The sequence below is a fragment of the Pyrus communis genome, chromosome 17, assembly GCF_963583255.1.
Source record: "Pyrus communis chromosome 17, drPyrComm1.1, whole genome shotgun sequence".
NCBI classification, from domain to species: domain Eukaryota; kingdom Viridiplantae; phylum Streptophyta; class Magnoliopsida; order Rosales; family Rosaceae; genus Pyrus; species Pyrus communis.
Genome location: NC_084819.1, coordinates 13,475,042 through 13,619,220, shown reverse-complemented (window position 1 = coordinate 13,619,220; position 144,179 = coordinate 13,475,042). Strand labels below are relative to the sequence as shown.

General features: G+C 37.4%; 9 protein-coding genes and 1 non-coding gene across 14 annotated transcripts in view; 5 read left to right on the top strand and 5 right to left on the bottom strand.

The window, feature by feature from the left end:
• Positions 1-1,369, top strand: part of LOC137722816 (uncharacterized protein At5g02240-like) — a 2,956-nt gene extending 1,587 nt beyond the window's left edge. Inside the window, exons 4-7 of the mRNA XM_068461911.1 lie at positions 78-175; positions 325-386; positions 861-984; positions 1,096-1,369. Coding sequence (XP_068318012.1) covers positions 78-175; positions 325-386; positions 861-984; positions 1,096-1,215 — 404 coding nt within the window. The 3' untranslated portion in view covers positions 1,216-1,369. The remainder of the gene's footprint in view (positions 1-77; positions 176-324; positions 387-860; positions 985-1,095) is intronic.
• Positions 1,370-17,269: 15,900 nt separating this feature from the next.
• Positions 17,270-20,276, bottom strand: LOC137723364 (scarecrow-like protein 9). Its single transcript, XM_068462547.1, has 2 exons — positions 20,221-20,276; positions 17,270-19,898 (listed from the first exon to the last, which is right to left on the bottom strand). Exon 2 carries the CDS (start codon positions 19,728-19,730, stop codon positions 17,505-17,507), a length of 2,226 nt encoding a protein of 741 aa, XP_068318648.1. The 5' UTR covers positions 19,731-19,898; positions 20,221-20,276; the 3' UTR covers positions 17,270-17,504.
• A 10,404-nt stretch (positions 20,277-30,680) lies between these two features.
• LOC137723574 (telomere repeat-binding protein 5-like) lies at positions 30,681-36,284 on the bottom strand. 3 transcript variants are annotated; one of them, XM_068462770.1, is made up of 11 exons: positions 36,226-36,284; positions 35,614-35,693; positions 34,319-34,455; positions 33,428-34,214; positions 33,067-33,258; positions 32,870-32,929; positions 32,704-32,783; positions 31,874-32,109; positions 31,409-31,723; positions 31,259-31,322; positions 30,681-31,158 (listed from the first exon to the last, which is right to left on the bottom strand). In XM_068462770.1, the coding sequence occupies exons 3-11, from the start codon at positions 34,397-34,399 to the stop codon at positions 31,006-31,008; spliced, it is 1,968 nt and encodes a 655-aa protein (XP_068318871.1). In that variant the 5' UTR covers positions 34,400-34,455; positions 35,614-35,693; positions 36,226-36,284; the 3' UTR covers positions 30,681-31,005. The 3 variants fall into 3 exon arrangements, with proteins under 3 accessions (XP_068318871.1, XP_068318873.1, XP_068318872.1); XM_068462772.1 differs by lacking the exon at positions 36,226-36,284 and having other exon boundaries at positions 33,428-33,763; positions 33,848-34,214; positions 35,614-35,702; XM_068462771.1 differs by lacking the exon at positions 36,226-36,284 and having other exon boundaries at positions 32,870-32,926; positions 35,614-35,702.
• Positions 36,285-49,947: 13,663 nt separating this feature from the next.
• On the bottom strand, positions 49,948-54,903 carry LOC137723052 (oxysterol-binding protein-related protein 3A-like). Its single transcript, XM_068462204.1, has 10 exons — positions 54,682-54,903; positions 54,106-54,199; positions 53,084-53,200; positions 52,914-52,986; positions 52,617-52,735; positions 52,303-52,424; positions 51,901-52,077; positions 51,186-51,330; positions 50,632-50,810; positions 49,948-50,385 (listed from the first exon to the last, which is right to left on the bottom strand). Exons 1-10 carry the CDS (start codon positions 54,783-54,785, stop codon positions 50,139-50,141), a joined length of 1,377 nt encoding a protein of 458 aa, XP_068318305.1. The 5' UTR covers positions 54,786-54,903; the 3' UTR covers positions 49,948-50,138.
• Positions 54,904-60,215: 5,312 nt separating this feature from the next.
• LOC137723020 (RHOMBOID-like protein 1) lies at positions 60,216-63,509 on the top strand. Its single transcript, XM_068462175.1, has 6 exons — positions 60,216-60,658; positions 61,291-61,454; positions 61,628-61,791; positions 61,889-62,154; positions 62,712-62,838; positions 63,357-63,509. The coding sequence occupies exons 1-6, from the start codon at positions 60,327-60,329 to the stop codon at positions 63,477-63,479; spliced, it is 1,176 nt and encodes a 391-aa protein (XP_068318276.1). The 5' UTR covers positions 60,216-60,326; the 3' UTR covers positions 63,480-63,509.
• An 829-nt stretch (positions 63,510-64,338) lies between these two features.
• Positions 64,339-71,520, top strand: LOC137723584 (ribonuclease II, chloroplastic/mitochondrial-like). Of its 2 annotated transcripts, XR_011066941.1 has the most exons (15): positions 64,339-64,718; positions 65,138-65,279; positions 65,444-65,557; positions 65,665-65,742; positions 65,812-65,943; positions 66,744-66,965; positions 67,182-67,364; positions 67,526-67,588; positions 67,701-67,807; positions 67,883-68,032; positions 68,621-68,780; positions 69,170-69,565; positions 70,199-70,423; positions 70,786-70,981; positions 71,083-71,520. XR_011066941.1 is itself a non-coding variant. In XM_068462783.1 (14 exons), exons 1-14 carry the CDS (start codon positions 64,438-64,440, stop codon positions 70,906-70,908), a joined length of 2,376 nt encoding a protein of 791 aa, XP_068318884.1. In that variant the 5' UTR covers positions 64,339-64,437; the 3' UTR covers positions 70,909-71,520. The 2 variants fall into 2 exon arrangements, 1 of the variants encoding a protein (XP_068318884.1); XM_068462783.1 differs by having other exon boundaries at positions 70,786-71,520.
• A 16,366-nt stretch (positions 71,521-87,886) lies between these two features.
• LOC137721878 (expansin-A4-like) lies at positions 87,887-90,026 on the top strand. The gene is made up of 3 exons (XM_068460906.1): positions 87,887-88,151; positions 88,337-88,655; positions 89,296-90,026. The coding sequence occupies exons 1-3, from the start codon at positions 88,004-88,006 to the stop codon at positions 89,603-89,605; spliced, it is 777 nt and encodes a 258-aa protein (XP_068317007.1). The 5' UTR covers positions 87,887-88,003; the 3' UTR covers positions 89,606-90,026.
• A 5,609-nt stretch (positions 90,027-95,635) lies between these two features.
• Positions 95,636-95,708, bottom strand: TRNAK-UUU (transfer RNA lysine (anticodon UUU)). The gene has a single exon. It is a non-coding gene; the product is annotated as a tRNA-Lys (tRNA).
• Positions 95,709-97,316: 1,608 nt separating this feature from the next.
• On the bottom strand, positions 97,317-100,357 carry LOC137722402 (receptor-like cytoplasmic kinase 176). The gene is made up of 6 exons (XM_068461392.1): positions 99,771-100,357; positions 99,166-99,470; positions 98,766-98,901; positions 98,493-98,635; positions 98,267-98,390; positions 97,317-97,990 (listed from the first exon to the last, which is right to left on the bottom strand). Exons 1-6 carry the CDS (start codon positions 99,820-99,822, stop codon positions 97,566-97,568), a joined length of 1,185 nt encoding a protein of 394 aa, XP_068317493.1. The 5' UTR covers positions 99,823-100,357; the 3' UTR covers positions 97,317-97,565.
• A 42,553-nt stretch (positions 100,358-142,910) lies between these two features.
• Positions 142,911-144,179, top strand: part of LOC137722528 (transcription factor AS1-like) — a 6,194-nt gene continuing 4,925 nt past the window's right edge. The window contains exon 1 of one of the 2 annotated variants that reach the window (XM_068461554.1): positions 142,911-143,572. The gene's annotated coding sequence lies outside the window, so the exon portion shown is untranslated. The remainder of the gene's footprint in view (positions 143,573-144,179) is intronic. The other variant, XM_068461553.1, reaches the window with a different exon arrangement.

Here is a 144,179-nt window from a genome sequence, read left to right as displayed (position 1 = left end):
TTTATCCTTGTTTCCATTCATTCAAAACATGGTTCATTTTAGCTTTGAGTTTTGAATTACATGACAAATGCAAACAGCTAAGGCTGCGGGAGTGAAGCAGATTGTGTTGGTTGGGTCTATGGGTGGAACGGATCTTAACAATCCCCTGAACAAATTGGGTGATGGCAATATATTGGTAAGTAATCCTTTACTACATTTGAATTACCGCCTTTTGTGGTTGCTTTTCGGCTTTCTGTTTGTGGAAATGGAATTTGACTTTGCTGATCTATTCCTTCCTGTTTATATGTTAATTATAAATGTTTATGCATTATGTTTACTACTCAGGTTTGGAAGAGGAAGGCTGAGCAGTATTTGGCTGACTCCGGAATTCCATACACAATCATAAGGTTGGTCCAGTTACATTCAGACTTGTTCAAACAATATGTTCGTATTAAATAGACTCTGTAACATCACTAGCTGGTTTTGTTAGTACTGTTACCAGAAAAATGGAAGTCTTTTAATGACAACAACCCTCACAATGATGATGTAAGAAGCCATTGTTTATGCTACTTTGCTTGGGTTTAATATTTTTTTTTCCAACACAATGTTTGAGAACTTCTAAAACACCAAAACATCCCTTTATTGTTGTGACCCCTGATGAATACGGATACTAAAGCTTGTCTGCTGGAGCGATTGACAAATACCTAGATTTCCTTTCATACTATAGCTTGTCCGCGCGTTATGTGTATCAGTATAGCATACAATAGAAGCTCAAATCACTGAATTCTATACCTTATACTTCTAATTACTCATGTTTTGATTGATTGTTCTTGTTATTCTACTTGACTTCCAATTGACCTAAATCTCCATGGTTTTATTAGGGCCGGAGGCTTGCAAGACAAAGAAGGCGGCATCCGTGAACTACTTATAGGGAAGGATGACGAGCTTCTTAAGACTGAAACAAGAACCATTGCTAGACCTGATGTCGCAGAAGTCTGCATTCAGGTATTGTGTACAGGGGTGTGCAAATAAACAGTTTCACAGTTTCTCAGCATCAACTTTTCAGGCAATGGCAATGTATTGTACTGATTTGTTTGCTTTCTATATTTTGATCAGGCACTGCAGTTCGAGGAGGCCAAGTTTAAGGCATTTGATTTAGCCTCAAAGCCGGAGGGAACTGGGACACCGACCAAGGATTTTAAGGCTTTGTTTTCCCAGATCACAACCCGATTTTGATCTTTGGCTAATATCTGTAATGCCAAAGAGAACATCTTCCCTTGTGAGTTTTGTTTTGTTTGTACTGGGAAACAAAACAGCAGAAAAGGAACTAGCATGTGTGTGCTGTTTGAACAATTTTAATATGTAATAAAGGGATCAAGGAATTAGCGTATGTCTGTGCACCAGAGTTTGTTTTTGTACCTTTTTCGTAGATTGGTGTGTGGATTTTGGTGTTCATTGACGGGGAAAACACTTAAAAAAGACTTTCTTTTGATGAAAAAACTCATGATTTGATTTTTGAAGTGTTTCTCGACCTTCCTCGAACTTAAATTGGGCTGTAAGGCCACCTCCAACCAAAGGAGGGTCAGAAGGCTCGTTTTAGCCCTAATAGTCCTTCAAGAAATTAATATTTTAATGAATAGTTCCAGGCTATATTTCTTAGATCATTTCAGCCAGAGGGCTCGTTTTAGACATTTGACATTCCAAGAAATTAATATTTTAATGAAAAGTGCAGGGTCATATTTCTTAGACCATCTCTAACCAAATGGTCCAGAGGACCAGAAGGCCGAAAATAGTCTGAAAACCGTTTCCAACCGAGGGCTAGGCCAAACAACTAGTGGGCCCCACGAGACAAAAAAAGGGTCAAAGGGCCAACCGGCTGGCCCAATCCAGCCAGCTAGCCGTGGGCCGGGCTGGATTTTTCATTATTAATACATTTTTTCTCGGATATATCCAACAATATTGTCCTTTTTTTTTTGGGCCAAAATTTTTAATTTTTTTTTTTAAATTCCTCTTTTTTTCCTATAAATACTTAAGTCATTCCTACAATATTTTTCACATAATTTTCACCCTTTTTAAATTTAAGTTGATGTAGTTTTTAAATTTAAATAATAAATTATGTTTGGCCCTATGGCCCTTTAGCCCTCGGTTGGAGACGGTTTTTTGTCACATGGCTAAAACAAGCCCTATAATCCTTTGGCCCTCGGTTGGAGATGGAGGCAAATATGGCCCTGTACTGTTCATTAAAATATTAATATCTTGGAGGGCCAGAGGGCTAAAACGAGACCTCTGGCCATCGTTCGGTTGGAGATGGCTAAAGGGTCCAAAGGGCCAGTGGGCCGAAAATAGCCCGAAAATTGTCTCCAATCGTAGGTTAGGCTAAAGGATTCATGGGCCCCATAGGAAAAAAAGGGCCAAAGGGCCAATTGGCCGGCCCAATCAAGCCAGCCAACCAATTGGCTGGCCTAAACCCTATATTTTCTTACATCTGCCAATAATCTTTCCTTCAATTTTTTTAATAATTTTCAAATGGCCTCATCTGCAATGAAAGGTAGGGTTTGGATCCGAAAAGAAGATGAAGCTCTTTGCAGGACTTATAGATGGATGACGGAAGATAGTGTGAGGGGGAGTCCTCACGCGCCCATGATGAATTTGTTGGGGGGGGGAGACTTTGGCCAAAGAACCTTCGATGCCAAAGTTAGAATTTTGAGGGAAAAGTGTTTGGAGAATTTAAAGAGTTTAGCAAGAGAATTGAAATTTTGTTTTCGAGAGAATGAGAGGGCTTATATAGGGATGTGGCCGGCCACCTTGGGAGGAGATGTACCAGCCACTTGGATGGTTTTGTGGGTTAGGTTATTGATTTGTGGTTAATTGGCTAATTAATGGAATAATTATTTAATTAATTAGCTAATTATTATAATAAAAAGGAAGGATTTTGGGGTTACCTTGTGGAGAAGACATGATGAGGATGAATGAAATATGTTGTAAATAAATACCTATTTGGCCACTTTTGACTTGATTGAGGGATAATTGTCCACTACTCGAGCGTAGGAGTTTCGGTGTGCCTCGAGGGTAATTTTGTCCTTTTTGCCCAAAAATCCACGTCTCGCCTCTTGATTATTTTTCTCCACAAATGCCCCCACACCTGTTGGGATGCTCGCAGGAAAGGGCAGCAGGTGTAGAGATCTTCTTGCTTGAGGAAAAATACGATTGTTTCTTATTTTGATTCAGATTCCCTCTTTAATTGGAAATTAGATCCTTCTAGGAAAGGGAAATCAATTTCTCTCATAGCCTATTTAAGTCCACCTTAAGTGGATTATTAAATTAACTTTAGAGAGCGTTTTATTCTACATTACAAGAAAGAGAGAGCTTAGAGGATATTTGTTCCCCCTCCTCTAGCAATCTTCTACATCTTGCCCGTGCAAATGATCGTCTTTCGTTGCTACATCTTCTCCGTACTGCACCGAGGTAAGAAAATTTTAATTTTTCTTGTTTTCTTTTTTGATAGTGTTGTCGCAGGGTAGCCATCGGGGTGGTGCGGCATGTCGACTGGGAAGGCACATGAGTCGGCTCGGCATGGGCCAAGGAGGTGTTGTGGCAAGAACCACTACTTGGATTGTATGGCTTGGCTAGCGCCAAAGTCAGCTTGTTCAGCTGGGGTCGCGGATTAAGACGCTGGGGCACAATGCTAGGCAAGCCGCATGGCTCATGTCCTTTGGGCTCTTAGACCTGACGTGGGCCAATCCGGCGATTGAGAGAAATGAGGAGGTTACGGACTCATGAGCTGCTAGAATGTTAGGCATGCAGACATCCTGCCTACTGGTCTGAGAAAAAAATGAGGGAAAAGCCAGTTATGGGTTGAGCTCCCCTGCTAAGTACTGTGAATGGCGTTGGCTGCTTAGTTTTCCTCGCTGGGAGAAAGGTGGGCTGCTTCCGAGAAATGAGGTAAAGAGGATCAAGGAGGATACATTGGCTCATTTGATTGCTGTCGTGGAGCCTATTATGAATGAAGGTGGAAAGAAAAGATCTTCCCCTCCTGCTCAAGAGATACCGGTTGAGAAAAAATTGAAGACTTCCTCCGTTGCTCGTGAGGGTCCGCATACTGCTCAAGAGATACGGTAGGCTACCTTAGTGCACTCGATAACAACTTTAGGGTTCCAGGGCAGCCGTTCATGGGGTGTACTGCGTAATGTGCCTTCTCCGTTTCTAAGGCCCGGTTCCTCACGGATTAGGCTAAGAGACCTAAAATCCTTCCGTTAGCTAAGCCTTGAAAAAGACTATTGTGGCTACTTCTAGGAATCTCAACGCAAGCCATCGTGCACCTAGTTATACCAGGGCAGCTCGACTCATCCACGTCTAGATATTTGGAGTGTAAGTTTATCCTCCAGCCTTAGAGAGCAAACCCATGTGGGTGTCGGGGAATTGGTTTACCCTCTCGCACTGAAGAACATGGATGGTCCTTCGGAGGCTGCAATTCCTGTGATAAGTCCCTAAGAAAGGCTCGATCTTCTTTTAAAGTGCAGAAGTGATCAATTATTGTAAGCATGCAGCCGAGCCAAGTTGTAGATTACTTCTGAATTCCTTATTGAAAAACGAGTGAAACAAATAAATAACTTAGTTGTAAGGGACAACATAACAACTGATAATCATCGGCTTGCGAGGTGGTGCCTGTCGAGCTGCTTAAGTCTTCAGGTCTTGATATAGTGAGAGGTCACACATGGTACTTCCTTAAGTTGTAGGTGTTTCATTGTTTCTCGATCTCTTTGTTGTTCATGGTAGCGAAGGTGTAATTACCCTTGCCGCCTACTCTGCTGATCTTGTACGAACCTTCTTAGATGGGATCCATCTTTTTTTAGCCTTCTTTACAGGCAATAATGAAGGCTTTTCTTAGGACTAGATCTCCAAGTTAGAACTGTCGGATCTTGGCCCTTCTGTTGTAGTTGGATAAAAGCTGATACTGGTAGGCTGCGATGCTGGTGTTGGTCTGCTCGCATTTCTCCTTTGCCAGATCTAAGCTTGTGGGCATCTTATTTCTATTCTACTCAATGCTTGGCAGTAGAGTGCTAGCACGATGACATTGGGAGAAATGATTGCTTCTAAACCAAATGCCAAAGAGAAATGAGCCTCACCGGTTGCTCGTCTTTTAGTGGTGCAATATGCCCATAAATATCTGGGGAACTCGTTTGGCCATTTTCCTTTCTTATTGGTGAAGGATTTCTTGAGGCAGTCGAGGATCGTCTTGTTAGATGCTTTGAAGCCTAAAGTGATCGCCCGCTCGGGCATTTTACCGTTTAGGGTGACAAGGACCATGCTTACTCCAGAAACCTTTGTAGTTGGATGCGCCGTCAACATACAAATGCTAGAAGTCTTCATCGGATGGAGCAAGCGCGCCTAGGGCGCGCTTGGTTACCTCTTGGGCGTCTTTAGGCCACTCTGTTGTGTCGCCTAGGCTAGGCTTGTAGTAGGGAGCCATGGAACCGTCATTGGGTCGCCCTGTTACACGCAACAGGAGATGCTCAACTACCGATATTGGACCACTCTAGAGTTGAATTATAAAGCAAAGGTCGGCTGGGGCCATATGACACATAGCAGGAAGTGGTGTTCAACTGTCGGTACATGTTGCTCCTATGTCGGATTAGGGCGACGAGGACAAAACTTATTTTCGAGTGTGTTTTTCTAGTGTTCATCTAGCCTTGGCGCGCCTTTTGGGCCAAGTTGTTGCGTTCGTCAGAAAACTTTGCATCTGCCAGTGTCTATGCTTTTATCGTTACGCGTCTAGATTAGGCAAAATAGTGCATTATGAGGATAATTGTGTGCCTTTGAAGGTAAAACTTGAGCTTCCAGGTTGCAACACTCACCAAAGTTAGTTTTTGAATTTCTGACAGCATCGAGAAGAGCTTTTAAACTATGAAATACAGGTAGTCGAGCCCTCAGCTTTTCTCGTATGATGCTAGAGCTTATTGCTGCTTCAGATACCGTCAAACATGCGAATAAGTCATCTGCTGCTTCCGGTTTGGATAGTAGGAAGGTGATGTCGGGTACTTCTTCAAGTCCTTGAATGTATATCGACGAGCCTCGTCCCAAAGTGCATGCTTCTCTGTCAAAGTGAAAAAGTCTACCAGAGTTAGATCTTTTTTCATGATCAATTTTTCGAATAGCGAATGATCTGCTAGAAGTCCTTTTTGAAAGGCTGCTCTAGCTATCGAGTCATTGCATCCCACTATCCTTGCCTTCTCTGCTTTGAACCTCTTCACATAGTCGCGAAGCGACTCCTTTAGGTTATTCTTAACGTTGAACAAGTGATCGGACTTCTTCTTGATCGAGCGATAGGATGAATATTCTTTGGTGAAACTCCAAATAAATTGTGGTGGCAAGGTGTAAGACCAATCTTACATCTCACCTTGTAGAGTAGTGATGAACATCTTGTACATGAGATCGTCATTGTTTCGATAGAAGATCATTGCTCTTTGGTAGTGCTTTAGATGTCTTTCCGGGTCTTCGTCTCCTTTGAATGATGTGAAATGTGGCATGCTAAACTTGCATGAAGGCTCTGCCTGCTCAATCTCGTCCGTGAAAGGTGACCTGTTTATGTGGGTCATGACCTGTTGTAGTGCCTCATCAATAACTTCGTTGCATTGGAAATCGTGTAATCGCTTGGTCAGGAACCTCTCTATTTATTCATGAAATTACCTTTGTTGGGGCAACGGAGCTCTCAGCTGCCCCCAGTCGTGACTTGCTAGTCTAGGCTGTTTTTCCATGTGTTTGGCTCGTCTATGCTGCAGATGCGATGCATGTGGTACGTTCGTAGCATGAGCAAGTTCTTCACAAGCTGCCAATTAAACTTGAGCCTGATTGAGTGACTGCTTATTTCCGTCCGTCGTGCTGCCTACTCCAATATGAGGTAGAGAATGCTTATTACAGGCCTAACCGCGAATGAACACTTCACCTGGAAGGTTGCTCATGTTGATTATTGGAGTGTGACCCTAACCGTGAGTGTATGCTCATATGTGGGCTTGACCGATAGTGCACGCCCTTCCGCGCACTAAGACGGAAGTATACGCTATCTCGGGGGCCTAATCGGGAGTGTACATTGCCCAAACGCTCGGTTTGTGGCTGGTCGAGTGACTGCTTGCCGGGATGTTGCTGGAGATGTTCTTCATCTGCCCTTGTCTTACTTTAGGACACTTCGTCTGGGGCATGTTGCATCTCGATGCGCTGCAATAGCTGATTCACCAAGGTCGTTTGCTGTGTGAGGGCGCTCGTCAGTTCTATGACTTGTCGAGACAAGTGTTGTTTTTCATTTGGGTTGAAAGAGTTTGGAAGGAATGCATCTCCTTAAGCAGTGGAAGTAGGGTAGACTCCAGGCGCGAGATTCGAATTGGTGAATGTCAAATCAACATAGAAGTATGGTGAAAATGCCCCCGGCTCAATGGTAGGTCCGAATGGTTAAGATAATCTAGGGCCGACTTAGGCTGCTTGGGAAACCACGTTAGCAGGCTAGGTCGCATGAGTAGGCTAGGCCGCGTGAGTAGGCTAGGCCACTGGAATGGGTTGCTTGGCATGTGGAGCAAGCGGATGCGAGGCTTAAGCTTAGCTCGACAATGCATTGGGCTCGCGTTGGATTTGGGCAGCACGAGCTGGTTTGCCATGGGCTTGGAATGACATGACTTAGGCCGTGGTGGTGGCGCCATGGACCTCGCCGTGGGTGGCTACCGTGGTGGTTGCCATGGTGGAACCTTATGGTGGTGGTGTCGCTCCACTCATTGTTGTGTTTAGCCTTGTAGATCGTCGCAGTCCTAATCCTTGAACATTGGAATTTCCGTTCGTCGAGGTTTTCGAATTTCTTACCATTGTACTTTTCTTTTACGTTTTATCAAAGAATTTTTAGAAATAAAAATTCCAAGAATAAGAAGGTATGAAAAATCTACAAATAAGCAAAGAAGCAAAAAACCTTAGATGCGAGAGTCTTCTACGAACGTGTCACTCAACTCTCAATGAAAGCACCAATTTGTGGATGCAAATTTCTTCCTCCTTGCTTTTGGACAAAATTGCACCTACAAAACAAATAACACCTTAGGTCAAGACCAAGAGCCTCACGCGCCCATGATGAGTTGGGGGGGGGCGGCTTTGGCCGAAGAACCTCCTATGCCAAAGTTAGAATTTTGAAGGAAAAATGTTTGAAGAATTTAGAGAGTTTAGCAAGAGAATTGAAATTCTGTTTTGGAGAGAATGAGAGGGCTTATATAAGGATGTAGCCAGCCACCTTGGGAGGAGATGGACTGGCCACTTGGATGGCTTTGTAGGTTAGGTTCTTGATTTGTGGTTAATTAGCTAATTAATGGAATAATTATTTAATTAATTAGCTAATTATTATAATAAAAGAGGAAGGATTTGGGGGTTACCTTGTGGAGAAGATATGATGAGGATGGATCAAATAGGTTGTAAATAAATACCTATTTGGGCACTTTTGACTTGATTGAGGGATGATTGTCCACTACTCACGCATAGGAGTTCCGATGTGCCTCAAGGGTAATTTTGTCATTTTAACCCAAAAATCCACGTGTCGCCTCTTGATTATTTTTGGCTCCACAATAGGAGTATAGTCAGAGGTAAACAACTATCGCTGGGTCATAATTTCTATCTTTTTTTTCCTATCAAAATAGGCCTTACTCATTGGACTGTAATTCGAAGTGCTCCTTTCCATATTCTTATCATCGATCTCTTCTTGTATTTGTTTGGCCCGTTCTTCACGCCTACGGTTCCTTTCTTCGGCGACAAAGGCATTTTGCTTCGCCATTAATCGCAATGAGGCTGCCACTTCCTGTTAAGCGGCGTAATCATCATTTGCCTTGCCTTTTTCCTTCAACCTTCGGGCCTTGTTTCATCCTATAGCCCTAGGTATGGAACCTTCACCCGAAGATGAATTTTCTACCCTTGTTTGTTGAATGGTAGGAGATCCATCATCATCCATATCTATAGCTGAGGATGCAATTCCGAACATCGGCGTAGGACCTACTCTATGTTGAGGCGGATCTTCAAATAACACTCATCCTTTACAAACTTCCCAACAACTGTGATGCTGAAAGGGTTTCGAGTAGCCCTCTATATACAATTCCTCCGCTTAGCGTACCTAGAAAATATAATTACAAAAATTAAAGGAAATTAATTCATGAAATTAATTATAAGTACAAAAATTAAAGGAAATTAATTTATGAAACTAAATGTAATATAATTAAATATTTAAAATAAATTGTGAAAACACTTACTTCGTCGTAGTAATTGGCGCCACTTTCATGTCTACTTGCAACTGCTAACAGTGTTTGATGCCATTTGTTCAAACTTAGCTGAAGATGTTTCTTCCATGTTGAAGAACAACTCTTGTGGTTTTGGGTATTCGGTGGAGTGGTGCCAACTCTAGGTATTTTTTGGACACACAAGTCCAAACACCATCACTTGTTTGAGAACTCCACCTTACACTATCTTCTGAGACCTATCTATAAGCCCTGCAAAGAGCTTCATCTTCGTTTCGGGTCCAAGCCCTACCTTTCATTGCAGATGAGACCATTTGAAAATTATTTAAAAAATTGAAGGAAAGATAATAGGAAAAGGTAAGAAAATACGAGAATTGAAATGGTGTGGAAGGGTGAAAAATTTGTGAAGAATGGTGTAGGAATGGCTTAGGTATTTATAGGAAAAAATGAGAATTTTTTAGAAATTTAAAAAACATATATTGGCCAAAAAAAAAATCAAAAAAATTAAAAAACCAACAGTAACTGACATCAGCTAGCCGTTGGGGATTCAAAATTGAGCCCAGCTCGAGGCCAGCCAGCTGGCTCATTTGGGCCGACCAGTCGGCCTTTTGGCCTTTTTTTGTCCAGTGGGGCCCACGAGCCCTTTGACCTGGCCCTCGGATGAAGACGGTTTTCGAGCCATTTTAGGCCCTCTAACCCTCTGGACCCTTTGGTTGAAGATGGTCTTATCATCTTCAATCGAATGGCCAGAGGGGCATAGGCCAACATAGCCATGTGACAAAAAATCATCTCCAACCAAAGGGGTCAAAGGGCCAAACATAATTTATTATTTTAATTGAATTAATAACGTTACTTCAATTAAACTACCTCAATCATGGAGTAGGCGTTTAAGTTTTAGATTGTTAAATATTTTTTTAATGTTGTTTAAGTTTCATGTTGTTAAATGTTTTTTTTTTTTTTTGTGTTGTGTAAGTTTTATGTTGTTTAATGTTACTTAATGTTATTTAATGTTGTTTAATGCCTTAGGTAGTTATAGGGAAAAAATTAGAATTTTAAAATTTTTTAAAAATAAAAAAATATATAATATAATATAATGGCTAACTGACGTCAACAACAAGCTGTTAGGATTCAAACCTCTGGACCAGCCAGTTGGCCCGATTCTCCTTTTGTGGCCTCGTAGGGCCCACGAGCCCTTTGGCCTAGCTTTCGGTTGGAGATGGTTTTCGTGTCATTTAGGGCTATTTTCGGCCCTATGGCCAGCCCTCTAGCTGGATCGGTTGGAGATGGCATAAAGAATGCAGAAATGAAAGCGATTTCTACACACTATTTTTCACCATATGCGCATTCTCTCTTAATTCTAGTCGTTGAACACCAAATCCAAGCTTACAAGAAGTATGGATTTGCAAAAGGTTTCGTCTTAACTGCTTGGCGGATTTGTCGTTGTAATCCCCTTGCTATTTAACTTATCTTTTCCCTAATTAACTTTGTTGGGATTTTCTTTAATCCTTTGTGGGTTTTTAAATTTAGGTTAACTGTTTCATTTTCCATATTTTAGGTGGGATTGGATATGATCCTCCTCGATGGTTCAACAAGCCAAGCTTGCCTAAAGAACTTGACGAGTGAGACAAAGACAAGGGATACACATTGTGATACCGCAGATTCTCTTAGACTATTAGAAATTTCATACATGGAAAATCATGTGAATTGTCTAAGCCAAGAGACTTTCTTGGAACAAGTTTACCGTCAGCTTAATGTGACATGAAGCTCTAGGTGCATTCAAGTAACACGGAAAGAGACGTAAAATGATCAGCTTACACTACGTTATTTTATGGGTTTGCCTCACAAAATGATCATGGTCCCTAACTATTGTTCTATCATTGTTCATGTACTAAGTGAAAGGATTAATTAAACAGCCATCAGTGAGTGGCATCTTTGTATTGATCCCAAAAGGTTGGCTTCTTTGTGATTGTTTGGATCTAAATTTACACCATCGGTCCGTGCAATTAAAGCCGTTGAGTGAGCATAACTCTCAATCGTCGGATGGAAAAGTGGAGATAATTTTTGTCATTATTAAAGGATAATATTATTGTTTTTATCATAATAATTATCTTTTAATATGAATTATCCTAGCATCTTTTTCAACCAGATAAACAGGGTGCGAATTATATCCCAAAGCAAGTGGTACAGTTTAAATTGAGTTGGGATGTGTGTGGACATGTGGATTGGATATGCTACAAGATGATATTAAAAATGATGGCTTTGGGTGATGACGAGACAAGCCTAGAAAAGCTAGGTTTTTTGGTGGTGGTATAATGATGACCTAGGAAGCCTAGGTAGGCTAGGCTTTTCTTGTTTTCTGCATGGTGATGGAAATATGAGTTTATGCTGAAGGTTTTTTAATGAGATCAGAAGCCTAGGTGGGCTAGGTTTTTGATGTAGTGTGGTAAAACCTAGATAGGCTGTTGCTTATCTAACTGACGAGTTTGAAAAGTCAAGGAACAAAATCAATTTGAAGGATATGCTTCAGTTCCACAAATTAGGATTGCAGTGGGACTCTACAAAATTATCTGGCCGCGCCACACAACATTTGCCTACACATACAAGACTCGGTGCAACGGAAGAGAGGACCGCCAATTCAACACACAACTGCCCTGCGCAAAACCTCTTAAACATCTTGAGATTTTTTTTTTCTTTTTCCCGCCAACACATCTTCAGTTTGGATAAATAGCATTGTGAAGCCAACTGACGAACACCTTCAGTTTGGATAAACAGCATTGTTGCCGTAGAATCAGTCGACCGAGAAGCACCTTCAGTTTGGATAAATAGCATTGTGTCGAGGCCGACTGGTTACCTATCCAAGTCTCGGTCGAGAAGGGTTTCTAAATCCTTATTGGCAGAGGTCATCTTATTAACCTTTTCAGCGAAGTAAGGTGTTACGAGTTACGACATTCGGCGCATTAAATGCCGAGTGGTTTTATGATTGGATACTCCCAAGTGAGTTTCAGAGTTCGGCATTTTGAGGGCCGAACCACATTTACCATCAAGACACACATTACCTTTGAATACTTGTGTCCATATAGTTTGGTATCGATTCGACGTGCTTATACTCTCACGAATATAATCACCGTGACCGAATCCGACGCCGACGATTCGTGAACTTCGTAGAACTAGCAGCCTTGCCTTCAGGCTTGAGAATCCAAAGGCCGAGATTTGTTCATTCCTCGGCCACAGTCGCAAGATTAAGAAGTCAACAATGCGCTCAACGCAACATCAACAAATTTTACTCCTCAGTCAAGCTCGGCCGACGAGTTGGCACGCCCTGCATCAATCAAAAGACGTAGTTAGCTCATTAGTTACTCGGCCTGTGTGCCACGTAGGCTTTGTAAATTTTAGGGTCAACATTTTGGCACACCCAGTGGGACCTAGTGCTAAAACTACGAAGTTCATATGATATATCAAGATTCCAATCTGGCTCAACATAGCCGATTGTACGAGCTCCTAGAGGAATTGAAAAAACACAATGAGGAACGAAAAAGATCTTTGGAAGTGGAAAAAGTTCTTCATGGCCATAGAGAGATGCAAAAGTCATTCGCTTACATGTTGAGAATAAAAGCTCCTATTACCCTGCAAGAGCAATAGGTAAATGAAGACAGGGCTCGATTTAATGCCTGGCTAGATGGAAAATATTTTTCTTATGTTTTCGACTACAAATCAATTCCATTTGAGGAATGGTTGGTTGAAAAGACCGGGGGCAATTTTCCGCTCCGGCTATAATCAGACATCGGCCTAAGAAAATTGTTAATTTTGCCAAAGAACAAAGGCCACCTATTTTTTCGGCCAAAACTGAAAGTGTGGTAGGCCTAGAAGAAAATGTTCAAGTTTCTGAGCCAAAATTTGACTCAGAAAATGATTCGTCAGAGGAGTGTTCCAATGACAAACAAGACCAATACACAACTTCAGACCATAAAACCACATCAATTGATATGGTAATTGGAGACATGGTTTTAGATGCCGAAACTACGCCAATTGACATGGTTATTGGTGAGAAAGCCGATATAGAGAAATCCCATTCGGCTAAGTTGTTTGAATTAAAAGCCGAAATTGTGCCTAGGGGGGCATAATAATTGTTCAACATATTCGGCACCCGAAAATGAAAAATTTTCGCCAAGTTACAAATATTTGGAGAAAATCCTCTATTCGGGTTAGAGCGAAATCAATTTGACAATGTTGATATCAAAAGATCTCGGCTTGGAATAAAGCATCGCTGGCCTCCTCCTGATTATGATTCAGCCATTTTCATTTTCTTTTGCTATAAAAAAATAAAAAATAAATAAATAAATAAATAAAAAGAAAATAGGGAAAAAAAGAAGGATGAATAAGTTATTTTCTTAACCATTCAGCTTTTTAGGCCGATGTATGAGAAAATAAGGGGGCAACATTGGTAGTCGGTGGTGTGGGTTTATTTGCTGCGTTGTTGACATTGGGTGTAATATATCACGTTCAGGATTGATGGACTAGCCGAGCTGCCAAGAATGGTTTTTCTCGGCCAAATGTTTTGCGACCTCGCCCTTTCCTAATTTTTCTCAACTTTAGGAATGCATGCAAATTCGACATTATATTTATATATGCATGGCTCAGTTGGGAGGACAGGACTATCAAAGATGCATGTTGGCAGAACACACTCAATTGAGTTTCGACATAGAGTGTGTATATATATATATATATAAGTTAGCTTACATCAGGACGTAGCCGTATATAAATATACACCAATCGGTCATGGGGTTTATATATATATATATATATATATATATATATATATATATATATATATATATATATATATATATATATATATATAAGTTAGCTTACATCAGGACGTAGCCGTATATATTTACACCAATCGGCCATGGGGTTTTATATATATATAGCTTGCTTTAGGATGCCATTACCAAGAAGTGATCAGACCATTCATGATTGGTGGCAGGCCCAACTACCAAGAATCAGGTGTTTCTTGGCCCTTAAAATAGACGGCCGATGATAATGGTAGCCGAATGATGGTAAGAAATTCGGGGGTTTTGAAAGTGCCTCTTCACTATGGGTACAACGCTGATGATATCCCAAGTTGGCTGAGAAAAGAGTTGTGAATTCGACATCAGTTCGATGACAGTGGGGTGTATGTCGTGATCGATGACATATTTCTCGGCCATGTATTTCTTGACCGAGAAACTTGAGAAAGCAGCAGTCGAATGAGTCAATTTGAAAGTTCAGCTCGGCGGCTTATATTTGCGTGTGGCTTCTGCTAAAGAGACAAGTCGAGAAGCAATTCGTGAAATCAAGAGCCTACGGATAGATTGTGCAGAAACTTGGAGGTTCTCGACATTGGATGTTGTGGGGAGGTGATCCACCATGAGACTCTGCATTCGATGGGGTGGTCTATTCTCTACCATATATATTTGAATCAATTTGATGGATTTGGTCCTCGATCATAATTGTCCTTGACCATATATTTCTTCGACCATAGCTTTGGTGATGGACTTCTTCGGTGGAGCTTTGGTGAATTTTTATTCAACGGTGGAGCTTCGGTGGTCATTTATATTTTTCGATGCCGCTCGTGAACAGTTGAAGAAACTTAATTTCCTTAACCACTCGGCTTACGAGCCGATGCTCAAGGAAACTGGGGGGCAATGTTTGGATCTAAATTTACACCATCGGCCCGTGCAATCAAGGCCGTTAAGTGAGCATAGCTCTCAATCGTCGGATGGAAAAGTGGAGATAATTTTTGTCATTATTAAAGGATAATATTATTGTTTTTATCATAATAATTATCTTTTAATATGAATTATCCTAGCATCCTTTTCAACCAGATAAACAGGGTGCGAATTATATCCCGAAGCAAGTGGTACAATTTAAATTGAGTTGGGATATGTGTGGACATGTGGATTGGATATGCTGCAAAATGATATTAAAAATGATGGCTTTGGGTGATGACGAGACAAGCCTAGAAAAGCTAGGTTTTTTGGTGGTGGTATAATGATGACCTAGGAAGCCTAGGTAGGCTAGGCTTTTCTTGTTTTTTGCATGGTGATGGAAATATGAATTTCTGCTGACGGTTTTTTAATGAGATCAGAAGCCTAGGTGGGCTAGATTTCTGATGTAGTGTGGTAAAACCTAGATAGGTTGTTGCTTATCTAACTTACGAGTTTGAAAAGTCAAGGAACAAAATCAATTTGAAGGATATGCTTCAGTTCCACAAATTAGGATTGCAGTGGGACTCTACAAAATTATCTGGCCGCGCCACACAATATTTGCCTATAAATACAAGACTCGGTGCAACGGAAGAGAGGACCGCCAATTCAACACACAACTGCCCTGCGCAAAACCTCTCAAACATCTTGAGATTTTTTTTTCTTTTTCCTGCTGACACATCTTCAGTTTGGATAAACAGCACTGTGAAGGGAATCGGCGAACACCTTCAGTTTGGATAAATAGCACTGTTGTCGTAGAATCAGCCGACCGAGGAGCACCTTCAGTTTGGATAAACAGTACTGCGTTGAGGCCAACTAGTTACCTATCCAAGTCTCGGTCGAGATGGGTTTCCGAATCCTTATTGGCAGAGGTCATCTTATTAACCTTTTCAGCGAAGTAAGGTGTTACGAGTTACGACATTCGGCGCATTAAACGCCGAGTGGTCTTATGATTGGATACTCCTAAGTGAGTTTCAGAGTTCGGCATTCTGAGGGCCAAACCACATTTACCATCAAGACACACATTACCTTTGAATACTTATGTCCATATAGTTTGGTGTCGATTCGACGTGCTTATACTCTCACAAATATAATCATCGTGACCGAATCCGACGCTGACGATTCGTGAACTTCGCAGAACTAGCAACCTTGTCTTCAGGCTCGAGAATCCAAATGCCAAGATTGTTCCTTCCTCGGCCGTAGTCGCAAGATCAAGAAGTTAGCAACGCGCTTAACGCAACATCAACAAATTTAACTCGTCAGCCAAGCTCGGCCGACGAGTTGGCACACCCTGCATCAACATAATGACGTAATTAGCTCATTAGTTACTTGGCCTGCGCATCGCATAGGCTTTGTAAATTTTAGGATCAACAGTGATATAAGAAATGATTTCCAACACCAATTTTCTCATTCATATCCTTATTTATCTATCTTTTGAGAAAGATTCGTGATGTGCAAAAAGATTAAAGGGCGTCCGACAATCATTTCCGTGATATAGTCTGCCAACCAAATTCTATATGCAGGATAACTCCAGACGTCTCAGAAAATATTATGATCTGTCGGGAATAATATTATTGTCTTAGAAACCATTCAAGCTAAATAAACAAGGGAAATGCCAACTACACTAGTATTCATCACATCAAATACTATATGTTAAGAACGCTGCTATTAGCACTTCAAAATAGTCATTGACATTCCTCTCTGATTTAAAATACAAGGGAGGAAGGCGTGCAGAATGAGAGTTCCGCCTTTTGAAGCAAGGACAGAGGTACTAAGGCCTCGTTTGGCAGCTTGGACTGTACTGACTATTTCTGTCGGATAGGATAAATAGCCACCGGATAGTACTGACTAAATTAATCGGGTGTTTGGTGCAGTATCGGACTAGTGACCGTATTATTTATACTGTGTTTAGTATTACACTAGATAGGAGGAATCAAACTTAAAAAATAAAAAAAAATTAAAAAGGTGAAATCATTTTTTTGTTCCCATATCTCTCTGCACCCCCCAAACACCTTCCCTCTCTCTCCCTTCTTCTTCCCCGACTACAGAAGAATCCCAAATAATTGTTCCCTAGCTCTCTCCGCCACACCCCCCAAACTCCCTCTCTTTCTCTCCCATATTCTTCTTCCCCGACTAAATAATCCGGGCATTTTGGTTGGTTTTATTAAGCGGGTGTATATCGTATTATCCTATCCGACCGGTTAAATTAATCCGGCGCTTATTTAGTACGAGTGAACGCCAAACACCCAAGTCCGTATAACTAATCCTATCCGATCCTTTATCCGATCTAGCGACTAATGAGCACAAGTAAAGAGTTTCTTTCATAAAAATACAGCTGGGATAAAACTGCACAGTTAACTGTTCTTGTTATATTTGAATAAGATTGTGAACAAGTGACAAACTCGTACCTTGCTGGATGGTTCTATTGGATTATCAGACACCATAGTAAGAGAATATCACCCGATCCAAATCTACGGAAGAGAAGTATCCGTGTTAATGCTGAAGAACTAGGAAGCAGATTACAAGCACTTTCTTAAGCAGGTTTCCAAGCAGAAAGGGCAAAGGCGGTTCGTCCCTTCCATCCCTGCAACAGCCACCGGCTATCTTGATCGATGACAAAGTCCTTGTGGTAAAGAGAGCTTACTTTCTTAGCTGCCGCCTTCACAAGCTCTCGGTCAAAAGGTATTTGCACAAACCCAGCCCTCAAGTTACGAACGTGCCATTGCTTGTATGTTTCTGGCCTTTCCACTCTCTCCCAGCCTTCGCAAGCTATAACATTTAAAGCCTCCCTGCCAAAGATCTCTTTCTCAATTAACATCCTTTCCTGATCCTCACGGGGTACAACAGTTTCAAGCATATCAAACAGTGAAGAAAAATGAAATAACGCCTCTCGGAACCTGGTAACGAAGAAGGGGGCATTGTACGCTCCATTAACAACTCCATGGATGAAAATGTCTGGATTGATTCTCCTTATCAAATCAAGAACCCTGTTTCTTACACTGTCCATTGACACACTTTCATCGAGCAAGTTCTTACCCCGATATAAAAAGTTCACAACAAGAACTTCATCCTTGTCAATCTTGAGTTCCTCAAGTGTAATGGTTTCCCATTTCTTTGCAATAGCATTGTACTCGAACGGCACATTGAACTTCTCAGCATAAGCTGCCAAACGTCGTCCTGTTTCCTCAACTCGCTCAGCTGGCCGAAATCCCGGTTGAGGAAATTCAATTCCAGTAATCCGAACCTTTGGGGGTCCACCTTCCCTCCACGAGATCCGTTGAATAAGGGTGGGCCATTGGAAACCATAAAGGATACCAAAATCAATGACATGGAGCCTTGTCGACTTTTCAGCTAAATTCATTATTGTGACGTTCGAGACAAAATTAGACATCTTCTTAAATGGAGATGCAGCAAGGTAGAGATGGTATGCTTTCAAGATATCAGCAGCCGATGTCCTTTTGCTAACAAGACCTTTATAAATCTTGCTACCAGTACCAGCCAAGCGTGCTTCAAGGCCATTGGCAAAGCAATGAGCGAGTCTCTGAGTCCCATCTCCAAAAGGTGAGGAATGCTGTCTGACCTTCTTTAGCAGTTCATTGGCGGTCCTATGATCATCAGCTGCAACCGCCTGTGCACAACTAATTAGGAGGGTTCTCAAGTCCACCACCTCCTTTTTAACACTTTGTTTCTTACCACGACCTTTTCCTCCATTGGATCCTTCGGATTGCCCGTTCTGTATCACACTTTTGCTCATTCCATTTTGCAAGGCCTCACGAAGAGATTCCAAACGCTCCTGACCCTCCCCTGTGCTGCAAAGCAATACAACATCAAACATCTCTGACCGCAAAGGAGATTCAGACGAAAAAGCCGCTTGCTTGCTACTCCTTTTTTCCTCCACATCTTCGTCCTCCCTATATAGATTCTTCTTTCCCCTTGACCCACCAGGAGAATATTCTCCTTCATCCGTTCTCTCCACTTTGACATAAGACGCCGCTGCCCCAACCTTTGGCGTGTGAACTGACATCCCATTTGCATCCAGTTCAACAACCAAATTAGTCTCTCCAGGAAGAAATCTACTAGCCTCCTCAACCCCCTTATTGAATTGCCAAACAGATTGGCTCTCGGTATTCCAATCTGGGGTATAAATACTACTATTAGGAGAATCCACCAGCCCATACCCGTTAAATGACTGAGAAATTCTATACGACGGAAGACCTTGTAACTGAGACGAATATCCATCTGGACTTTGAATCGAGGTAGTATCACCAAAATAACCACCACTGTTGCAACTACTAGTGATATAATTACTCCAAGTTCCAGAGGAACTTTCAGCCGGGCTCTCTCCATATTGACTGGCGTAACGACGGAATAACTCTGGGGAGGGGGGATATTTCTTTCCAAGGACCTCATAGAATGACTTCTCGGCAGCTTGAAGTTCCAACGACTCTTTAAGCATGCAAGTCTTGTCCTCCATGTCTTCTTCCATAAGCATCTGGTTAATGTACTTCAACACCACATCCGAAAAGTCACAATCTTCGGCAGAATCATCCTCAGGGCTCACACTTGAGTACGAAGATACACTATTCGCGGCAAGACCGGGTTGAGGGCAACTAAAATTTCTATAACTATTGTCTAAGAAGGTAATACTATCGAATCGGGATCCGGCTACTACGGTTGGATGTGAAAGAATGGGCAAAGGTTGGTTATCCCGTTGAACTCCATTGAAAGAATCAGAGGAACCCCTACGACGAGGATCCATTATTATCAACTTTTTAATCTCTCTCTCTCTCTCTACAGTTTCTCTCTCTAGAATCCCAACTAAGAGAGCGAGAGACCAAATCCAAACAAAAAGCAGCAGAATTTCATTATCAAATTAGTTACCTTCTTCAAACAAAAAAATGATAAATCAAACCCTCTGCAAGTAAGTCTGCACACATGGAAACCTTAAACCCTCAGAAATTCACAAACTAAAGCATAAAAAATAAAAAAATAAAAAAATAAAAAATAAAAAACAAACAGACAAACAAACAGAAACCTTAAATTTGACAGATAAAAAGCACTGAAAAATGCATATGAGATGAAAAGGACCAAACTTTTCAATTAAAAAAAAAGCATTTTAATGAATTAATTCAATATTAAGTCATCTACGAACAGAAATCACTTCAAAAACCCAGGAATGCTGTAAAAAAAAACGCTAAATGGGTTATAATTATATATAGAACAACAACAACAACATGGCAAAAGCTCACCTTTGAGTTCCAGCTCTGAAGCTCACTGAGAGATAATATTACAGGAGGGAGGGAGGGGGGAACGAGCAGAGGTTTGGGTTTTAGAATTTTAAGGTTGTCCTATTATGTGGGTTACGGAGGAACAGCAACCGTTGATTTGGAGTCCGTTAAAATTTCAGCGGGTATCATCGGCTGTCCATTTCATGAGATGGAGCGGTGTTATCTTGTCTTCCTATGTATCATGGTCTTGCGGACTTCAACTACGTTGCGACTATTCCTCTACCCAAAAAAAAAAAAAAAATACTACGTTGCTTATTCCTAATTGCCACGTGTGGATCTTTAAACGGAGAGTTGTCCCACATGGCTCGTTTTTCTTTCCACTTTTGGAGAACAGTCCTAGGTCATCTGAACCCACTTTCATGAGAATAATTTGTATAAAGTAGAATTAGTCGCGTTACGATCTAATAATGTGTTGTTGTATCAAAAAGTAATGACAATGTGTTATTGAATTAAACTCAACCATGGAGGAAACCCACCTATTTAAATTCCTGTCTTTGTAAGGCCTAGAACCGGGTCATCCATGCGCTCACATAAAATTAAGAGGACCTCTTGTATTAGGGTAGGTGAAAGCGATCTGATAAAATTCCCTCAGCCACAAATTCAGAATTAAAAAATAGAATTAACTTGGCTCCTCAATGGATAAGGAGAAGTCTCTCCTCAAGTCAATGAAATGTATAAAGACAAATCATTGAATACGGTAAAAGTACTACGAATTGTATATCTATTTGCTGTAGTTCATTGACTAAACAATCTTATCTGATTTTTTTTTTTTAAATGATCTTTATAGAATGATTTATATATAAGAGATTTCGACCATAAGCACGAAATTTTGAAAACAAATAACAAAGCATCTTGAGTAAAGAACTCTTCCTCACTTTTAAGGAGCCAGCTGTTCTCTTAATAAATAGAGTGGGCTAACTATACTAAGTGACAACAAAACTTTACTTTTAGAATCTTGACTATAAGGGTGCCATCATCATTATAACTTTTTATCCCTTGCACATGGCTCTTTGCCGGAAAAGAATTATGTGTGCAAGTTTGATTCTCACAAATTTCTTTTTCTATTAACAACTAATAATTTGTTGTAAAATCTATGGTGTGTGCAGTGGAATAAAAGAAACAAGACACAAAATTTACGAGATTTCTCTACAGTTAGTGTGACTGGAGTACGTCCTCGGGGCAACAGAGGTGCTTCCATTATAATTTAGAATAATAAAAATACAAAATAACTCTCTCTATTATTCCCTCTCCTCTTCCTCTCTTTTCTCTCTTCCTCTTCTTCTCTTTTCTCTCTTCCTCTTCTGTTCTCTCTTCCACTTCCGTGCGCCTCCGTGCTTCTATACCCTCATTCGTTTTATAAGCAAAGATAACACTGTTCACTTTACAAATTTTCCACAAATGAATAGTGAAAATACTGTGCATAAATAGTTACAAACTATTCATGTGGGCCATCCACATATTATTCACAACACTCCCCCTTGGATGGCCACAAGTCTTCGATTAACTCATTAAAATCTTGATCTGTTTTGGATGCTCCCCCTGATAAGTATCTCCCCCTAATTTCAAATCATCTAGGCTGATTTCAACTCTTAGCGAGAAGAGTTGCTGAAAAAAGGTGTTTTACTTGTTGTTAACTTTCCACAGGCTTGTTCTTGAACTGGGTTGGAGGGCCTTCTGCTAGACTTCCTCCAAAGGTCTGAATTTAATACTTTTATTTGGAGCTGCATTTGATTCAAGGGTGGTGGATACTTGATCTTGAATCGGACTTGTGATTTCTTCAAGGGTCGTCTAGGCTTGATCTTGAATGAAATTGGACCATGAGGAGCTTCATGTGATAAGTGATCTTAGGCTTTGTCGGGGATGAACTGGCACGTGTTTTGTTGTGCTTGTCTCCACATGTTTCAATGTATCATTTTCACTTGCCTTATTTGTTCCCCTTGCAGAAGTGGTATTTTCCCTATGCAGGTTTGGCATCTTCTCTTGTAGTATTTGTCCTCTGATGCAGGAGTGGAATGCAAACCTTGTAGGTGACTCATCCATGCGTGGCAGCTTCAGTGTAAAAAGTCAACAACGGGCCAATTATTATGCGGTGTTGATGACTTGAGACCCAGCTCCATCAACAGTTGAAGATGAGTACTCGAGAGCAATTCTAGGTAAGCAATCAGGAAAGGTTCTAAGCAATTGGTTCCTTATCGAAAGTTTTAGTGGAGGTTCCGACATATTGCTTTCTTTATCCTTATCTTTGCAGGTAAGATCAAGGACAAAGGAAAGGACAGGGAGATTGCATGATATAAGATATTCTTGCTCTCGTCCCTGATGATATGAGATAATCTTGCTCTAGTGTGACTGGTTTAAAGAGGTATTCTCGGAGAATAAGAAAATTGGGTATTTCAAGATGCTTTGTTAAATATGCATTCTCGGAGATGAGGAAGAGTTAAGTATTCTTGTAAGTCTGCCTTGTTATGAAGAACAAAGGTCGACATATATATAGATTTTTCAATATCAAGTAGTGGTGTTGTGCCTTTACTCTTGTCAGCAACTGTGGTGTAATTAGAACAGTAAAATTTACGCGTTTTCAACTTTGTCAGAGATCCTTGACAAAGTTGCACACGATATCCGAAAAAGCTGAGATTGCATTTAAAAAATGCCAACGAACTTTATTAAGGAAAATCTGGCTTTTGAAATTCGGAGAGCGATGCATCTTCGATCTCTGAACAAGTGGCTCTATTGCCTCTTCTTTTATAGAGACATCAATTGTGTTCAAGAGTATGCTCAGAAAGTTGTTGCCTGTAGAAATTTTCCCTTCTTACACTTCTGAGATTTTATTTAACATCCTTTTTCCTTCATCATTTCTGAAAATGGCTTGCCCATCTAACATTGGCTTAGATTTGAGTCTTAGGAGTGATACAGACGAGCAGCGTTAAGATAATATATGGCGCCCATCCTTCTTATCTTGTAATGGTCCTCTTACGATTGGGGACTATGTGATGAACAATAACATACCGCTACTGTGGTAGTTAGGAATCTTCTCACTTCAAAGGATAACAGAATCCTTTCAAAACAGTCTGATGAGTCGGTCGTTCAAGACTCCTTGGCTCTTAGTGTTCAATGTGCGGGCTCTGTATCCAATATGGGTCAACGCCTACTTGCTCGAAATCACCAAGTTGAATCATTGATGGCTGAGGTGGCAAGTCTTAAACAAGAAATCAGAGGGCTCAAGCACAAGAATAGAGTGTTACACATGCTTGCAAATAATTACTCAACGAGCATGAAAAGAAAACTTGACCATCTTCAAGAATCCGAAAGTCGGATTCAAAATGATCACCAGAGGTTCGTTGCTAGATTCCGAAGGCAACTGATGCCTTCTCCTTCTGGTGTTTTGTCAAGTACTGGGGTGCCACATGATCAATCTCTAGTGCCTCCCCCTTATGAGGTATTGCTGAGTACTGAGGTTTCACATGAGCAACCTTTGTGAAAGCTCATCTTGTTTGTTTGTTTTAACTCATATGTATGTACATGTCTGTAATTTCTCGGAGATATTAATAAATAAGTTTTATTGCATTCAATATATTGTGCCAAATACAATAAAGCATATACTTCACTAAGATCTGGTACTTCTGGACCAAATATCAATTTATATTTACCCTCACGAAGATAATTGATCATTCTTAGTGTCTAAATCATTTGAGTGTTCAACTCATAATCTTCAATCCATATGATTCTTTAATATTATAAACATCATGGATAAGATTCGTGTTGACATATTGATCGATCTGCAGTTCGAGACAATATTTCCCTCAACACTTTATAATCTTTCTAGACTCTTCAGGAGTCTCAATTTAATATCATCAACTCTTACAAGAGATTTTAGTATGCTGCAACAATATCATAATGAAAGCACTCACTAAGGCAATTTATATCATCCATTGGTATTGAGTACATATTTTATGCTTTACCCTTCCGGGGCTTACTTTAAGCAATTTGAATCCTTCAAGGATTTTCTACACTTCATGACACATTTTCCTTTGGAATTTATACAGAGCAATTTGCTTCCATGTATATTTGAGGGATTTACTTATAGAGATATGATGTAGGCGACACATAACCCTTCGTATATAATTCTCTATTCATATGAACTTGTTTATAACCTTGTGTCATATCGTGTGAGTGTATTTCACAGTATTACAAATGCCCATATGTAACCTTCTAGGTTTAACATCTTTTGGCTATTTGTATTGCATTCAAGTATATAGGTCTATTTTTCCACGTTCTTACAAAATTGTAATGGAATTGCCTTTCTCCATTTTGGCCAATAATTTTGTTGACAGAAAAAGAACGGGACTCAATATCAATACAACTCATTGATGAATTTAGTAGCTACTTGTAAAAACCAAAATTACCATTGGTTATCATCAATTTGTGATCCCATATTCTCATGTGCATGTGCATGCATAAAAGCTTTCCATTTCTTTGGATATCCATTGCCTCTTCAAGAGCATTACACTATTTCTTCCAGGATAGTCATAGTTTAGAGAATGCGGATCATAACCTCCTCTTGAGCATTATAGAGCTTGGATTTTAATCTCCACTTCGGGAGTTGAGTCATTGGAACCTATACGTCAATCATGCTTCATCCATGAGACATCAACATTCCCATGTCCCAGATTGTCCTTTCTAGGACGTGTATCCATGCAGCAACTGTCATGCTTCCGGCATGTTGCAATTATGCTTCGAGAATGTAATAGTTCAATAGTGTCATATTCTTCTTCTTTCAAATGACTAACCATTTTGAGTCTGAAGGACTACCACGCTTCAGACGTGAAACAAATAAATCATTTACTGCATCATTATTTTGTCCAATAAGGACATCAATTCTTGTAGGCACATTTGTAGCAAGTATATGTGATTTCATCACTTTCATTGCATCATTAAATGCATCTGGCATTTGATTTGCATATCGTTACATCATTCAATTATTCTCACTTCGTTTTTGTATTGATTGCTTCATGAATCAAAATAAGACAAATTCTCTTCGTTCTTCTGGAACGGTCTTTTCTCATCATTCTTCTGGAATGATATTTTCTAATCGTTCTTCTGAAACGAAGTTATTTTCTCCCCCTAACAGCGGGAAAATTGTCTTATCAAAATGACAATTCGTAAACTACACGGTAAACATATCCTCAATCAAGGGTTCCAAATATTGAATGATAGATGATGAATCAAATCCAACATAAATTTCCAATTTGTGTTGATACCTCATTTTAATAAATTACGGCGGTGCAATAGGCACATAGATAACACAATCAAAAACACATAAATGTATAATGTTTGGTTGGTTCCTAAACACGAGTTGTATTGAGAAGTATTGATGGTTGGAGACAGGTCCCAACCAAACTAATAATGCATCATGACATGTCACCATGTAGAAAACTTGACAATTTTGTTTTCATGAGCAGAGCGCAGGTAATCAGTTTCATCCGCTTAATAAATATTTCTGCTAAACCATTTTGAGTATGGATATAAGGAACTTCTGATCCTTATTTAATAGTCTGTAGACTGAAACTCTTATGACTTTTATTATAATTAAGTTGAGGCACTATGGCACTTCAAACTTACTGTACTCATCAAAGAACTTTATGTCCTGATCTTAAGGATCAAGGGACTTCATACCCGATCTTTTGGTATGATGGAATTTCGGGTCCAATCATTTTATATGATTAGGATCAAGAAACTGCAGGTTCTGATCTGATCAAGGAATTTCAGGTCCTATATATACTCATCGTAACAAAAGATAAGTACAATAAATAAATTAAAACAATAGGCGGTAATTCCAGCCACAGTAAATAAAGCTTGTGATAAGAGTTTTAATTCAGCATCATTCACTTAAATCAAAAACTTAAAGCAGTAGGCAGTAAAATCGTCCATGATAAATAAATTGTTTTAAAGTAAATAGAACTTGTGAAAGGATTTTAAACCAACATCATTCACATAAATAAATACATATATATTTTTTTTCTTTCTTTTCAGATGGTGCAACACCATCTAAAAGCCTTTACCCTTTTTTTTTATTATTATTTTTTTCTTATTCATTCACATGGTGCAACAATCCAAAAAACTTTTGTTTTTTTTTTCTTGGTTTCCACATGGTGTCTAACGCACCATCATTTTTCCTTTTATTTTATTATTTTGTCTTATGCTTTTTCAAAATGTGCTGATGCATAATTCCATTGCTTTTGCCTCTTTTTCTTTATGCAAAAACGCACAGACTGTTACTTTTTCCATGGGAAAGGCCAGATAAGGAATACCATTTCCCATCCTTGTGTTTTCTTCAATTTTCCTTGCATGGTCCAAAGAATATGGCATCACGAAACAAGAACTTCCATACAGGAACATAGATGACATCGGGGTTGATGGAGGTACAAGAGAGGGAGGCCTATGTGGAGTCAGTTCTGCCATCACCATCTCAGACAACTGAGTATTCATAGGAGTTCTCGAGATCCGTCGAAAATGACGCGATCTGGGTTTCCAAGTTTGATGAGATTCTTCTGGATCTCTGGAAACCAGTTGTTAGGTACGACCTTTCTTATCTCGTGACGACTACAGATCGTTGTAAATTTTAATTCTCACCGGAATTTGGTGGGGCGCTTCTGGCGCGGTGGGAGAGACGAAAAAATGGACATACCTTTGCTTGTTTTGTTGTACCTTTGTTTGTCCGAATTTATGGTGTTATGTTTTCCACTAACATGAGAGCATCTCGTACTGATAACGTGTTGTAAAAGCGATGGTGTATGCAGTGGAATAAAAGAAACAAGACACAAAATTTACGAGGTTCCTCTACAGTCAGTGTGACTGGAGTACGTCTTTGGGACAACAATGGTACTTCCATTATAATTTAGAATAATAAGAGTACAAAATAACTCTCTCTCTCTATTATCCCCTCTCCTCTTCCTCTCTTTTCTCTCTCTTCTTCTCTTTTCTCTCTTCCACTTCCGTTCTCTCTTCCACTTCCGTGTGCCTCCTTGCTTCTATACCCTCATTCGTTTTATAAGCAAAGATAATACTATTCACTTTACAAATTTTTCACAAATGAATAGTGAAAATATTGTGCATAAATAGTTACAAACTATTCATGTGGGTCATCCACATATTATCCACAACATAATTAACACACTAACATTTTTGTTTGTCAAAAAAAAAAAAAAAAAAAAAAAACCCAACGACAACTTTTTGATCTCTTTGATATGGAAAAGAAAAATCAATGTGAAACATTGAATTTTGGAAACAATTTAAATGTTGGATAGCATACCAAGTGAAAGTAGCATGACAAATGACATGGTCCGTGGGAATAGGGGCATCTTTCAAAAAGCTAAAAGTGCCACCAAAAGAATGATGAATTTTTCGTTCACATGTGTGTTTGTGTGGCTCTCTACTGTCTTTGATTTTTGTTATGCCAACAACCAACCTGCACTTCTTTATTTGTTTACGTTCATCATTGATCGATTTGTTCAATCACGGAATTACCCGAAAACAAAAGGGGAAATGCAAGAGGATAAAGCGGAACGGGTGATGCTAAGGAGAGACACCACGTTTAAATTATCTCTCTGATAAAAGTAGGATTCATAATACAAGTCTTACTTTTATTAGAAAGAGAGTTTTAGTACGTCATATTGTCAAGTGATGTTACTAATTCACTTATGGTATAACACATGTATCTATTTGTTAATAGAAGTGGTCTTTTTTTTTTGTCGAAAGTTAGAATTATATTAATAATCAAATACGAATGGAAACATTTGCTTCTTCTGCTAAAATATTAAAAATAAATTCTAGTCCTAATTCATCCCAACTAATTATCCCGCCATGCTTCAAAATGTACACCGCCACCATATGGGTTGCATGATTGCATTGATGAGGGGTGAAGATGAACTTCACCGACTGGAATGACCGCATCATATTCCAAATATCAACCAAAATACCTACATAGAAACATCATCTTGGATCTCTTTGTTGAGCATTTGAACCAATCATTTCGAATTGGTTTCAACCTCCAGCACCTCACCTAATTTGGGAATATCCCTTAGCACCTCACCTAGTGAAAAAAAAAAATAACGTTTGGGACACAACATTATACAAAAATATATTTACACAAAGGAATGACGGGAATAATTGAAATCGAACTCGTCATTCACAAAATATGATTTTAAGATCTCTTATGTGCAGGTGCAAAAGAATATCACTAGACTGTAGTACTAAGTATGGTAAATACATACTAAAATACTAACAACATCCATGTAACAGTATGACCGTTACACTAAAAAAATTTCATTGAAAAACACAAATTTAACTGTGTTTTGGAGATGCAAAAGATTGGACTTGGATCCCATCCGGATTCAAATTGTGGTGGTTTTAGAAATCCACACATCTTAGTCATTCATCGTGCATCGTGCGGTCATAAATCATTTGATTTTTTTTATTAAAATTAAACACAAATAATATCTTACAAAAACTGGCTGCAAGATGTACAATGAACAACTAGAATGTGAAGATTTCTAAAATCCCCACAAAATGGATCCGAAGAGGTTGATCTTTCCAAAAGATTAGTACTTTATCAAATACATAATACTTCTTTAGCAGAAAAAGTGTAGTAAGAGCTGACCACACATAACTGTCTACCTGATACTCAATTTAAATAATAATTCTAGCTGCAATTAGTGCTTAATTAATTGATCAACCCAAGTTAAGCACATGCACTTCGCAAGGGGACACTACTTGGCTGCTACAAATCTAGCAGCCGCTTCTGCTTCTAATCAATCACAGATGAACACATGTTCAATGTGAGATTACTATTTCAATTATTTGGACATGTGTCTATTTATGATTGGATAGAAGTAGGGAGTTGCTGCTGAATTTGCAACAGTCAAGTGGTGTTCTTCACAAGGACCACAAATGAGAAATGCACCATTTGAAATTCCTTCACATGCTTCTTGTCTATCTATAGATTGGTTCTTGTCTCTTTATAGATTGATGAACCATGTGTATCTAGTACAGTACCCTGAGAGTTCCTGTTTCTACATATTAGTTATGTATAGTGTGTTTGTGATTCTCTTGTTGATCAGGTTTTGCTTAATTTATCCAATCTTGTGGACACAAATACGAATGGTTGTGTAAAAAAAAAAAAAAAGAGTGACTATCATTTTCATTTTGTTTTTTTATTTACAGCTGATACTTGGGATAAGAAGGAACACGAGTGCAGTGACACTAGGAATTGGATAAAACCTCAAATGCACTAATACTGAGAATATGAAACCCAACACATAATTTCAATTGCAATCAATTCATGGCATTACCCGATCAATTAGTGCTTACAACATGTTGAAAATTTGAACCATGAGTTCAATAAAAACTTGTTACATGATGAATTAGTAACGAGAATATCTCTTCAATTTCAGGTGCAGGAATAACTCATAACTATTATTTATTCGATTTCAGGTGCAGGAATAACTCATAACTATTATTTCTTCAACTCTGGTATCAAAATGGTTTTGTTAATATTGTTCCAAGGGGCTTTGGCAATCAACTCTGGTATCAAAATGGTTTTGTTAATATTGTTCCAAGGGGCTTTGGCAAAACTAAGCATTAGGGAGGGAGGGAGGGAGGGAGGGAGGGGGGATTCATATTCCATGTGATTTGGTGACCCATTGTGACAAGTTAGCACCTGACTCGTGTCACAAGATTAAGAATAAGGTATATAACTCACAAGTCAAATGTGGCTACAAACAACGCTCAAATTTTTGAAAAATCATGGATTGAATTGAAAACAAATTATTTTGCATGTCAAAGCATTCAAATGTGACGTGAAATGCAATGTGGGACAAAAAACGGCAACATTTCTTTTGACCAAAAATGTTATATAAACTGACATGGATTCACTGCATTGCCTTTGTCTGTCCTTTTTGACAGCACAAAACTTAAGAGCATCTTCAATAAATATGTCAAAAAGATAAATATTAAATTTTAATTTGATGGTTAATGTGGCATTGTCAGATTTTCTATTTTTCCAACCAATATGTTTTTTTTATTATAAATGATATTTATAGGACCCATTTAAAAAAAATCAATTAAAATAAATTTTCAAGATCTATAATTGATGCATTAATGGGATTCACAAAATAAAATAATTAAAAATTATTTGACATCACATTTTCTCTGAAAACTCATATATCAAATTTAGCATATGAAAACTCATATCTCAATTCACATAGGATTGACAAGTTTCAACCTTCAAATTTGATTACATGGCATTCCACTTAGAATTTGACATCTCATTTGGAGATGGTCTTAGGCGTCAAATGCTTTTATTTAATTTTTTAAATGCATGGGGTCTCACCACCAACCAATAAGAAGAAAAATAAAATTATTTTTTAATAGTTATTGTAATCTTGAGATCTAATATATTAATAAAATAAATATTTAACACATGCATATATGAAAGAAGATTTAACATGTATATTCAATTGTCCGCATTAGCGATCGAATAAAATTTTGACAATAATTGTTTGACATGTCTACTGAAGATGATCTCACAAGACACTTTTTAATTGGGATCGAAAGGATTTGGTGTCTTGTGGGTCAAGTTAAGACAGCATTTTGCAACAGGTCACGTTTACATGTCAATTTTTCTGTCTGTAATTTTTACATATAGACAACATACGCTTCTCCTTCCCGGTTCTCTGTTACAGAGCCTCGGGCTCAGACCGCCGCTTTCACCTGCTGTTTGGCGTGCCGCTGAGACCAGTAGGCATGGGCGGCTAGGACGCGGTCCAAGAGCTCCTGTGGAACCGGCTCTCCCCTCCTTTGCTGCGGGGAGATCCTCGCTGTGTGCACCAACGTTTTCCACTTGTCCTGCACCATCCCAATTTTCCAAATATTGTTGAGATGACAACAGCGTTGAACGCCATTCCATTTAAGCTTCAGCTAAACAATTATCAAATAAAACACTCACCTTCAGATCCACGTAAGTTCGATGTTTTGTACTTTCGAAAGCACGCAACTTAACATCGCGCCACCTGCAATCGAAGAAAATTCTCACAATCTGCATCATGGTACTAGTTTTTCTCAACTATAGCAAGGTACAATCAAAGTTCAAGCCAACCTTCCCGTTCCAAGTTTCTCAACAGCCTGAACCAATGCTTCTACTTCTGGAACAGAGAAAGGTCTCCTGATTCGGCGCTGTACATACTCTTGATGCCCAGATTTCCGATGAAAAGGAACCACAGCCAATGCCTTCATGCTAATTGGTGGAACTGCAACGAGAGCTTGGGATGTTGGCGGGGTTTTGTCAGTTGAAGTACTAGCAAGAGAAGGAACTTCCTTGAAGTCTCTTTCAATGCAGCCACCCAAACTTAGTACTGGAGGACTCATCGAGACATCTGAAGTCCCAGGTTGTGACACCAAAGATGCCGAATGCCTGACAACAAAACATACTCGCATAAAGATAAGCAACGAGATTAATCGTAACCTAAGATTCGAAAACTAGGAAGTAAATGCGAGTTTGAGCTACCACTGGGGCACGAGTATGATGATTCAATTCATAAGTTAACACTTATTATGTGATCACCTGGTTAACTCCTGAGATCTGCCAGATACCAAAGATGGATCTTCACTGCATGGAGGATACGTAAGCTTTGCCCGTTTGGGCTCCAAGATGAAACCCAAATTATGTCGCTTGTCATCCTGAGAAATCCCTGTCTGCAGTAGAGTTTTGTTGTCATCTCTGACCTTTTCTCCCTGGACCAGGATGCCAACATGTAATCCATCTCCGAGTATAGACGTTACTGCCTCCATTACTGTCCTCTGCAGAAAAATTACCTAATCAGATATCACCAGTTAAATCTAGACAAAATGATTGAATGAGATATCTTGAACCCTATAATGGATCTATTTTTCTTCCCCAACACAATTAAGAGACCTCATCAACTACGTAAACGGAAAGATTTTAAGATAGATAAAGATTGCATACCTTCTGCATCTTCTTAATCATAACTTAACAGTTAAGTTCCAGCTATGAACCAAAAAAAGCAAAATGCCTCCCTACTTCCGCTACTAGTGCTCCCAAAAGTAGAAACCAGGGCTGAAACTATACACTCCACCTAACCAACCTTGCTCGGTGTAAGAAATAATCATCTATGACAGCCATGCTTAATTTATCCAGCTTAAGAAGTATCAAAATAATGTTGAAAAATTGTACGACATAAATTGAAGTAATCTTCAATCGCTCGGTTGTAACACATTTCATTTGACCTGATGTTGCATATGAAATTGGAAAGACCGCACAGTATTTTTAACCAACCCCCCCCCCCATCCCCTCAAAAGATAGAACTAGGCCTAGAGAACAAAATGCAAGCAAAATTGACGTATCAGCAGATCAAAAATGGCAATAATACAAACCTTCAACGAACCAACAGTTGCGGTTGTAGGAACTTCAATAAAGAGCTCTGGAACCTTGAAGGATTTAATGCTAAGCTTCACTGGTCAACAAAAGAAAGAAGTGTCTACGACAATTGTAAAGTAAAATGACAAATATGTTGTAGAATTTTATTGCAGACATTCTTACCATTACAATCGTTAGACTTGGGAGGTACTTGCTGACCCGTTGTTGAGGATGATCTAACTGCTGCATTCAAGAGCTAGGACTGTTCAGCCAAACTTGAATATATCCCTAAAATCTAAACCCTTAACGTAAACGGAGAGTATACATCATTATCTACATATAGGCAGAAAGCGGAAAGCAGACAGCATGAAAAATTTAACCTGCGCAGCAGTTGTCGCCATTTAGTATCTTGTCAGGAGTGTTAAATATGCCTTCACAGTTACACCCTCTATCAGATGTAGCGAGTGGCCTCCAATTAAAGAACTTTCTCTTTTTGAAAGGATATATCTTTTGTGACCTTTGGTGTGAGTAACAAGTTCTCCAGTTACAGTTAGCTTGCCTTATTTTCCCATCTGAAAGCATCAATTCAGTTTCAAAGCTATTATTTATCATACAAACATAAAATCCAAGAAAAAGAGTTTCCGTCCTAAGCCAAGAACATTGATATGATCATCAATTGCTACCGTAGAACCTAAAGCCTATCTTACATTAAAAACAAGAGTGCATTGTAAAGCCGATTACCATGACCGGGTGCAGCCAGATTTGTTATTTTCTTATCACCGTCTTCTGGTGGATGTTCAAATTCCTTTGTCATGGTGCTTTTGTCATCATCTCTATTAACTACTCTAATGTTAGCACAATGGCCGAGAAAAGGACCGTGATTTTTGCAGTCCCCTGAAAATGGAGTCTTCACATCATGCCTAGAACTGACCAGCTCATGAGGCCTTTCTTCCATTTCCATTACATCCTCTGAACTGCCGAGAAACTCGGTTCTTTCTTCCTTCATACTCGTATCCTGTGATGGTTCAGTCACTTGCTTCCTCTTAAGTAGACCCTGTGGCTTCTCTGCAATGGAATCTTCAGATAAGGGAGAGTCATTGACTACTTTGTTAGAATGGCTTCCACAAGAATTTCTGCTATCAACTGCACCCAATCCCTTACCAAAATTGATCCTCTCTGAATCTAGACTTTTAGACACCGAGTTGATCTCATAACTAAAATTTTCCTGAGAATGTGAAACCCCATTCAACGTATAGCTTTTCCTGCGCTCTTGCAACCCGTGCACGTATAAAAAGGTTTCCTCATCACAGCTTCCCAACTCACAAGGTTCTTCCTTCAGCAAGCTTCCTTTATCCTGTTGTTTGCTTTTAGTAATACCGCCAAATTTGAAATGCGGGTCCTTTCCAAAAGAATCATTAGTCGGTAGAGGATCCTTGCTCTCCTGCAATAATTTACCAGCTACACTAGCCAAAATCTCAAACGCATGAATCTGATTGGCCTCAAGTTTCTTCCTGATAGGTCCCCTCCCCTAAAACAAAGATAATGATGAAAAATGCGATCAGGACTCCGTATACGCACGAAAAAAATTATCAATAGACAACCATAAGATGGGTCATGGGAGCCTTTATTTACCCTAGCTGATCTAGAAGCTCGAGGAACCTCGGGCATCCGGTAGCCACTGAAGCCATAATCCAACCTCCGCTGCAATACCATATCTCAGACATTCATAACAAGTGCAAAGAGTCATCTGCTAAAAGTCACAACCACCGCTGCAATACGATCAAAAAACATTGATAAGCGTAATGACTTGATATTCGCATCTGCATTCAATCATGATATATACAGAAACTGGAGACAAAAGAAATAGCAAATTAGCAGCCAGGAAATTCCTGCATCAAATGCATGTGCAGAAGAAAAATGACCACACCAGTTGACCAGCATATAACACTCCCAATATAGGCACAGGTTTTTGTGACGTTCCAATATCGTCTCAGTTTAAGAGGAAATTGACCAAGAACACTAAGACAAATATATCAAACGAATCATACTATTCCTTTAACAACACTGATATAATGTAGATAAGTTCTTATATGATCCTGGTTGTACCAATTGCTGCAAAACCCAACTTTTTAAAGCCAAATTGAGCTCTGAAAGACTAATTTCGGGACCAATTCAACCAAGAAAAGCACAATTCAACAGATTGAACAACAGAAGATCACAGTTAAAATAAATTCCACAAATTCTGTCCAAGCAAATGTAGTTTTCCTGCTTTCCTCTCCTTTATTTTTGTAATTAAAATTATACTCTGGGAATTTTTTCATTTAACTTTGGCCTAATTGGGTTATTAGTCCCCGTGGTGATAGGTAGTCGAAAGACAGCCTTCGTAGTGAAATCCATTAGGATTTAGGTTCAAAATTAAAAGTTCCAACACCACTCCGTTAATTGTTAGCACGTGAGCATGTGAGGCTAAAATGGAACTCTTTTTATTTGTTAGCACGTGAAGCTCACATGTGAGGCTAATTTTATCTTTTTAGCCAGATGTAACGCTCACGTGCTAACAATTAACAGAGAGTTAACAAAACTTGCAATTTTGGATCTAAATCCTAACAGACCTCACTACAGAAGTTTAGATTCTAATATTTTTTACCACAGTACTATCTTTCGACTATTCTATCACCACGGGCTATCAATCAAATTAAGCCTCTAACTTTTTAGCAGTTCACAGGTTCAATGCAGTTTTAATTCTTTACCAAACATGTTATTTAATACTTCCTGATCGTCAAAATCCAAGGAATGGTAAGAAGAATTAAATATAGGACATAAATATAATCCTATAATATATAAAAATAATAAAAAAGTAAATCAAATGCATAAATGCATCAATGCAGAAAAGAAGGTTGACAGTTGAAAGGGTGAAGAAGGCTTACGGGTAAAAGGGCAGTTGGAAAACCTCCATTTCAAAGTACAATAATATAATAACTTGAGCCTGATCTGGAAACCTCAGTTTCTGCAAAAACCATTTTCGTATTCAAACAACAATAAAAAATATATATTGATGTAAATATTTTAATAAAACAGCAGGAAACCAAAATGTTAAACCCTGACAGAATGTAAAATGGCAGATCATAAAATTATATATACATATCTTTTATTTGAGCGATATTCTATATACTTTCATGTTTTAGCCAACTTGGCTCAGGTCTCGAAAACCATAATTTATATGGAGAGAGAGACTTCCATAGAATTCATATATTTTAAAATGAATAGGAAGACAAAAATTCCAAGAAATTCAAATGTGCAAACGTACAAAAACACATCAGAGGAAACAAAATTAAACAAAAAATTTAACACACACAAAAATCCTAGATTCTACAAAAATAAATGCAAAAATCTGATCTGGATTTTCCTTTTCATGAAGAAAAACACCCATCCAAAATTCATCAACGAAACAAAAAACTCTGCACCAAAAGAGAGAATCATACTTGTTTCTTCACAAAAAGGCCACAATAATCGGTGTCTAAAAACACAAATATTCTCACCTACGGAAATGGGTCTGTCCGTGTCGGATCACCAAAAACCCCCACAAAAACCACCCAGCTTTCTTTTTTGTTTCTTAAACCCCCCGAAACTGTTTATAAAGTTTTGAGCCTCGTCCCCATAATTCAGAGCCAACCGGTAACTGGCGGGGGTTTACCGGCTACACTGGTTAACCAAAACCTCTTTGGACCAGTTCCAACGTCTGAGCCACATCACTTGTGTCTTCGACACGTGTAACTGTCTCCGAATTCCTGGGTTAAAATCTTATCTCGTTCACATAAAAACATGTCTTTGGGATAAATTTGTACTTTCAAAATTACTGTACGTGTGGGGGAGACCATTGCTGCACTTGCTCCGACTTCCACGTTCTTTGTCTGACCAACCAATCATGTGTAGAAACAAATATGGGTAAAACTTCATTTACCCAAAAAGAAAGGAAAAAAAAAGGGAAGAAAATGGGTAAAACTTCAATTTATAAAATCAATTAGTGATATTTACTGAAAATTAATTATAACCTGTATTCGTAGTGTAGATTCGATCATCTTTCTTAACAATTAACAATTTAATCTACTAACGCTATCGTTTGTCAAAAATGAAAAAAAAATAACAACAAGCTAAAGCCTTATTGTTAATTAATGTTAGTATTGTTGTTGCATATATATGATTATATTCATTCAGCGTATCGTGTACTTAAAAATTGTGTTTTTGTTTTTTATTTTAGAATTAGGTTGTGGATTGATTGTGATGACTATCCAACGTAAATTTTAAGATATTTTATAAATAAAATATTTTCCTACAAAAATATAAAAGGAATAAATGGTGTTATATCGCCAATGATGCTTTGATGTTATTGATAATGCTCACTTTTCTACCTTACAATTATCAATATGCGTAAAAGTGGTAGTTCACATGTCATAGATAAACTTGACCGCTCTTTTTAAAAAGTTAGAAGAATGGTTTATCATATGAAAGTTTCAAGAAACTCAATACGCACAATCAGAAGCTTTAAAGTATATCAATATATGACATAGAATATTGTTAAATCTAATAGCGGAATGTGCTCTGATTTAAAGAATTTTATCGAGTGAACCTAAGCTAATTATATTATACATTGAGGACTCGTGGGTAAAATTTGGAGTCCAAAAAAAGAGCAACAGATGGTTGCCAAACCAATCAAAACCCCAACGAAATATGAAGGAAAATATGTTTGTTGGGCAAAATTTATGACATGAAAGCTACTTTGGCATCCCTTTTAGACAGAAAAGGCATATCCAATCATTTAGTACAAACCAAAAATTCAGTAAACACTAATTAAACCCTAAATCCACATTAAAATTTGCAGTAAAATGAGGTCCAATCAAGCACACAAATTAAGGCAAAAGAACGATAAGTTAGGGGATAAGGGAGGCCTCATTTTTTGTGGCGAGAGAGAGAGAGAGAGAGAGAGAGAGAGAGGATAAGGGAGGACCAAGTGATGAAAACAAAAGTCTGAAAGGGTCTATTGAGAGAGAACGAAGTTACAGGAAGGAGAAACTGAAAGAGAAAGAAAGCATTGCCACCCCCACCACTTTCTCACCTCTTTTTCGCATCAGACATCTCAAAAGACAAACCCTAATGCTTCTCTGATAAAACGGCTACATCGCCAAGAACTTTGGAAGTAGCTCACTGTCTTACACGTGTAATATATACTATTAAATTTGTAGAAAATATTCTATCCAACTTTTGAGCTACTGCTATTCACGAAAAACGATATCAGCTAAAGATATATACCACAACACATCTCAATGTCATATCCGGAAAAGCCTATTCGTCTTTGTGGATAAGGAAAAAAAAAAAAAAGGTGTGCGGAAATTATTTTTGCCTTATAATTCTGTCGTCATGACACTGACTGGCGAAAACAATCACACCATGCACCTGACATGCAGCAACTAGCCAAGTCTTCGTATTGCCAGGGGTTGAACCTCCATTGCCGTCAATCCCTTTGACATAGTCGGAAGTGTTAGAGATTTCAATAATAAATATATAAATTATTATTATTATTATTATTATTATTTGGCTGCGTTGTGCAGCATGTGTGTGTGCAGAAAGGGCATCAACCTTACAAAAGGTTGTGTTTTATTCAACCCTTTAGGGTTGTATATTTTTTGAATGGTTGCAAGTTTTGGTTAAAGGACATGATGATTACTCAAATTGTATGAGTAGAATTAAAATATATAATTAGTCAATATTTATTTTCTGAAAATTCTAAATAGAAGACATGTCTTTTGGATCAACACTTTTAAGAAGAGTTGTATATCTTCAATTAAATGAAATGACTCAATGAATGGGTGTCTTCATGCCTATAAACACCAATTGTGGCATAATGTTTCACACACAATTTCAGAAATTTGTTTCTACATTTCTTGCTCTCTTTTCTCTCCATCACATTCATACAATTTCTTTCTAGTTATTTCTAAGGGAATACAATTCGGTTTTGCTAATCAAATAGTCCATACTTTGTTGTATCCTGGAAGTAATTTGCCAAGAACCCTTTAGCAAACTCATTCAAGTGGGGGCAAATAACATTTTAAGGAAACGATTCAAGTCGTACCTCAAAGTCATCATTCGGATTATTCTCTATATTTCTACATTTTCTAGAACAATCTTAAAGTGTTATTATCGTTATGGAGAACAAGTTTGATAACCAGAGCCGGCTTTTGGGGAGTGCAACCGGTTCTATTGCACAGGGCCCCAAAATTTTGGGGGCTCCCAAAAATATTTTTATATTGAATATAATAATATATAAAATAATATTATATAGAAATACTAATCAAATAAAATATATATATATATATTTGATGGGCCCCAAAAAGCCATCAGACTACGACCTAAAATTTGTACGCAAATTATATAAGATAATAATTAACAAAGGGCAAAGCTAGTCTAGCCAAAAAAAAACAAAAGGGCAAAGCTAATCAATTAAAAGTGGAGAACTCCACTAATCGAGGCAAACAATTCAAAGACTCAAACTTGTTCTATCAAGCCAAAGTCTAATCGCTGCTTCCTTTTTTTTTTTCTTTTTTTTTTATTCTTTCACACCAGACTATCAGAGCACCAGAAGTTAGAATTCTAGACGTTGTCTCCAGTGTCCCAGTCTACTTCCCATTCTCTCTTCGTCCCATTGTTATATTTCCCACAAATTATTAAACCCTAATTTATAAATTTATGAAATTGAAGAGAAACTTCCAAATCATGAAGACAATTCAACTGATTAGAGTGATGTAGACTTCGATCAAAGTAATATATTTACTAATTTAAGTATATTGACTTGAAATTTGAAGATTCAGGTATTTCTCATCTATAATGATTTTTTTTTTTCTTTTGTACTTTTCAGGGCAAAATCAAGAGAAAATGAGTCACAAAAAATCGCTAGACGCACACACATTACGGACTATCAGGTTTCATTGTTCATACTTACTATAATTTTATTCTGATCATATTTGAAATATAAAAGATGGCTTTATAAGAAAGGCCCTTTTTATGAATTTCGCACAGGGCCCCTGAAATCTTAGAGACGGCCCTGCTGATAACATGGCTTTGAAGATTATCAATTAAGATGTCTACAAGCTAGACAAATTTGATGGATCAAACTTCACCCGATGGAAGGACAAGATGCGTTTCATGCTTACTGTTCTAAATGTCATATATGTGTTGGACCCGAAATTGGAGCATATTCGTGAACCAAGTGACAAAGACTTGGACAAAATAGTTGTTGATCGAAAGAAGCGTGAAGAAGATGAATTGGTATGTCGAGGACACATCTTGGGCACATTATCTGATCGCTTATATGACATGTACGCACACATTCAATCTCCAAATAAAATTTGGGAAGCAATTGAACACAAGTACACAATGGAGAAAATAGGTACCGATAAATTTTTAATGTTCAAATATTATGAATTCACTATGTTTGATAACAAACTCATCCTATACCAAGTTCATGAATTATTGGTCTTGGTCTCAAAGCTTCGTGAACTTAAAATAGTTATTCCGGATCCTATTATAGTTGGGGCTATTATGGCAAAATTATCCCAAACATGGCATAACTATGGAAAGAAACTTCTACACATGGTGGAAGATATTAGTTTGAGAGGATTTGCAAAAGGGTATTCAAATTGAAGAGGAAATTCGAAATCGTGATAAGAATTTTGCAAATCAAGATTCCTCTAAAGTTCATATTATCGAAGGAAACAAATATAAAAAGAACTTCAAAGTCAAAATTGACAATGGGAAGTTTAAGAAAACCAATTCCAATAACAATCAAAAGAATGCAAATGGTGTCTGCTACCATTGTGGAAAGAAAGGCCATTACATTCGTGATTGTAGACACAAAAGCAAGTGAGGAATATGCCAATAAGACCAACAGCACAAATATGGTGAAAAACTCTGGAATTGATAGCATTGTTGCAGTGGTACCAATGATGCATATTGGCATGATTACCGAACTAAATATGACAACAGCAATAAAATCTTCCGATTAGTGGCTCAACTCAAGGGCTACTATACATGTGTGCAATGACAAGGCACAATTCAAGACATATGAAGCATCAACGGACAATTAAGAGGTTTTAATGGGGAATCATAATTCTGCCAAAGTTCCAAGAAAATGAACCGTTGAACTTCAGTTTACTTCTGGGAAGAAATTGACGGTGCTTAATATACTGCATGTTCTAGAAATTAGAAAGAATTTTGTGTCTACAAATCTATTATGTAAGAACGGTATAAAGACTGTTCTAGAGTTCAACAAGTTGTCGAAAAATGAAATGTTTGTTGGGAAAGGGTATTTTTGTGATGGGATGTTCAAACTAAGTATTAATAATAAAGTGAATTCTTCTGCTTATATTGTTGAATCTTCCTCTCATTTATAACATTTACGTTTAGCACATATAAATTTTAGATCTTTAAAATACATGCGCACACTTGATTTAATTGCTTGTAATGATGATTATAATGATAAATGTGAAATATGTATTCAAGCGAAAATGACTAAGAAACCTTTTCCAACTGCCGAAAGAAATACAAATTTATTAGACTTAATACATTCTGACATATGTGAATTCAATGGTATTTTAACAGGAGGAGGAAAAAGATATTTTATCACATTTATAGATGATTGTTCTAAGTTCACTTATGTTTATTTATTGTCTAATAAAGATGAAGCTTTTGAGTGTTTTAAGTGCTATAAAGCTGAAGTTGAAAACCAAAAAGGAAAGAAAATTAAATGTCTTCATAGTGATAGAGGTGGTGAATATTTTTCACATGAATTTGGTATTTTTGTGAAGAGCATGGTGTTACACATCAAAGAACTGCACCCTATACACCACAACAAAATGGTTTGGCAGAAAGAAAAAATAGGACACTCACTGAAATGATTAATTCTATGATGATCAATGCTAATACTCCAAAATATTTATGGGGTGAAGCATTGTTTACTACATGCCATATACACAATAGAATTACATCTACGAAGACACATGTATCACCATATGAAATTTGGAAAGGAAGAAAACCAAATTTGTCATATATGAGAGTATGGGGTTATGTAGCTTTTTATAAGGCACTCAATCCTAAGAGATCCAAGTTGGGTCCAAGAGGAATTAAAAGCATATTTGTAGTTATGGAGAAAATTCAAAGGCATATAGGTTGCTTAATTTTGACTCAAATACAATAGTTGAGTCTAGAGATGTTGAATTTATAGAAAAGAGAATGATCAAACACCTTTCTCTAATCCGGCTACTAATCATTCTCAAGGTGAGAAAAGAAACAGTCTGAATAATGAACCAAGGAAAAGCCAAAGGGTTAGAAAAGAAAAGACTCTAAGCACTTATTTTATTTCCTCTCAATCTATTATATTTTTAGTTGAAGGAAATAGAACAAAAATTCTTAAGAAAATACTCATATTGTTGAATGTTGAGGATGATCCTAAAAGTCAAAGCGAATCATTGACTTCAAGAGATGCAGCCTTTTGGAAAGAGGCTATAGATGATGAATTTGAATCATTAATATTTAATCAGACATGGGTTTTAGTAGACTTGCCCCAAGGATCAAAAGCAATAGGTTGTGAGTGGGTATGTACAAGAAAACACAATACAAATGGGTCTATTCAGACATTTAAAGTCAGGCTGGTTGCCAAAGGTTTTAAGCAGAACAAGGGAATAGACTATTTCGATACATATGCACCAGTAGTTAGGCACACATCAATTAGAATATTGTTTGCATTGGCATCTTTATATAATTTGCATGTACATCAAATGGATGTGAAAACGATTTTTTTAAATGGTGATTTAGATGAAGAAGTCTATATGGAACAACCAGAAGGGTTTGTTCTCCCTAGGAATGAAAAGAAGGTTTGTAAATTAGTAAAGTCGTTATATGGATTGAAGCAAGCACCAAAACAATGGCATGAAAAGTTTGATTTTGTCATTTTATCATATGGATTTAGACATAACAGTGCTGATAAATGCATATACTGTAAATTCACAAATGATTATGGTGTTATTATATGTTTATATGTCGATAACTTGCTAATTTTTGGTACAAACATGAAAGGTGTATCTGAAACTAAAGAGTATCTAAATTCAAAATTTAAGATGAAGGACTTGAAGGAAGTAGATACTATCTTGGGAATTAAAGTAAAGAAGCATAGTAGGGGTTACACTTTGTGTCAGTCACATTATATAGAAAAATTGCTTCTTAAGTTTAAGCATCTACAAATAAAAAAAGTAAATACCCCTTATGACCCTAGTGAAACTTTGCTTAATAATTCTTGTAGGTCTGTTGCACAACTTAAGTATGCTAGTGTAATCGAAAGTGTAATGTATGCCATGCATTGTACCAGGCCAAATATTGCATTTGCAGTAAGCAAATTTTCTAGATACAGTAGTCATCCATGCACTGCTCATTGGAAAGCAATAAATAGAATTTTTGGTTATCTTAAAAGAACTATTAACCTAAGTTTAACTTACTCCAAGTTTCCAACAATACTTGAAGGTTATTCAGATGCAAGTTGGATAACAAGTGCTAATGATAATAAGTCTACATCAGGGTGGATTTTTACAATTGTCGGAGGAGCAATTTCTTGGGTTTCGAAGAAGCAAACATGTATAGCACATTCAATTATGGAATCTGAATTCATAGCATTAGTGGCAGCAGGTAAAGAAGCGGAATAGATTAGAAATTTGTTATTGAAAATAGAGTTGTGGCCACAACCAATGCCATCCATTTCTTTATACTGTGACAGTGAGGCTACTTTTGTCTAAAGCATGCAATAAGGTATACAATGGAAAGTCTAGACATATTATTTATGCTAAATCAAGTAATAACTTGGCGGATCCGTTAATGACAGCACCTTCAAGAGCTTTGGTAGTTAGTACATCTATTAGAATGGGGCTAAAACCCTTTACTGGAAATTAGCCACCAATAATGGTAACCCGACTTTGTCTATAACATCACTAGTTTAAAAGTTTAATGGGTAATAACGAGTTATTGTTAAGTGGTTGTGAAAGCGCTGAAAATTAATATATAACTCATTCTAGGATGATCAGTGCAAGACTACTACGTTTAGGAGGATGAGTTTTATCTCTTAATGAGGTTATTTATAGTTATGTCTATAGTAACAGGGACATGCGAAGGAACCTCACCTATATGAACATAAGAATGAGTGCCGTTTCTACCAAGAGTTGGGTTTTCTCTTGTAAATGTTCGTGAAACCAGGATGAAGCACAAGGCCATAATAGTGCTTAATTAGTTCAGAAATTTCTTTAAGGAAATAAGATATAATCATGTGTGTAGTGATTCCGATTTTAACATAAGAATAGGTGGTTTAAACTTAGGTCACCATCGCATTCGTTATAACTTTGAATTACTTACTCTAATTAAAGGTTTAATTCAAAAGACACTTTTATTGTATTTATGATTATATCAGTATGTTTGTGGTTAATTATAAAGAGAGAAATGTTATTATATTATTGAAATTGGGAAGGATTGTTAGAGATTTCAATAATAAATATATAAATTATTATTATTATATGACTTGGCTACGTTGTGCAGCATTTGTGTGTGCGCAGGAAGGGCAACAACCTTACAAAAGGTTGTGTTTTATTCAACCTTTTAGGGTTGTATATTTTTTGAATGGTTGCAAGTTTTGGTTAAAAGACATGATGCTTACTCAAATTGTATGAGTAGAATGAAAAGATATAATTAGTCAATATTTATTTTCTGAAAATTCTAAATAAAAGACATGTCTTTTGGATCAACACTTTTAAGAAGAGTTTTATATCTTCTACTAAAATGAAAGGACTCGATGAACGGGTGTCTTAATGCCTATAAATACCTATTGTGACATAATGTTTCACACACAATTTCAGAAATTTGTTTCTACATTCCTTGCTCTCTTTTCTCTCCATCACATTCATACAATTTCTTTCTAGTTATTTCTAAGGGAATACAATTCTATTTTGCTAATTGAATATTCCATACTCTGTTGTATCATGGAAGTGATTTGCCAATAACTCTTTAGCAAACTCATTCAAATGGGGGCAAATAACATTTTAAGGGAACGATTCAAGTCGTACCTCAAAGTCATCATTCGGATTATTCTCTATATTTCTACATTTTCTCTAATAGGAAGTTGTCTACTGCAGCCTTATGTTCAGTGTATTTTCCATTGTAACGGGATGCGCATCCAAGTCTCCAAGCTGTGGTGAAGATTTCGTCTGTTTTGTCACCTTAGAGTAGAGTAACTCATGTTTACCAGTTGATATTACTACTCTCGCCACCATCTATGGCAGCTTCATCAACTCCAGTCGCCGCATACCTACAACAAACTAGTTGAAAGCATATCCTGTTTACGATATGATGAACCCAATGACTACAAATGAATTCAGTTAAATCTTATAATTATAGATTTTCCTCACTTATACAATAGATTTTCCTTATTACATTTTGAAAGCAATAAATAGATTTTCCTCATTTATAATTATAGATTTTCCTGTGAATTTGGTGAATGTTTCGGGCACTAAGTCTTCTTTGGTCGAGGAATGTTCCATGCGCTTCTTTTTCGACTCGTTTTTGTTAGACTGATTGACCTCGTCCCATAGTGCGTGCTTCTCCACCAAAGCATATGAAGTTACCAAGGTCAGTTCTTCTCCCATGATCAATTTTCCGAATGAAGGGTGTTCAATGGGAAGCCCATTTTTGAATGTTGTTGTTGCTATATCTTCGTTGCAACAATCTTGGCCTTCTCCGCTTTGAACCTCTTGACATAGTCGCGAATTGTCTCCCAAGGGTCTTTTATGATGTTGAAGAGATGGTCAGACGTCCTTTTGATTGAGCAGTTAGACAAATACTCCTTAGTGAAAACTAAGGAAAGTTCATTGAAACTTCAAATCGACCACGGCGGTAGGGTGTGAAACCAATCTTGCGCCTCGCCTTGTAGATTTGTGGCAAAAATTTTACACATAAGCGCATCTTTGTTCCTGTAAAGGATCATGGTATTGCAGTATTGCTTGAGATGTCGATCCAGATCTTTGTCTCCCTTGTGTGGAGTGAAGTGAGGCATAGTGAACCCACAAGTGGATTTTTCCACTCGATCTCATATGTGAATGGTGACCTGCTAGTGTTGGTCATATCTTGTCGAAGCGCATTGTCAGTAGCCTCGTTGCGCTGGAAATTACGCAATCATTCAGTCATGAGCTTTTTAACTTCTTTTGAATTTGCCTTTATTGGCAATGGAACTTTCGGCTGCCCCTGGTCGTGACCTGTTGGTATAGACCGCTCTTCCCTATGCTTGACTCTTCTATGTTGCGGTTGCAGTGCATGTGCCACATTCATGGTAAGTGAACAGGCTGTTTGCCGGCTACCGGTTGAACTTAAGTCGAATTGAGTGACTGCTTCTTTCCGTCTGCCATGCTGCCTACTCCGATGTGAGGTGGCAAATGCTTCTTGCAAGCTTAGTTGTGAATAATCACTTCGCCTGGAGGGTTGTCCATGTTGATAATCGGAGTGTGACCTCAACCGTGAACGTATGCTCGTCCGTGGGCTTGATCGGGAGTGCACGCTCCTCCGCGCTCTAAGACAAAAGTATATGCTATCCCGAGGACCCAGATAGGAGCATAAACTGCCAGAACGCTTGGATCGTGGCTAGTTGAGGGGCTGCTTGCCAAGATGCTGCTGGAGAGGTTTATCGTCTGTCCTTATTCTGCTTCGAGACATCTCGTCTGGGGCATGCTGCATCTCGATACGCTACAAAAGCTAATTCACTAAGGTCGTTTGATATGCGAGGGTGCTTATCAACTTTATGACTTGTCAAGACAAGTGTTGTTCACCATGCAGGATGGAATGGCTTGGATGGTAAGTTTCTCCATATGTGGTAAAAGTGTATTGGACTCGGGGTGCAAAATTTAAGTCGAGATAGGTTAAATCCGCAGAAACTCGAGGGAAAAATGCCCTCAGTTCAATTGTTGATCCAGAAATTTGAAGTTGGGATGGTTGAACCGGTCATGGACTAATCGGGATCGCCAAGTGGGCCATAGAAACGGGTTGGGCTACGAAAGTAAGCCGTGCCATGTGCGGGGCGCGTGGGCGTAGTACAACCCTGGTGGCGCATGGCCGAGGGGATGGTCGGCTCAGCTCGGGCCTGCAATGCGCGTTGGGCATGCGTTGCTTGAGCAGCAGTTTGGGCCTGCTCGTGCTAGGCTTGGCTTGTCTGTTTGCGGCATGGGCTGCACTCCCCGTGGCTGCCATGGTGGTGGTGCTCCGTGATGGCAAAGTTGCTCATCTTGCTGCCGCGTTGAGCCTTGTGGATTGTCGTGGTAGGGCTACATCGCAATCTTTGAATGTAGGAAGTTTTGTTCGTTGTGGTTTCCAAATTTCTAGCCATAGTATTTTTCTCCTACGTCTATTCAAAGAATTAAAAAATTCTACAAATGAGAACGTATGAAAAATTTACGAACGAGCGAGAAATGAGAAACTTTTAATGTGAGAGTCTTCTTCGAGCATGTGAATCAAACTCTCAAAGAAAGCACCAATTTGTAGATGCAAATTTTCGTCGTCTTTTCCTTTGACAGAAATGCACCTGCAGAATAATAGCACCTAAGATTAAGGCCAAAAGCCTCACGCGCCCATGATGGTTTTTTTTTTTTTTTTTTTGGGGGTTGGGGAGGGGTTTGGCCAAAGAATCTATGATGCCAAAGTTAGAATTTGAAAAAGAAAGTGTTTATGACTTTTTGGGGAGAGAATGGTTTTGCATTTTAGTGGGAAAACATGGCTATTTATAGGGGAGCGATTGGCCCTATTTGGAGAATAGGGGCCGGCCACATATGGTCAAATTGTGAGGGTAATTGCAAGATATTATGTGAAATAATATCTTGCAATTAACTTGGCAATTAATCTCAAATTGAATAGGAAAATTGGGAGTTACCTTTTGAGTGATAATTTGATGAGGAGTGATGAGAGGGTTTTGAATAAATACTATTTTGATCACCTTTGACTCTTCCTTGATTGTGTCATTATTGTTCGTTGTATGCGCGTGGGAATCCCGGTGTGCCTCGAGGATAATTATGTCCTTCTAACCTAAAAGTCCACATGTCACCTTCATAATTTTCTTGATTATTTTTTTCTCCACATTAATTCTATTCAACTTGATTGGAACCAAACAAACCCATTTGTGAGTCAATTTGGTATTATTGTAGGTTTTTTATAAGCCCCCACATTAAAATTTAATATTAATGACTTATTTATCCTACTATGCAATGACAATTTTGACCTTATTAAGTTTAAAAATAATAAAAAATTTCTAAATATACCTCATATCACTTTTAACATATTACTTATCTTCTTCAACTATCAAAACTCCTCCCACCCTCCATTGTTGAATAAAACCCTAACCAATGAAACTACAAACATGTTGATTGAGAAAAATTATTTTTGGCGACTGGAATACGAAATCGGTGTTTCGAAAGCTTTACATGAGGTAAGACTTCATATTTTTCATTGTTTTAGTGATTTCGACGACATCGATAATTATTTAATCTTGATTTTACTGCGTTATTTAAGTTTTGATGTTTGTATTCATCTTTTAGCGATCACAAGGATTACGTGAAGAATTGAACACCTAAAATTACCACCTAATATTAAAAATAGACGACATGGGTTTTAATGGTGGAATTGAAAACAAACCCATATATGCTTAAATCTCAAGTGGCATCTTTTGTCAAAATTCCAGTCGGCATTTTTTGTCCAAATAAGAAGCTTTATTGATTATTTGCATAAGACTACGCCCCCTTTACCAATTAAAGTATTAGACTAATATTGATATTGAGTTGTATGATGATTCTTAGCAAATAATTGAGGTGTATCATTCAATTTGAAATCATTCAGCAAACTAACGTTCAGATGGTTTGAAATCATTTGACAAAATTAAAAATGAGTGTTATAAGATTTGACAAATATGGGATGTATAAAAAATGTGATGTGTAGGTAGAAAATGTAAGGTGTATATTGAGAATGTGGGGTGTGAGGGTATTATGGAGAAGGAAGTGGGGTGTATTAAGATAATGTTTAATTGAAAAAGTAAATGTGAGATGTATTATGTAGGGTTTATTCAACTATTTTTAAAGTGTTAATATAATTTTTATAAAATAAAATAAAAATGTTTCTGAATTACTTTGAGAATAATTAGTTTTAAAACAGTTAAGCATTGGTAAATCATTTTATAAAAGTGTCGTGGGTATGAAAATAATGTCACAATGCTTGCTAAATTGTGAAATAAAATTGTTGTAGTTGTGTATAATAACTAAAGTGATCAGGATTTTGAAATGTATATGAATTAAACAGTCTGACAAATAAAAAAGGTATTGGCATGATAAAAAACGGGTAGCGGGGGCGGTGGTGGTGGCGGTGGGGTGGGTATGAACTTGATGGTGGTGAAAATGGGCGAAGATGGTGTTGGTGATTGTCGCAATGGCGCTAGTGACATTGGTGGTCGAGTGGAAATGAAGGGGGAGCTGGTGGAGGAGAGAAAGTGGTGGCGTTATGGTGGTTGTGGCAATAGTGGTGGGTGGTGATAGTGGTGTTAGTGGCAGCCTGGCAGGGTTGAGGTGGGGAGGAGGCAGTGAGTTTGTTCTCCCAAGGGAAAGAGTATGTGTGCAAAATACGATAGTAAGGTAGACGATATTATTTTCAAAAACTAATTAGCGTTACGGGAATAAAAACAAATTCATCAAAAGCTCAACTCCGCTCCTAAAGAAAGCAGGGTATGCTTTTAAAAGTTGATGTAAGGAATCAAGATGTAATACTTTGGTCAAACACTCACTTTATGTATCTAAAATGTTCACTTGTAGTTAACGACCAATAAAATACAAGCAGGGTAATTTAAGTGGGATCCCTAGTGATTAGTCTTTCTCTACAATCCACTTCATACGGAGTTCAAATTCTCCCTCTTCCGCTCGTCTTAACATAATTTAGTATAAAATATCGCTTGTATTTGAGAGAGAAACAAAGAAACAAAGAAACACAAAAAAAAAAAAAAAAAAAAAAAAAAAAAAAAAAAAAAAAAAACACCCCTCCTTGTTATCTCAGGAGACGCAAGGCAACAATTTAAGTAAGCGGCTAGAATGCACCTATGGTTAAGGTGGTGAACAAAAATGCTTCCCCCAGACTGCTACTTAATTTGTAGAATTTCAGGCAAACAAAAATAAGTCAGGCTTCCAATTTCGAAGAGATGGACGACAACGCAACAATATCATAGTCGGAAAAGCCTAACCGTCTTAATGTTCCATCATCATAATACCAACTCCGAAGGGGAGCGGGCAGAGGTAAGAATAACAAATAAATAAGCAAAAATATTATACAGGCGAAAACAATCACACGATACACCTTAAGCAGTAGCCAAATCCTCGTATTGCCAGGGGTTGAACTCTATTGATTTGACGTCAATCGCTTCGACGCTGTCTGAGTTGTCTATTGCAGCCCGGTGTTCTGTGTACTTTCCATTGTAACGGTACACTTCCATGTCATCCCATGTTGTCTTGAAGACTTCATCTGTTTTGTCAAACCACCTCGGAGTAAACTCGTGTCCTTTTTCCAGTCGATTTTTCTTCTCAGCTCTCTGCCTTTCCTCCAAGCTGGTCAATGAGTAGGTAGATGTATTTAAGATATCAGTTTCTTCACTCGGGTTAGTGCTATTAATGGATGTCAAATTATACAATCAAAACAAAGCATTGAGCTTGTTGGTTTAAAGGTAAACCCCAATCCCTTCAAAAATATATCGTGTGTGTGTGTGAGTGTGTGTGTGTGTGTGTGTGTGTGTGTGTGTGTGTGTGTGTGTGTGTGTTTGAGAGTGAGAGAGAGAGTTAAAGATAGATCCAGACCTGCTCTTTTCAAAACCGGCTTTGGATAGGTCCCCCTGCTCCAGTGCGTATCTATCAGGACGCAGGCGAGAATCTGATGCCAATAATTTCTTAGGAGCAGTGTCGAAGCTGTTTATTTTGTGTGCAAAATGTGTATACTGGAATTTGTCATTTTCTGGAACATCAGCAACTCTCCAAACCTGTAACGAAGGATTAAAGTAATTTCTTATGAGCTTCATAGGATAATTTCCTCTATTGAAACGATAGATTATATTTCGCAAGTGTTCCTTTTGTCGTATCAGGAACGGGCAGAAACTTTATGAATAGTCAACCAATGTTCAATAAAATGGTGATAACCATTAGAGCACCTATTAACTCTAAAGATTCATTGGTTTCTACAACTTCATACGTCAACTGGACACCAGATATATAAAGGACAAATATAGCTTTCAATTCCTTTAGGAGTCGGAGTCGGGGCATGCAATTCCTCTTTACAAGCACTGTACAGAAGTTCACTCCAGGTTTTCCTAGATAAGATTCAACAAGCTGCAAGGTGTATCTGGTACGAAACTAACCTCTTTCAGTTCAGTGCCAGGAAGTGGCTCCCCTTCTGAGTCACAGGGTTGATAACTCATTGACTCGTTCCATTTTCCAGTCATCAATATTTTAGGATCCTCAGCAGAATTATAAACATATCCATCTACTTCATAGCGACCAGATCTGCAAGCAAAAATTTACATCAGATAAAAGCGTGAAACCGACATACAGCATATATTAGTTGATAAATTACAATCCTTGAACAAAAACCAAGTCTTTATCCCAGAAGACTAGGCTTAGCTACATGTCTTTTTATATCAGTTTGGTCCTCAATCATTGGAATATTCCCCTGCGACTCAGTTTTGTCTAAAATCTTAGCGTTCGCAGATTTTTGTTTCTTATCATCGCATCATGTGAATAGTGTGCACTACCAATCATGCTCCTTAAGTAACCGTATGGTGCCTGAGTTTGAATAATACAATCATGACCAAAGGAAGAACGCAGTTATACATGGTGTTTAAAAGATATAATTATAGATAACTGTTCACATTTGAAGTAGGTAACTAACAAGACAACATCAAGGTAGGCTCACAATTTTAGAATAACTTCTTTTTAATAGATGGCTCGAAGGTTATTCTTAGACCTGGAACTTCGACAGTATGGCCAAAATACCCTCCCGCAAGATGTTACCAGGCAAGTGTGCATATGATGCAAACAATGTTACATGTGATGAGCACTAGAAAGATGTCATACCCAAACCAGCCGCATGGTTGGAAATACAGCACAACTTTGTCCCCTGTGGTCAAATTGGTCAAAACCATATCTCCTGGTGAATCGACCCATGTTCGTCCAAAAATTAAGTTGTTAACTTTTGTTGGAGGGGGCGCCAATTCAAATTCTACACCATCTCTTTTAAGGGTCAAACGTGTTCTGCATTGAAAACATTTAAAGGTTACCTATGTTATTACTAAAGAAAAAAGATTATGCTGACAACGCAATTTAGCTCTCACTTAAAGACGAGTCATTAGATAAGTAAGATGCTTTTATTTACAAATCTCATGATATAAGCTTATAAAGAATATCAAAGGAGTTGAGAAGATATTAAATCACTTAGCCACAAGATTATAGCTGCGGAGAAAGATCATATAGGGTTACCTTCCGACTGGATAGATATCCAGTGAGTTCCCCAAAAATTTGGTTTTCACCTTCGACGTTATGTCATAAATAAAATGCTCATTTTCAGCATGACCAGCACTCATAGGAGGGTGATGACTGACCTGGAAGGAATACAAGAAAAATATAATTTAATTAAGTACAAATGCATCAACAACTATAAGAGTACAGTAAGCCTTCCAGTAAAAACCAAACAATTTGAGATTCATTTACAAATACATTCTTTTATTTCCATGCTGAAGCATCATAAATCTCAAGTAAAAATAGAATTCATAGTTTTGGTGCTTAGAACACACCTGTTCTGATAAAAACGTGACGCCCCCATGATTAACCATTTCATAAGTCTCGCCAAGTATTGGATTGAATGGCTTCCAGGTTCGTTGAAAGGCAAAGTAGACAGATATGAAAAAGGATGCTGCAACCAGCAATCGTAAGTTAGTCTCCAAACAGTGGATACACAAATAAAAGAAGGGAGGGAGAAGAGTGGAAAACAACCATGTCTACACGGGGAGAGAGAGAGAGAGAGAGAGAGAGAGAGAGAGAGAGAGAGAGAGAGAGAGAGAGAGAGAGAGAGAGAGAGAGAGAATACTTACCAACATATACTGATCTCATGTATGGATCCTCACATTCATCAGCAAGATCTAACAGATGGGAGTATTCCGTAATCTGTGACATAATTGGACAACTGTGAGATTTTCTGGGCAGAACAGGATCGGATTGAACAAAGATTTTCTAGTACCATTTAATTATAGATAACACAAACCTCTGCCATTTTCTGCAGCATGGTCATTGGCTCGAAAATAAGTACTGGAAGGGTCACCATTGATGTGATGTCAGAGCCAATATACTTCTGCATTATCTTCCAGTAACCATCCCGATCCTGACAAAGAAAAGGGGAAGAACTTCTGTAATGAGTATGCATGAAAGCATTAGAAAGAATTATTTGTAGGTTTTTCCAACACCAATACGATCTCATTAAAACAGTAATGTATGGGACACATGGAAGCTGCTATACAAGTAAATGACATCTTACGTGCTTTACTGTTGCTCAGATTGAATAACTACACTTGGCAAGACTAAATGGGAAACTTCTCAAGGCAATCAAATGTGATTTCAGAAAAAGAATAGAGCAAAATTGGCTTTGACGCTGAAGTAAAAAAAGAATCTGAAACGGGCTAAGTATATCTATTGGCAATAGGTCCAGATGAGGGCAGCCATACAAATCCATTGAGATACTTTCCAGGTTAGCTAAGGTTGTGTCCTTTAGTTTATCTTAGCCAAAACAAAAACAATCTAAAGGGTGACAGGCTAATTAATATCTGTGATCATGCTCAGTTCTTGTCATGAGAGAAAATATACTAAGCCTCCTGTAGTATTAAATTCAGTATATTTCTGCTTAATGTAAACCATTCCGTCACAAAATACAGCACAGGTGTAAAATTGCTAATTTTGGGTCATTCATTTCTTCCTAGGAGGTTTCCTTTGAGTCACCTGATAATGAAGATGCTCCATCTTCTCCAATTAAAAAACAGAAATGTCATAATGCATGATTTTAGAGGTGTACTAAATCACCGATGTGGTTATTACTGTTTACAGTAAGGTCTTCTATGATAACGCTGCTTCAAAGGCCATGAAAAAAAAGCTATGGAGGCAGACCTTCGTGCTCAAAATGCAAATATAATATTTCTGCAGCCCTAACATATATATAAGAAAAAATCCAAGACAGTAGCATTTTATCTCTATCAAGTATGCAAATGGTATTGCCATGGCAGAAACGTAGTGTACCTCCTGCTTCCATCTTCCTTTCCTTGCTTCGTCTTCGAGATCTTCCTGCCCTCCATCTGGATTGATAACCTCCAGCCCCTCATAACCCATTATGCTGCACATCGGAATAACACGGATTGTCACAATCTGATTCGTCATAACATACAAAACTAGTTTATCAACACACATCCAAAACTAGTTTCTAATCATCCATTTTGAATTTAGTAAAATGGGTATGAATTACCAATCTATTGCATCTGGAGCAACCACATAACATAAAACCTCTATTCGGCAAACATTAGATTCAAACTAGGCATTACCACAAGTAATTAAGCACCAAGTACACCCCAAATCCAGCTAACTAGACCTCCAATTATCACAAATCACTTAAACTAATCTAAAAATTAATAGAAATCCCAAATTAGTAACAAATTGAATCAGATTTGAAGCTCATAGTAACAGTTAACACTACCAGAGCTAAAATTGAACACCAAGAAAGCGTAATTCAACGAAAAAAATCCAAATCCCAATGCCCAAAAGCTCCAAAAGAATCCAATCAGCTCGAAAGATGAAATGAAAGAGGGATTTGAGTTATACCCGTTGACGGATTTGGTCATGGCGCTACCGAGATTGGTCAAAGTGGAAGCCATGGAGGCAAAGAAACCTCCGCTTTGCTTCGGATCCTTGGGATTGGGAGCCATCGCCGATGTAAAACCCTAGATTCTGGTTCGCTCTCGCAACAGCTTCTGGAGAAGAAGAATACAAAGCGACCGAGACAGAGGTTAGTTTCGGGAGGAAGACAGAGACATAGGGGGGCGTGAGGTGTAAATGTTGGATTTTTAGGGTTTTTTTTTTTTTTTTTTGAACAAAAGATTTTTAAGATTTTAAATTAAGTGAGGAAACAGCGACGATTAGCAACGATTCTTGTTGGCGCTACTTCTGTTTGAAGTCAACAAGACCGGAAGGATATTTTCTCCTTTTGAATGTAATCACAAACTCTTTAAAGAGGGAAAGGGATCCTCTCTAATCCTTTCCTTTTAATCCACCAAATTAAAAAATTCAGACTATTGAAATTTGACCTAAGTTTAAAGTTATTATAACTTTTAAAGTAAGCCCCTGTTTGTAGTCGTTTGATCAAATTTCAATGTCTTAGATTTACTGATTTGGTAGATTAAGAAAAAAGGATCGGAGAGGATCCCTTTCCTTCAAATAGTATGCACATTTCCTTCCACTTGCGAAAATTCAATAATGTATCGGTATATTTAATGTTTGTTAGATTTAATAGTCTCATATAAGTGGTTAAATACCAGTTCATCTTATGAATTTGTGTACTGTAAAAAAATGGCTCTACCAATTGATTTAGGCTTGTTTATAAATGTTTTAAAATGATTGAAGGTGTTTTTGGTGAAAATATTTTTTAATTCAATATTTAGTAAAAGTACAAGTAATTATGGTTTCAGGTGCTTTTTTTAGAACCTAAAAACATTCTCTAAAAGCATTTTCAACAATTTTAAATGTATTTCCAAACGAGATGTTAGTTACATTCAGCCCTTACTTATCAAGTTCAACCAACACCAGTGCGAGAAAGATATACATTTATTATAAGTTTAATACTAAGTTGTGGTTCATTGTGACTTGTTATGGAATGATCGACAGCTCGTTGCGAATGTATTTTTGTGACAATTAACAAGTATTTCTTCTTTTTAATTTAATTTTAACTCTTGAAGAGTATACATGTTAATAATTACTCTAACCTCATTCAGTATGTCTTTAGTTAATTAAAGAATATCTCATGTTCAACTAACGTGGATGCAAAATAGTACCCATTTATAATCAATTCATTATGAAAATCTGTTTTATTGTGGCTAGTTGTGAATGAATTATTAGCGGCAGTTACAAAAGTATCTTTATAAGTGAGAACGAAAATTTGGAGGCGATGCGTTTGGGCAAAAGAGCGTGGGAAGTGGGAAGAATCCATAAATAAAGGGGGCGAAGGCGGAAGCATCGAATCCAACACCAAAACTGGAAAGCGGGCAGCGCAAGCAAAAGCAAAGAGACAGATGCGTATTGGACTCGTACGACGCGTGGGTGGCAATTAAAAATTTAGAAGAATCGGGTGGGCTGGCTCGGCCTCGTTGTCCATTTATCATTGAACGTGCTACTAGGCCATGTGAGCGCCCACTACTACCACACTTTGTACACCCACTTATGTTTCCACATGTCGATTGTTGACAATATTCCAAATTCAAAATCTTTTTAATGTTGAAAAATGTTTCAAATTTAAATTACAATTGTCATTTAGTATTACGGTTTAGTGTTTTTTTTATTTATTTGTAAGTGTGATGTCTTAAGTTCGATTCTCGTCTTGTGAGGCTTAGCTTAAACCCTCTCCTCCTTAATGTAGATAATTTTGTTTGTTCTAAACAAAAAAAGAAAGAAAAAAAAAATTCAAATCACAATTGCTCGTTGATAAAAAATGCATTTAGATATGAAGAAAGTTGACCAGCTGGCAATATGTAGAGCGGTTCAACTCCTTCTAAGACAAACAAGCTTAGAAAAACTTTTGATGTGGAATACTTCTTCATAACCTCGCATTTCCTTACGTGTGGCGAATTTTTAGACCTACAGTAAAAACATAAATTGGATGCAGAACACATGTGGCCAGTAAACTTTAGGCATGGGGTACCTTGGCTCTAATGTCAAGAAGAAAATTGAAGTTCAACTATACCGATTAGCAATATAACAAGGACTGAAACTCCTTAATATTTGATAAACTTTCGATATGAAATATTTCGATACGTCCTGAGAAGATAAAACTTACAACTCAAGTAAACATGAGTTTACATTCACTTCCCTCAACTCTTGGTACAAAAGATGTAACTAAGTAAACTAGGTTTTGTATGGTTTGTCGAATTATTTTGGGATCACCATGCTTGTCAGTATTACTTTGCTATCACGCAATTGGATCACCATGCCTCGTTCTCACCGGCTGGGAATCGAGGTGGTAAAATGGGTTGGGTTTTTGGACTAAAAGGCTGGGCTAAACTGGTTTTAGAAGACAAAAACGTTGGGCCGGACCATAGCCCGTTCAATCGACTACTAAGGCCCATTTCTCATCGGTATGCTTTTTGTTGACTTTTTTATACAAGGCCGAACTCTTCGTCGAAAAGGGCAAAGATAGGTGTGAAAATTTATCTTAAAATGTTTCGATGCAGTTAGAATGGCTTCTTGGTGGAGGAGAAGATTAAGTGCTCGTTTATGAGTGTTTTTGATATGATTGAAAATACTTTTAGTAAAAAAATGATTTTGGATCATAAAGTACTTAAAGTGTTCTTCAGGATTTATTTGTATTTTTACTAAGAATTGATTTCAAAAATATTTTCATCGAAAGTACTTTGAGTTATTTTAAAAGTACTTCCAAATGAGATCTAAACTTTTGAGTTGACACTTTCAGATTTTCTCATGTCGATAGGCAGGAGTCCAATGAGTTGTGCATGAACTGGCACTTTGTTATTTGAAACAGAGTGTTCAAACTTTGATGGAAGAGGAGTTCAACTATTTCAAAGGTACTTCCAAACAAACTTTAAAATTTTAAGTCGACACTTTCGTCTTTCTCATGTCGATGATTGGGAGTCCTATGAGTTGTGCATGAACTAGCACAAATTTCGTTATTCGAAACAGGCTGTTCAAACTTGGATAGAGGAGGAGCAAAGTTCTTTTCTCTAAGATACGATTGATGTGATATATTTCAACATTTGATTGAAAGGACAACCGTTCATGTACAATTCATATGAATCCGTATAAAATCATTGAAATTGAATAGAGTTGAATGCTAAAGAAGAAAGATTTTTGTGAAATGAGTCCACCGCACTTGACGTTTTAGAGCAGTTCCAGCATGGGAACCCTCTCCTCAGGTAATACATTATGATATCCTCTCAATGAACAGTAACTACCATCATCTGTCATCATCTGTCATCATATAAAGCGATATGTAAATTCATAATTTGAGAACACATACTGACATCATCCGTCACCAATGAATGAGACAGTTGTCGGACAGGTTTGGTTTGGTGACCTATAAAACATGGTTACTTCATTTGTCCTATTCTTCCCTTTTATTTTTATCAAATATTATCTTCCAAATGGTTGGTGATCAGTCTTTGTGGTTCGTCTGCATATTTTATATGTTATAAAAGTTTTGTCCAACATATATGCTTATAAAAGCAATGTTGTAAAAAACTCCCGTAGCGCTGTTTAGGTCCCATCTAATTGTTAGATGGTTGGTTAAGCCATAATAATTTCTAGGGACTTAAAAAATAAGAAAGAGTGTTTATACATGTTTAGCCGTATGTTCAGGTACCCGTCTAAATCGTGATTCTCACTTAAAAAAATAAATTACTTCCGTTTTTGCATTTTATTTTTTCTATAAATTGTAACAAACTTGTTGAATGCACATTCATTATATGCTTGTTCTCCACATTTTAAATATGTTCTAGTATTTTAGATTTATATATCATTCTATTTTACAATTTATGTATCGTCAATACAATTATATATTTATTTTAAGTATAAGTAGACATTTATTATGTGTTATAAAATAAATTTAATTACAATAAAAAAGATCACCCAAGCCTCTGGCTAAATGGCTGGGCGCCAGGTTGCCACCTTACTAGTGCGGAGTGCCTTTTAAAATCTTGTTAGAAAGTGCCTTTTTTATTTGGTAAGTGTTAGTTTCATATTGCTGTACTTTTTAAAAAACTGCTTGTGTTTTGCTGTGAAAACAAAGTAAAATAAAAATGTTTGAGTGTTCGGTAAACTTTTATATAAAAATATATTAAATAACTAAAAATGGTATGAGATTTAATGTGAATAATTGCCAAGTAGAATAATAGAGGAGCAAAGATTATAGTTTTGTAAAATACGCGGAGTATACTTGCCATTTGAAGTTTTCATTAAATGGACCATATTCACTATGCTTTGATAAATAAAAAAAAACACTTTTTGCTTCTGTTCTTCTACTGTCATTAACAACAGTTTTTTTTTTTTTTTTCTAAATTTGTTTTATGTTCCAAATTTTTTAATAACCTTTAAAAAAAACACACACACACACTACAACTTCAAACTAACCCTAAAAATCACTAAGTTATGAGATAAAGTTTAGCAAGTGTTATAGAACATCTAAAAAAAAAATTATAATGAGGAATATACTGCACCCGATGAAAAATTCGTTAACCGACAGATTCAGTTATGGAGAATCGAATATTTTACGATTTCGAGTTTTGGAGAAAATAAACAAGTTGAATTTGTAAATGAAACATTCAAAGCCTATCCGCCCATTGTCATCCTAACCTAGCTTAACAATATAGAATTGTATTAAGATCATGCTCCATACAAAATCCATAAATTAATACTCAATCATTAACTTTTGCTTGGAATTATTCAATCACTTGATTATTCACTATTACTTAATCCTCAGTGGGATACCGCGAGTCATACAATACATTTTTGACCTGAACAGCTGCAATCCTTCGACAACACTTTTCATATCATCTTTCTGCTCGCATGAAATATGTAATTACAAGAAACAATTTTGACATTCAAAATTTCATGGTGCAAACTTTTTTTTATGGGATTTTAGTTTTTTTGGTCTTTAAAATATAAAATCGATAGAAGCGTTATTCGATATTTTCATTATTTTTTCTTTATTTAACGGATATTTTTCATTGAAAGACAAAATAATTGACGATAGACAAACTTAAGGACCAATTTTATAGATTTTAAGTATCAGAGATTAAAGTAAAGAGTTATGTCAATCTTATTATGTAACGATGAAAAATAAAAATGAGTCTAAGGAGTTAAAAGTTTCGACAAACAAGAGATTTTTCAATATGACCGGAATACGAAATGGTACATCACGTGTCACTATACAAATAATGAGATATTTATATTAAAAAATTAATAACTAAAAAAAATTAAACTTTATATTACTTATATAATAACACATGATGTACCACTCGTATTCTAGTCATAATAAAAAATTTCTCTCGACAAACAATGTCTTGAAGGTAAAGAATTGGTAGGCGAAGACACGTATGGATGGCACTGTCGGCAAAGAAGCAGTTCAGATTTAGGCCAGCAGCTTAACGTTGACTTTCTCTAAAACCTCCATTCTTTCTCTCTCATCATCTCCCTCTTCACATTCAACAACCTTCATTTCCCAAACCAATCATTCGATTCTTACAATGGCGGGGGAGCCACCGTCGTCGGGGGCCCAAATGAAAGTGAACTCACGGCGGCACCACAACGTAGTCCACCCAGTAGACATCGAGACGCCGCCTGTAGCCTCCCCAGCTCCGGCCGCGTCTCCGCCCGTGTACAGAGAGATCAAGCATTTTAAGAAATGGGTTGTCTGGCTGATTCCTGTATTTATTGCTGCCAATGTTGTTATGTTCATCATCACCATGTACGTCAACAACTGTCCCAATAACTCCGTCTCTTGCATTGCCACGTTCTTGGGGAGGTTCTCCTTCCAGCCTTTTAAGGAGAACCCGCTTCTAGGACCCTCTTCATCGACGTGAGTTCTTAATTTCTGCTGTTAAATTTGAATAATTGTGTTTGTTTTTCGCTTCGACTTTGCTTTTTAAGTTTTCATATTTTGTAGAAACATGTTTATCCAAGTTTAGAACTTTATGTGGAATCGTGGTGTTTGGAGCTTTGGAATTAGATTTCCAATTTGTGTTGTCTCAACTTTTAATCTCATTTGCGGCTGACCCTTTTTTAGCTGTTTATGTTATGAAAATTGTTGACTGAATTTTTTGACAAACAATAGGATAATTACACGAAATACATCTAAACTACGGGAGAGGGATTCGAACTTGTAGAGAGTGGAGCTCACTGCTCTAGCCAACTTGGCCAAACCCATGTTCTCGAAAATTTTTAATTTGATACATTTTGTTTGTTCTCGTTCCAATTTACGTTTTAAGCAGACTGCTGGTTTTCATTGTTTCCGTTGCTCTATTTCCGTAAAAACATGTTTTACAAGTTTGGGGATTGATCTGAAATCATTTGGTGGGTGTTTGTAATCAGTGTTTTCGATCGGGGTGGACACTTTAGCATTTTTTTTTTTTTTTTTGTTGCTGTAAAGGTGGTTAATTGAAAGATATTGTAAGTATGAAGTGGTATTGTGTTGGATTTTGGTTGGTTTAGGTTGCAGAAGATGGGGGCTTTGGATGTAAAGAAGGTGGTTGACAGACACCAGGGGTGGCTTCTAATCACTTGCAATTGGTTACATGCGGGCGTCTTCCATTTATTGGCTAATATGCTGAGCCTTTTAGTCGTTGGATATCGGCTAGAGCAAGAGTTCGGCTTTGGTATGTATTCCAAATCAGTTTTGTTTATTTAATTTTGTGATTATAAGCATTTTCATTGTTCAAGGACTGATGGTTCTTCTTTTACAATGCAACAAGTTAGGCTTTCGGTTTAGTTAACTTCTTGTCAGTATACAAAGCTGTAGTTCATGCCCTTTAAAATGTTTTCGTTGCAGTCCGAATTGGGTTGCTATATGTCATCTCTGGACTTGGTGGGAGTTTGTTGTCTTCGCTTTTCATCCAAACAAACATTTCAGTTGGTGCTTCTGGTGCACTTTTCGGGTTGCTGGGAGCCATGCTTTCTGAACTTATCACTAATTGGACATTATATGCTAGTAAGGTAATTGCTGAACTACTTTAAAGGAACTTCATACTTCAGAAAACAAAAAATTTGGTTACATTCAGGATCCCGTATCTAAGTCATTATTCTTGTTCAGTTTGGAGCACTTTTCACCCTCCTGATCATCATAGCAATCAATTTGGCAGTGGGAATACTCCCACACGTTGACAACTTTGCTCATATTGGAGGATTCCTCTCGGGATTTTTTCTTGGGTTTGTGTTTCTTATCCGCCCCCAGTTCGGATGGGTTAACCAAAGATATGCTGCTCCTGGTCCAGGATATGCCTCATCTCAAACAAAATCGAAGTTCAAGACCTATCAGTGCATTCTGTGGGTCCTCTCTGTGATAGTTTTAATTGTTGGGTAAGCCAATTTGTTTCTGTGCTTCTATACACTTCTTGTTTCCATTTTAGGCTGCCGTAGTACTTGTAGTAAAAGTATATATGAAAGACTACAACAACAACAAAGCCTTATCCCACCAAGTGGGGTATATGAATCCTACAACGCCATTGCGCTCAGTTTTGCGCCATGTCTTCCGTTAGCTCCAAGTACTCCATGTCTTTTTATAGAGTCTCTTTCTAAGTCTTGCTACCCCTTTTGCTCTGACTCTATCTCATAATTGCATCTTCTAATTGGGAGCATTTGTAGGTCTTCGGTTTACATGTCCAAACCACCTTAATTGATTTTCTCTCATCGTATCTTCAATTGCCGCCACTTATTTTTGTTCTTGCTTTTCTTCTTTGTTGTATGTTCTCCTTCTATTACGTCATGTCAAAATTGGTACGAAAGGGATATCATATATAGTAAACTTAGGTAGTTTGGATTTACGCCTGGCTAGGAAATTTCTGTAATTTGGAAATTTAGTAGTCAATTACATAACACAAATTTATAATCTAAACAGATTTTTGCTGATATGACAGGTTTACAGTTGGCCTGGTTATGCTTCTTCGGGGAGTTGATGCCAATAAACATTGTTCTTGGTGTCATTATTTATCTTGTGTCCCTACTTCAAGATGGAGCTGCAACACGGAGCCTGCGTACTGCACGGTACTTAACACTCTACGCCCGCTCCACCTTCTGCATATTATATAAAACACGCAATCAATTTTAACAATTCAAACCATTTTTCTAAAATTTGATCAACTTTTTGCCTGGGTGAAAAGGTCTTGACTATCAATGTACTGAAAATATTGTCATCTGAGTTTACTTAAACTAGGTTGTGTAAATTTTTAGAAAATAAAAGGGTAAAGGAATTGAGGAAAGATAGTAGCAGTTGATAGTCTCGAATCTCGTTACCCATGAAGACATGCCATGAAAACAGAAGATTACCTTCAATTGATAACGCATCTTTGTAAAGTTATTAATAGACGCTAATTGTCCAAGTCCGTGCATGTCAGACGGAATTGGTCATTAGAAAGAGTCAGTTTATATATAGTCTTGTCCTCTATGCAATAATGTTTTGAGGCAATGTACGTATGGCACTAGTGAGCAGAAAGGGTCTTGCCAGTACTGATCTGGTGATAACCGCATCGATCTGACTCCTGTGTGCTATGATCTCACTGCAGTCAAACCAGATGGGTGATCAAATCTATTTAACATGCTCGAGCAATGGTAAAAATGGCACGTATGCGATTCCAAATGCAAGCAGTTCTCAGATCCAGGGGCTATGTTCTCAGCTTTGCGGTTGATTTTTGCAGCCGAGAGGTTCCATCAGTTGCTCAGATGTATAAATTTGCTGTCACGGATTTCTGTTTTTTCGTTCTGATGCGTTTGTTTTTATATGTATTCATATCATTGTGTAACCTTGACTCTTGATCTTTAACATCAATACGATTGATTTGTTCTTTTTTTTATACAACATGGATCTAGCAGCAAGTGAATGCATGCGAAAATATGTATTCAGCTACTGTTTTTTTCTTGCAAGTTTACCAACCGACCATGTTTACCAAAAATTTACTAAAGTAGTAAATTACATTTCATCCCTCTGAAGTTTTTGTGCAATTGCAAACTCCTACCTCATATTCTTAACATTTTAATGCTATTTACAAACTTACGAGTTCAATCAGTCATTGTATCTGACCGTTAAATAATAACATGACAATGATTAATCCTGCATTTATGTTGACGTGGAAAAGAATGTTAATGATGAATAATATATAAAAACATAAAACTTGAAAGTGAAAACAACTCAAAGCATTTTTAACTTGTATTAGCACTTCAGTCTTGTCGTATCTTTTTACACTTGTGAGTAAAAATCTGCGGTTAGACTCTCATAAATTGCGAGTTCAATTTAAGTTTTTTTACTTTCCATTGTGCGTTTTATTTCAATAATTACAATTCATTGTATTACTTATCCAACTCCGCACCATAATACCATTATATAAAAAAAAATTATATTCAACTTTCTTGCATGCTTTTTCTCTAACTGTACCACAAAACTAAAAACCGAAATAGTTATTAAATAAGCATACTTTTATATAATATTGAGTGTGAGAACTTATATTATTTGGGTGTGACAAAACTCAAGCAAAAGGGCGGGTGTAAGAACAAACATTTCGCTGTCGCAAAGTGGTATCCCATTTTATCAACAACAGAAGCAGAGCAAACCAAAAACTCGCTCGCATTTCCCCAAACCTTTCATCCGCCATGGCGGTTCGAGCCGTCGGAAGCTCCACGGTCTTCCGCTCCGCCTCCTCTTCGGCTTCCTCACCCACTCTCCTTTCCTTCCGCTGCTGCCCTTGCCATTTCACTACTCTCCAATTCCGCCGATTCTCCAAATTAGGCATTCGCTTCCCGATATTTCGGTCCGGTAAGCTAGCTCCAGGCCATGGCGGCGTTCAAAGCACCTCCGTTCACGGCCTCGTCAATAGCGTCATGGAAGAGCTGGGCGCCCTGCGCAGACGGAGACTAGTTCGCGCTGCCGCCAAGTAACTTCTCCCTCTCTCCCTCACAAAATTATCACATTTCTTTTAATTTTCTTTTCATTATCCTTGATTATGAACTTAGAGGACTTAGACCTCGTTTGGTATAGAGAACTGGATTGGATATGTGAAAGGAATAAATGTGGCGAAATTCTAGGTAGGAGATGGATTAATGGAGAAGAAAACTTATTCGTTGTAGGATAAGAAGGGAGAACATTCATGTCTAATCGCAGTCTAATCCCCTCGAAATGACCTCCGGTAAACCTTTTCCGGTTATCCGTTTCAGTCCAATCCAATCCCATCCAATCCTAGAGCCAAACGAAACTTAATGTAATTATGTGGTGTTTGGTTAAATAGAAAGAAAAAGGCTGAACTTTAATGCAAATATGATATTTACTATTGTGTGGCGTGGAGCTGACAAGTAGTGGATGGATTGTAGAAGATAAGCTTGTGAGCCGGACACTGCAGCAAGGTCTGCTACTGGAGTTCAAGAAGGATGCAGAGAGAGTGTTGCTGGCCGTTGCGCAGAAACCTGATGGCAAGAAGAACTGGATGGTGTCCGATCAGGTTCTACTAGAAACACAAAACAACTAATGCGGCATATTAATAGGTTGCTAAGTGTTGGAAAACTCTTTGTTCTTTGTTCTTAGCCTTAATAAACGCAAAGATTGTAGCTTGTTTGTTTTGCTGGTATTCTGAAATTTGTGTTTTGATTGTTGTACTTATGTCAGAATGGTGTTACATCGTCAATTAAACCACAACAAATTACGTATATTGTTCCCGGTGTTGAGAACTTTGACCACACAGAGATATCAGACTTTATTCAGAAAGCTCAAGATAACTCGGTTAGTGAATTGGTTCTTGCCCAAAAGTAGTTGTGGATAAGAATGTTTACGTTTTCTTGTCTGCTGGTTTGTGTTTTTGGTGAAGGATATTTGTTGGTCTGGTGCAGGATCCAGCACTGCTTGAATTCGCTTGGGTTGAGCTCCTTGAAAAGAATAAGCGGTTGACGGCAGAAGAATTAGCCGAGGTACTGTACATTCAAGTTAAAGTTTTTATGTACTACTGCTTCTTCAATGACGCTAGCTCATCCACACAGATGATATTTGGTAGCGTGGAACCTCTTGAATGCTACTGTGCTCATTTGTTGCTTTCAGAAGATGAAGTATACTTCACTGTGCTGGAGACAAAGGGTTCTCGCTCTATATATGGTCCTCGACCTGCTCTGCAGGTACATTATACTTTGGTTCAATATCTTTGTCCAAGAAAACGGTTCATGTGGGTCCAGATTCCTATTACATATGTTTCCTTGGCTTGGACATGTCTAACTCTATGGTTCCTCATGTTAGATGTGTTTCAAGAAAGAGTGATTCTAGTAAGATGTATGCTTGAAAGAGTGATATTGTCATTTGTAAGTCACTCTATCTTCATAATTTTGTACTAGATGGTAAAGAAAATTTATTAGAACTTGATTGTTGTAGACTGTTGGTGCATATTACCCAGGTGATTTATAATTTAATAATGTCCAAGCTGAAGTTGATCATCTTAGGATGGTTTCAGCATACTGGCAGATACTAATCTTGCCACTCAACTAAAAAATATTCTTTTGTTTCATGTTTTGGCATCTTTACATATAGGGGGAGCTTCATAAGAGGGATCCTGCTTCATTGTTCATGGAGTGAGATAGGTTAGTGCCCTGGCATTGACCTTTTTGTGGCCATGTATTGACCATGTAGTGATTTTTAGAGTTCAGTGCTTTTGTCTTGGTTTTGGCCTCACAATATAAGGGTGCTATCTATATATTTCAAAAAGAAAAAAACAGTTATTCTTGACATCTGTTAGAAGTGAATGCAAGATTATTGGATTGAGTAATCTGTGATAGCCTTCATCTTGATTGCTTGTTTGCTTTTCCATCTGTTAGAAGTGAATGCAAGATTATTGGGTTGAGTAATCTGTGATAGCCTTCATCTTGATTACTTGTTTTCTTTTCCAATAATCTTACCATGAAAGTCATTTTGTTTGAGGAACTAGGTTGAGGAACTTCTGTGTAGGAAGCTCGCAAAGGAGGCTGCTGAGAAAGAACTGCAGGAGTTTAAACAATTACTGAAATCTGCTAAGGCAATGCCTTTAGATGCTAAACCTCCCAAATCTTCTTGGTTGGTAGAAGAGAAAATCAGACACAAAATTGAGTCTCTTGAAGCTTATGCTATTGATGCTTGCACAATTGATGACCAAAGGAAAACAGCTGGAATAGTAAGTCTGACTTAAACGACAGTGTTTTAGTTTGCTGTTTTGATAGGTACTTACTACTAAGCTCTGTAAATGTATGGGTTTCCAAGAGAAAGGTTACCCTCATATGATATTTCAGGAGCAAAAGATCTTGAATGATGTTCTACCCTAATTCCCTGTGTCATAATACATGATGCTTTGTTCTTGATCTATATCTTCTTGTATATACATTTTTGTCAGATCCTAAGAACAATGGGGATGGTAAAAACAGCCTCATCAGCTTTGAATCTCCTCATAGACATTGGCTATTTTCCTGAACATGTGAATCTTGACCTATTGAAATTGAACATCCGTACTGATCATTCAGATGAAGTTATATCATCTGCAGAACATCTTTTGTCAGATTCCTCTGATTCAGATGAGGTTAGCCTGTTTCATTTATCAGTGTAGTAATACTCATGGGGAATCTTATTCAGTATATAATTTTCAGATCACGTACTTAATGCTGTGTGGAATCATTTTGTGTGTGTGAAAATAATTAGTTAAATAATTAGACAATAATTCTGTAAATGTTCTTTCTGTAGATTGAAAGGCGAGATCTCACTCACTTGAAGGTCTATGCTATTGACGGGGACGAGGCTGATGAGGTATGTTTTGCACATGCCTAATACTGATATCATCCTCTGATGTCAAAAAAGTAAATTTTGCCATGTCAAAGTTTGACCTCTCTTGTGAAATTTTTTTGTTGTAATATGTTAGCTCGATGATGCCCTGAGTGCAACGAGGCTACAAGATGGACACATTAAAATATGGATTCATGTTGCAGATGCAACTAGGTTTCTTCAACCTGGGAGCATAGTAGACAGGTAGCTCTTGACTCTACAAAACAAAGTGGATATATGTTTGTGTTTCACTCATTTTTTATTAGTTATAATGTATAGGGAGGCAATGAGAAGAGGAACTTCTGTATTCTTGCCCACTGCTACTTATCCTATGTTCCCAGAGAAACTTGCCATTGAGGGAATGAGTATGCAACAAGGAGAGATTTGCAATGCGGTTACTGTATCTGTGGTGCTGCACTCCAATGGAAGGTAAAACATTTTTGTTTGCATTTGCCCCTCTCTTTGAGATCTCATCCCAATCGATGCTGTATTTTATTTTAATGGAGTTACACGGAGGGCTTGGGGACTGTTACTTCATACTTGGATATGTGTATGAAGGTGGTGGTTAGATATATTTTGAATTTGAATGAATCCTTATTCTACTGACAGTGGAATGAGTAAATCATACTGTTGTCAGTAGGATAATTCCAAAATCCACATTACGTACCTCTCACCTGGATATGTGTGTTATGACCTTAGTTTTATGCCACCACCATATTTATGTCTCTTATACCAAAATGAATGGCAACCTGTGTGTTGACTTATGTCTGGTACTTCATAGCAGTTTAAGACATCCAACTTAACCTAGGGGTCTTCGATTACCAACTATATATTTAGATTCTTAGAATGTTCCTACCTTTGTGAATATTTACACTGAAAGATTATATAATCATTCGGAACAAGTTGGGTGGATGTTTCTTTCAAGCATCATAGCTTTCGCTAATTTGAAGGGTAGTTTTCTTTTTGCCTACTAAATTTTACTAATGAACTAACTCTACCTTCTTTGGGGTTTGGCAGCATTGCAGAATATTCAGTGGACAACTCAATTATTAAACCAACATACATGTTGACATATGAGAGTGCATCTGAGCTTCTTCATTTGAACCTGCAAGAAGAGGCTGAACTGAAAATCCTGTCTGAGGCTGCAACTCTCCGGTCAATATGGCATCGAGAACAGGTTGAACTTAAAGAACCAGAGCCAATTTAATTCTGAACCTTTGTAGTGTGACTTAAAAGTTCCAATAGATATTTTTGGTGTCTCATGATCCTCATAATCATGGTTGTACTATTCATAATAACATGGACCCTATAGAGATTCTACTATAAATATTAAGCATATGCAAAATCGTTAAGATCATAATTATTGGGAACAAATGGGAAAAAAAAAGAAAAAAGAAAAAAAAAATCTAAAACTCATTTCGAACAGTTTCATTGATAAAACAAACATGCATTTACATTTGTTAAAGGACAATATTGGTTTAAGATCTCCGCAAGGATGGTTTTGTAGCAATGATATATATCAGTAACCCTCCAATTCTTCTGACAATAACCATGTGCATTTCTCAGGGTGCAATTGACACAGCCACATTGGAAGCACGCATCAAAGTGGTTAATCCAGAGGATCCGCAGCCTGTGATTAATTTGTATGTAGAAAACCAGGCAGACCCTGCAATGCGACTTGTCACTGAGATGGTGGTACTCTGCGGAGAAGTTATAGCCACTTTTGGTTCTAGAAATAACATTCCTTTACCCTATAGAGGACAACCCCAATCCAACATCGACACCTCTGTGTTTGCACATCTTCCAGAAGGACCTGTTAGAAGCTCTGCTCTTGTTAAACTAATGCGTGCTGCTGAAATTGATTTCAGAAAACCTATACGTCATGGAATTTTAGGACTTCCAGGTTATGTTCAGTTTACATCTCCCATCCGTAGATACATGGATCTACTAGCTCACTATCAGGTGATTTTCTTTCATATAAGTATAGTTCTTAATAATCTTCAACGTAAAATGTGCACCTTGCCCCTTTTGGGTCTGCTATCAACAAAATCATAGTGTTTTTGATCTCTTGTCTGCCTTTTGCAAGTAGACAAAAAATATGGTCATGAATGAATGGCTTTCAGTTAAGTGTCACTGCTGTGTCGAGTCTACTGTTCAAAACAGAGGAGGAAAGAGTGTTGTTTTAAAAAAGAAAATGAAAAACCAGATGTATGAAGGTAATCAAATCATATTGCTGTCTGTGTTTCCTCTGTAGGACAGTATTTGCTTGCAGAATAAAAATGCAGGTATTTTATGTATTTACCCTTTTTAAACCCCGTCTTTAGCCATATTCTTCTCACGGGGAATTCTGGAAGAAAATTGGTGCTTCACCATATCTTTTGAACAGTTCTACGAGGGTCGTCCTGGTTGCACACATTTATTTGACCTTACTGATTAAATCTTTTAAATTCGACAAAGCCAATGTCAAAGAGTTTAAGGTGGCAGGGCCAAGTGTTATGACTTCTTCATGTTTTGTAAATTTTTGTTTTTACACTGCATTCAGCCAAATTGTTGAGATAATATCGTTAAGCATTGATGAATGGATTTGTTATGTAGGTGAAAGCATTTCTTGCAGGGGAATCTCTTCCTTTCTCAGCTGGTCAGTTAGAAGGGATGGCATCTATTGTGAACATGAATGTAAGAGTAGCAAGGAGGCTCTTCATCAGCAGTCTTCGGTACTGGATATTAGAATATCTGAGAAGGCAGCCAAAAGAAAAAGAGTATCGTGTGCTGATTCTTAGATTCATCAAGGATCGGATTGCGGCCATATTGTTAATTGAGGTATCATCCCCTTGCATCTTTTAATTGTAAATGCAGATATTCGTGTCATGCATTCTTTGTAGTTTGAAACTTCTTGTATTGTATTACGTCTGAGTAATTAGTTATACAGTTTTATGATGAGTAAAGCTACACTTACTACCTAATTGTACCATCATTTCTACCATCTCTCTAATAGAGATAGGGCCTGCCAACGTATGCGGGTCCCATCTCTATTAGAGAGATGGTATAAATGATGGTACACTAGGTGGTAAGAGTAGCATTTTTGTTTTATGATATTATTATAACGACTTTTGTGGAAATATAGTATACGCAGATCGAGTGTGTACATATAAGTCAATTGTATCCAACTTAAAATTTTGCAGGTGGGACTTCAATCTTCCGTGTGGGTGTCCGTGGGAGCTCAAATTGGAGATGAAGTTCTTGTTCGGGTAGAAGAAGCTCATCCACGCGATGATGTGCTTTTACTTAAAGAGGTTGTCATTTGAGGGATAAAGATAGATTCGTTTCACCGGATTTTGTCATCAGAGACAGTCGCTGATGTGACAATGATCTCTATGGGTAAGCGATGTTCTCTTGTTACACCAGCTGTGAGGAATTATTGTAAGCATCGTCACCTGCAGCAGTTGATGCCCGAGCATTATTCTTGTCAAACCCTCCAGGAAAACCGTCAAATATGATGAACAGGAATTCGCTTCAAGACCTTAGCTCTGCATGTGGCCCGTACTCCACTTGTTTTTCTGTGGGCTATTGGCATCCAATTTCTTGGGCTATATTGCTCAATACATGGCCGAAATGGCAGGTCAGCATTAGACGCAAGGGATACCATTTCCTGGTGAGTTTTGTGTATTTCCCGCGTCAAATTTTGATTGATTTTAGAAGTAAGCATTTGTATATAATCTGTTCAATTCGAAACTAGCAGAAGTTTGAGAAATAGTATATGAATCAGAAAATTTGAAGATGTCAAGACAGACGATGGTGTAAATTTGCATAGCTGAAGTTTTAAGAAAACTCGAGATACTATGCGATCCTTGAAATAAGGAGTGTTGAAAAGTGGTGCATTTGTAAATCTTATCAGTAAAATATTTTAGTTTTCCGTTCGCAGTTGACCTTCAATGTTTGTGGAATGGTGGTGGTTTGTCAATTTGCACAAGATGGTAGAAAAATGGATCCGATTGTTTCAGTTTGATACTTGCTATTACCTGTTTTTTGAATGGAGAGATTGCGTTTAGTGGGTTAATAGGTAGTTGTTCGGGGAAAGGTAATCAGTGGGAATCGAACTAGAGCTAGAATGCATAGACATGAATGTTTTTCGCTACTGGGGTAAAGTACCATTTGCCATAATTGATATTACTTGTTTCTTGTTTATGGTTATTTCCTGTTTTCTTTTTCTATGCCTCTGCAATGCCAATTATTTTTTGCCACCCATTTAAACATATGCTTTTGAAATTCGCAGAATTAGAGACGTTAGTATGGCTACGGAGGTTTACGTGAGGATAACAAACTTAGGTACGGGTGTGTCACCATGTTATCCACATGCATCTCTTACTAAAGCATGACTTCTTTTATATTCATATTTTGGTCTCATCTAATTTCGTCCAATTCCACTTGATGCTATTCTAATCAAGCAGTCCTACTAGACATTACCTGAATCAGACAACCCTACCAATATTTTACGTGAGGATAACAAACTTAGGTACGCATCTCGTCATGTTATCCGCATGCATCTCTTACTAAAGCGTGACTTCTTTTATATTCATATTTTAGTCTCATTGAATTTCGTCCAATTTCACTTGATGCTGTTCTAATCAAGCAGTCCTACTAGACATTACCTAAATTAGACAACCCTACCGATATTTTATTTTGAGAAGATGTCAATAGCTACATCGTAAAATATATGAAGTACTTGGAGCAAACGGAAGATTTGGTGCAAAACCGTACCCAATGTTGTTATAGAATTCTTATAGTCAATCCTACTTAATAATATAAGATTTGGTGTGGTAGTTGTTGTCGTCTATAGCTGCATCGTGCATGTTAGCTTTTACAGTCAGTCACGTGAGAGGATAAAATGTAAGTAGTAATTGCCTTCAAGCCGCGTACAGCAAGGGAGACATGCTTTTAAACTTCTGTGCTGCAGCTGCTGTTTGCAAAAACTGCATTGAAATTTTCCTGGATTTTCACGAGATTCACCTCACAGGGATCCTTCATCACCAAATAGCAAAGCTGCGTACATGATAATACTTGTCTAGGGTTTCACATGTTTCAGAGGCTAAATTAAAGTGCTAAAAGGTGCAAGATATATGGTGAAAATTTGAATTAGGGTTCATGTGTAGTAGTAGTGCACTAACATGGACACATAATCTCCAATGGCCTTTACTAGTTTTGTGTCCCCCATTTGTGAGGCTGTACCTAATTGCTTCGACACCTTTAGGGCATAATATGAACGGTTGTTAGCTTAGCTAGGGTTGGCTTCTGTTTTGGTCCTCAAATGGGCATGCATGATGAGGTAGCTAGCTAACTACCAAATGAGAGGGTGTGTGCACTTAACAGGTGGAGGAACCTCTCAATTTGCTCACTTACTATCGGATGTCCTATTTTTTTCACTAGTAAATGAAAATAGATGATGAAAAGTATAGTAGCTTAAAATTGACGTTGTTTTGCTTAACATGCAAGATTAGAGCAAAATCATCGAAACGATTACGAACTATGGTCAAATGATCGAGATCAAACGCAAAACTTAGGTTACATAAGAGGCATGAGCAATGTGGTCTAATAGATCTTTAGTAGTTCTCTTCTCAATGTTAAACAAGGTTTGGAATTTGATTCCTCATTTTCCGATACTAAAAGGAAGGGATTCATTTGTGCAGCCAACTCCAGCACATGGCTTGGGTTGTGATTATCGGCTGATGGGTTCATGGATCGATCCAAAAGAAAACAAAGGGCCTTACAACATGTTTGAGGGATTGATATACGTGGGACTTGATGATGGTAGTAGGGGCCGGGCAGAAACACCGAGATCGAGCCAGTTATACGGGTGTAAATGTGATTTACATGTCAATTTAGTTACGGATTTCATGCCAATTCATTATACATAATACCTAAATTGATACAATTTCAAAACTTTAGAGGGCAATGTGAGAAAATTGAAATCTCATTGCTCATTTTGAAAAGCTCTCCAAACCAACATTATTGTTCAGAAAATTAGGAGTTTATTTTTGGTCCGATCGAAGTTAGTAGTTTAATGGGTACTACTCATTGACATGTCCTTTTATTGAGCCAGCCCCTCTGCAGGTGTTCCCCAACTCTGCCAACATTACATGCTAATCTGAGATATCAATCACATGTTTTGATTTGTTTGTAAATCACATCAGAGTATGATATACACATATTAATGTAGCAAATCCTTGTAAAGGTCCCAGTCTGCCCAACAAAAGCTCGTACACTCAATAGGTGCATGTATTAAACGACCATGCAAGAAATATAACTGTTGTCTTTGGGAGTAAAGAGAATATTTACCTCATTTTGGTGTTTCTGTCGGTAACTCATTTCAATAATTGTCTGCCCCGGCTATAACACTGTTTTCAAGGAAGCAACAGCCACGGAGCAAGTATAGCTGTTGTTGGCGTAGCTATGTTAGAATATGAGCATAAGTGTATTTTGGGATGTTTGAGTTCAAATTGGTTTAGAAAAGCTTATGAAAAGAGGATCACTTGTGCTAATTTACATGAAATTGGACTTAGTATGTAAACTGGTTTTTATCACTTATATTTTGATCATATATGGATTTTAATAAGGGAATCATTTGGATTAATCATCTATATAAATTGTGGACACTTGCTCTAACAGAATGACGGCTCATAATTGGACTAAGAGACCTATTGTAAGTCGAGTATATTGATTCTGCAAGAGAGGAGAAGCTCACTATTGAAGTCTACTATACATTATCTTCTTCGTTGTTTTTAAGGGTCAGATTAATTCTTACAAGTTATTGTTAAATGCGTGACAAACAATCCAATGTATGACAACTTTATTACTTCTTGTATGTCACACTTTAAAAATAACTACCTCAGCAATAACTATAAGTGCACTTGCTTCGTCACTATTATCCCATTTTCTTGTAGTGTGTAATAAGTCACATTGAATCTTAATGCAAGAGTAATATTAGATTCGCGAGATCACACTTCTCTAAATTCAGACACATCATTGACATCATAAAATTGATAAAATTGGCTCCTCTCTATTAGGGTACAGATTAATCACACTAACCAAATTGTGTTAACATTCACTACAAACTCACATTGTACATTGTTGGTCCCAGATGCATCGTAGAACCCTAATTTGAATTAAACATGATGAGACGAAACTACATATGCATGCATGTTCAAAAGAAACACCAAATATAAAATGGTTGGTGATGTACGTGTCCGATTGAGAGAGGTCGCAACCGTTCTGGTGAGGTCGAAACCCTAATTGTGTTTGGACGAATTAAGGGATGCAGAGAAGTGAGAGATCACATGGAAAGAGTAGAAAATCTGCAAGAGTTGTGTTGATGGATGATAGGTCAGGGGAAAAGTAGTCCGTAGAGGACCCCTCTGATCGCTTGCTTTTTCACCGACACCACATGGCATGCAGCTGTCGATCTTTCTTGTCACACCGTCCACTCCACTCTTTGTTCTTTGTTGAATTTTCATGGCATATTCACACAGCTCTCTCATGTGGGAGAATTTACATAGGTTCTTATTCCCTTACTATTTTCGTATTTTTGGAAACTTAAAAGTAGTTAATATAAGCAAATATAAATTGTGACAACTCTTGAATGGTATTGATTTTTAGTTGACGTTAATTCGGATTTGACTCTAGACAATATATAAGATTTTATTTCTTTTCAATGTATTTGTTAAAAGTAGGTTTATATATCTAGGTTTTATTTTCATTGAAGCACTATAATTCGTCACGGCACAACTTAGATGAATTCGAATCATTCTCCGCGATTGGAATAATTTTTATTTTATTTTCAATGTATTTGCTTAATTGAGCTAATGATATTAGATTAGGAAGCTTACAAGTGCGACAATTCTACACTGTTTATGACTTTTATTTTTATGTAATCTATACAAATGAAAAAGGGAAAAATAATCTACCATGTATGCTGCGTGATGGTATATCAAGAGATTGCCCATATCAAGGAGATATATAAATAAGTGAGAAATGTTAAGGGATTCTCTTAAAAGTGAGGCTCTCTATAAACTATCTGTCATCTCACAGTTTAACATCAATTCACGTGCTAATGTTATAAAATATTATACAAAAAACATAAAGTGATAGATAGTTCATGAAGAGCCTTTTGAGAGAATCCCCTTGTCATTTTCCAGTAATCAGTCAGCGAAGACTTTTTCAACTAGTAATTTGTACAATAAGAAAGGCATAATTTCGATTAAAAATGACAAATGCTTTCAACAACATGCAACTGAGGAGTGATCAATAAGAAATCCCGGTTCTCTTTTATAGATGTATAAAATAAATATAACTCACAACATAGAATTAGCCGTACACAGTTTCTGCAAACCGTGTCATTCTTTTTCTTGTTAATTAAAAGTCCAAGTTGGTATCAAACAACAATTATATATACACAAATCAAAAAGTCAAAAATTCGACAATGCATTTAGAAATATTAAGTCAATAGATGAAGCCAAATAATGTATAATTTAGAACACTATTGGCATGTTACTATGTTCTACAGACAGGAAAATACTAATGTTAATGTTGTTTAATTAATGTGAGCTTGTAATTTATATGAACAAATATATATTAGAGTCATCGATAAGTATAATACCATAATTTAATGATAGGCAGGTGATAGCTAACATGAAAATCCCTTTGCTTATCAGAGGGTACGGAATAATTTGGAGCATTGTCCTTTGGTTAGAAAACAGCAGAACTAATTTGAACATGGTCACTCTCTGCTCCGGATCATAGCTAAAATATTAAACAATGGTCAAACCTCAATAATATACATTGATACTTTAGCTATACGTCTCATCTCTCATCCTACACATAAATAGAATAATTTTTTTCTTTTTGTATATAAAAATTTGAGATTTTTTTTTTTTTGTCAAACGATAGATTTTGTTAGATTAGATGTTAGATTAGCCACCGATAGAGTTCGAACCCCTGCCGTCATGCAAGGGCTCAACTCAAAAAATTTGAGATTTGGCAATGATACTTATATGTATTTAATATAATCACATTTTGTTACGGTTAAATGATGATTGTATGAAATACATAAATTCACAATAATATATCTGACCGTCAGATTAAACACATGTAACAATTATAGTCAACCCCATAAATTTTATATAACTAGTAATTAAGCTACAACATTTTACTTTGAGAAATTAAGCTACAACATTGCTTGGCATGCATGGCTGTGTTTTAAAAATATTTTTTAATTTTTATTTAGAATATAGAAAGTTTATCATTTTTATAAGAATAAATCATGTTGGTTTGCATGCATTTAGAATTCTCATTACTCATTTAATTAATTCTTGTTAATCGGCTGGTCTATTTCGAAATGGACAGCAAGTTTGTTCTTTTATCAAATGGCCAGGCCTAAAGATTCCAAATATAAAGTAAATAAAAGCTTAGTGTTATTATTGGGTGTCTACTTGTCGCTAAACAAGCTTAGAGTTATTATTGTGAATGGTTAAGATACTTCTTCAACATAGGTCTTATAGACTGAACCGTCTTGTCACAACAAAGCCCGTTAAAACCCAAAACAAAGTTCCGAGAAAGAAAATAAAGAAAATAGATAATCAACCCATTGAAGCATTACAATGCATACGTTAATTATGGCAATTAGCTAGAGCAAAGTAATCTGCCCTTTTACATTCACATTCAAATACATATTTCATAAATTAGAGTAATTTAGGCTTGTTTAATAGACATTTCACTTTTTAATTCTCATTGTACAAGAAATCTGAAAACAAATAACTTGTTTGATAATTGTTATCAGCGTTCATTTAAAAAGTTGATAACCAAAAGCCGCAAGCTACTTGGGTGAATGATCAAGTTTTGGCTTGATTTTGAAAACTGAAACGAAAAATAAAAATAATTATTTAACGACTTCTCTAAATATTGTTTTGTTAAAAAAACACAAACTAACCCAATACATTAGCATTGGTTTATTGTTTTGTTTGACTTTGACGTAGTGGGATTTAACTCATATAAGCAATTTATGAAACCAACTTTTGAAGCGAAGTTGACACAAGCTCCCATTAACCGATATTCCATAATCCATAGACATGATTGGAGTCGGAGGCAAACAAATAATATAATAACTTAATTATATATGTAAGTGGGCGGCATATATAGCAAGAAAGCAAACTTTTAAGGACTATCTCGTTTCGTTGGAATGGAGTGCTATACGAAGAGAAAGCTCATGATGAAAGAGTATTTTCTAATGCTCCTCTGAAATATATAATCCTAAAATTGCATGCGATCGTGCTTGGATCCCAAAAAGCTTGTGTATTCACCCGTACACATGCAATGTAGTCAAAGTCAACCCTTTTAGAAAGCAATCAGCCACCATCCATACGATGATCGATGAATGAGACAAAGAAATGTCTGGAAACCCTAAATCAAATGTTGCATTGGTTTATCAATTTATTTTTGAATTAACAACAAGAATTGATATTTAAACTTTTCAAGTAGTAAAAATGTTTCATTTGTCTATATATTTCGGCCTCTTTGAATCTCACTTATTTTTTTTATGAAGTCAGATTCTATTGGTTAGATGTCAAAACAGTTTGCTAATTAGTAGAGTTTAGTTAGATATTAGAGATTAATTAGTCTTAATCTGTGCCACTTAAGCACTGAAATGTCTGTAAGATAATGCTTGTGTCCCTCTTATGAGGACTTACTATTGTTCCCTCTACTTATGATTAACGAATATTTACCGTCCGAACACATAATCGGAACTATTTATTCTCTTTATTATTCAATTTGGAAATCGTTCAGTTATCCATACATGTTAAACCAATCAACGGTTTTGGTAACGAGTAGCATTCGCATGATGAACTATCCATTTTTTAAGCATAGTTTTTGCAGATGTGATCGTTAGATGATGATATATAAAAAGAATGAATGGTTCCGATTATAATGTTTGGATGGTAAAAGTTCTTTAAACATAAGTAAATGACAAGTAAGACCCCCATTGGGGGACAAAAGCATTATCCATGTATGTAAATACTGATTGTTTATAGGCATGCTCATTGCTAAAGAAATGGAAGTTATTATTCGATTTCTCTTTACTTAAATCTCACTTACTTACAACAAATAATCAATTGTCATGTTATGCGTTACATCAATTAAAATTAGCACTCATCGATAATCTTTCATTTCAACGTAGATGGTTGTGAAATTTGTTTTGCATTTCGCTCATTCTTTCTTTCTCTTGAATCGGGTACCCACTTGGTATAAACACACTAACAAAATAAAATGTATAGAATCAATAAAAAGACAATTGATGATGGTAAACATTACAAATGGGGATCAAATTACAAACTAAGCAAAGCCCATGCATGCATATTGACTTGATACATTTGAATTAATTAACAAAGTTTGAGTTCCGTACACACAAAAATGGAAGGCCGTGTTGGGAGGGGGGCCAAGTGGGGCTAGTGTTGCAGTATGCAGCAGCTGAGTACGTACGTAATAAGCTAAAGCAACACCATCGATGCACATTTCATCACATGCCTCACTAATCTCCTTCACAAATTCACATTACACAACGTGGAAAATTTGGATCGGGGAGCAGAAGGAGAGATCGAAGAGGTAGGGCTCAAAGGCGATCTGGGGGGCACGTTCACATGTCTTGCCATGCATGGGGTTGGTGCTGTTTAGTTGAGGCAAAAGCCAACCTTCTTAACTCCATTGCCGATCGATATTGGTGATGATGATGACCCGGCAGATTTGCTAGATCTCGTTGCTCGGTGCATGAGTGGGACACCTTTTAAGTTTAAAACACATTAGGTGTCAAAAAGGGAAAGGGATCCTCTCCGGATCCCTTCCACCTAATCCACCAGGTCCGGGGATTCGGGCCATTGAAATTTGATCTAACGGCTAAAGTTATTATAACTTTTAAAGTGAATCCCTATTTGTAGCCATTGGTTTAAATTTCAACGACCCAAATCCTTAAACTTAGTGGATTAGAAGGAAGGGATCCAGAAAGAATCTCTTTCCATAAAAAAAAGTACTAGCTAGCTGGCTACACCTACCAGCCCACACATGTCCTCTCTAATCTCTAACCATAAGATCACCAATATGCCATCTTTTGAGTTGAGGGTTTCGTCGTAACTGTATTCAGAATGCTAAAAGCATTTTTAGATAACTAAATTTATAGTTTTTAGTGTAACAGAAACTCAAAAGTGTTTTATGTTACTAAAACAATTTCAATATTTTCTGAAAATGTACTTAATCATAAAGCACTGTAATTTTAACAAAATTTTCGACGTATAAAAGCGTTTTATGAACACAAGTATTTCCTATACACATTCAACCCAACAGTCCATTAACAAATGAACGCGCAATTAAAGGTGGTGGTCAAAGCAACATATGTGAACCTTTTTTGACACATTGTCACGTGAGAATAATATGTAAGAACCAAAATAAAACAAAGAAGAAGAAGAAGAAGGAAACACATAACATGTAGGTTAAAACTGCGCAGAGACTATAAATCGACTCTTTGTGGGATATTCTGCAGAATAAATACTAGCTAAAGTGATTAATCCATGCATTATTATGATATTGTCAAATTTAGTGTGCGGGTATTATCATTTGATCATGTTTCATGTTTCTCCATTTATCTCACGATGGTAACATGATTATATTTGTCTAATTTATTTAGCCATATATAGCTAGCTCCCTTGGTTCGAGGTTTTTATAGTAAAATATTAGGATGACCAAATTTTAAGACAATTTTTCATAAACCACATGATGTGGCGATTGATGGCTGGACTTCTTTTTTAATAATGTAAAAAAGAAGTCCGACCATCAATTGCCACATCATATGATTTATAAAATATATTAAAATTTTGAATTTTCTGCTTTAATTTTATGCAAGCATGTAGCAACGACGCCTTGAATTTGTTGCTTCATTTGTCATCAATGCTGTAAATATTATTTCTTTTTTGGATTGTTTAGTTTGAAATTTAAATTTTTTTTATTTTCAAACACAATCGTTCGATAAGTTTGTCATGATCTGATCATAGAGAAGCTCACGCTCAAAAGTAAATGAAAAATGATATCGGTTTGAGAGGTGAATTATTGCAATTGAACTTGATTTTATACTAGAGGTAGAATACCTTAGTTACAGGTTGATTACTCGATCTTCTGTATATATCTTTGTTCATGAAAGTCTGTTGGCGGGTTTGATACCCATTTTATAGGTATTTTGTGATTTGATATACGTACCGTAGGTGGATTTAATACCGAATGTATAGATACCATTGGTTGAATTTTGATACTGAATGTATAGGTAATTAAGAAACAAATGCAAAATTAGATTTTTAATCGAAACAACATGAATGCTGAGTTAAACGAAAAATTGAATGGGCCTAATTCAAAAGACTCCAAGCCATAATAACAAATTTTTTTTTTTATTAAAAGCACTCATGTAGGACAAGTTTATGATACTTCAAGTACAAAATTCCAGTTACATGGAGATATTGAACCTTTATGGATGAGGATCTCAGCAATTAGGGTTTCAACTTTCAGCTAGCTAGCCAGGTATGAACTTTGAATCATCACTCTTTGGTCCTTCCCTCCCTGCGCCCTTTGACTCACGGCGCCTTATGGTCTTTGATGGGCATTACTTAGATACTTAGCAACTTGCTACTACTACTTCTAATCCTTTGGTTAGGGTTAAGGTACACATCAATTCTCCAATTGTGAGTAGTCTTTTAATACAATGTAAATTCATCTTAGCATGTTAATTATATTATTGAATTGTTAATGCAACTCACGACTCACGAAAGTTTAGGTTGAGACAATATATATAACAGTACAATTTGATTGGTTTTCAATTGCTAGAACCACGCAGATATCTCTTCGACTTGTATAACTCAAGTCGTTAAAAGGATCACCCTAGAAAAAGATTTGTCATCCAAACAAGTGTTCAATCATTTTTATACATCTTTCGTCACGAGATTAGCTAATGGGTATCGAGAAGTTTTCATGAGCGCATATACAAGCTAAATAGATAATAAGCTCACACTAGCCCCCAACAAATTCAAGATACAATTGAAGCAATTTACCATATTTGTAAAGTAGCTTTCAAGTTGGGTTTCTGCTTCTTGATACATATGGATTATATATTTACATTTTTTTTTTTGTTGGAAGATATTTCTATTTTTTGAATATTTCATATAAGAAGTAGATCATTGAATTCCCTTTCTCCGAAATAAATGCATGATGTTTATAAATGGAAAAAGAAATGGAGGCTATTAAAATGGATTTCCACAAAAGAGGAGGGCAGGCAGTTGATATTGGTGGACGTGCCATGTGCTCAACCCAATCATAGGCAACTAGATTATAAAGGAGGGAGTCAGGCACTTTTTTTTTCTTTTAAACAAACGATATTATCTACACTAAGGGATGGAAGAGCCGGCTAAACCTCATAATAAATTAGCAATAATATGGTTCAAATTCGCTTTTGGCGAGAATTGAACCTATGACCTCTCAGTACCAGTGAAGAAGAATACCACTAGACCATAGTATTAAGTGATATCTATTTAAACATATTTTATAAATCATATGACGTAGTTGTTTATAATTGAATTATTACTTAATGTTGATTAACGTGCTTAATTTTTATTAATAACATATCATATAATTTGTAAATTTGATCCAAAATGTTGGTTTACCTAGTTTACTCGGAAGGGGACTCGAGAACTCGGAATAAAAGCCGAGCTCGTCCCAGTAAGCATGAGTTGTGCCTCACAGTGAACCCTCCAAGGTGGGTCCTACTTATGGTTAAGGCTCATGGCCAATGAGCCGCAAGATGAAAGAGAACTTCTACAAAACGGATTCACTACCAATGTCGTGTCAATGATTTAATAATGTAATGCTTCGTGTACGTCTCTTTTTCACTGAACAGTGTTAGACTAGCACACTATAATAATAGCGAATCCGTTTCATATAAATTATTCTATGCACAATGAATATGGCTTACAAACAATAATTAGTCATTATTATATATGTGAGTATTCATTTATCTATCAAAGATGACATGGCAACATTTCATCGACAAACGTTAAAATCAGAACCGTTCATTCTTTTTATTATCATCTAAAACATTATTTCTCGAAAAAAATCATTAGATTTTGAGATTGTTTATCCTTTCACATGTGTTAAACAAATCAACAATTATGTTAGTTATATTTTTATTATGAAATTTCAATTTGTAGTGATTTATATGGATGACAAAACGTCCTCCTTATCAAATGAATTCTTCTTACGTATCATCTCTAGACGATGATACAAAAAATAAACGTTTGAAATTAAAAAACATTTGTATGAAATAATGTCATGTCAACTATAAAGAAAAATTACTCATTGCATACAAAGAAGCAACCATTCCAAAAGAACCAACCGTCCTCAACCCCTTTTTTAGCCTCTTACCCTGCTGAGGATGTCCGGAGAGATTGGGTCCCAAAGTTTTACGCTCGTTACACTTTGAGTTTTTTTTTAATTTTTTTTTAAATGATAATTGGTGACAAATCACGGTTATTTACTTCTTTCGGGTCCAAAAAAATTACGGAGAATTTCACCATACTTGTAACCCTAGTCGAGCAGATTCATAAGCTTGGAACTTATCTCGAGTCTCAAGGTTGCTATTTTGTCCCTTGTGCCCTTGTAGTTAAGGTTAGGAGGAGAGTCGGAGGTGGTGGTCTCGGGGCTTTGGATTCCCACGTTCATCTTTCTTATCGTTTTTTCAATTTTACAAAACAAACTTAATTTCACGAAAAAAAAGGGGAAGATGCCAATTTTCTCGACAAATTGCAGCCAATGATGGCTCAGCTTGTGATCCAAGCCAAATGTGGCTTCCACTTACTCCTTTTTTTCTGTTGTTCTTCATGAATTTGAACAAATTCCATGGATTTTTTTTTTTTTTTTTTTTTTTTTTTTTGTAATTTATGCTGCCCAAATTTTGTATTGTTTTCCTTGATCTTTTAAACATGTCTGCTTTGGTTGGACTTAGTTTTTTCCCCAAATTACAAGTTGGGGAAAAGTTCATATACTAAAAGGATAAGGTAGAGAGAGAGAGGGAGAGAGAGAGAGAGAGAGAGTACATATTCTCAAGCATTCTTTGAGCAAAAAGAATCAGTTTCATTACTGTTTGGTTTTCCTTAATGGGTTTGGTATTTAAACAAATCTCACAACTTACATCGGACAAATTGTGGATCGATGCAAGATTTTCATGCTTTTGGTGGGATGGAGAGCGTGCCGCTACATATCTTGTAATAAACAACGTTGAATATATATATATATATTTTTTTTTTTTTAACAGACAAGTTGGTGGCTCCACCCTTCTGGGAGCCCAGTAAATTCTTTTCAGCCCCGTCCTGACTACCATCGTGCGATTCATCAGCGTTAGGAATCAAACTCAATATGTGTTTTGTGAAATATGAACCTAAAATTCATCCCGAACCACTTGCCACCCCTTGGTGGTTAACATTGAAAAATAATTGACTAAACATATTACTGAGATCACACATCGCTGAAGTTATTATCATGATTACTAGACATCAAAAAATTGTTAATTTATAACTTTTAAATTAAATAAATTATAGGAGAATCAAGAGATGAAAATATACATAAATGTTTAGAAAGAAAAAGTAAATGAGTGAAAGTAATATCACAAATAATTATAGTTTTTTTTTCTTTAACACGACACGTAAACGATATGAAGATAATGAGTTTCAGGTTAACATGATAACTAATCGGATCATTATTTGGTCACGTAATAAGAACCCATTCATAACGCGTCCTTAACAGGTTTACACGAGGGTGACACGCGGAAAAACGCTAGCTAGGCTAGGCTAGCTAGCAATGGCTTTCTCTGAAATGGGCTTGCTTCTTCAAGGCATATTTCTCTTCCAAAAAGTTTTTCTTCCTTCATTTTTTAAGCTTCTCATTATCTGTAGATATCCCGGGTAGCAGCTGTAACATCCCACATCGCCCAGGGGAGTGGATCATGTAAGTCTTATATATATATTCCCATCTTTACCTAGCACGAGGCCTTTTGGGAGCTCATTGGTTTCGGATTCCATCGGAACTTTGAAGTTAAACGAGTAGCGCGCGAGAACACTCCCATGATAGGTGACCCACTAGGAAGTTCTCATGTGAGCTCCTAGAAACAAAACCATGAGGACGTGGTCGAGACCCAAAACGGACAATATCGTGCTACTGTGGAGTCGAGCCGGGGATGTGGTGGGGGCCTGGGCCGGGATGTGACAATTTGGTATCAGAGCCAATCCCCGAGCTGAAGTGTGTCGACGAGGACGTCGAGCCCCTGAAGGGGTAAGATTGTAACATCCCACATCGCCCATGGGAGTGGATCCTGTAAGCTTTATATGTATTTTCTCATCTCTACCCAGCATGAGCCCTTTGGGAGCTCATTGGCTTCGGGTTCCATCGAAACTCCGAAGTTAAGCGAGTAGCGCGCAAGAGCACTCCCATGATGGGTGACCCAGTAGGAAGTTCTCATGTGAGCTCTCAGAAACAAAACCATGAGGGCGTGGTCAAGGCCTAAAGCGGACAATATCGTGCTAGGTGGAGTCGAGCCCAAGATGTGGTGGGGGCCAGGGCGGGGATGTGACAGCAGCTGTTGAAACAGAATTCATAGGCTGCAGCGCCAGATAAGTAACCTATTTCGACACAATAAGAAAAAAAATTATTGTGATGATTTTAATTTTTTAAACTACTAAAAAAACTTACTATAAAATACAATAGCTATAGTGGATTTGTATATATTGTTTATTAAATATGTAATTATTCTATATAAACTCTTTCCATGAGATTCTCTATTAAGTCTAATCCCTTAATTTGAGGAAGATTGACATCTAGATGCTGCTAGATTTTACGTTTCCTCTTTTTTTTTTGCAGTTTTGCTGCATTGTTCTTTGCTGCATATTCATTAATTAATATATGAGGAAAATAAGACCGTCTTATACATAAATAGGTGTATATTTTAAATTGTACTTTAAAATTTTAAGTTTTATTTGTTTATTTTTTTAGTATACTATAGGCAAATAGTGAGATTAAAAAAATTATAGAACACATTAAAAAAAATATCAAACACATTAAAAATTATAATAATTAATTTGCAAGTGCAAAAAATGTGAAAAAAAAATATTCAAACCCTTGTGATCACATCATCTATGCTTTGAGGATAAGTACAACGTCATTTAAATTTTTAAAACCATACAGACCCTCATGGATAGTATTTTTTAAGGAAGTTTAAAATAAATAAAATTCATAATCAATAATGTATAAGTTTGAAAAATGTGAAAGCAGATGTAAATACTCATGATTGCATCCTCTACGCTTAGACGATTGTTACATGGTAGTTTAGATTTTTAAAACTCTCCAAATCTCATGAATAGTGTTTTTTATTTGAGTGCAAAATAAATAATAATTATTGTAGAAGTGTGAAAAATGTGAAGAAAAAAAATACAATCACTCGTAATGGCAAGCTTTACAACTTTCGTGAAGGGGTCAACTCCTAAATTCGACACCATAATCCATAAACTTTAGATTTAAATTTAACTGTCGATTGTTGTTTACGCTTTATTCTACTCACCGAATTTCATTTTTTAGATTTTCTTTTTTGAAAAGTGATCTTTTAGCGATGTAGAAAAACGAACGGTTCAGATCGTTGATATAACATTCCGATATTTACGGTTAACTAAAATATGAGTTGATGTTATATAGTTTCTAGGGACTTTATAAACTTCGAGCTATATTTTCACTAATGATAAATTTCGAAATGTAATATCAACAATCCAAACTGTTCATCTTCCTACATCCTCTAGGAGATCATGTTTCCAATATCTTCATGCAAAAGCCTGAATCATGAGGTTACTCATTGTATTACATGGAGGTCCAAATTAAGGCATAGATAATTGTTAATTATTAAAAAATAGCCGTCAATTAGTACTACGGTCTAGTGGTATTCCTCTTCACTTATAAGTGAGAGGTCTTAGGTTCGATTCTCACCAAATGCGAATTTGAATCAAATTATTGTTAGCCCATTGTAAGACTAAGCCCACCTTATTCCCCGTTTAGTGTAGATAATTCGCTTTTGCCTAGAATCGAACCTAAGATTTCTCACTTGCAAGTGAAGTGGAACAGTACTAGACCGTAGTACTAAGTGGCTGGATTAATGATACTTAAGGTTCCCTCATCAATCTGAAAAATCAAATGGGGTTGGCCCTGCCTAGCTTCACAATTAATTTCATGCTAAGTAGGATGAGAACTGATTTTTTTAATATCATTTTTAACCTTTCTTACTATCGGATTGAATAAATCAAATGAAAACAACCAATATAATTAAACATGAATGTGTAGCAAGAAAAAAAAATAGAATGTGTAGAACATCTTCAAGAGAGATGTCAAAATTCTAGGTGGAACCCACTGTGCATATTTGACATCAAAAGTCTATCCAACATAATTGTTATTTGCTGACTGGATTTAAAAGCTTTGTAATTTGAAGTCATAGTTAACATCAATGTCAAATTTTGTAAACCAAATTTCTAAACCAAATTTTGTAAACCAAATGATGTGGATATTGATGATTGGATTATTACTTAAGTGTTGAGTAACGTGCTTATTTTTTATTGGTGACACATCATTTAGTTTGCAAATTTGGTTTAAAGTTTTAGTCTCCCTAATATTATCCTATTTTTAATTCATTTTAATGAGAGGTTTCTTATTCTACTAACATTTCAACCAAACAAAATTTTGTTTCTATATTTTCTAATAATTAGGACCATTTAAAGCTTTATTTAAATAATAAAATAATATTTGACAATTCGATTAGAAAATGATAAAATTTGACATAAAACAAATTGCCATATTAATTATGGATTGTAATTTGACTTTTATAATTTGAGATTTCAGAAATAATCAAGTTATCTCATTGAATCCCCCTCTCTCCCATTGGTGACCGAACAAAATCAACATGAAGAGAGCCCAAGTGTGGTGCACATGCACGTCAATTCATGTTTCCCCAATGAATGGTGAGTCGTGACCCAAGAAACATATCTGGAAAATATGAAAACAAGAAATTAAAAAAAGAAAAGAAAAAAAGAAATATAAATGTTTTTAAAAATAAATAAATAAATAGATATGAGAGTGGGCATTAATTAGAGGGGTAAATTATATCCAGAACCCTAATGCGTGCTCGCAACCTCCATAAGTACCCCCACCTTCTTCCCGCTTTCTATTCGCCCCAACACCAATCCTATTCATCACTCTCTCTCCTCTCTCTGCTTTCTCACTCCCCTTTCTTTCTCTCCGGCAATGGCCTCCCTTCGCGTCCTCTACATTGCTTTCATGCTCTCACTCTTCATGGAGGCCAACGCTAGAATTCCAGGAGTTTACACCGGTGGCCCATGGGAGGGCGCCCACGCCACCTTCTACGGTGGCAACGACGCCTCTGGAACCATGGGTACGTACCCATTTTCTTCATCTCAAAACCCCATTTCACAAAATTTACAAAAACCCCCATTTCATTTCTCAAATTTTCAAGTTTTTCTCTCTGATTTGCAAAACCCATGTTTTACTTTCTGGTTTCTACTCAAAATCTCAGGCTCTTAGCCTCCTAAAACCCCCATTTGTCTCTTTATCTTACAGGTGGCGCTTGCGGGTACGGAAACCTCTACAGCCAAGGCTACGGCGTGAACACGGCGGCACTGAGCACTGCTCTGTTCAACAATGGCCTTAGCTGCGGCGCCTGCTTCGAGATTAAGTGCGGCGACGACCCCAGGTGGTGCCACCCAGGCAACCCCTCCATCTTAGTCACCGCCACCAACTTCTGCCCTCCTAACTTCGCTCAGCCCAGCGACGACGGCGGGTGGTGCAACCCTCCCCGCACCCATTTCGACCTCGCCATGCCCATGTTCCTCAAGATCGCCGAGTACAAGGCCGGCATCGTCCCCGTCTCTTACCGCCGGTGAGTGTACCAAACTTACTGTCACAGTCCCTTGAGTCTCCTTTTCTTTCGCTTTTTCTGCGTTTATTTTTCGTTTGGACGGAAATACCCTCGCCGTTGCTTTCTTTATTGCTTTCTAAAATCATGTTTGGTCACCGAGAAACCAGCCTAGACTTTAGTGCTCCTCGGTTAAGAACATTCTTGTTTTCTTATTAACCAAACAGCATAAATGTTTTTATTTTCTCGCGAACCAAACAGGCCTTAATGTCCGAACCCTTCTTCTGTTAGTTGAGCATCCGTCACGTTTTACGTCGTGTACCCACCCCAAAATAACCAACGGGAATACGATTTTCCCTTTCCCGCTTGCTTAGAAAATGACCAAACCAGCCTCACTTTAGGAAACCCTATTGACTTGGTTAGTTGAGTGTAATTTAGCCAAGGAACGAAGGGTAGATAGGTCTTTCAACTGGGTTACGGCTCATATAATTTACGGTCAATTCACGCCGTTCGACGCGTGTATTGAAAAGGTGCTAACTTTATGGGGAATCGCACCATTTCCGCATCGGAAATTTACCAGTCAAACCTACTCAAGCCGTTTTTTAACCGCAGTAATTATACTTTGACTCCGTTTAATATTTTCTTATTATTTGCTTTTTTACAGAGTTCCGTGCAGAAAGCAAGGCGGAGTGAGATTCACAATTAACGGTTTCCGTTACTTCAACCTGGTTCTGATCACCAACGTCGCGGGCGCAGGGGATATCGTGAGGGTGAGCGTAAAAGGCGCGAACACTGGGTGGATGCCGATGAGCCGCAACTGGGGACAAAACTGGCAATCCAACGCAGACCTGGTGGGCCAGACCCTGTCGTTTCGAGTCACGGGCAGTGACAGGCGCACATCCACCTCCCACAACGTGGCACCCGCTGATTGGCAGTTCGGACAAACTTTCACCGGCAAGAATTTCCGGGTCTAAAATTAAGAAGGGAAAAAAAAGTTTATCCACTATCTTTAATTTTCCTTTTGGGTTTTTAACTTTTTTTTAAATTATCAAAGTTTAATTTCCCGCCATCTGATTTTCCTTAATTTTCCCGGGAAAATTTGGAAGCGGTGGGAGTATAAAAGTAAAAGTATTAGATGATGTGGGGTTAAAAGTTAAAATTGGGTGGTAAGATGGTCGAAAAGCGACTTCTTTTGCAAGTGTGGTGTGCGGCAACTTTTTACTTTTGGTGCTTTTTTTTTTTAGGTTTGAGTGGGAGGCTGGTAAAAATTTAGGTGATCCGGCCAAATAGTGCGTGTAAAAGGAGTTGAAGCGGCTGCAAATAACCAACGTGCAGCCCGCAGCTCTACCCATATCTTTTCTAGAATTTTATATGATATATATTTCAGTTAGTATATTTCATTTCCTTTTTCTTTTTTTTTGCAAATTTAATTTCTGTTTATGGGTTACTTTTATATTTTCTTTTCGATGGATTAATTGTGTTTTATTTATTAAAATATAAATTGTATTTGATAAACTTCAACGTTACATCATATGCGTCTAAGAAAAACAACATTGCGGGCAAAAGCTACACAAATTAAAAACATACATGGATCACCCAAATTAAGATCGATTGCTGCCTTGCCTCCACAACGCAAAACCTACAATACACTACTAAATATATTGATAGTTTAGGTGGAATTTGCGCACATATTTTGAAGTTCAGGTGGTACTTATGCAAAATTCCCTTCAATTTGATTACTTGCACTACCTGGAACGTCTGAATTTTATTACAAATGGTCTCGATGTAATTAGGAATTCGACAATTCAATATAAGTAATTTATTTTAACATGATTTCGATGGGGGAATGCATTTTTCATCAGATGACCCGTAAGCTTAAATCTCAAGAATTATCGCCACCAAATGAATTAACGGTCGCATCAAACCCATGTATAGAATATATTTTTTTTTCTTTTAAAAGGGGGACAACTGGTGGCAAGTCACGGTTATCCACCTTTTTCGAATGCATCTATAGAATGTTAAGGAACCCTGGAAAAGGCTATCGTCCGATGGGTACACGAAAGTGTTGAAGTTGCTTCGACTACAGAACCATGCCTATCTGTAAACAAATTGTCCATATAAATACATAATGAAAAATAGAAATAAAAAATGGTGATAATTTAGAGTTGAAAAGGATGGAGGTGCAATTAAGTTTTTGATATTTCATGACGTTTTGTTACATAGGATACTGATAGAGAAGAAGAAATGGCTCCATATGAGGAAATCTAGCAGATTGTGTGGAGGGCCATGCATGTCGAAACTTGAATTTTAAAAAGCCTAAACGAAGAAAGATGGTATCAACTTACCACCACTTGGTCCACCCTATTTTATATTTATTTTCCCCCTTTTCCCCTAATTTCCCAAGTTGGTTCTTACAAATTACAATGTCTTAATTTCTCTTCTCATACCTTCTTTGTGCCAAGACACAAGAGGCTACGATAGTAGCAAGTTGATGTCGTCTGTAGTATGTGCCACGTACGTTGCTCATTCTTTTAGATTTTGGTACAAGTTTTTGTATTGAGTATTTGGACTTGAGTTTAAGAGACTCGGCTTACCGAAAAGCTACTTTACTCAAATAAGCTTATGATAAATTTTGAGTAAAGTAGCATTTCGGTAATTACAAATTATTTCTTTTATGGTCTTTTTACGCTAATTACAAATTAAATGTTGCGTGAAAAACTCTAGCATCTCAACTCTCTCAAATTAATTAGGTCCCACAGTATCATAAATTCATTTGGGAGGAATGAGCCGTAATTAGCACTTCAAATAAGTTATCTACACTTCAAATAATTAGAAATATAGACTTAAAAGATCTCATAATTTTTTAGAGCGTCGACAATATCTTCTTTTAAAAATGGAGATAAAATTGAAAAAAAAAGATGTTTGAATGCATTATTCATATGGGATTGGCAGATTAGCACCAACCAGTCTGAGGTAGACAATGCGAGCCGCAAACCCTTATTGGTGATACCATCTGCCACTGCCACTCATTCAGGAGAATTTTTTTTATTGTGATGGAAATATGGGTGGTACATCACGTGTTTTTATATAAGTGGTGAAATTTTTTATTTTTTAAGTTATTAACTTTTTAACATACATATCCCACCATTTGTATAATGTTAGTCACATTGAAAAATTTCTCCTCATTCAGACTTGTCCATAATTACTCTTCTTTAACCATCTTGTACCACGGTAGTTTAAATTTGATGCTCCAAAGATTTTCTATGGTATCTGAATTTTTAACCGTTATTTTTTCTATTTAAAAAATAAAAACTTAAATTTAACGGTTGAAAGTTTCAGAGTATTGGATACTCTGGAGCACCATAGAAGTTTCGATGTCAAACTTTAATGTTTGAAATTTCTTCCTTCTAGCCACCATTTTCTATTGGTTTAAACTTGATTCAAGTCTAGCTTGTAAATAACTGAAATATTTTTAATAGCGTTTATGAGTCGAAATGTTTTCTATAAAGATATATTCTCAAAAGAACAATTAAAACAGGTCCCAATTACGATATAGGCTACCACATTGTGGATTGCGCGAACACATGTTGCCAAATGGTTCCTATCCGATGGTCACAACACAACACAAGTTGCTAATATCTTGGATGCCCTTCAATTTCATACCCCCTTTGTGGCAATTAACATTGTTTGTCTACTTGCTTTCTTGCATGTCTTTGCAATCAATTTTTGTGGCCCTTTTTGTGCACATTTATATACAAGCAAATATCACACAAAATATTGAATGGACGGTGCAGATTTCATTGAAATTAAATCAAAGATGGATGTGTCAAGATGCTAAAATTGGGGCATTATTATTTGCTTCCATAACTAAAAGCCCAATGCTTCAAAACAAACCCCTAGAGGGCGGTGCTAGGTTCTATGTAGATCGGTAGAAAACGTTGCTGCCCAAAAAACAGAGGACAATAGTACTCCATTGACTAAAAATGGTAAAATTGGGTAGGTGCAATTCTTAACTAATCTCTTTCGGGCTTGAAATGAGAAGATAATCGTGGTTCGCCATCTATTTTTTATATTTTATTATTATTATTATTATTATTATTATTATTATTTTAAAAGTAGTAAAATTGGTAAAGAGGAAAAGTTGCTTGGCATTTATACCTTATCCACCACATTATCTCACAACTTTCGGTGACAAATAAAATAAAAATCCTATTGGGGCAAACTGCAAGGGGGCGTTTGTTTGCCCTCACTAAGTTGGACTGGACTGGACTGGACTAGCTATTAGTCCAATACTGTGTTTGTTCCATGCTGGGACTAACATTAATGAGACTAAAGGGGACTAGCATGGGCAAAACCCTTCACTAAGAGGTCTTAGCGAGACCCCCCAATAACCATGGGACTAGCTAAGACTGTCTTCTCTTTCTCGTCCTTGTCATGCTCAACGACCACTCTCGACAGACTCCTCGTCATCTCCGGTCACCTAGATCAATCATTAACTTTCCGACTCTCTTTCAGATCCATTTCACAACCAACTTTCATACAAAATATACCAAATTGAAGCTGGGAGTGACAAGATTACGATTTTACTTGAATCGAGGCCAAAATGTGGTCGAATGTGGCTGGAAAATGGCCTCGAAGTCTCGGCCTGTTTGGGCTTCTTCAAATCCATGACAGATTCAAGCATTCAAAGCTAAGATCTCGGTCCAGGGATGGTGATGAATTTTTTGGCGGTGCTAACTTCATCCAATTTAACGAGGAAATGGTAGGAAAAAATGAAGAAAAAGATAAGATCATAATAAAATATTAATAATTTATATATTAAATAATATAATATTATAATTTGTTATTATCCAGCTTCTTAGTCCAATACTGCACCAAACGCTTCACTAAGTTAGTCCAGTTTAGTCTAGTCTAAGCCAGTCCAGCTTAGTCCTTGAAGCTAATCCAGTCCGAGATAGTCCAGCGCAACAAACGCCCCCCAAAGGTCTTTGTAGTTCATGAGACAATTGCCAACGGCTTATATTCTTCTAAAAGCATTTTTTATGAGGGTTTTATATGAGGCTAAAAAAATGGTGGATAAAGTGCATTTTGGAGCTACGAGGAATATTTGAGGCTCTAAAAAAGAATCTTTCCCAATGAGGAATAATATACCTTTCAGGCTCTATATGGAGCTATATATTTATCTATGTAATAATTTGATTACACGATAAAGTTATTTTTGTCTTAACTTTTCTGAAGTTGATTTTTGGACGAGTTATCTTTAATTCTTTTTTTTATTATAAATTTGTCAATTTAAAAAAATCTCAAATTCTGACAAAGTTATATTTCATCGCTTATGCACCGTTGGATTTCATATGTGACAAAAAAAAATCTAGCCGTTGAGAAAACAAAAAACAAACAGTAAAAAAAAATAGTCATTGAAATATGTATTTGAAATCAAACTGTGCCCTTAATTTCATGCGGGTCTTACTACTTTTTGTGACTGGATGTAGCATAATCTTGTGCTACCCAAGGTAGAAAGATGCTAGCCAATGCGGTGGATGTAGCCCAATTTTTCGGCCAATTGAGTGAAATTTCTTACTAAGGTTTTAAATGTAGTAACCTGAAGAAGAATAAAATACCCATTGGAGACGCTCTAACGCATCATATGTTGGTTAGGACATGTATTCGTCCCCACATCTAAGTTTAAGTTAACGTTTCATAAAGTAAAATAGTTTAGAATCTAATATTGTCTTATAAAAAACAAAATTATTCAATCTGCTGGCATATTATCCCTTCCATATGCTTTTGATCAAGTAGTCACACATTTGGAATCGGAAATGGATTTTGAGGTCAAGAGGACCACTTGTATCATGTCCATGAAATATAGGTAGAATTTGAATTTATACTAGGGAATCATATCAAAATCTTGTTTCTTCAATTTACACTGCATCCTACGCCAAATGTCAAGAGGCCACGAATTCTTTGTAAGGTTACCTATTTTCGACTATTTATATTATTACTTTCTTAAAAAGGGGGACTAAATTGTGGTTTGTCAAGGTAGTCTACCTTTTTAGGAGCCGAGAAGATTTTCATAGGCATTTCAGCCTCCCTCTAGAGGCCATCGTGTGATTCACAAGCGCTAAGAATCGAATCCAAGATGTGTCGTGTGAATATGGGCCAAGAATTCATCCGCAACCACTGAGGCACTCTCATGGTGGTTCTATTTATAGTATTTTAAATTATCTATATTATTTTAAGGGCTAAATAGTCAATGTGCTCCCAGAATTATCACTTAACTTTCAATTTCCCTCTAAACTTTTTAATTGAAAAATTAAGGACTTAAGCGAATTTTTTTGGCCGATTTCCCCCTTACCATTAGTTTTTCATAGATTTCATCCAAATTAACGTTTACTCTTGTCACGTGCACACTACATAACTCTCCTTTGTGGACAAAATCGTCACTTCGATAGACCTTCAAACACAAAAACTATAAAATCACACATATTTGCATACGTTTATATTTTAGAAATATAAGGTTTTCAATTATTTTAAAGAATGAAGCGACCGAACTACCTTCACATGTTGTGCACATGCTTCCATTTAAAAGAAATTTGGATGGAATGAATGAAAAATCGGCCAAAAAAAATAGTTTAAGTCCTTAATTTCCTATTCCCCCGCCCCCCGGGGAACTTTTTAATTAAAAAATTAAGTGATAGTTCAAGGGAAAATCGGTAGTTTACTCTTAGTTTAAGTGCTGGAAATCAAAAGAGAGCGCATAAATTATTTTCTCTTTTTGCAATAAGTTGTAAAGGAGGCCCAACATAATCTATGTTTTGTAGCCCAAAGGTTTAAAGTGCTGGAAATCGAAAGAGTGCGAAAATTGTAAGGGAGGGTCTAACGTAATCTATGTTTTGCAGCCCAAAGGTGCCTTCTAGCGGCCTCAAATGGATCGGGCCTTATTTTTATTTCTAATTGTATCCAAAAAAACAAAAACAAAAACAAAAACAAAAACAAAAACAAAACGCCGTCTGTGGGAATCGAACCCACGACCACGTGGTTAAAAGCCACGCGCTCTACCAGCTGAGCTAAGACGGCTTGACGCTAAGTGAAGCTATAGTATATATTTAAAGTAAAAGATATTTGGATTTTATGAAACTTGTTTTTTGGAGTGCTATCCATACACTTTTTTTTGCTTCTTACACACTCTCCTATTAATTTCTGTGATTTGATCATTTTCAATCCATTTTATCCTGTAGTCAAAAATTGAAAAGAATGTGTGAAAGATAAAAAGAAGTGTATGGATAACACCGCCTTTTTTTTTTATACAATTATAAATCTACGGGGTAGGATTTAGCTTATGAATTTAAGGTGAAAGTTAAAGCAATAGAGATCTCTCCAGCATAAGTGTTGTCTTCAAGGACGACTCTGCTTTGCAAGTTGGAAGTTCAGCCATTCCACTCTCTGCCCAACGCTATCACATCCTTCGCGTACATCCTACAAATAATTGGTACGATTACCAATTATAACAAAGTGTTATGTTGCATATACTATATCATCGGTCGTTTCTTCTATTGACGCTCAATCTTCATTTTATTTGAGAAAATCTTGAATTCCAATCTTAAGATATGCACAGGATCTCCAACAACTACATCATGCTCCAAAAGCTTTTGGGTGTCCATGATACGAAACCAAATCATATATTTGTGATCTTTGTCTCTAGGATATTCTACGTTGAATGTAAACTTTTCATTCCAACTTGGTTTTGTTCTTGATCCTCCTGCATTGGATATATATATATATATATGGAAATCAAAAGTATACAAGCAGCGTCATCAAATATAAAAAACGTGACTAATATGTAATTCATGACATACATATATATATATATGTGTGTGTGTGTGTGTGTAACATTTGCTGGGAGATAGATTTCATATGGACGGACCATTTAAGGATAAGGACCGTAAATAATTGACCTGTTCGCATGTTTATGGTTGATGATCGCGAATTAAATTAATTGGATTAGTAGAACGAAATATGATAGCAGGTACGGTTGTTCATATTACCCGGTTGTAGAGATGATATATGATTTGGATTACTAGTTAATGAAATCGAAAAGTGCTTTAGAGTATAAAATATCTCGAATTTATGTGGTTTTGGTTAGCTGGTTCACCAATAAATTGAATTGATGAATGTTAAAGTTAGTCGTCTAAAGAAGAAGACCAAGACTTGTATAATTGACTACAAACCCTAACGTGTGAGAGCAATTGTTGTTGCGTGATTTGTGGAGAAATAGAGGGGAAAATAAAAACACTATTTCCGCTGTCAGGAGTGGAGCCCGTTTAAACATCAAATTCCACTTTACCTCAAAAAAGAAAAGGGTTTTGGAGCAATGCATGGCCATTAAGCAAATAGTAGTTCTATGTACCCCAAAAATGGTCTCTGGACACTCTTATTTACTTGAACACCCAAATTATTTTTTCTTTTTCTCTGGACACCCACAATTTTGTACAATATGCCAAGCTTAACAATGTTTTGAACTCTGAAAACTGTTACAAAGAATGCAGATAGTTCACTTGAGTTGTTGAAGATCATTCTCTTATATTTGAATATGAGACACATCTATGAGGCAAAACAGACTATCTATACACTAATGGAGGACGTTATCAAGGTCCCATAATTCCGAGAGGAACGAAAATCACTCAATGAGCCGAATCACACTTCTCATACACATGTTGCACTTCTGCATTTTTTTTTCTTTCAGTAACCAGAAAACAACTCCACAAGTTCAGTGATTCTGTGCGTAAATAACCGGAAATTACTCGAAGGCAGTAGGCTCAAAGACATCATACACAATCACTACACACTACTTTGAACAATTCTAGGCTATGTACAAATTTTATCTATCAAGACTTCACACCTTTCACTATATCTCGGGCAGCACGAAAACTCTCTTCAAGCAAAAAGTGGGTCTCTAGAAGGCCGGGGATAAGCAGTCACGTTGGCAGCATCGTCAACACTCCCTTTGCTGGACTTGGGACTAGTTGCATTATGCTCTTTCTGAGTACCTTTGGGGACGTCCTGAAGCTCATCCAGTATTGTTACCACTTCATTCATGTCAGGTCTGTCCTTGGGATCTACAGCAAGACATTGAAGTGCAAGGGCAGCAGCCTTTTGGGCACAACTGACTGAGTACTGGCCTTTAAGGCGAGAATCAATGACACGAAAAACTCGGCGTTGGTTTCTCAAGTATGGTTTTGCCCATTCCACCAGATTGTGTTCTCCAGTTGGCCTGTTCTTATCTATAGTTCGTTGTCCAGATAACATTTCTAGAAGAACAACTCCGAAACTGTATATGTCACTCTTGGTAGTAAGATGACCTGACGAAGAAAACAGCAATTAGATAAGCACTAACTGAACTTTGGTTCTATTAAATTATTAAACCTTAACTTTGGCAATTGCAGCTGCATTCCATCAGTGGCCAACAATTGAACGACGGTAAATTGACAGATTAGTTTTAAGAGAAGGCTGGGAATCGGTACTTAATGGAAGAAAATACAAGAAATCTTGACATTCGGAGAGGAGCTTGGTTTCTAAAGGCCAAAGAGGTTCATACAGGTCAAGGATTTTAGACAAAAATGAAGTAGGTGTAGCACCTGTGGCTAAATACTCCGGAGCAGCATATCCCTGGGTTCCAATAACCCTAGTAGAGACGTGGCTCTTGTCACCAGTTGGCCCATCCCTGGCTAACCCGAAATCAGACAGCTTTGCATTGTAGTTCTGAAATTAAAACAAGGAGTCAGTGGGGGACCCTGAAATAGTGAAATTTGGCATATCCAACCATACTTGAATCTGATGAAAATAGGCTATTGAATTACAAACCGAATCGAGCAAAATATTAGCTGACTTGAAGTCACGGTGTATAATTTGTCTTTCAGCATTGTGGAGAAAGGCAAGTCCCTTTGCAGCACCAAGGGCGATTGTCATTCGGAGGCTCCAAGAAAGTGGCTGAAAGTGAGAACCTCCTGTTGCAACAGTATATGCTTCAGTAACAAGGTATCATATGCAACTTGCAACATGCTTTCTCTAAGAAGAAAAAGGGGGGAGGAGAAAGGTTCAAAACAAATGCCGCTATTGGGGATGTAATGAACTCACTCCTGAATAGATGGTTTTCCATGCTGCCCTTAGGCATGAACTCATAAACTAAGAGCCGGTGATCATCCTCTAAGCAATATCCAATAAGTTTCACAAGATTAGGATGATGCAGCTCTCCTAGATAGTTGATTTCTGCCTGTATATCCAAAATGTAGGATTCATCATTCTGGTATCGAGATATGATTCGAAAACAAATCCAAATTGACATTACATAATCTAACAAAAGTTGTGAGTCATAGACAAGTCACAGTTAGGTGATATGGAGAATTTCGAATGGCAAGTTTCTCGAAACTAAAGAGCAGTAAACTACTGGCATGAAGCTATAAGCATGCAATGCAGATAACAAGTTATTTCAGATCACCATCAAAACTCAGAAAAATGTTGAGGTAATTGCACTCACCAGCCATTCCTTGTGACCCTGGAACCCATCTTGGTTGAGTTTCTTCACGGCGATCACCATGCCAGTCCCGGCCTTGGATGCTATAAGCGAATTTTCGTCAATCCAACCTTTGAAAACGGAACCAAAACCCCCATCTCCCAGCACACTGTCAGGACGGAAGTTTCTGGTGGCGGTTTTGAGCTCACTGAAGCTGATACTCTTCAGAGTAGTGGACTGTAAGATCTCACCCTCGCTCCGAGGAGTCACGGGCATGAAAGTCGACGAGTTCCTGCCACTTGAATCACTCCCATGTTTCGAATTGAATCCTGTCAGAGATAGCAACCCAATTGAAAAACATCACCAAAAGATTCACTCCACAATGTAGTGGTGAACTCATACTATAAACTTCTATCATCCGTCATCAAAACAATTCTTCCACAACAAAACCTTTAAATACCCAAGATTTCTATATAAAACATATAGAATTACCTCAAAAATAAAAACCCATCTGGTCAAACAAAAAGAAAACATCCAGGAAAAATAAAGTTCAATATTTTCTGAGGAAAAATCAACAACTGACTAGTTTTTTCCTTCCAGAAAAAAAGAAAAAGAACAAAAAAAGTTACCTGTATTCAAAGAACTTTCGGCCTTGATTTTGTTGCTCCAGCAAACCCCCATCAAAACAAAAGTTTCCCAAAATCTCTGTCTCTCACCAAGGTCTTCAAATTCAACAGACAAGAACCCAACTGCAGACTGAGATTTTGTTTTCTGGGTTCAATCTGCCAGCACGATTTTTCACTCTTTCCGCAGAGGAGCATAAATACTAAGAACCCAACTGCAAAGTCTGCAATTCAGACAAGAAAAAAATTGCAACTTTTTACTTTTCAGAGATCCTAGCTAGCAGTAGCTGATGGCAAAGACGACGATTGGTGCTTTCGGGTTGGTTTCCTTTTACTTTTTTGGGGTTTGTTTTTTTGGATGAGAAGCTAACAAAAAGCAAGGAGGAAGAAAAGAATGGAAAAGTTGCTGTGAAGGTTTCTTGCCATTGGAGCTTCTTGGTCGCCTTTTTAGACTTCCGTGAAGCACAGAGCTATACGCGGTTGACTTGCTTTTGAGTCTCTTTATCTTTTTACTCCGACAAACACACTCATTGGTGCCTACAAATTGGATAATTTTCTCTGGTTTTGCTTTGGTCTCTGCTGAATTTTCCATTTCGTTTTTTTGTAAGCAGAAGGGTTTTATTGAAAGCGATATCTTAAGAGGAGAATCAGTCAAGTTTACATAATTGGACAAGGATTTTCTCCGTATCTTCCTTATGGAAATTCAGATATCAATCAATCGTGTTTGTTCATCGTATATTATACGATCAGTTTTCATTAGGTACTATTTATATTTAATTTTAAATTAAAAATTAAAAATAATTTTTAATTACACAATGTACGATGAACGGATATAATTGATTGATCATTCGGATCCCCACAAAGAGGATTCGGAGAGGATTCTATTCCTACATAATTAGACGTTGGAATCAATGGTCATGAAATTTGATCCACTCTAGATCTTAATGTCAAGAATCTAACAGGATAGCTTTTGGTTTTTTTTTTTATTAACACCCAATTGGTTTTGTACATACAATGAAATTCTTCAATCCAATGATTCATGAATGCGTTCTATCAACCCCACATTCTTCTTCAATCCGGTTTCATTGAGTAAAAAATTAAAAAAAAAAGTGAAGTGGAGAGTAGGTAAAAAAATGTGAGGTGTATGTGTTGACCTATCATCCCTCAAGAAAGTCGAAAGTGCTCATAATAGGTAACAATTCAAAACCTATTTCATTCCATATACTTTTTACCTCACTTTCACTCTTTTAGCCAATCAATTAGCTATCATTCTATAACCTACAAAATATCCCACGTAAATTAAGTTAATTGGCTAATTAATGAGATTATTACTTAATTAATCCATTAATTGTCAATTAAACTATCCATTATGCCCAAAAAATACACTAAAGGCCGATTACCCTCTCTCCCAAGGGAACCGGCCATTTCCTTCATTTTTCCGCCATATCTGTATTTTTTTGTGACATTATTAGTTGATCAATTAAGCCATTATTTTAATTGATTAGCTAATTATACCATAAACTCCCAAAAAACCTACTTTTCAACACTCTTACTAAAATTCTCCAAAACTCTCAAACGCTTTTCTCTCTAAATTCAAACTTTGGCATCAGAGGTTCTTCGGCCAAAGCACCCTCCCATTCATTGTGGGCGCGTGAGGCTCTTGGCCTTGACCTAAAGTGTTATTTGTTTTGTAGGTGCAATTTTGTCCAAGATGAAGGAGGAAGAAATTTGCATCCACAAATTGGTGCTTTCATTAAGAGTTGAAATTCACACTCGTAGAAGACTCTTGCATAAAAAGGTTTTTTTTCTCTATTTTCTAGTCCGCTTGTATTTTTCATACGTTCTTATTATTAGAATTTTTTATTTGCAAAGATTCTTTGATTAAACGAAAAAGAGAAATACAAGGGCTAGAAATTTAGAAAACTCCATGAGTGAAAATTCAAATATTCAAGAAATGGGACCGCGGCGATCCGCGAGACTAAATGTGATCCTATGGGGAGCGGCACCACCACCACAAGGTTCCACCATGGCAACCACCGCGGTGGCCACCCTTGGCGAGGTCTATGGCACCACTACCACGACCCGAGTTGTGCCATCCAAGGCTCATGGCACCAAGGCCATGACCCAAGCCATGTTACTCCAAACCCAACGCGAGCCCAACGCATTGCCAAGCCGAGCCCTAGCCTCGCACCCACGTGTGCCACACACTGAGTAGCCCACTCCCGTGGCCCAACCTGCTCCCGTTAAGCAGCCTGCTCTCGTGGCCCAGCCTACTCTAGTGGCCTAGCATGCTCCCGTGGCCCAGTTTGCTCCCGTGGCCTTCCAAGCAACCCAAATTTGTCCAAGACCAGTTCAACTGTCTGGGCTTCAAATTTCGGGACCAATGATCAAACCATGAGCATTTTCACCAAATTTTTCTGCGGATTTGACATTTCCCAACTCAAATCTTGTGCTCGAAGTCTACCACACTTCCACTGCTCAAGGAGATACATTCCTTCCAAACTCTTCCAACCCAAATGGAAAACAACACTTATCTCGACAAGTCATAGAGTTAACGAGCGCCCTCACACAGCAGACGACCTTGGTGAACCAGCTCTTATAGCGCACCGAGATACAACGTGCCTCAGACAAGGTGTCCCAAAATAGGACAAAGGCAGACGAAGAACCTTTCCAGCAGCGTCCTGGCAAGCAGCCACTCGACCAGCCATGAACCGAGCGTTCGGGCAATGTACACTCCTGATTGGGCCCCCGAGATAGCGTATACTCTCGTCTTAGCGTGCGGAGAAGCGTGCACTCTCGACTAGGCCCACGGACGAGTATACATTCACGGTTAGGGTCACACTTTGATAGTCAACATGAGTAGCCTTCCAGGCAAAATGTTCATTTCCGACTAAGCCCGCAAGGAGCATCCTTCACCTTACATCGGAGTAAGCAAAACGACGGACGGAGAGAAATAGTCACTCAATCCGGCTCAAGTTCAACCGGTAGCCTGCGAAGAACTCGCTCGCCTGCTAGGAACGTACCACACTCACTGCATCCGAGGCATAAACGAGCCAAACACATAAGAGAGGAACCTAGACTAGCAAGTTATGGCTAGGGGCAGTCGAGAGCTCCACTACCCCAGCAAAGATAAATCCAGGAAGAAGTAAAGAGACTCTTGACTAAGCGATTATGTGATTTCCAACGCAAAGAGGTCACTGACGAGGCATTACGACGGAACATGACCAACATAAGCAGGTCACCCTTCACGGATGAGATCGAGCAGACAGAGCCTTCACGTGAGTTCAGCATGCCATAGTTCACATCTTTCAAAGGGGATGAAAACCTGGAAAGACATTTCAAAGGGGATGAGATCTCACGTGCAAGATATTTACCACCACTCTACAAGACGAGGCGCAAGATTGGTTCTACACCCTACCGCTACAATCCATCCGGAGTTTCTACGAACTTTTTTTGGTTTTCACCAAAGAATATTCATCATATCGCTAGATAAAAAAGAAGTCCGACCATTTGTTTAACGTCAAGAAGAATACAAAAGAGTCACTTCGTGACTATTTGAAGAGGTTCAAAGCAGAAAAGGCAAGGATAGTCGGATGTAACGACTTGATAGCTAGAGCAGCCTTCCAAAAAGGACTTCTAGCAGACCATTCGCTATTCGGAAAATTAATCATGAAAGAAGATCTAACTCTGGCAGACTACTTCGCTCTAGCAGAGAAGCATGCACTTTGGGACGAGGTTCGCCAATGCACATTCAAGGACTTGAAGAAGTACTCGACATCACATCCCTATTATCTAAATCGGAAGCAGAGAAGAACTGATTCACATGTTTGATGGTATCTGAAGTAGCAATAAACTCTACCATTATACGAGAAGAGCTGGGGGCTCGACTACCTGAATTCCATAATTCAAAAGCTCTTATCGTTGCTATCAGAAATTCAAATCTAACTTTGGTGATAGTTGTTGCAACCCGAAAGCTTAAGTTTCACCTTTAAACGCACGCAGTCATCCTCATGACGCATTATTCTGCCCAATCCAAACACGGGATGATAAAGGCGTAGACCCTGGTGGATGCAAAGTTTTTTTACGAACACAACAACTCGGCCTAAAAGACACGCCAAGGGTAAACAAACATTGGAAGGACAGACTCGGAAGCAAGTTTTGTCCTCGTTGCCCCAAAATATTCTACATAGGAGCAACATGTACTGGCAGTTGAGCATTACCTCCTGCTATGCGTCACACGGCCCAAGCCGACCTTTGCTCCATAATTTAGCTCTAGAATGGTCCAACACCGGCAGTTGAGCGTCTCTTGCTACGTGTAACATGGCCCCAGCTCCACGACTCCTTACCATGCATCAAGATGCTAAGAAGTTAGTACAAAAGTACGACTGCTGCCAGCGCTATAAGCCGATATCAGCACTGCCTGTTAGCGAGTCACACCCGCATACGAGTCCTTGTCCGTTCATACAGTGGGCAATTGACTTGGTATGACTTATGCCGCCTGGTACCGAGGACAGAGGCATGATGATCGTGGTAACCGACTACTTCACTAAATGGGTAGAAGCAGAGCCCAAAACGACCACAACTCAAATGGACATAGAGCACTTCATATGGAGGAACATCATTTGCCGATTTGGCATCCTATAGTCTATGATCACTGACAATAGCCCGCAATTCGTGGCAAAGTTATGGCGAAGTTCTTCCAAAAGTATGACATTAAGCAGCACATGTCCACGTCAAGATATCCTAAAGGTAATAGGCGGGCCAAAGCATCCAACCAGATGATCTTCGAAAATGGCCAGACGAACTCCTCGAATGTCTATAGGCATAACGCACCACCAAACGACGAGCAACCGGTGAGACTCATCTCTTTGGCATTTAGCACAGAAGCAATCATTCATCTCAATGTCATCAAGTCAAGTATCACCGCTCTACTATCAAGCATTGAGCAGAACAGTAAGGAGATGGCCACAAGCTTAGATCTGGCAGAGGAAAAGCATGAGCAGACTATCACCAGCACGTAGCTTACCAGCACCAGCTCCTCTCTAGCTATAATAAAAGGGCCAAGATCCGGCAGTTCCAGCCCGAAGATCTAGTCCTAAGAAAAGCCTTCATCATTGCCCACAAAGAAAGCTCCAAAAAGACGGATCCCATATGGGAAGGTTCGTACAAGATCAGCAAAGTAGACGGCAAAAGTAATTACACCCTCGCCACCATGAAACGACAAAAAGATCAAAAAACAGTAGGGCGCCTATAATCTGAGGAAGTACCATGTGTGACCTCCACTACATCAAAGCCTGAAGACTCAAGCAGCTTAACGAGGACCACCTCACAAGCCGAGGACTATCCAATTGTTATGCAATTCCTCCCTTACAGCTAAGTTCTCGTTCGTTTCGCACGTTTTTCAATGAGAAATTCAGAAGTAATCACCATTTGGCTCGGCTGCATGCTTACAACAACTGATCACTCATGCACTTCAAAAAAGACCGCACCCTACTTAGGGACTCATCATAGGAATTACGCCCCTCGAGGGACCAACCATGCTCTCCAGTGCGAGAGGGTAAACCAATTCCCCGACACCCATATGGGTCAGCTTTCCAAGACGGGAGGATAAACTCTACACTCCGAATATCCAAACGTGGATGAGCCTGGCTGCCTTAGTATAACTAGATGGACAATGGCTTGAGCTGGGATTCCTAGAAGTAGCGACAATGGTCTTTTTCAAGGCCTAGCTAACTGAAGGATTTTGGGTCTCTTGGCCTAATCCGTGGGGAGCGGGGCCTTAGAGACGGAGGGGGCACATTATGCAGTATATCTGATGGACGACTGCCCTGGAACCCTAAAGCTGCTACCGAGTGCACTAAGGTAGCCTAAGGTTTCCAGAAGACTGTTTACGGTTTGCTCTTCGAGCAGTAAAGCCATGCTAGACTTATACAACCGCACATTCTTGTGAATGATTAAACAAGCTAGCATGCATATACGAAGCTTTATCTACTGTCGACATGCTACGTAGTCGATAAGCTTCACATTTGCCAAGTGCGGAACAACTTACACCAAGTCCTAAAGTGTTGTGGTACTTGTTACGCAACCTACGAAATTGGAGAAAGCCAAGGTTAACAGCCTAGTGGTTATGCAGATTTGTCTGCTTCTGTAAGTAAGGCATCTAGCTGCCAACCCTATGGCTAACAACTTTGCAAAGTTCCATACCAACACCTACGACTGCATAGACTACGCGGGCCTGTTTGCTTATAGAAAAGTAGCACGCCTGCCATTAATCTATAAAGTCTAAAGGTTATGGCATGAACAAAAGAAGCGAAGATGAAGAAAACGAAGGAATGATGTTTATAAACAACTTGAAAGGGCCAAATGAGTTCAAGAAAAGCAAGAACTACGAGGAAAAACAAAGAAAATCCTAAAGGCTACCTAAAAGACTACACTCCAGCAGCTTGGACATCCCACGACTACTCGGTCACCACACCTTCAGCAACAGTGACGCTCTTAGCAGCGGCATCATCCAGCGCTTCACCCTCGGATGCCCTAGCCTGGGCACCAACTTCTTCAATTACTTCACTAATGGAAGCCTCAAAAGTAAAAACAAGCAAGTATTTCGAAGAAATAGAGAACATCTCGAAACCTCGAACTCACCATTCTCACCCTTCAGCTGCTCATTATCCTCGAGCAGACCAACACGGACGCACTGCAGCTCATCCACTTCCTTCTTCAAACTTTCGTTGATCTTCAGTATACCTCGAAGTTCCAACACTTGGGGTTCAAGCCTATCGACGATTCTCTTGAAGTGGATCACTTGATTATAAGTAGCAATCAACTCTTCATCCTTTGTATAAGCAGCCAAATAAAGCTCAAAAATTGCAAACTCAAGATCTTGAATATGAGGTATGTAACATCCAATCTCATTTCCTACACTTTCATACTTAACTTGGATCACGTCAAGAGTAGTCTTCAAGATAACGATCACTTGGCGAGCGGCCTCAAGCTGCAGAGAAGCGAGGGCAGAAATATTAGACCCCTTCAAAGCAACGAGCTCAGAGTTTAACCTCTTATTCTCCTCAAATGAGGAATAAGCTTCAGCTGCCATAGTCTTCCCTATCTCCTTGGCAGCCTTGCTATATATGCATTATAGCAAGCAGAGCAATCCTTCTATATTAGGTCGTATGCTTCACAAAGGAACTTGGGCAAACAAACCTTTCTAACGCCGTCAACAAACTTGGCACAAACGTCTATGTCGTCAAGCAGATCTGGTTTCAAGAGCACACAGATCTTAGCAGCCTCCCTAGAAGCAGGCTTAGTGGATTTCTCATAGCTACCCACACGAGCAGTCTCCTCCTTCTCAATAGGTGAATCAGTTTCAGTAGCAAAGGGGGTGGGCCTTAACGCCACTTTAGCAGCAGAGTCTACCTTATCACTCTTCATAATAGCAAGCTTTTTCGAATGAGAACTGGACTTAGCTCCCAATAGACGTCTTGGCACAGACTTTGACACTAGAGGCATGACAAGACCTCCACATTGAGCAATACTATCAACAATCGAATTAGCCATTCTCGACATAGCAGGCGCCACAGGCTCAGATCTAGCAGCCTTATTTTTCGTCCTATTTGAAGAAGTCTTGTCAATCACAGACCTCTTGACAATAGGTAGACCCTTACGAGCAGCAGAGAAAGTCTTAAGTTTTTTCTTAACCAACATCTCTTAAGCAGACGGGGAAGATCTCTTCTGCCTTGATCTTTTTTACATTTTCTCGAGAGAGCAACCCACATTTCTCCCGGCGAAGAGAATTAAGTATCATTTTTTTTCTCTCAGACCAGCAGGTAGGATGCCTGTATGCCCAGTATTCTAGCAGCCCATGAGGCCCTCGACCTTCTCATCTCTCTCAATCGTAGGCCTGGCCCTCGTTAGGTCCAAAAAGCCAGAAGATATGAGCCATGCGACTTGTTTATCATTGCGACCCAGCACCTCAATCTACGGCCCCAACCGCACAAGCTGCCCTTGACTCAATCCCTCAACAAAGTCGAAAGTGCCCAGAATAGGTAACAATTCAAAACCTATTTCATTCCATATACTTTTGACCTCACTTCCCTCTTTTAGCTAATCAATTAACTATCATTCTATAACCTATAAAATATCCCACATAAATTAAGTTAATTGGCTAATTAATGAGATTATTACTTAATTAATCCATTAATTGTCAATTAAACTATCCATTATGCCCAAAAATTACACTAAAGGCCGGTTACCCTCTCTCCCAAGGGAACCGGCCATTTCCTTCATTTTTCCACCATATCTTTCCTTTTTTGTGACATTATTAGTTGATCAATTAAGCCATTATTTTAATTGATTAGCTAATTATACCATAAACTCCCAAAAACATACCTTTTATTATGTTAATTAGCCAATTAATATATTTATTCCTAATCAATATATTAATTGCTAATTAAATCACCAAATAACACCCAAGATATACATAAAGGGCCGGCCACTCTTTCTCTAGAGAAGACCGGCCATGCCCTATATATTGGCTCCCATTCTCACAAAAAAACCTAGTTTTCAACACTCTTGCTAAAATTCTCCAAAACTCTCAAACACTTTTCTCTCTAAATTCTAACTTTGGCATCGAAGGTTCTTCAGCCAAAGCCCCCCCATTCATCGTGGGCGCGTGAGGCTTTTGGCCTTGACCTAAGGTGTTATTTGTTTTGTAAGTGCAATTTTGTCCAAGATCAAGGAGGAAGAAATTTGCATCCACAACTACGTCATTCGGTTGATGCGAGGCGTGCCAACTCGTCGGCTGAGCTTGGCTGAGGAGTACAATTTGTTGATGTTGTGTTGAGCGCGTTGCTGACTTCTTGATCTTACGATTGCGGCCGAGGAAGGAACAAGTCTTGGCCTTTGGATTCTCGAGCCTAAAGACAAGGCTGCTAGTGCTGCGGAGTTTACGAATCGTCGGCACCAGATTCGGTCACAGTGATTATATTCGTGAGAGTATAAGCACGTCGAATCGACACCAGACTATATGGACACAAGTACTCAAATGAGATGTATGTCTTGATGGTAAAGGTGGTTCGGCCGTCAGAATGTCGAACTTTGAAACTCACTTGTGAGTATCCAATCATAAAATCACTCGGCGTTCAATATGCCGAATATCGTAACTCGTAACACCTTACTTCGCCGAGAAGGCTAATAAGATGACCTCTGCCAATAAGGATTTGGAAACCCTTCTCGACCGAGACTTAGATAGGTAATCAGTCGGTCTCGACGCAGTGCTGTTTATCTAAACTGAAGGTGCTCATCTATTGATTGATTCTACGACAACAATGCTGTTTATCCAAAGTGAAGATGTGTTGGCGGAAAAAGAAAATAAAAAAATCTCAAGTTGTTCGAAAGATTTGCGCAGAGCAATTGTGTGTTGAATTGGAGAGGGTTTGAATTGTGCACTCCGTTCTTTATTTATAGCAGCAAGAACAAATCCTTCTTACGATCCAGTTAAAATCATACTCGGACTAGGACTCCTCACCCCAATCCATCTTATCTCGGCCAATCTTACTTCCATTAGGATTTTGAACTCAACCCTTTATTAGGCCACATTCACTTCTAAGTTTCAGCGTCCTTATCCAGCCGAGAATCCTTACTGCATCAGGACTTAACTTCTTCGTCTATCCGCTTTGCAATAGGGCTCACCCACTTCTATTCATCTGGAATATGCCTTTTCCAAATAGGACTTGGCCAACCTTGGTTAGGCTGCCCATGAACCGAACGGTTCATAGCAACCCTTGAGCAGAGCTTCCAGGTCGAAAATAATTCTATACTTGGCCCAGCCCAGTAATTTTAGGTCCAAACAGTATGTTAAGAGTGTGAGGTGTGAGTGTATTAAGGGAAAGTACGTGGGGTGTATGAAGATAACTTTTAATTGAAAAAGTAAATGTGAGGTGTATTCAATAATATTTTGGGTGCTAATATAATAAACCTTGCTTTTAAGTGTTTTTTTAAGAAGCACTTAAATTTTAATGCGTTTCTAATAAAAATACTTTTATAAAAGGCAAATATGAGTACAAATACTTCTTACAAAATATCTTCAACAAGCCCTAAAGGCTAGGCGGTTTTAGTTCACTATTCTTCGTCTTTATCTCTCTTTTAAGGGATGGGAATCGGCAAGGATCAACCCTCATCAAAGTGCATAAACATAATTGATTCCTGTTATTGAGGTAAAGTGTCATCTTTCATTGTTTTTCTAATTAATAAGCTAATTGATACTCATTACTTATGTCCGATGGTTGTGATGGAGGGGTCATGATGCATATTGTGTTGCTGCATGTCTAGTGCTTATCAATACCGTTCACATTGTAGGACTCACTTAATAATGGATTCAATGATTCAAACCGTTTTTATTTTAGTAATGACTCACTTCGTAATGTATTCAAGGTTCCAACCAGTTTATATTTTAGTACATTATTCATAGTCATAGATCATATTTAAAAAAAAACAAAAAAAAAGGTTAAAATATTCATTTATAGTGAAGAAAATTAACGAATACAATTCTATAAAAAAAAAACACTAAATTTAATCCAAAGAAATTAATGAATTGTTCAATTCTATAAAAAATACTAAATTTAATCCAATGGTCATATAATCTTGGATTTGATTTAATTTTTGGTAGAAATGATTTTTGAGGAAATACTTAAAAAATAAACGGTTCTAATAGTTAAAATACATTATAAAATAAGCCCATAAAAATATATGTCAAAAATATGTGTCCCTCGATTCTAACACACCAGTATTCGAATTTAGATCAATATCCTGTATTTATTTACTTATTTGGTCAAATCAAGTTGATTATCTTAAACGTTATATTAATCAAATTTCTGACCATGTCATGGAATAAGGGTCTCATTTTTCAATTTGCTGTCGAGTTTTTGGTTCCTAGAAATTGTAGAATGAGTAAATTGGTTGAGTTTTTCCTCGATTATAACACGTTTTTTTATGAATCATCCATAATGATGATGTAATTAATTAATTAATATGGTTTTTCGACAAAAAAAATTAATTAATATGGTTTCAATTGGATTCTCAGAATTTTAGGCCTCTCATCCATAAATTCCATTTCCCATCAGATGACGTTTTGAGGAATACTATTAGTTGGTAACGTATGTGGACTGACCTTCTCGAAATTTGGAGTTAAAAGAAAGAAAGATAAGTACACGTAAAAAAAGAGAAGTGTTATTGGCACTTCAAAATTTTCATTCTACATTCTTCATAAGTGTATTTTTCTTTTTAAATATAGAAAGTTTGGAGTGTAGAATGAGATTTTTGAAGTGCCAATAACAATTTTCTAAAAAAATCATAAGTTGATGGGATTTCAAACTTATTTCTTACTTTACTTGTAATAACTGTTATATATTTTGCATTGGACTATTTCACCCTAATATAGCAAATGAGATAAAGCTTTTTATAATAGAAATATTTTTGCTCACCATTGGTAACTAATGGTGATGCTTATTACTTTATTTATAATCGTTAATAAATTTAAATTTCAATATCTGTATTATGGATAAATACAAATCTCAAAATTTAAACTAATCAAACGATAATAAATAAAGTGATGAATATTACCACCACTTAAGAATAGTGAACAAAAAATACAGCTTTTCTTAATTATCAGAGGACATAATAGTTGTTCATAACTGTGATGAAAACAAGCTGTGTCGGTTCCACATCTGCACGGTACAACGTTCTCCTTGCTTCTATTTTAGCTATCAATTCACTTTTGAACATTATCACCACTTTAATTGAACAACATGTTTTGTTACTTAGTACTACAGTTTAATAGTATTCTTTTTTACTTGTAAGTGAGAGATCTTAGGTTCTATTATTGCCAAAAACGGATTTCAACTACATTATTGCTAGTCCATTGTGAGACTAAACTCATTCCGCTCTCCCTTTAGTGTGAAAACTATCGCTTGCTAAAAAAAGAAAAATATTAAACAACATATTTTAAATTTATTTCTCATTCTTCACCTAAGACCATCTCCAATGGTTGGGCTAAAAGCCAAATATTTTAGCTCAGAAAATTTAGCTTTTAACCCAGAAACAACTTTTCTACTTCAACTGTTCTGGCCTAAAATTTTAGTCCGGGATTATTAAAGAATGAACTTAGGCTATTTTTTTCTTAAATTAAATTAAAAATAAAAAATAAATATGTAGACTATCGTAAATTAATTTTATGAACATTGCAATCTAAAAAAATTTAAATTCCGATAAATATTGAAAAATCACTAAATTTTCCACAAAGCAAGCCTTCAACTTTTATCAATCTTTCAACCCTGGGCTAACTTTCAATTCACCAACCTTTCAACACCAAATTTTCAATTCACCAACTGTTCAACACCATCTTGCCTGCCGCCATTGCAGTTTTCTTGAAACTTTGCAATGATTTTATCCCACAAAACCTTCTTATTTTGATTAGTGCCAACTGCACCATCTTCACTAATAGAGACCCATGCCAAGCATAGAGCAACATCTTCCTCACAAGTCCAATTACGACCTCTAATATGCTCTCTTGCCATGTTGAACAATTTGGAAATGGAAAGAAATGGTAGAAAGATAAATTGGAAGAATTGTAAGAGAAATTTGAGTTTTGTGTGGATGTTTGAACAAATACATAGGTATTATAGAGTTTTTGGGTGAATTTTGAGTTAAATAATTTTTTTAAATTATTTTAGCCGTTAGATTTAAATTTGGGCCATTAGATCTTTTTTTTTACCGTTAGATTTGATTATATTTGATCTCAGCTGTTGGATTTAATGTATTTTAAAATAACATATTTTAAAAAATCAAATTTGAATCTGGACCGTTGGATCAACCAACGGTCCTTGAAAAGCAGCCATCAGATTGAAAATGTAGTCGTTGGAGGTGGTCTGGGTGGCCGACAAGCCTCTGACAGCGGAGCCCACCCTGTTGGGAACGGATTCCATGCGCTCCGCGTGGGGCGCGTTGGAGCGTGAACGGGCCGAGACTGGCCCAATGGCCAGCGAGTCCAATTGCGCCGGGGGGGGGGGGGGTGGGGGGTGGAGAATTCTGGGGGGTATTTGGCCCAACTTTAACATTTGGCATTTAGCCCAATGTTTTAGCATGGGTTGGAGATGGTTTGGGGGGGAAATTTGGGGGGTAATTTAGCATTTAGCCCACCGTTGGAGGTGGTCTAAATAATAGAAGCAATCACGTCTTTTTTCCCCTTCCTTTTCATGAAAAAAGTAATCTCCCCACAACGTTGTGTACTAATTAACACCAACCAAGCGTGCACAATTGACTTAAGATAAATGCTAAAATATCTTATCGGGTTTTTAACGGATGATCCGATAACGATCTAGCTCATTAACGAATTGACTCGAAACTTGTTATTTTCTTATCAAATTAACTGATTGTGCAAGAAATTGCCTAGCCTACAACCCAAGTGTCATGCTCCCACACCTCCTGCCACTTTTGTACCCATATCCTCCTCCTTTGTTGACAAGTATCGGTTTTAGTTAGTTTTATGTATTTTGGTTTATTTGTTGTACCGTTAGATTAGTAGAATTTGTGTGTTGCTACAATAATTTGTGTGGTATCGTTGTTTGCGATGGACTAATGTGAGGCATCAGTTCTAGGTCTGTCGTATCTATCGTCTTTGTAACAGATCTACTCCAAGGCTCTTGGTTTTAGTGGTTTTTTGTGGTGGCCATATAGAGGTCAAAATTATTAGTGTTTTATGCGAATTATCTCATGATCAATAAATGGATCATTAGAGAAAAATATACCAATCTGACACCTCTTGTACTTAATTACTCATGGTATTAAACACTCAATCGCTTTTGACAAAAAAAAAAAAAAAAAAACAGTAACCGCCTTACATTTTATTTTATTATATTTTTATTTCATTTGGCCCACCTTAGATGTATGTTCTATCATTGTTTTGGACTTTTGAACAATGTCCGAGAACACATGGCGAAAGTTCAAGACTAAATTTCCTACCTACCGTTCCACCAAGGCGCACAGATTATGTCCCAAATTCGACGATTTCCAACAACAAATCTACCTCTTGTTTGATTGGGGCATGCCATTGAGAACGCGGTGTGCAAATCAAGAAAGTGCGATATGAGATTTGACATCTTAGGTTAAGGAATGGCACGGCTCATCAGATATGAGGTTGAAGAAGGGATTGTGATAAATGAGGTTAAACGAAAAAGATGTTAGATCTGAAGTTGCAAAATATCAAAGCTTGGAATTTGACGAAGAAAACTGGAGGAGCCACGAAAAGAGAAGCAGTGGATACTATTGGCGTGAGTAAGAAATAGGAATGTAAATATTGTGAAATATTAGGATCCTTTATAAGAAGGATATTTCTTTGTGTCCTTTTTTGTTTCCTTGGAGAACAAGGACTGCATGTACTTATATATCAAATTATGCAATACATGAAAATTAAGCCGTAAAATTCTATTGGGTATCAAGAGCTTGGTTTCGTTTTAAATTCTAAACAATAAACCGTGTACAGTTGTTGTGCTTCTGCAATTGTGCACCGTGTATAATTGCTATTGGTGGTGCCGTGTATTGGTCTTTGTCGTGCAGTGGGTATTGCTGGTCCTGTTGGATTGCATCGTATGGTTTTGTAAGGTGGTGTGTGGTTTACTGCTATATGCAATGCAGCATATGGGTGGTTTTCTTTTTGCATATGAGATAGGGGTCGGCACAATTTGGTTCGGTGCGGTTTTGAGTGAAACAGAAATTGAAATTTTTTGCGGTTCGGTTCGGTGTGGTTTTGAAGCCAAAACTAAAATGAAACCAAACCGTTTGGTTCGGTTTGGTGCGGTTTCTAAATTTTCGGTTTGGTTTTTAAGAAAAAATGTACAATTTGCAATTTAACATATTAATAAGCATTTCCTAGTAGCAATAGGAAAAAGACATTTATTATGTAAATAATTAGCATGTTGCATGCAGTTGTGATGTTAAAATATGTTTGTTCAACAAAAGGGTGTCTCGTACAAGGTTTAACATAAAACAAGTTGAATAACTTTTAATTCATTAAACGTGAGCAAAACTTTCATACTAGAATATGTGATATCATGCTTCAAATGAGTGGACTTCATTAGATCATTGTTCGACTCTTGATAACAAGATTAGTCGACCCTTGTACATATATGTGTGTGTGTGTGTGATGGTATAAAATAACAAAGGTCCTTCAAGTTAACGAACGAAAGAAAGTAATGAATGATGATATTCTAGTATGGTTGAGTCCATACTAAGTGTTTGGATTCTAATAAACAACCAATTAAAACATGAAATATAATATGGACTTTTAATTAAATGTTTATTAATATTTGCGGTGCGGTTCGGTTTCGGTACGGTTTTCAAAAGTCAAAACTGAAACCAAACCGTTTTCTATGTTACGGTTTGGTTTCAAAACCGCAAAACCAAACCGTTCAGTGCTGTTCGATTTGGTTCGTGTTTCGGTTTCGATTTTCGGTTCTAAGTGCCCACCCCTAATATGAGATTTGCTTTCGGACATGAGTATTGTAGATTGCAGTGTTCTCAGGTTTTTTTTGTTTTCTGGCTGTGAACCGTGGAAAACTATGTAATTTTTTGGACTGCTAATTGCTGCGGAAGAAGATTCTCTACCCTCCTAATCTCTCAATACCCTCCCATTTGAACGATCATGGTTAAGCCACGTCAACATCTTATATTGATTTTTTTTTATAGAGATAATAAGACAAAAAACAATGTGTGAGAGGAGGGCATGGAAGGGGATGAGAATAGAAGGGTAGAGAATCCTCCTCCAATTGTTGCTGCCACTCTCTTTCGGTGGAGTTAGTTTTGATGTGCCGTGTGTATTACCTACCATTGTTGCTACTGATTATCACAAAAGTTGACTACAATTGCTGTTCTACAAGTGTCGTGTATTGCTATTTGTGTAACGCCTTATTACGGAAAATAACATTTAGTGGTAGGCTAAAAATGTCATAGTCACCCTCTATGCTAATAACCATTCTAACAATTCTTAGGTGACAATTTTCCATTAAGATTTAATCTCGTTTATTTTATGGTTGCATCTAACTTCTCGTTAGACTGCCTACGTACCTTTTTGAGGGATCAAGCCATTCGTAGTGCACCTTTCAATACAACTCGACCTATAACACATTCATATCATACCTCAATCAATCAATCAATCAATCAACCAACATTCCATAAATGTTTCTAAGCTATAGTCAAATCACAGTTCATAAATATCGATGGCTAAAAAAAAAAATAATAATAATTTAACAGAAATCACATTTAATAAACAAGTATAACTCAATGTGGTGCCATTAATAGATAAATCGAGACACACATCATCACAATGAGCCCATTAAGCTCCATGAAATCCAACAACACTCTAAGATAAACGGCAAGCTAGAAACCTGTCGATCAAGATCGAGGATAGGGTCCACAACCCTAGAAATCTAAACCGGAAGATCCACCTATCTAATTTATGATCTGTAACTTCTCAACATCCCCATTATGCTTCTAGAACAACATACTAAAATTTCATTATGATCCAACGGCTGGATCTTTGTCAATTTCAAATTTAAGTGGCGATCAACGTTTGATTTTACAAACTAAGAAATCCAATTCGGGAAGATCCGTACGTCGGATTCCTGATCCGTAAGTTTCTATTGTCCTTAAATATTACGTACCATTACGTATGAAAGTTTGATGACGATCCAACTGTCGGATCGTCGATTCATATAATGTCCAAGTGACAGTCTTTATCAAAACTATAGTCATACGACAAGATGTCACATATGAATTTAGGGTATCCAAATTAGTCTAGAAAGGGTAGGTGGGGTCTCGACCCACGCACCACCACACGCAACAGCTGGCCACTCCGAGTTGTTGGAAAATTCAACTATTTCAAAAAATTTCCAAATTTCATAGAAATGAAGATCACAAAGAGTAGAACAAGTTTTATACATATGGCTAAGTCCAATTTGGTTGGAAAAAACTCCAATTTCCCTCGAACCCATTGGAAACCCTATAAATGGGTGTTATCGATTCGACCTCAAACGAACTCCGACGTCCCCAAAATTGTTTGGGCTTTATTCCTGGCCACTAGACGAGTAGTTTGGTGGTGGTAGTGGTGGTCGAGTCTTTTGGAATTGGTGTATCTCGCCGGAACACCCACGGAACCAATGGGTTCCGTTCCTCCCTAAAATCAGCCTCATCATAGTGGTTTTTGGGTGGAGACGAAAGAGGGAAGGCTAGGGAGTTGTTCCCAAGTGATGGATGGTGGTGATTCATTGTGAAAAGCCGCAATTGGCGTCGGTTTTATTTGTTGTCGGGTCGGGTTGGGAAAAACACCCGTTCCCCCCCTTTTTCTTCTTCTTCTCTCATTTCCCTCCTTGTTCTCCCCCTGATTGGCCGTCATTTCTCTCCTTTCTCTCCTCCACTCATCATCACAATTGTCCAAAATGTCCACGTGGCTTAATTAGATTGCTTCAGAAAATCTGGAGCCTTCTAGAGTGAAGGTTAAATTGCCAAAATGTCCTTAAATTTAAACGTTAATAACTCCTTCTTTATAGCTCTGTTTCAGGAACAATTTACGCCTAAGCGTTCGTGAGATCGAGCTCTATTCGTAAATATAAATTGTGACCTCGAACAGTCTACGAATTTTAAATAATTAATTTCCAAACTTCACTCTTTGTAACTAGTATACTTAAAGTCGAAATTCAAATAAATTAATACAAATTCCAAAAAAGTAATATAAAATCTCAATAATACAAATACGTAGATGATAACAGTGAAATCCAAGAACGGGATTTCACATTCTACCCCCTAAAAAAAATCTCGTCCTCGAAATTTCTATATCAATTCCATATCCACTAATGCCACAACTCACACGGATAGCAATGCCCAAACGGCATTCACTTTTCAATTATACTCGAATTTAGCTAACATCAAGCTCGACAACATTGAACCACAATTCAAAAATACAATTATCACTGTCTCAACACGATCTCAACACCAATCTTTGTACAAGCACAAAGAATGCCACTACTAAGAAGAATTAATCAATCCAAACCAACCAAATTTGTAATTACAAACTTTCCCCATCTTTCTATTTATAGTGAATAAAATCATAACCTCAGTCTACGAGTTTATTAAGCTCAAAATAAATGGATAAATCATCGTGATTCTCACTCATATACTCAGATTCCCAACAACATTTATTGGTAGAATAAATATCAGAAATTCTATCCATACACATTGGCAAGATAATTATCAAAAATCAAGCCACAACCCTCATTGGCTAAATAAATACCAAATTATCAAACCACATCTACTATTGGCTAGATAAATACTAGCATAATAACCACAATCATTGGTAAATCATTTACCATCATTGGCTATACACAGCCCTTACCATGATTTTTCCTCAAAATTTCTAGCCACACTTACTGGCGATACCAAACATCACAATTTTTTTTTTTTTTTGCCATATTCATTTTTGGCAAAACAATTATCATATATTCCCATCATAGCCATCATCAACCAAATAAATATCAAAATTTCAAGCCATTATCATCAGTGGCTAAATAAATATTACAATTTCAAGTTAAACCAACAGAATTGGCAATCCAAAAGTTAGAAATCCCAATGAAAATCATTGGAACTTCTAATCACAATCACTATATTAAAAAAATGAGGAATTTTAAAAACTCAAATTCTCATTCTATTATTCATGCCCACCAATAATTCAATAAATGAATAAATCTCCATGGTTTTTCCACCATTCCAAATATAATGAACAATTCATAACTTCGATTTATGATTTCCTTTCCTTTTGATAAATTTCATCTTAATTTTCGTAAATATTAAAATTTTCAGCCATAAATATCATTGGCAAAATAACGATTTCAACATCTTTTTCTTTTATCCCAATAAGTGACTAGCAACTGGAAAATATCGTAATATACTTGGTTGATATACATCACATTGATAACTCATTCTCACAGCCCACACATGAAGCTTTTGTCCCGGAAACACTGGGTCTTTGTGCCCATTCAATTATTTCTCCACATTTCACGGGTCATTTCGCCCAATCAACATTCACGGGCCATTTTGCCCAATCAAACATTCCTCTCATTCCACGGGCCATCACGCCCAAATCGACATCCACAGGCCTTTTATGCCTAATTCAACATCTACGGGCCTTTTTTTCCCGCCTAATTTCACATCTACGGGCCTTTTCCTTCCAATTTCACATCCACGAGCCTTTTCCGCCGAATTCAACATCCACGGGCCTTTTTCGCCCCATTTCACATCCACGCCTTTTTCGCCCAATTCAATATTTCTCAATTGCACAGGTATAATACGACTTTTACATCTACTTGTTACAATTTCACAATCATCTTAACGTTCAACATTTTCATAATGCATATCAATATCAACCAAATTCAAGATTAATCTGAAACTTTAAATCAAAAGCTCATTCTTAAAGCTATACATGAAATATGACATTTTAAAATTTTCTACTCCTACTCAATTCAATTCACTTCATAGTGATTCACAGTATAAACATTTCACATAAATTCATCACTAGTCAAAGAACTTATGAAATAGTGCAATATCAATGCAATTCACAATTCACATCCACAACCAAATATAATATTTCACATTGTAAGGTAGGATCATTTGCTCTGATACCATTTGTAAAGCCTCGACCTGAAAATTTTAGTACGGAAAATAACATTTAGTGGTAGGCTAAAAATGTCATAGTTACCCTCTATGCTAATAACCATTCTAACAATTCTCAGGTGACGATTTTCCACTAAGGTTTAATCTCATTTATTTTATGGCTGCATCTAACTTCTCGTTAGACTGCCTACATACCCTCTTGAGGGATCAAACCATTAGTAGTTCATCTTTCAATACAACTCGACCTATAACATATTCCGTTTAATCAATCAATCAATCAATCAACCCACATTCCATAAACGTTTCCGAGCTACAGTTAAATCACAGTTAATAAATATAGATAGATGGCTAAAAAAAAAAAAACAATTCAACAAAAATCACATTTAATAAACAAGTATAACTCAATGTGGTGCCATTAATACATAAATCGAGACACACGTCATCACAATGAGCCCGTTAAGCTCCATGAAATTCCAACAACACTCTAAGATAAATGACAAGCTAGAAACTCAGTTTAGTTGACTAAAAAGTCAACCGTCGATCAAGATGGAGGATAGGGTCCACAACCCTAGAAATCTAAACTGGGAGATCCGCCTATCCGATTTATGATCTGTAACTTCTCATCATCCCTATTATGCTTCTAGAACAACTACTAAAATTTCATTACGATCCAACGGCTGGATCTCCGCCAATTTCAAATTCAAGTGGCGGTCAACATTTGATTTTACAAACGAAGAAATCCAATTCGGGAAGATCCGTACATTGGATTCCCAATCCGTGAGTTCCTATTGTCCTCAAATATTGCGTACCATTACATATGAAAATTTGGTGACGATCTAACGGTCGAATCATCAATTCATATAATGTCCAAGTGGCGATGTTTATCAAAACTATAGTCATACGACGAGATTTCGTCAATCGAACATCACATATGAAATTAAGGTATCCAAATTACCCTAGAAATGGCAGGTAGGGTCTCGGCCCACGCGTCCCGCACGTGGCAGCCGGCCCGTCCTGAGTTGCTAGAAAATTCAACTATTTCCAAAAAATTTCAAATTTCACAAAAATGAAGATCACAAAGAGTAGAACAAGTTTTATACCTGTGGCCAAGTCCACTTTGGCCGAACTGCCGGAAACCCTATAAATGGGTGTTCTGGATTCGACCTCAAAACGAACTCCGACGTCCCCAAGTTGTTTGGGCTTTGTTCCTGGCCACTAGAGGAGTAGTTTGGTGGTGATCGAGACCTTTAGAATCGGTGTATCTTGCCGGAACACCCACGGAACCAATGGGTTCTGTTCCTCCCGAAAATCAGCCTAATCATAGTTGTTTTTGGATGGAGACGAAAGAAGGAAGGCTAGGGAGTTGTTCCAAAGTGACGGATAGCGGTGATTCACTGTGAAACGCCGCAATTGGCTTCGGTTTTGCTTGCTGCCAGGTCGGGTCGGGAAAAACACCCATTCCGGCCCCCCCCTTTTTTTCTCTCATTTCCCTCCTTGTTCTTCCCCTTATTGGTCGTCATTTCTCTCCTTTCTTTCCTCCACTCATCATCACAACCGTCCAAAATGTCCACGTGGCTTAATTAGATTGCTCCAGAAAATCTGGAGCCTTCTAGAGTGAAGGTTAAATTGTCAAAATGTCCTCAACTTTAAACGTTAATAACTCCTTCTTTATAGCTCCGTTTTACGAACGGTTTACGCATATGCGTTCGTGAGATCGAGCTCTATTCGTAAATATAAAATGTGACCTTGAACGGTCTACGAATTTTAAATAATTAATTTCCAAACTTCACTCTTCGTAACTAGTCTTCTTAAAATCAAAATTCAAATAAATTAATATAAATTCCCGAAAAGTAATATAAAATCTCAATAATACAAATACGTAGATGATAACAATGAAATTTAGGGATGGGATTTCACAATTTGTATATGTGGGTTGTCGCTGCTACAGTCATAAAAAAAAGGAAAAAAAAGAAAAAGGAAAAGGAAAAGGCTGCTGCTTATGGTTCCGTAATTGGTGAGGTGCTCTGATTACCGTGTACCTGTGATTTGCATTTTGCTTGTTATTACAATGACCAATACAGGTTGGATTTTAGATTCCAATGCAACGAATCATATGACGTATGACAGAACTTTGTTTCAGTCCATGTCCATGAAAGATCCATATAGAAAGTGTGTGGCAACTGCCAATGGTACTACTACTGCTATTGTTAGAGCGGGAACAGTGTCTCTTACACCCTATCTTCCTTTACATAATTGTTTATTGGTTCTATCATTGTCCTATCACTTATTGCATGTACCTCAAGTCACTGAATAATTGGATTGTGTTGTATTAATGTATCCTTCATTTTGCTTGCTTCAAGATATTCATACGAAGGAGATCATTGGGCGTGGCACTAAGAGAGATGGGTTGTATTATGTGGATGACGTGGTTCCTGGAAGAGCTAATTTGGTTAATGAGTCACGCAATAGTAATCTACAGAAGGCATTGTTATTGCATCGTCGTTTGGGGCATGCATCGTTTGGTTATTTCAAACATATATTACTTGATTTTTTTAGTGGTATTGAAGACTCAGAATTGAAATGTGAAGTAAGTATTTTAGCCAAAAGTCATCATGCTTCATTCCCTCCAATTATGAATAGAATATCTTCTCCATTTGCGCTAGTCAGTGTTCTAAAAATCGGCCTAGGCACTGGGTGGTGGGCTTCCGTGGCAATTTTGGGCAAAACGTTCAATAAATTGGAGAGGGTCTAGGCGGTTGACTAGGCAGCGCTAAGGGCATGTTTGGTACGTAGGATGGGACGGAACGGAGTGGGATGGAAGCATTTCGTCCCATGTTTGGTGCGCTAAATTATGTGGAACGCGCTATCCCACGGAATGAAAATGGGTTAAATTTTCGTTCCACCTCCCCCCTGGAACTGGTCGTTCCGTCCCGTGGAACACAAAAATCATAAAATCTTAAGACAAAAATACCCCTTAGCTTTTTCAATGTTTACACCATCTAAATCATACAACAAACCCTAACTATCATCTTCTCTTCTCTGCCGTTGTGAACTTCTTCATGCCTGCATCTCCCCTTCACAACCTTCCTCCTTATCCTCTTATCCGTGAACTTCAACTCTGCATCTCCGTTCCAGGTTCGATCTGATTGTGATTGTGTAGCCTCTCAGTTTCTCTTTCCTTGTATTTTGTAGTACTTTTTGTTTCTCTCTTGATTTGGTGTTTGCTATTGCTTTGAGTATATACGTAGCTTTCAGTCCTCATACCACCTTTTGGAGGCTTGCAGTCGGAAACCCTACCCACTTAGACTGATTGAAACTAAACCCCATACGCAACAACTGTTGAAATTAAACCCCATACTCTTACAAAATCTCCAATCTTAACTTTAATTAATTTTGATGTAAATTTGAAGTGGCATTATTATTCTTTTCTGATTTGCTTGTTTCGATTTCATTAACACCCAGTTCCTAATTTTGTTGAATTTCTTTGTATTTTGTAGTGCTTCAATTTCTTTGTATTCTTTTCTGATTTGCTTATTTTGATTTCTTTGTATTTTGTAATGCTTCGATCTTCCTAATACTGCATCTGCAACCAAAGATCTGCCTCTGTTTATCTCCTTCCACTCCCCTTATTGAGCAGTACTGCATTCAGAGGTATCTCTCTATCTGGATTCATTTTTTCAATGTTCAAGTTTCGATTTTTATGTGCTGAAATCTATAAATATGATGTCTTTGGGTTTTGTTGGATTGGATTGGGTTACATGTTTTGGATTTTCCTCTGTTGGATTAGGTTCTCTGTTGGATTTTCCTTTGTTGGTTCATTGCTGCTCAAAATATAGTCATTTTATATCTAGTTTTCTGTACATTGACCTTCTAAATGTTAAACAAAAAACACAGTGACTATTTTAATTGAACAAAGAATCGTAGTGCTCGATTTTGATTCCCCTCACCAATGTATATGATTGTTGAGTATAATTGCTTGGCTTATAAGTTTTTGATTTCTAGGAAGGGGAAAAAACTAGAGTTTCATGGGGGGAGAGAGAAACAGGAGAGCAGGGGTGGAAAAGAAAATGGTTGGGGTCTTTTGTACTATTTTTTTATTTTTATTTTTATTTATTTGAGGTTTTTTGATAAGGGAGGTTGCTCTACTGCAGCGACAGAAAAATTAAAAATTGTTTCAAGGAGGAGTGAAATGACTCCAATTCTAGGAAGTTTGTGCTTTTGGTTTGTCATGAGAAAGAGAGAACACGAAGTAGGAGATGAAGATACAAAATAGTAAGTTTAATTGTAATTTAAAGTGGAGGAACCCATCTGTTGGGTGAAGTGGTAGGTCTAAAAATGGATATCATCCAGTGGAAGAACCCATATGTGGTGTTTATTTTTACACAAGATGGGAAGATGTAAACAGTTAGAGGTTCATACCATTTTCCAAGTTCTTTATTAAGGTGAATGTTTATGTTATTCTGATTAGGAACTTAAGTGAATAAATCGTTTTCGAATTTGTAAATAAATAATTGCTTACAAATTCATAAAACTTTCCATCATAGTGTACTCCGATCTGCATCATAAATGCATGAACATATTAAAGGGGTAAAAATGCAGGTACTACTTGTTAGCAATAAAGGGCAAGGTTAGCTCCAACTTGGAAATTTCATGGATATATCCAATTCTTAATTTATCATGAGCAATTGTAGAATGCAAAGAAAGATGAGACTTTGTTTCATCTTCATCCATTTTCTTTATAACATGTTTAATGAAGAAATTTTAGAGAGACCAACACAAACATAACACGATCTTGAATGGCAAAGAAACTGCTCAAAGATAATTTAGCAAAATTTTACAATTTGTAACCCCATCCATATGTGAAATCCAAGCATCTTTGTGACTTCTAATTTGTTTGCTTGTTCTGACAGTGATTTAACTATAGATGTTAATTAACTTAATTTTTAGGTAATAACAAATTAGAAACTTCATTAATTACATTACAAGCTAATACTGATGATGCACCTACTGATGCTGCACTCAGATTTTCAATGCATGACAAAGTTGATGCTGCACTTTAAGAATTGCAATTAGGATATGAAGCTCCACTTTGTTTTACCATTTAATCATACGCTTGTAATTGAATCCTACTTATGTTGATGCTCCATTCATTCATGTGTTTTACCATTTATAGTCATGTTACAATAGAGGAGCAAGTAGCTACTTTTGTTAACATATTAGCCCACCACAATAAAAATAGGTCAATGCAAGTTAGATTCTTTAGGTCTGGTGAAACTATTAGTCGGTATATCCGTAGAGTATTGTGTGCGTTGCTCAATTTGCAAGACTTGTTGTTTGCAAAACCAACCCCTATCCCAGAGGATTGCACGGAATCGAGATGAAAATGCTTTAAGGTAAGCATCATATAAAATCATTAATAACAAAATTATTTGTAGTTGGTAATTAATCTAAGTTTTTCTTTTGTCTGGGGTTGCTTAGGAGCGCTAGATGGAACATACATAGAGTCATTGTGCCTGAGGTTGATAGACCAAGATATAGAACAAGGAAAGGTCATATAGCAACTAATGTGTTAGGTGTATGTACACATGACATCAAATTCGTATATGTGTTATCCGGTTAGGAGGGATCAGCTACTGATTCGAGAGTTCTTGGTGACGCTGTTACTAGAGCTAATGGCCTCAAGGTCCCAACCAGTAAGATAGACAAGTACCTAGTATTCTTCCTTACCTTTGTTGGCCAACAACTAAAATTTATTATCAAATAATATAGGTACATACTATTTGGTTGATTCCGGATATACAAATGGTGAGGGTTTTCTGGCACCGTATAGAGGCACTAGATACCATTTGCAAGAGTGGGAAGACAATTCATGTGCACCTAGGAATCATGAAGAATATTTTAATATGAAACACTCACGTGTTAGGAATGTCATTGAGAGCTGTTTTGGCCTCCTCAAAAGATGTTGTGCTATCTTGCGAAGTCCTTCCTACTATCCAATCAAGATTCAAGGACGAATAATCACTGCATGTAGTTTACTTCATAATTTTATCAGAATGTATATGGCGGTTGATCCTGAGGAAAATGCAAGGCTTGCATTTGATGAATTGTTTATAAGGAAAGATTTACTAGAAGTATTAGCCTACATTGAAACTATTAAGTCAAGCCAGACATGGACTCAATGAAGGGATGATCTTGCAAGAGAAATATATGATGAGTGGAGAGGAAAGAGGGCTTGAAAATTGGTTGACATGGTAGTTGTTGTAATTGTCTTTTATTGTTTGATGACATTTTACTGAGATGATTGCTGTAATTGTTTGAAGACTATTGAGATGTTTGTTTTTTATTGCTCAAATTATCAGTAAAAAGAAAATACTAACAATAAAGTAAAAGATAGAGAATAAACATTTAGCAAAATAACTTGTAGCAAACTAATTGCAATGGCCTTTTCATTTCTTCATATTGTAGAATCAAGCATATGAATATAAAAGACAAAAAAACGCTGGTTACAATGGCCTTTTCATTTCTTCATTTTAGTCCCTTCTTAATTGTCGTAAGTTGTCTTACTAGCTAATATTGATGTTGCATATGAAAACCAAAGAGTTGCAATACTGCCCAAAACAACAGTGAAAAAAAAAACATATATATTGTTCACTGGATTTGCTTTTTAATTGATCATATATATTGTTCACTAGATTACCTTTTCCACTAAGAAGTAATTTAGCTTTGTAAAAAGCTGTAGGCAGATATTAACTTAATTGCATCATGTTTGCTCCACTAACAATATGTTTCTTTGTTTTACATATGGAATATTATGGCTTCTTTGATAGATTATATGGCCACCTCACGTAATTGGAATGATCATGATGAGGATGTACTGCTTACCATCCACGAGGAGATGGTAGTTGATGGTGTTAGGTGTGAGACCGGCAGTTTTAAGGCTGGTACATTTGTAATGGTTGTCACCAAGATGAGGGAGATGATTTCAGGCATTAGTATAAAGCCAAAACATATACAAAACAAGCTGAAGCATATAAAAGAAAAGTATTCCTCTACATATGACATGATGAATACCTCTGGATTTGTTTGGGATGACGAAAAAAAATGTGTTGTTGTGGATAATGACGATGTACTTCAGCTGTGGGTGAAGGTACATTTTGTTTCTTATTATTTTTCAATTAGTTGCTTTAAAAGTCCTAACTTTAATTTCTTTGGGTTCTTATTGTAGAAACATCCTAATGCATCTTACAAACCAAATAAGCCATTTCCGTTGTATCCACGCTTGTGTACGGTGTTTGGGAGAGACCGAGCCATGGGTAGTATGGCTTAATCAGCAGCAGATGCAATCGAAAACATGGGATCGGAAAATGAGGATGGCGATGAGACATTCGAGATGCCTCCGACTTCACTTACCCCATCTCCTTCTATTGGTACATCCAGTGCATCTCAACCTATTAGGAAGAGGAAGAGGAATACGAATGATGCTGATGCAAATATTGTAGCTGTTATCCGTGAAGGTTGGGATAAAGCAGCTACTGAAATGAAGAATTTAGGTGAAAGTTTTACTTTGAAAGAAGCGAAAGCTAGGTTACCTTCTCAGCTTCAGGCCATGGGTCTCCCATATAATCAGGTGTTGAGAATTTCAATGAAATTAGTGAAAGAAACTGATATGATGAGTATTTGGTGTACCCTGGATGACTCTCACAAGGAAGATTTCATTAAAATGTATATGGATGGCATCTGAGCATTAGGGGGTTTAGTATGATATGAACTACATCAACTTCTAGGGTTTAGCAAGACATTATCCTTCTTTTTTTTTTTTTTTTTTTTTTTTCTTTCCTGAAGTCAGGATGAATGTTTAATTTAGGATTTTATGTTTAAGTTCTGGATATTTCATGTTTATTGCTTTAGCAAGATAATATCATTAAACTTATATATTTTTCATCCTTGCATGACAATCAGTGCCATAGACATCCAATTGTCTCACAGCTCAACTTATAATATACATATTGTTTGACACAATTTGCATTTCAATGTGATGACGAATAGATGAAAGCAGATTGTGTCAAAGATTCCAACATAGCCATTAAATCAACGGTTGTTCTACCACACCAACCTCTTCATATGTAATTCATCACATATACATAACCATATACATATTGTGGCTACACTGCCATATACCAAGTGCCAAGCCAATGGCATGCTCTCACCCTATTATTTTTTTAAATCACATAAAATTAATTGACGTATTATCCCACTAAATTAATTATATGAGCAACAAAGTACAAATACATGTCTCTTGTTTTTTCTTATACAAGGTACGAAATATGAACACATCCAAGTATAGTGTACAAAATATATCATAGATAAGCAGCAGCAAGAAGAAGAAGAAGAAAAAAAAGTTCTGTCCCGTCCCAAACATTGTACCAAACAACAGACGGAACAAGGGTAAGTTAGTCATTTTAATGTTTTGGTTCTGTTCCGTCCTGCGCTTACCAAATGCAAAACGGAACAACTCTCTTGTTTTGTCCTGCGCATAGCAAACATCACATGGAACCACTATTCCGTCCCGTCCTGTCCCGTCTAGTCCCATTCCGTCCTGTCTGCTTACCAAACGGCCCCTAAGCGGCCCTAGGCGGCATGTTAGGCGTTCCTTGTCTTTTCGCTTTGCATTTGTGCAAATTGCAAACCCATAAACTCTAGCTATCTCGCGCAATGCTGCATCTCAGACTTTATCAGTGCAAATCCAGAACTTTTGTGAATGAAAACGGAGAATTGTCGTGGTGGCTTAGAATGAGTGATAGAGAGAGATGTGCGGAGGAGATATGGAGGGTTAAAGGGAGTTGTTTTGATTTGTTGGTTCTCATGAGAGAATAAGATAGAGGGTTATAAAGTTAGAAATGGAGAGGTCATGGCAACAGATAAAGATTAGGCAGTAGGAAAATTGGGAAAGTGGAAAAAATGCTTAGTTTTGTGTGAAAGTCCACCAACCTCATAATAGAAAAACATAAACAATAATTACCCACTGTCCACTAATAAATATATTATACAAATTATTCAAATAATATTTTATTATTTGTTCTATTTTAAAACAGCACTACATTATATTCTTATAATATAATATTATATTATTTTTTTCTTTTTTAAGACCAGACTATATATACTCTTGCATTATATATGTATATATTTTTCAAAAATAATGTATTACTCAATGTTTATTTATCTATTATATAGTAAATTTAACTAATTTATATGATATATATATATATATATATATATCATATATAGCTGCCTAAGCGCTAGGCCCATCTAGCTGCCTAAGCACTAGGCCCTTACCCGCCGCCTGACTAGCGCCTAGCGGTTTTTAGATACTTGGCGCTAGTACACTCTAATGTGTGGGGGCCTTCCCCTGTTAGTACTATTTCGGGAATTAGGTGGTTTGTTACTTTTGTGGATGATTGCACTCGTACGATGTGGTTGTATGTCTTGAAAAATAAAAGTGAGGCTTGTGATGTGTTTCGTCTGTTTCAACAGATGATTAAAACTCAGTATTCCTTTGATATTAAAGTTTTGCGTTCTGACAATGGTGGAGAGTACATAAATTCTGAGTTATCCTGGTTTCTACAAAATCGTGGAATTATTCATCAAACTACTTGTCTGCATACTCCGCAACAAAATAGGGTGATGAGAGAAAGAATCGTCATATCTTGGAAACTGCTCGTGCCTTACCTATTGGTGCATCTGTGCCTAAATGTTTTTGGCCTGAAGCCGTTACCTATGTCGTGTATGTGATTAACCGTATGCCATCTCGGTTTGTGGACTTCCGTACACCTCTTCAAGTATTGATAGAACATGTTCTCGTAATATCCACCAATATCCTAACTCCTCATGTGTCTGGATATGTAGCGTATGTTCATATTCACAAGACTCATCGTAGTAAATTGGATCCATGTGCTATTCGGTGTGTCTTCATTGGATTTGCATCCTAACAAAAAGGTTATAAATGATACCACCATGAAACTCGACATATGTACGTGACAATGAATGATACCTTTTATGAATCGAAGTATTTTTATACTCCGGTATCATCACCTTCAGATCATAAGGGGGAGAATGCTAGTATTTGTGATCTTAATGGTGATTTTAGGTGGTTGGATGTCCAGGATGACGTGATAATCGCTTCAGGGGGAGTAAACCATGACAAACCGGTGCACCAGAGCCGCGATTCATTCCCACAAAAAATGCTGCATGTATTCGGCAACCATTTGTCGAGATTGTTGCAAGTTCAACAGCTGTCTGTTGATGAAGAATGTGCTGGCATTCAGCCAACTTCTGCCGAAGAGGAAGCAGTTCCACAGCAGGTGGAGGATGCTTTGAAGAATAAAAAATGGGTTGAAGCAATGGATGAAGAGATGATGGCACTATAGAAAAATAATACATGGGAAGTAATGGAACTGCCGAAAGGGAAAAAGCCAGTTGGGTGCCAATGGGTTTATACAATTAAATACAAGGTTGATGGATCACTGGACAGGTACAAAGCGAGGTTGGTAGCAAAAAGATATACTCAAACATATGGTGTTGATTATTAGCAAACTTTTTCTCCGGTGGCCAAGATGAATACGATACAAGTAATAGCCTTAATTATTTACGTGGATGATATGATAATAACAGGTGATGATTCATATGAGATTGTCAAACTGGAAAAAAAAAAAAAAAAAAAAAAAAAAAAAACCTTGCTGCTGAGTTTGAGATGAAGAATTTAGGTGATTTAAAATATTTTCTTGGGGTTGAGGTTGATCGTTCATCTAAAGGTATTTCCTTGTCTCAACGTAAATATGTTCTAGATTTGTTAAAGGAAACATGTATGCATGGGTGTTAGCTTGTGGATACTCCTATTGTGGAGAAACATCACTTGGGAATTTATCCAGATAAAAAACCAGTGGATAAGGGCAGATATTAGAGATTGGTGGGGAGACTAATTTATTTATCTCACACTCGTCCATATATAGCCTATGCAGTGAGTGTGGTGAGTCAATTTATGCACTCACCGAGTGTGGATCATATGGCTGTGGTTATGCGAATTTTAGCATATTTAAAGTCTGTTATAGGGAAGGGAATTTTGTATAAGAATCACGGTCATCTAAGAATTGAGGGGTTTACTGATGCTGATTGGGCAGGTGATGTGATTGATAGGCATTCCTCATCCGGATACTTTACGTTCGTTGGAGGAAATTTAGTTACTTGGAGTAGTAAGAAACAAAAGGTGGTGTCTAGGTCTTCTGCGGAGGCCAAGTTTAGAGGCATGGCGCATGGAGTGTGTGAAGTCCTTTGGTTGCGTAAGTTGCTTTAGGGTCTTGGTTTCAAACAAAAAGAGGCAACGAATTTGTACTGTGACAATAAGTCGGCAAGAAAGATCATAGAGAATCCGATACAGCATGATAGAACGAAGCATGTGGGGGTTGATCGACACTTGGTTAAGGAAAAGCTGGAGAAGAATATTGTGTCAATACTGTTTATGAACTCGGAAGAACAACTTGCATATATTCTCACTCATGCTGTGTGTAGTAGGGTTTTTGGTAGCTCACTTATCAAGTTGAGCATGTGTGACATTTATGCTCCAACTTGAGTGGGAGTATTGGCGTGAGTACTTTTTAGGGAAATAGGAATGTAAACATTGTGTAAATATTAGAGTTCTTTATCAGGAAGGATATTTCTTTGTGTCCTTTTTTGTTTCCTTGGAGAACAAAGACTGTGTGTACTTATATATCAAATTATGCAATACATGAAAATTAACCAGTAAAATTTTATTGATACGTCATAAAAGAAAGCGAAGGAGATGCGAGAGAATTGTTTTAGGTCCATCTCTCTAGGTGGAACTAATAAAGTGGATTGGCGCCTCCTTAAGTTCCCTATAAAAAAAATCCGTGTCATTTATAAAATTCCTGCATTCAAGTTGTAAAACTAGATATTTGAGTCTTTCGGAATTTGTAAGTTCTTCAAAGGCCCAAATCCCTTGTCCAAGTTCCTAGTTCCTTAGTTCGTGTCACAATGGATTTTTGTGTAACTACCATTTCCTTTTTGAGTTTTAGTTAATGGGAAAGTTGAAGGTTGTGCATAGAATCTTCGTCAGCTAAATATATTAGTGTATACAATTTCATCAACACAGATGACGCTTTACCACAGTAGCGGAAAGCAATCATGCTATACACTTTAATGAGGGTTCAATCCACACCGATCTTCCTCTCTAAGAGTTAACAATTTAACTCATTAATACCATAGTATGTAAAATAAAAAAAAGTTCCTTTACAAAACGAGCATCAAAATTTGGGCCTGAGAAAATTAGCCCATTTGGTGTAACAATTTACCACCAATATGGATTTGGGCTTTCCAACATAAAATGACAAATTCTGTTAGGCCCATCAATCGTGGGCTTTAGTTTTTAAGAAAAACACAAACATAGCCCCTCATCGTTCATGATTTGATGCCAACATCACTGTAAAATCGTCAATGTATTTTTTCAGTGTGCATTTTTGGGCAAGTTTCTAGTTTTATTACAAATCAATATTACTACTACAAGCTAAATGAAAGAAAATGAAGACGTTTTGAATCTGGATGCAATAAGTTGAAAACAATATCGGTTTAGAGGGACAAACCCACCAACTGATGTGTATTTTTGTACAAGTAAAAATCATGGTAGGTTTTTAAATAAAGAAAGAGGGGGGAATTTGTAGAAAGGGATCTGAAGATGTTTCCTTTTCACCGAACCAAAGTTGGTGAAAACCTGAACCGAAAGAGAGAATGGTCAGACATACACCCAGCTGAGGTTAAATGGACTCCCATTTTTTGGATTTGGATCCTCTCCTGAGCTAATAGAGAGGATTTTCTTGATGGATCGTTGGATTTTTATTTAATAGCTACAATTATTATAATTTTAAAGAGACCCTCTTATTTGTAGCTGTTAGATAAAAATCCAACGATCCACGATGATGGATCAAAATGATTCTCTTCATTAGCTCAGGAAATGATACAAATTCACATTTTTTAACTTCTTTCTTCTTTTTTCCATCTCACCGATCCCCATACTAATGCAGTTTACTATTTACTGTAATAAATAAACAAGTAAATAGTAAATATTATATTCAAAGTCTATCACTGTCATTGGTGGACTGAGAGACAGTTGCAATTCTCTCATTGATTTCGAAATAGAATCCTCTCTTGAGCAAATGTTCGAGATTTTCATGACCAATCAACACGGATCGTTGGATTTTGATCCAACGGTTACAATTATTATAACTTTTAGAAAGACTCTTTATTTATAACCGTTGAATTAAAATTTAACGGTCCATGTTGGTTGGTCATGAAGATCCGAGCATTTGCTTAGAAGAGGATCCTATTCCATTGATTTCCACGACAGAAAAATCTTTAAGCTTTTCAGGGAAATTCAGATGTGGGATCAGGGGCTCAGAGGGATGAGATTTGTAGGGGACGATCTCCCTCAATTTTATACAGTTATGAGTCTTGTCTGTGTTTGTTAATGCCTTTGATGTGTCACTTCAATATTTTTACCTTTTATTTTTTCTAATTTCAAGGTTGTCTCCAGAACAATTTACATGTTTTTACATGTTACAGATACATTAGTAACGTGATCTTTTGCGCTGATAATACAGTGCTGCGTTAAAAAAAAAAAAATTCCATGTCAAAAGCTTAAGATATTTTTATTGTTTGGTGTTTGGTTAAAAACATAAAAATCAAGATCTAAGTTAGAAACTTATACATTATGTTGTATTATTAGTGTAAGACGATACGGTAGCAGTTTATTTGTGTTATGAGAGTGTTTTCCTTTCTGTAGCAGCTGCATGTACATATACTTGTCTCTCATCAAAACTGGTTTCATGCCATGATAACAACGATGATCATGAAGTCTTTGTCAAACATTCAATCGTTCGTTCACTTTGTATACATGATATGCGAAACAAACTTAAAATCTTACGTGCGGAGTTAAATACCATTATACTGGACTGTTTGTGCATTACTTACCCATTGACCATAAGTTTTACCAAGCACCTGAACAAAATTCGAAGTCAACAAGCAGAAAAAAATAAAAATAAAAATGAAGGAGACTGTTGCACCATATTAGGGTTTAGGGTCCATATATAATAAAAGACAGGAAAAAGATTTATATAGGACCCAATCAGTAAATAGTCAGCTACAAACTAAAGGCAGGGAATCTGAGATATGAGAATGGTAATAAGTTGAGTAAGCAGATTTAGAAAAGAAAGAATGTGAGATGGTAGCTGCAGCAGCTCAGCTGGCATGGCAGATTGGCAGTGGTAATATTATTAGGAGGAAGTGGCAAGCGGTGGCCTGATGGGTTTTTCCTCACTGGCGCTGTCACCCCCTATATAAAAGATCCTCACCACCACCACCCACAGCACTGCAGCTGAGGTAGATGCGGTTAATAAACCAAAGGACATGTTGCCCTAGCAAGTCCCCCTAGTTTGTTTGAGTTTTCACTTTGGTACTTGTAACTTTTTTGTTTCCATTTCATTCTTGTAGTTTTGTTATTCTTTCATATGGCTCATTATGTTAACAAACGCAAAAATATTATTCTTATCATCTATTTGTATATCATCTTTATAGTAGAGATGAAACATATATGTGTTGGCATGCCTTACCTCTACCATTTCAGTATTTCGTTTTTATATTTTGGAATATTAAAATTTATTTGGTAATTCTTTTCCGTTTTTTGAAATATGAAACGTACCTTAGTAAATTTGAAGAATTTTTACCTAATTTGACAGAATAAAGTGGTGGGGGCGGACTTGGATCCTCTCCTGAGCCCAAGGAGAGAATCTTCTTGATCAAATGACTTGGGTCGTTGGATAAAAATCCAACGGTTATAAACAAGGGGTCCCTTTAAAATTACAATAATTATAACCGTTGGATTTTCATCAAACGGCCCAAGATTTTTGGTCAGGAGGATCCTGTCGTCCTTGAACTCAAGATTTTTGGTCAGGAGGATCCTGTCGTCCTTGAGCTCAGGAGAGGATCCAATTTTTTGGGGGGGGGGGGGGGGGGGGGGGTTGAATGTAAGAAGCGAAACGCACACGCATCAGCTGACATAGGATGGGATCGCTAGTCTCACTTCATTAGTCCTAAACCTAGCCTTGTCTTGATTTGCCAATTCATTCTTTTGTTCACTCGAGGACTACATCACTCGTTTGCCTATACATCGCTTGTACCGAAATTGGCGAAAGCAAACTAACAATGGTTCTCACTACGGAGAGAAATTTTTCCAAGTGACGGGAACACTATGACACGTGGTGTTCCTTCACACATTAGGATTTAGTTTTTTATATTTATTGAAATATAAAATTGAAAAATATTCAAGATGTCAAATCCTAATGTGTGAGGGAACACCACGTGTCATGGTATTCCCGTCACTTGTAAAAATTTCTCCACTACGGAGGAGTCCCCTTTGATTTCGTTTATGAGCCTGCGAGTAACGTTGTAATCCGTATGAACACGGGATTTGTTCAACTAGAAGGATAAAATTGCAATCAGAAAACAAACTGCAAGGACCAAAGATAAACTCATTGTATTAGCGCCAATTCAGACGAAACCAAAATATAAATAGACTGAGAAAAGTTTGATTCAAATTAAGGAAAAGGAGGAAAATGGGACGGGAAAAGGAGGAAAATGGACGTAAGACGTATCACTGACATCTGAGCCGGGGTTCTGAGCTGAGCAGAAGGTCGAGTCTCCATCAAATTCGTCTCCTTGTGCCGCGAAACACGGACTACAGTCCCCTCCACATCCCCGCCAGGTCCCATCCTACCTCCTCATGATGGCATTTCTCCCTTTCAAATTTGATCCCTGCCACGCCTGCCTACGCCTACTCCTACCCTTCTCTCTTCTATCATATTAGGGTTTACACATTATCGGATGTGCTATTATTCACTCGTTTATTTTTATTTCTTACACATTTTTTAAATTTCAAATATCAAATCAAATGAATTAGAAAAAATAAAAAAACATAAATTAACAAGAGGTGTATCAAAAAAACAAACCGTTAGATCATATGTTATTATAAAAGTGGAAAAAAAGTTTTTCTTTTCCCTTGATTGGCCAACAGTTGCAATTTAGTTTTAAAAAATTTGATCTTTTTAGCATTACTTATACTATAAACTTGTGTTCCGGGTACACTTGCAGCTAGCACACGAGTCGGTACGCTAGCTATCAAAATGTAATTAAGAGGATATTATTTCAATGTCTTTTGGCTCGGATTAAAATATGAGGTATAAATGTTCATACTGGTACATGAAAAAAATTCTAATAATTAACTGATTTTTTTTTTTTTTTTTTTTTTTTTTTTTTTTGTGAGCATGATATTTCATTATTTGGGCAAAAATGCCAAAGATTTACAGAGAAGCCTACCATGAGACAAACAGCCAACTACATCTATTAAATCGAGTAGTGCAATGAGGTACATGATTTCATGACGCCACATCTAACGCTAAAAGTATCACTCCTCAAACTACCATTTAAATACATAGGGGGCAGGGAAGACCATCATTACACATAACATGAAGAAGGGAAGATGGGGGTCTATTGTCCCAAATATAATCACATACATCCCTACATCGCCGCGATGCCAAAAAGTCCACTGCTGTGTTGGCCAATCTTGGAACCCAAGACCAACATCAATCTTGAAAAGCCTTCCCCAATCTATTACTCTTCACTAGAATGGGAAATGCTTCTTAACTACCCATCGTTGCTGTGTCCCGGAGGCAAGAGATTGATTCTGAGGAGTCGAACTTAACGATTACAGAATTCTAACCTATATGGATCCCAAGCTTTCATCCGTGCATGATAGCCATTGCTTCACTTATAGCCTTCATGCCATTACCTACAAGCAGCCAAGAACTTTTCTTCTTCATCCTGCGCCACCACTTCCGCTAATCCCGAACCCATACTTACCATCCAACTAGCATCCACATTAATCTTTATAAAGCCTAAGCTCGGTGGAGTCCATCGGACAATATTATCCATGCTCAGATAGATAGGCAGCGACCTAGTGACCAGTATGGATGTAGCCTCTTTGAAAGATCTAGCCGAATGGGAAATAGCAGCAATTACCTGCCTTGAGTTGATTGGTTGTTGGTTGAACTGGAAGTTGCATGCCAGCATGTGAAGGTAATATATGACAACATATTACTCCTCACTCTCTTCGAACCATTGGCTGAAGCAGAGATCTCAAGCACCCAGTTTGCCCAAATTGTGATTTCCACCTAGTTTATCCTTATATTCAAATTTCCCCCAAATCAAACCACTTCCACCCACGGGCATTGAAGAAAAAGGTGCTCAATTGACTCTTCATGTGAATTGTAAAAAGGGCATAGAGGTGATGGAGAAGATCATCTTTTAAATAAATTTGCCATCGTTGTAATAGCCACGTGTAGGGTTTTCCACATGAAGCATTTTATTTTCGGTGGTACCTCCATATTCCACACATTATTCCACAATGAGTTTAGATGGTGGTTGACATGTGAGGGTTAACGTTCCTTTGTGGTCGGTTTCTTGCCTGAGCCCAATGATATCCAGATTTGACCGAATAGGTCCCATTTTTCTCAAAAGGCCACACCAACGTATCCCATGACGTCGGGTCTTCAATGTGAGACCTTAAGATTGCATCAAACTCCCCATCCGCCATGAATGGTTTCAAGAAGTCTATGTCCTAAACCCTTTTGTTTGGGTATATCAGAGAATTAACCATTGGGTTCTGTGAAACTTGCATTGTGCCCAAAAGGAAGGTCTACCCGAGGGAATGGATGAGAACCATCTATCAATCCAGACCCAGACCTCTTTACTACTCATAATCTACCAGTGTGCTCCCCCACACAGAATATATTCAACTAAAAGGCTTGACCAAGCCTATGAAGCTTTCTCGTTCCGCTTTGCATCGAGGAAAGAATAATTAAGGAATGATCGAGCTTTAAGCACCGCCCACATGGAGCTCAGCTCCATTATCAATTTCCAACATTGCTTCGCCAGAAAGGTATCGTTGAACTTCTCAAAGCTCATCAAGACTAAGCTATCATCCTCTTTCGAATGTCCCAACTTTTCCCTGGATACCTAGTGAATCTGATTATCTCCCTTTTTTTGCCCCCACCAAAATTTTGAAATCATTGCATCTAATTCATTACAAAGCTACGTAGGAAACTTGAATATTAATTAGGTACGCCGGAATTGCTTGCACTACCGCCTTTATGAGAACTTCGTGCCCCGCTTGTGAGAAAGTTGATTGCTTCCACCCTTGATTTTTTCCCATTAACCTTCCTTTAACATAGGCGAGCCAGCATTTCTTCGATCGACCCTATGTGGTCGGTACTCCCAGGTACAATCCCAGGTCCCTGACCCTTTCCATGCCAAGAATGCTAGCTAGTTGTTGTAACAATGCCTCAGGCATGTTTCCCAAAAAAAAAAAAAACACTTGCCTTCGACTTATTGACTGTTGTCCCGAAGCCGAACAATACTCATCAATCAGTTGAATTAGATGTTAACAGTTTTCCTCTCCCGTCTTTAAAAAGATAAGTGTGTCATCTGCAAAAAAGACATAGGATATTGTCAAACCTATTGGGTTCATCTGTACGCCCTCAATCCATTTCCGGTCACTGGCTTGTTGAATAAGAAACAATAGTACTTCATTAACCAAGAGGAATAAATATGGAGATAAAGGGTCTCCCTGCTGAAGGCCTTATGATGGAGAAAATTTGGATACAAATTTGGCGGAAATGGGTTTGGTTGGAAGGAATTAATTTCTACAAAGGGGTTCTAATTGAAATTTTTTCAAGGGGACCTGATGGTTGAGTGAGCAATAACTCTGATCGATGGATAGATATTCAGTGGTTGTTTATCATAAGGCATCTAGCAAACCCACACGGTAAAGGGACTCTCACAGAGGAGAAAAGTGCTCTCACAAAGGAGAGAATTTTGTAACGCAGTCAATTCTTTGGTCCCTTTACGGTTGAATTCTAATAATTAACTGATTGATTGTGCTTAAATGGCTTCGGAATAAAGTTGGAACATAATTTACATGGCATTCTAGTTTAATAATTAAATATTACGTTGTGAAAAACTATACATGATGATAACGTTGCATTCTTAAATCGAAATACAATTGTAACCATGAATATATTTCATGTAAATTGTTGGAAATAAACTTCAACATAACATAAGCTCTCATTACCACTAAAACAGATGTGAATGTATTACGTAAAAAACTTACATGTTATGTTGTATGATTATTGAATAATGCTAAAGTAACGGTGAATTATCAGAGAGACGGGCTGAGGGCTCACTTCTAACAACACTAATACTGTCCCCAACTTGGTAATTACCACATGTACAATCTGTCAGGTCTAGGGTTGTACCACTAAAGGCTTCAATGTTAATTAGACTATCTCCAACCCTTGGGCTAAAACCTAAAATTTTTAGCTCAGAAAATTTAGGTTTTACCCTAGAAACAGCTTTTCTGCTCCAACCCTTCTGGCCTAAATTTTTTAGCTCGAGATTATTAAAGAATAAATTTAGGCTATTTTTTTTCTTTTAAAGTAATTTAAAAAAAAATTATGTACACCATCATAATTTAATTTTATGAACATTTTAACCTAAAAATATTTAAACTCCGATAAATATTGAAAAATCACTAATTTTGGGTGAATTTTGAGTTAAATAAAATTTTAAATTATTTTAGTAGTTGGATTTAAATTTGGGCATTTAGATTTTTTTTTTACTGTTAGATTTGATTATATTCGATCTCAGCCGTTAGATTTGATTATATTCAATCTCAACCGTTAGATTCAATAAATCATGGGAGATATGCCCATGTGGGTAGGGCCTCACTGGTGGTGCCTACACCATTTTCTGGGCTAAATCCTGGGGGGAATTTGGTTTTTGTTTGTCTTTTAGCTTTTAGCCCACACATTTAGCATGGGTTGGGTTGGGTTTAGGGGGGGGAATAAAACCTAAAAAATAGAGCGGGGTAATTCTATTTAAATTGCATTTATCCTTTGCCTCTAGCCGTTGTGGGATTCAACACCCTCCCACACGTGAGACCTTATTTTTGTGGATCACACATGGAGATCTACACATCGACAACCACGTGAGGCCAAGGGGACTCACCCTACATGCAGGGCCAACAAACCTACCATCATCGAGCATGGCCAACGGACTCACCTTACATGTAGAATTATCAGATAGACGGGTCGATGATCCACTTCTAACAACATCAATACTATCCCAACTTGGTAATTACTATCTGCACAATCTGTTAGATGTAGAGTTTTATCTCAAAAACCTCGATATTAGTTAAATGAGATAATTCTATTTAAATTGTTTTTATCGTTTTCTGTGGATTTCAATAGTATTGTACCATAAGTCTTTTTGGGGAAGGGATTTGGATTTTCTCCTGAGCTAATGGAGAGGATCTTCCTGACCAATCATTGTGGGCCGTTGGATTTTTATCTAACGGTTACAATCATTATAACTTTAAAGGGACCCCATGTTTGTAGCCGTTAGATAAAAATCTAACGGCCCACGATGATTGGTCAGGAGGATCCTCTCCATTGGCTCAGGAGAGGATCCAAATCCTTGGGGAAGAGATAGGTTCGTAGGGTAGGGTGCCAATTAATAGGGTAGCTTGAGATGGGTTCCCTAGGGTAGGGTGGTAATTAAAAAGGTGTGAGGTACACATGTAGAATCATCAAAACAAACAACCCTAACAATAACCCTGTCTTTTCTGGGAAGATCCTGATGTTAATGGATTTGGAATCCTAGTTTTTTTCTCTCAATTCGTTCTTGATGTCTTCAACTGACGGTCAAATTTGCAGCATGCATGGGGGCTCTTAATTTGCATCCCTACTACAATCATACAAAACTAGGATAAAACAAATTTTACGAAACAAAACTTCTTCGCTATACACAATGTTTGCCAAAAGAAGTAGATAGGATTCAGTGCTCTTGTTAAAGGGTTCAATTATATGATTAGGGCTCAATAAGGAAGTTGAAATTTTATTCTTCAAGTTTCATTTTCTTTATTGTCGGTTTGATATTATGGGTTAAAACATTAAAAACATATTCAATTTATAAGTGATCATACATTTTTTGGTCACTTGATGATTAGAAGAATATTTCTTTTTAATTCGCAAAAGTGACAATAAGTTACGTGGAATAGTATAGTCATTATACGCTCCTACGTATACCAACTCACTTTGATACTATGATTAAAGTTGAAGTTTCATTCTCACTAATTAGTCTTACTCTACTGTAAAAAAAGATTTAAGGTTCCATTCCAAGACTAATCAGCTTTTCGAGACATTTATCGAAGAAATCACACTTTTGCGTGCTATAAGAACATGCATCAATTTCTTCTTATATTTTGGTCTAACAAATGTCTTTTTATAATCTAACTAGCAAGGTTGATTTTCAAGAGCTTATGGAATTTCTCCCGACTTTAATCCTCAAGAAATTCTTTAACTCAAGTAAAGTAAGAACCTCGCAGCTGAAGTTCTACATTTTGATACTTTTCTTAGACTTTGCTTGTATTATCAAGAACAACCAATCTCAAATGCTAGTCCGACACACTTCTAATCAGATGTAAGAAGATCCCAAATTCTTAGTTTACGGAGGAGGGTTCCAAACCTAACTGGTTGACATGTGCAATGATATGGCCCGCAACCCAATAATGCAAAAAGCGGTCGTATTGGTCATTGTAGTACGTTTGCTACCCCAACTGACTACTGACGGATGGGCAATCATCAGTAGGGAAAATTTTTAGTTGTGATAGAAATACGGATGGTACACCACGTATTTTTATGCAAGTGTAGAAAATTTTAATTTTTAAATTATAACCTTTTAACACACATGGTGTATCACCTCTTGTGACAATCACACTGAAAAATCTCTCCATCAGTAGGATTCTGTTCTATCTTATTTTTGTATATTTTCCTTCTCTTCTCTCATTGCTTTTCGTCTTATTGTTTTTATAAAAAAAAAAACGATATAACATGTTAACGTAACTTAATCGTAACCGTTTAAATAGAAAAAAAGAGAGATTAAGAGAGGACAGGATCTTCCTACGCAATTACCAGCTCCGAACTCTCCAAAATAATACAACTCAGGCAACCCGCCTATGGGACCAAAAAGGACCCAGGCGGCCGATGACATTGATTCACTCACCTAATGCTGCCCTTGTTGTATGTCTCTTTTCATAATTCTACATCCATCCATGTGACATATATTATGTCAAAATTCTTTGGCAAACATTACATTATTCAATTTAAAAGAAGTAAAATTTTTATGGTGTTTCGGATTATCCAGTCCTACAATCACCTCCAATCCCAGTCCACATTCTTCTACCTCCTTCGTTGTCTATTCTCTAAAAAAATCTCAATACACTCATCTTTACACACATTGACACCCTTCACTAATTGAACCTAGATTGAGATCACCTTTGGTGACGACTTAGTTGATTGGCAACGACTTCTGGGACATCACCGTTAGGCCTTGGTTAATGAGGTTATAATCGAGATGCGTCTATTGTTTGTTGAAAACTATTTCCAAAGCCTCTCTTAGGCATTGGTTAAGCTCTATTTAGACAACTTTTTTAATTAATTATTAAACCCACATCAGCACATAACAATATTTTTTTACAGAATTGTAGCGGAATGATCATATTGATTTACGACACTTATTTTTAAGAACTACAGTCATCAATTTTCAATTTTGGGGACCATCTTGATCGTGTGAGTCAATTTCATGGACTATTTATGATAAAAACTCGTAAATCTTGTGCGGCTCATTTATGTATCATATCAGCACTTAACGAAATTTTTAACAGAATTGTGACGGAAGGACCACATTGATTTGCGATGCCTATTTTCAAGGACTACATTAATTGATTTTCAGTTTCAGAGAACATCTTGATGGTAAAGGTAAATTTCAGAGACCATTTGTGATTAAAATCCTACGTTTAAAATAGTGTGTTATCTTCTCTTCATCCTTACCAACCTTACGATGAACGGTAATGCAAATATAAAAAATTAAGACTATAGAGTACGTAAGTAGCACTCAATTTGAGCGCTGATACACCCACCAGAAAAAGTTAAGAAAACCGAACATTCTCTTATCACCCCATCTCGTAAATTATCCTATCGCATGCAATGAATGAATGTTTATTAACGCACGAACCAACCCTAAGATTGCTAACATGGATGATGTGATGTGTAAATGCAGATACTAGTATGATATATATAGTTATAGTTAGAAGAGAGTATGATATGTTAGGTTCTAAACCTAACCCTAAACCAAATCATCATCTTCATCATGTTCTCGCCATTACTCCCGCAAAACACTGATACATGGGGGGCGCAATATAAGCGCTGAAATCGAGCGCCTCCGCCTCTCCCTCTGCCTCTCCTACATTATTAATTCCTAATCACTCTCTCTCTGTCCACCACCGGCAGCAGCAGCAGTAACGTGGCAGCTTTTATGTGTTCTAAATTTTGAAATGTCCTTGAGGCTGGCGATGGTTGCGGTGGAGCTCAGCAGTAAAAACCTTGCTTTTCTTTTCTTTTTTCTGTTTTTTCAAATTTAATTGTGTTATTTTAGGGAAATTAAATTTCCTAAATATGATAAAAATAAAAAGGACGTCTTGGGCTGCTCTTGCCTCCTTGGCTCTCCATTCGCGTGCCCCTCTTTTACGCTCTCTGTCAGATTTCTCCCCTCCTCTTCGTCTCATCCCATCTCTCTCTCTCTCTCTCTCTCTCTCTCTCTCTCTCTCTCTCTACACACTATAAGTCTAGTCTCTTTTGTCCTTTTTTCTTCACATCTCTCTCTAGCCAGGGATTTTTTCTCTCTCTAGGGTTGTTTTTGGAGTTTACGCGCTCTCTCTCTCTTCCCCTTTTCTCTGTCTGCTTCATAAACACAGAAAGATCACATCTTTCTCTGTTTTATCATCCTCCCAATTCTCTCCGTTATCAGTTTTGGGCGGAGATGCGTCGTGGACGAAGGTTGGTTCCGTCGTACACTTAAGCAGATATGTAAGTCCCTCTCTCTCATCCTCCTAATTTCCACATTTCGTATAACTGTGCAAATATTTAAGAGAAAAAAGCAAAAAGTTTCGTACTTTATAGCTTAAAAGTTCTGATTTTCACCAATTCTACAATTTGGGTTGTGGGTTTATGGGGAAAAACATAATCTTTTTTCAAAACAAGATTTCGGGTTGTTCTTAGTTTTGTCTGCAATTCCAGTCTCTGTTTTCTGCGGATAAAAATCTGCTGTATTAGAGTGATTTAGTGACGATTGGTTTGCATGGTTGGTTGTTGATTATAATTTACTAATTTCTATGCGTGTTGCCTCAATTCTGATATTGATTGTTGTTCTTTGTTTTGTTAATTAGTTTAATGGTGTCGGTGAAAGTAAATGTGTGGTAAGATCTTATAATCTTTAGAAATGAAATTTTCATGTGAGTAAATTTGAAAAAAACCCCATAACCCCACAAACCAAATTGCAGAGTAAGAGATGATAAAAACATTTAAGCTATAAAGTACGGAATTTTTTACCTTTTTCTTAACTATGATACTAAATTAGAAAAAAATTACACTCGGACAATTATAAGTTTTGCTGCTCTAAGTGATAATTAGTTGT

What these genes read in the sequence shown, in the direction of transcription:
- LOC137723364 (XM_068462547.1), bottom strand. Translation starts at nt 19,730, where the DNA reads ATGGATCCTCGTCGTAGGGGTTCCTCTGATTCTTTCAATGGAGTTCAA.
- LOC137723574 (XM_068462770.1), bottom strand. Translation starts at nt 34,399, where the DNA reads ATGGTATTGCAGCGGAGGTTGGATTATGGCTTCAGTGGCTACCGGATG. An exon ending in TCTGGCTGCACCCGGTCATG is followed by an intron (nt 33,259 to 33,427) that starts GTAATCGGCTTT and finishes TGATGCTTTCAG; the next exon opens with ATGGGAAAATAAGGCAAGCT. An exon ending in CAAGTCTAACGATTGTAATG is followed by an intron (nt 32,784 to 32,869) that starts GTAAGAATGTCT and finishes TTTGTTGACCAG; the next exon opens with TGAAGCTTAGCATTAAATCC.
- LOC137723052 (XM_068462204.1), bottom strand. Translation starts at nt 54,785, where the DNA reads ATGGCTCCCAATCCCAAGGATCCGAAGCAAAGCGGAGGTTTCTTTGCC. An exon ending in AAGGAAGATGGAAGCAGGAG is followed by an intron (nt 53,201 to 54,105) that starts GTACACTACGTT and finishes TTTCTTTGTCAG; the next exon opens with GATCGGGATGGTTACTGGAA. An exon ending in GCCGGTTTTGAAAAGAGCAG is followed by an intron (nt 50,386 to 50,631) that starts GTCTGGATCTAT and finishes CTCATTGACCAG; the next exon opens with CTTGGAGGAAAGGCAGAGAG.
- LOC137723020 (XM_068462175.1), top strand. Translation starts at nt 60,327, where the DNA reads ATGGCGGGGGAGCCACCGTCGTCGGGGGCCCAAATGAAAGTGAACTCA. An exon ending in AGAGCAAGAGTTCGGCTTTG is followed by an intron (nt 61,455 to 61,627) that starts GTATGTATTCCA and finishes TTTTCGTTGCAG; the next exon opens with TCCGAATTGGGTTGCTATAT. An exon ending in GTGATAGTTTTAATTGTTGG is followed by an intron (nt 62,155 to 62,711) that starts GTAAGCCAATTT and finishes CTGATATGACAG; the next exon opens with GTTTACAGTTGGCCTGGTTA.
- LOC137723584 (XM_068462783.1), top strand. Translation starts at nt 64,438, where the DNA reads ATGGCGGTTCGAGCCGTCGGAAGCTCCACGGTCTTCCGCTCCGCCTCC. An exon ending in AAAGGAAAACAGCTGGAATA is followed by an intron (nt 66,966 to 67,181) that starts GTAAGTCTGACT and finishes CATTTTTGTCAG; the next exon opens with ATCCTAAGAACAATGGGGAT. An exon ending in ACGGGGACGAGGCTGATGAG is followed by an intron (nt 67,589 to 67,700) that starts GTATGTTTTGCA and finishes GTAATATGTTAG; the next exon opens with CTCGATGATGCCCTGAGTGC.
- LOC137721878 (XM_068460906.1), top strand. Translation starts at nt 88,004, where the DNA reads ATGGCCTCCCTTCGCGTCCTCTACATTGCTTTCATGCTCTCACTCTTC. An exon ending in CGACGCCTCTGGAACCATGG is followed by an intron (nt 88,152 to 88,336) that starts GTACGTACCCAT and finishes TTTATCTTACAG; the next exon opens with GTGGCGCTTGCGGGTACGGA. An exon ending in GTCCCCGTCTCTTACCGCCG is followed by an intron (nt 88,656 to 89,295) that starts GTGAGTGTACCA and finishes GCTTTTTTACAG; the next exon opens with AGTTCCGTGCAGAAAGCAAG.
- LOC137722402 (XM_068461392.1), bottom strand. Translation starts at nt 99,822, where the DNA reads ATGGGGGTTTGCTGGAGCAACAAAATCAAGGCCGAAAGTTCTTTGAAT. An exon ending in GGAAAACCATCTATTCAGGA is followed by an intron (nt 98,636 to 98,765) that starts GTGAGTTCATTA and finishes CTGTTGCAACAG; the next exon opens with GAGGTTCTCACTTTCAGCCA. An exon ending in CTAATATTTTGCTCGATTCG is followed by an intron (nt 98,391 to 98,492) that starts GTTTGTAATTCA and finishes TTTTAATTTCAG; the next exon opens with AACTACAATGCAAAGCTGTC.